This window comes from Oncorhynchus keta, chromosome 20, assembly GCF_023373465.1.
Source record: "Oncorhynchus keta strain PuntledgeMale-10-30-2019 chromosome 20, Oket_V2, whole genome shotgun sequence".
In the NCBI taxonomy this organism is placed as follows: Eukaryota; Metazoa; Chordata; class Actinopteri; order Salmoniformes; family Salmonidae; genus Oncorhynchus; species Oncorhynchus keta.
In genome coordinates, this window is record NC_068440.1 from 13,380,285 (window position 1) to 13,524,463 (window position 144,179).

The 144,179-nt window shown below is 42.1% G+C and overlaps 3 protein-coding genes across 4 annotated transcripts; 1 reads left to right on the top strand and 2 right to left on the bottom strand.

Moving 5' to 3' along the window:
* Nucleotides 1–6,812: 6,812 nt before the first annotated feature.
* LOC118399432 (DNA-directed RNA polymerase III subunit RPC7-like) lies at nt 6,813–18,062 on the bottom strand. Its single transcript, XM_035795498.2, has 8 exons — nt 17,855–18,062; nt 17,224–17,359; nt 16,728–16,857; nt 15,983–16,051; nt 15,551–15,607; nt 8,898–8,968; nt 8,637–8,756; nt 6,813–7,613 (listed from the first exon to the last, which is right to left on the bottom strand). Exons 2-8 carry the CDS (start codon nt 17,341–17,343, stop codon nt 7,527–7,529), a joined length of 654 nt encoding a protein of 217 aa, XP_035651391.1. The 5' UTR covers nt 17,344–17,359; nt 17,855–18,062; the 3' UTR covers nt 6,813–7,526.
* A 539-nt stretch (nt 18,063–18,601) lies between these two features.
* LOC118399433 (transcriptional repressor p66-beta) lies at nt 18,602–69,293 on the bottom strand. 2 transcript variants are annotated; one of them, XM_052472095.1, is made up of 11 exons: nt 68,957–69,293; nt 40,656–41,030; nt 40,088–40,217; nt 39,660–39,791; nt 38,970–39,098; nt 38,093–38,260; nt 37,403–37,787; nt 36,878–37,080; nt 33,791–33,901; nt 28,819–29,059; nt 18,602–23,388 (listed from the first exon to the last, which is right to left on the bottom strand). In XM_052472095.1, the coding sequence occupies exons 2-11, from the start codon at nt 41,027–41,029 to the stop codon at nt 23,252–23,254; spliced, it is 2,010 nt and encodes a 669-aa protein (XP_052328055.1). In that variant the 5' UTR covers nt 41,030; nt 68,957–69,293; the 3' UTR covers nt 18,602–23,251. The 2 variants fall into 2 exon arrangements, with proteins under 2 accessions (XP_052328055.1, XP_035651396.2); XM_035795503.2 differs by having other exon boundaries at nt 28,843–29,059; nt 68,957–69,291.
* A 22,527-nt stretch (nt 69,294–91,820) lies between these two features.
* Nucleotides 91,821–112,551, top strand: LOC118399061 (gonadotropin-releasing hormone II receptor-like). Its single transcript, XM_035794816.2, has 4 exons — nt 91,821–92,539; nt 102,601–103,126; nt 110,642–110,843; nt 111,194–112,551. Exons 2-4 carry the CDS (start codon nt 102,602–102,604, stop codon nt 111,604–111,606), a joined length of 1,140 nt encoding a protein of 379 aa, XP_035650709.1. The 5' UTR covers nt 91,821–92,539; nt 102,601; the 3' UTR covers nt 111,607–112,551.
* The last annotated feature ends 31,628 nt before the right edge of the window (nt 112,552–144,179 follow it).

Consider the following 144,179-nt stretch of genomic DNA (forward strand, 5'->3'; position numbering starts at 1 on the left):
CATAACACTAACACGTCATCTTTGAATGTACAGACAGTCTACTATGGACCTTATGGTGGGAATGTGAGCAAAGATACTGGTTAGTGTTCTGCATTTACACCAATGACGAGTAGCAACTCAGTTCTTCTTCTTCAGTTCCTCAACCTAAACGACCATTACCTCAGTTCAAATCAGTCTCCACTCTTTTAACCATTGTAACGAATCACATCTGCCTTGGTCAAAACTAGTCTCTCATTACAGTGGATACAGATGAGGGTAGTCAAGGCAAAAATCTTATTGATTAGTGATGAGCTCCACCAAGCATGACAGGTGCTTGGGAACCTAACCCGCTTGTGTTACTCAGCAGAACTCAGCTGGGTCAGCCATGCAGAAAACAAAACCTCTAAACAGGCTAACATTGCAGAACTAGCCTAGAACCAAAGGGTTTCTTTGCTAAGTCACATACAGACTGGATTTAACCTTAATCAGGGTTGAGGCCATTTCCAGTAAAGCTAATGTAAAGATATTCCCTTACTGTTAATGCTTAACTGTAATTATCTAGTATCTACATTTCTATGTCTTTGGGTGTCATTGAAAACACAACGAGGCACTGTCTACTACCAGGACCATCCGATGCCGTTGACATAGTTGAAGTAGCTAATTACACAACATTTCTGCAGTCCTACCGATTGGGGTTTGATATATGAAACAACAAGCATGTGATTAGGCCAATAAATATACACAGTTTACAAAACATTAAGAACCCGTTCCTAATATTGAGTCAGACCAGAACAGCCTCAATTCCACGGGGCATGGACTCTACAAGATGTCGAAAGCATTTCCCACTGGAATGCTGGCCCATGTTGACTCCAATGCTTTCCACAGTTGTATCAAGTTTGCTGGATGTCCTTTGGGAGGTGGGGCATTCTCGATACTCACAGGAAACTGTTAAGCATGTAAAACCCAGCAGTGTTGCGGTTTTTGACACAAACCGGTGTGCCTGGCACCTACTACCATTACCCCGATCAAAGGCAAATATTTTGTTTTGCCCATTCACCCTCTGAATGGCACACACACAATCCTTCTCAATTCCCATAAGGCTTAAAAATCCTTCTTTAACCTGTCTCCCCCCTTCATCTACACTGATTGAAGTAGATTTAACAAGTGACATCAATAAGGGATCATAGCTTTCACCTGGATTCACCTGGTCAGTCTATGTCATGGAAAGAACATGTTTTGGATACTCTGTGTATGATACCAGACATTCAAACAGCTCTTGCCCTGGCATGGTGTAGTCTCAGTTTGTGCCACTACTACAATACTACAATAGGAGGTACAAATACAGGGTGTCCTTTCATGTTGTCCAGGATTTCATGTAGATCTTTTGTATGGTACAGTTTCAAACAAACTAACAAATTAGCAAGCACCAAAAAACAAAACACACACACATCCCTATTGCCCTCGTCAGCAGGGTAGCCTAGTGGTTAGAGCGTTGGACTAGTAACCGAAAGTTTGCAAGTTCAAACCCCCGAGCTGACAAGGTACAAATCTGTCGTTCTGCCCCTGAACAAGGCAGTTAACCCACTGTTCCTAGGCCGTCATTGAAAATAAGAATTTGTTCTTAACTGACTTGCCTGGTAAAATGATCAATTAACTGTTTAACAATAGAGACGTTCACCCTAACCTCCACAAAGTTGATGGTAGCGTATGTACACAAACATACGGTGTGGACATGAAGGACACAATAACAAACTTCTTCAATGTAACAAATAATTCAAGTGAGCTACAGCCTGGGTTGGATGCTCCTTCGTCCTTGTACAGATATTGCAGCAAATGCTTTTCTTTTGATTGCATATGATGGTTATTACTTTAAGTAAAGAAAGAGCAACATGTGTTGCATAACCTCACATTGTTCCCATGGTTGGCGGGAGAAAGTGAGATAAACAACAAGTTCCCCTCCTATGAACTGTTTTGAACATAGTTCAGAAGAGTATACTGCCCCCATGCAGATGATGGTGGAATTGCACCATCAGATACAGATTTGACTGAACAAGCATTGTACAAATCTACTACATCTGATCAGAGGCGGCAAAAATGTGTTGTCTTAGTCACTTGCTAAGGAAAGCAGTTGTGATAGCAAAGCTAGGGAAGCATTGCAGCCGCACAATATTGTGCCATATCCTTGGGAAAACACAATGACACATGGGATAAGAGCGTCTGCTAAATGACTTAAATGTAAATGTAAATGAGTAAAACAGTCAGATGCATTGCACTATCACACTCTTAACAAGCACTTTCCATTGCTTGTCCCTATACACAAGTTTGATGAGTCTATTGTTCTAAGAGTTCATTTTCTCTGCAGACACCCTCCCATGAAAAGGTTTCAGTAGAGTACACAGCACACAATGTTCCAGCCATGTTCTCTCCCATCATAAACAAAAGGCAAACCGCAATACCACTTCCGCCCTTAAAGAGGAAACGCGATATTGCTCACCTTTTTTTTTTAGCATGCCTTATTGCACTGTTAGGCTTGCATCAATAACCTCCAATTCTTTTCCCAAATGTTTTGAGATAGCACCCAAACATAAACCCAGTAGAAGACACTGAGAAAATGGACGAGCATGGTAGGGGACAGAGGGTAACAGGGACTAACCTATATACGGTTCAAACACTAGGTTGTGGACAAAGAAATAAGTGTGTGCCCTTGTAAAAACCGGAGGGTGTCACTTGTTGTGAAAAGGGTTGCCAGCACTACGGCCACAGGCCATTCCACTCCATAAGGCTGACATTCTTGTAGGCAGTTCAAATGTAGGGGCTGTCGAGAGCTGTAAATTGTCGCCTGCTTGGCCAGACCCTAGAATCTTCTCTGGTTACGTCCCATGACCCTGATTCAAGGGGGAGCAGCATGGCTCGATTCCAGAAAGTGGGATACCCATGGAAGGAGTGTGGTGAACAAGTCCACGGTCATGTTCATTGGGGACACGCAACAGAAAATATTTTGCCACGGAAAACTAACGTTTGTGTTGCTCTCAACAGCCCAGGTACTCCCTTTCTGTTTGGTGCCAAATTAACACAACCTTGTTTTGAAGGAGCATTCTGTGATTTTGACGACAAACTCTTCAGAATCAGTCAAGAGGCTGTTTGTTTGCATGTCCTCGTCTGTTTAGGTTCAATCTCAAATTGGGTAATAAAGTAATCAAATAGAATCTCTTCTGTATTGACAGTAGATAAAATGCACAATAAAGTGATGAAACTGAATTGATGACATTTAATCATAAACTCAATGACATTATTTCCCTCAATCAAAAGAGTTACATGAGTCAAAGATGAGAACAGTTGAAACCCCAGCAGTATCATAACTGCAGAACCAACTCAGCGAAGATCACAGGATGAAGTTTTATGTAATACATATTTCACCAGAGCCCCTGATAAAGCGGTGTTTTCACCCTAAAACAAATGGTGTCCAGAACAGTCCTGTGCAATCTATAGACAACTGTGCGTGGGCCACACATGTGTAGTATACCATCTTCCCTCCAAGAAAAACACAAATGCACAGCGAAGAGTCATTCGGCAGATGAGATATGCAGGTGTGTAAACAGAACTCATGGCGGTGTGACCAACCGACAAAGGAGCACCGTCGCCTTCACTCCTTCTGTGTATGTGACAGTAGGTGGGGCTGCCACCACGAATAATATAATAATATAATATATGCCATTTAGCTGACGCTTTTATCCAAAGCGACTTACAGTCATGTGTGCATACATTCTACGTATGGGTGGTCCCGGGAATCGAACCCACTACCCTGGCGTTACAAGCGCCATGCTCTACCAACTGAGCCAATAGAAAGGCCCACAGAGCTTTGCCTTTGTTTACCGCTGGCTGTGGCTCTATGGTTCCCATACTGAACTTATGAATGTGAAGGCCGCCCGCTCTAGCTGAGTTGCGTTGACAGTAGCGGGAGGGGACATCTTTGCTAGGGGTTAGGGGGTCTGTGTATGCGAAGGCACAAATGAGCTACATGCTTAGTGATGTGAAACTCGTCCTATAACATGACTCAATTTAGGCTGCGCTTTTCAGAACTGAAAGCAAAGTAGACTGCAGCAACTATGACTTTGGAGGAACTGTTCTCCTTAGCTCAGGCTAAACCACATAACCATAGGCAATACAATGCTTATCTGAAGCAACATTTGCTGCTCAACTGGTTAGTTCAGGCAATCTGAGGAAGTTGTGCTGTTCACATGTCTTTCCACACCTTGGATGAAAGGAAGTATTTTTTAAATTGAATTAGGCAAGTCAGTTAAGAACAAATTGTTATTTACAATGAGGCCCTCGCCCCGGCCAAACCCGGACGACGCTGGGCCAATTGTGCGCAGCCCTGTGGGACTCCCAATCACGGCCGGTTGTGATACAGCCTGGAACCAGGGTGTCTGTAGTGACGCCTCAAGCACTGAGATGCAGTGCCTTATACCGCTGCGCCACTCGGGGGAGCCCACATTGCTGCTGTAGAAAGGACAACTGTAAATGTTTAAGTCCACACCCGAAACATTTGGTCTACTTAAAGTGATACAATATGAACTTGTCGATACCATTTTTATGTCTATGTGCCCAGTACAAAGGAAGTTGAGGTAGTTTTGCGAGCCAATGAGCAATGACTGGAGGTCTATGGGTATCCTCTTTAAACGGCAGCCAGGGGGCTATGCAGAGTGGGCTTACACACACACACACACACAAGCGGTCAATTTATTGCGCTCAGCCTATGCTGACTACAGTCTTCTGTTCCTAAAAAGGAACTAACCCCAGGTCTAGGTCCCAACACTGTAGCAATGGGTATCACTTCCCTTAGCAACTACAACGTGCCTTTGAAAAGGAGAAGCACCGGACCCAGGTTGCCCCGAGAGCCTCCAACGAGGGAATGCTTAGATTGCAGATGCAACCATGCCAACATGTAAGCTAACACTTTTGCATACATGCACATTTTGCATACGTGCACAACGTGACAAGTGCTATGGCTCAAACAAAAATACCAAAGAATATCTTCGGCATTTGGTATACCTCCTTGATGTACACCCAGCAGCAGAGGAGATGGAGTGCAGCCGCAGTAGGCTCGTCTGGATCACGTCAGGTCTGTGTGAGGATGGTCATGAATCACACAAGGTCTTAACCCACTTGTATGCCTTTATTTAACTAGGCAAGTCAGTTAAGAACAGATTCGTATTTACAATGACGGCCTACCAAAAGGCCTCCTGCAGGGACGGGGGCTGGGATTTAAAAAAATTATATATATATATATATATATATATATATATATATATATATATATATATATATATATATATATATATAAATATCGGACAAAACATATCACAACACTACATAAAGAGAGACCTAAAGACAACAAAATATCAAGGCAGCAACACATGACAAAGGCATGGTAGCAACACAACATGACAACTTGGTAGCAACACAACATGGTACAAACATGATTGGGGACAGACAGCAGCACAAAAAGCTAGAGACAACAATACATCACGCAAAGCAGCCACAACTGTCAGTAAGAGTGTTCATGATTGAGTCTTTGAATGAAGAGATTGAGATAAAACTCTCCAGTTTGAGTGTTTGTTGCAGCTCGTTCCAGTCGCTAGCTGCAATTGCAGCGAACTGAAAAGAGGAGCGGACCCAGGGATGTGTGTGCTTTGGGGACCTTTAACAGAATGTGACTGGCAGAACGGGTGTTGTATTTGGAGGATGAGGGCTGCAGTAGACATCTCAGATAATAATAATAATAATAATATATGCCATTTAGCAGACGCTTTTATCCAAAGCGACTTACAGTCATGTGTGCATACATTCTACGTATGGGTGGTCCCGGGATTGAACCCACTTCCCTGGCGTTACAAGCGCCATGCTCTACCAACTGAGCTACAGAAGAAGATAGGGGGAGTGAGGCCAAAGAGGGTTTTATAAATAAGTATCAACCAATGGGTCTTGCGACAGGTATACAGAGATGACCAGTTTACAGAGGAGTGTAGTGATGTGTCCTATAAGGAGCATTGGTGGCAAATCTGATGGCCGAATGGTAAAGCACATTTAGCCGCTCAACAGCACCCTTACCTGCCGATCTATAAATTATGATTAAATGAGTAGTAAACTGACTGTGCATTGTTTTTTATAATAATTATTATTATTTGAGGGGACGGCTTATACTTGTCCTGTTACGCATAAGTATGTAACAGAAACTCCCCCTGAGACACCTGCAGGAAGTTGGGTCACAGCCAGGGTCACCATTGTCTAGCGTCCCAAGAGCAATTAGTGGTAAGTGCCTTGCTCAAAGGGCACAGCGACAGATTTTTCAACTCGTCAGCTTTGGGATTCTAACAACCTTTAAGTTACTGGCCCAACGCTTTAACCTTGAGGCTACCTGCCACCCTGTGGTGTGGTGTTATTGATGTTGTTTTGGATAGAGAATTTCTCAAAATCCAATGATAAGAGAGCAGAAGACTTGGGAGTAAACAAATAAAAACAATACCCTTTTTTCAAAACTAGTCAAGCAATGGAAACTTTTTGCCCTTAGGGTTTTCTTTTCACTGCTGACGGCAACAATGTTAAACCCTGTTCAATGAAATGGAGGATCACACTATTTCAAGGGTAGAAATAGAAGAAAACCATTCTGGGAGCTCACCACTATAAATGGCCTTTTACTTGGCAATGGTGAATAACCTTTTCTTTTGTTAGCTGCATAACCTACCAACTACACACAGTGAACATAAACCGCCCCTTGATTTACCTTGGAGTAATATGCCATCTGCTGGTTGATACAAAACACAACTATTTGCTCGGGTTCTTCAAAATGTATTTAGAGAATCAAATTCAACACTTTCAAATGTTCAACTCGCATAACAGAAATGTCACATCACAGAAATAAAATATTTAAAATTAACAAAAGGTCCTTTTTCGATTAGCTAAGACATGGAAAACTGTCATTAAAAACTTTGATTGTCGTATACACTTAAAAAAAAGATTGTTACACCAAGGAATTGTAAAAGCTAAATTACCTTTCTCTAAAACATGCCGTTACTCTAAAAACACTATCACTACAATTGCACATTATCTGTTAATTAAAACCATAAAATCAATTATTAAAGTTATAAAAGGCCACAATGGCCTGTAAATAAATCAGCTCCCATTACTACCTCAACATAGCTGAAGAAAGGGGAACAGTCAGCATGACTAGTTAGTATCTTTGGGACTTTAAACCACCACATACAACAAGTCTGAGTATTTGCTCTAGACATCTACATTGAGCAACTGTTTCCAACAGCAGTCACCACCTTCCATGTCCTGGACCTAGGTTATCAGACAGCAACATATTGTTCTTTCCATGTTTTAGACTATACCTGTCATGGCTGAATAGCAGCAGGCCTTCAATGTCTGTTACGATGGCCAGTGACTCCACAAGTAATTCAAATACTGTAACTGCGTCCACGGGGACGATTACTTAAGGCCTCCTCTTCTAGTCTATTTGGTGTTAACAGCACTCGCACGGTCTCTCAGTAAGTAGCTTCGTCCATGTTGTCATCGCTGTCCCCTCCAAACTCCTCTCCGTTGTCAAAGTAAGACATGATGTAGTCGGTATCCTGGAACGCAGATGAGAAGCAGCGTTTCCATTATGAAAAACTTGTGAGACCCACTGTAAGACCAGATTTGAATTTGCAAGGGTGCCCCACTGCCAAATGACACCACATATGGAATTGAGTCGGTTGCAATTAATATTGAGCTATGCAAGGAGTAATGATAGCCTACAAAGGGAACAATGGCTCTATGCACTTCTCACTCGGTCCCGCTGGCTTGTCAACATTCTCTGTTTCAGTGTCGCTTCATTTTCCCACTTATCTGTACCTTCTTGGTATAGTAGCTAGCTAGTTTAATTTGTGCTGTTTTTAGCATGTATGACATAGCTATTCAACCATACATTAGAGGAAGGCATCTTACTTAATCAAAAGACTCCCCCTTTGTGAACTTGCATGACATTTCAATGAGTCCTCATTTGGAGAGTTGAATCTCGCTAAACATCATAGAACCCTTACGGCCTGAGTAAATACAGCCGTCTCTGTCACAAACTCAATGGCACCGGAAACTGAAGGCCGGATCCAGTTGATAAAATGTGGCCAAGTTTGCAAGCAAGAGCACGAGCTCAAGACAGACAGGAATAATCGACTGATGATTGAAAGACAACCTGAACCAATCTCCATGCATAGCCAAAGTGTCTTATAGAAGATGTGTATTTTTTATCACAATATTTTCTGCTGGACAATGCGTCTGGCAATGTTTTTATTTTCAACATTTATGGCGGGGGGGGGGGGTTAACCACCAAAATACGGCTATTACCAGCTAATGGACCTCTGATGAGAAGGTGTGGATTTTAAGAAGCCTAAACACACCGTAAACACCGTTTATGCACTTCTATATTTTGTGAATAGCGTTTGAGTATCTATTATGATAAATTAATGTTGTTGGCATCAGTGTTACTCGCCGCCCATTATCTCAACTGGCATTTCAACTATTTTTTTACACCTAAAACCCTGACCATAACAATCAGGTTCCAAGAGGAGACGGTTACAAAACGTAAATGGGCCACATCAGTCGCCAATACCCCTTACCTCTTCAAAGTCTTCCTCGTAGTCCTCTTCCTCTGGCTGTTCTTCTTCCTCGTTCGTCTTCTTTTTCTCCCCGTCTTCCTCTTCCTCAGAGTTCACCGCCTCTTCTTTCTTTTCGAGAGTCTGAAGAGTGGGAATTTCCACGAAACATCAAAACCAGAGCAGGGTATATGCAAATCTCCCTTAATTAGGAGTAACTAAAAGGAATAAATGTATGATCTCTAGTCTTTCGAAGAAAGTTTAGTAATTTCTGTAGTATCCAACCTCCAGCTTGGTGAGAATCTCCTCTTTTCCCACAAGAGGTTTCTTTGGCTGTTTAACTTGGGGTGGATGTCCTAGAGGAGAAGAACGGAAAAGTAACTAGATAAAATAGGAGAACAGACATGGCAAAAAATGGCACAAGACAGAAGTATGGCCGTAACAACATATGAGAACACAGAGGTCAGGACCTCGTGAATAAATGTATCTACATCTATATACACATGTACATACAGTACCTTGCGAAAGTATTCGGCCCCCTTGAACTTTGCAACCTTTTGCCACATTTCAGGCTTCAAACATAAATATATAAAACTGTATTTTTTTGTGAAGAATCAACAACAAGTGGGACACAATCATAAAGTGGAACGACATTTATTGGATATTTCAAACTTTTTTAACAAATCAAAAACTGAAAAATTGGCCGTGCAAAATGATTCAGCCCCTTTACTTTCAGTGCAGCAAACTCTCTCCAGAAGTTCAGTGAGGATCTCTGAATGATCCAATGTTGACCTAAATGACTAATGATGATAAATACAATCCACCTGTGTGTAATCAAGTCTCCGTATAAATGCACCTGCACTGTGATAGTCTCAGAGGTCCGTTAAAAGCGCAGAGAGCATCATGAAGAACAAGGAACACACCAGGCAGGGCCGAGATACTGTTGTGAAGAAGTTTAAAGCCGGATTTGGATACAAAAAGATTTCCCAAGCTTTAAACATCCCAAGGAGCACTGTCCAAGCGATAATATTGAAATGGAAGGCGTATCAGACCACTGCAAATCTACCAAGCCCTGGCCGTCCCTCTAAACTTTCAGCTCATACAAGGAGAAGACTGATCAGAGATGCAGCCAAGAGGCCCATGATCACTCTGGATGAACGGCAGAGATCTACAGCTGAGGTGGGAGACACAGTCCATAGGACAACAATCAGTCGTATATTGCACAAATCTGGCCTTTATGGAAGAGTGGCAAGAAGAAAGCCATTTCTTAAAGATATCCATAAAAAGTGTCGTTTAAAGTTTGCCACAAGCCACCTGGGAGACACACCAAACATGTGGAAGAAGGTGCTCTGGTCAGATGAAACCAAAATTGAACTTTTTGGCAACAATGCAAAACGTTATGTTTGGCGTAAAAGCAACACAGCTCATCACCCTGAACACAACATCCCCACTGTCAAACATGGTGGTGGCAGCATCATGGTTTGGGCCTGCTTTTCTTCAGCAGGAACAGGGAAGATGGTTAAAATTGATGGGAAGATGGATGGAGCCAAATACAGGACCATTCTGGAAGAAAACCTGATGGAGTCTGCAAAAGACCTGAGACTGGGACGGAGATTTGTCTTCCAACAAGACAATGATCCAAAACATAAAGCAAAATCTACAATGGAATGGTTAAAAAATAAACATATCCAGGTGTTAGAATGGCCAAGTCAAAGTCCAGACCTGAATCCAATAGAGAATCTGTGGAAAGAACTGAAAACTGCTGTTCACAAATGCTCTCCATCCAACATCACTGAGCTCGAGCTGTTTTGCAAGGAGGAATGGGAAAAAATGTCAGTCTCTCGATGTGCAAAACTGATAGAGACATACCCCAAGTGACTTACAGCTGTAATCGCAGCAAAAGGTGGCGCTACAAAGTATTAACTTAAGGGGGCTGAATAATTTTGCACGCCCAATTTTTCAGTTTTTGATTTGTTAAAAAAGTTTTAAATATCCAATAAATGTCATTCCACTTCATGATTGTGTCCCACTTGTTGTTGATTCTTCACAAAAAAATACAGTTTTATATCTTTATGTTTGAAGCCTGAAATGTGGCAAAAGGTCGCAAAGTTCAAGGGGGCCGAATACTTTCGCAAGGCACTGTATATATTATATACACAGTATAATGACCATCCTTATGTTTGGAGGAAAAAGGGGGAGGCTTGCAAGCCAAAGAACACCATCCCGACCGTGAAGCACGTTGTGGGGGTGGTTTGCTGCAGGAGGGACTGGTGCACATCACAAAATAGATGACATCATGAGGGAGGAATATTATGTGGATATATTGAAGCAACATCTCAAGACATCAGTCAGGAAGTTAAAGCTTGGTCGCAAATGGGTCTTCCAAATGGACAATGACCCCAAGCATACTTCCAAAGTTGTGGCAAAATGGCTTAAGGACAACAAAGTCAAGGTATTGGAGTGACCATCACAAAGCCCTGACCTCAATCCTATAGAATATTTGTAGGCTGAACTGAAAAAGCTTGTGCAAGCAAGGAGGCCTACAAACCTGACTCAGTTATACCAGCTCTGTCAGGAGGAATGGGCCAAAATTCACCCAACTTATTGTGGAAACTTGTGGAAGGCTACCCGAAAAATTTGACTTGAGTTAAACAATTTAAAGGCAATGCTACAAAATACTAATTGAGTGTACGTAAACTTCTGACCCACTGGGCATGTGATGAAAGAAATAAACAATTCATTAATTAAATAATTCTCTCTACTATTATTCTGACAATTCACATTTCTTTAAAAAAGTGGTGATCCTAACTGACCTAAGAGGGAATTTCTACTCGGATTAAATGTCAGGAATTGTGAAAAACAGAGTTTAAGTGTATTTGGCTAAGGTGTATGTAAACTTCCGACTTCAACTGTGTATATATATATTAGAGGTTAATTACGATTAATCGTAATGGTCGATTAATTAGGGCCGATTTCAAGTTTTCATAAAAATCGGTGGAGTGCAATGAGACTGCATGGCAGGCTGACTACCTGTTAAGCGAGTGCAGCAAGGAGCCACGGTAAGGTGCTCGCTAGCATTAAACATATCTTATAAAAAACAATCAATCTTAACATAATCACTAGTTAACTACACATGGTTGATGATATTACTAGTTTATCTAGCTTGTCCTGCGTTGCATATAATCGATGCGGTGCCTGTTAATTTATCATTGAATTATAGCCTACTTCGCCAAACGGGTGATTTAACAAGTGCATTAGCGAAAAAAGCACTGTCATTGCACCAATATGTACCTAACCATAAACATCAACGCCTTTCTTAAAATTAATACACAAGTATATATTTTTAAACCTGCATATTTAGTTAATATTACCTGCTAACATTCATTTATTTTAACTAGGGAAATTGTGTCACTTCTCTTGCGTTCTGTGCAACAGAGTCAGGGTATATGCAGCAGTTTGGGCCGGCCTGGCTCTTTGCGAACTGTGTGAAGACTATTTCTTCCTAACAAAGACAGCCAACTTCGCCAAACGGTGGATAATTTAACAAAAACCCATTTGCGAGAAAAGCATAATCGTTGCACGAATGTACCCAACCATAAACATCAATGCCTTTTAAAAATCAATACACAGAAGTATATATTTTTAAACCTGCATATTTAGTTAAAATAAATTCATGTTAGCAGGCAATATTAAACTAGGGAAATTGTGTCACTTCTCTTGCGTTCATTGTACGCAGAGTCAGGGTATATACAAGTTTGGGCCGCCTGGCTCGTTGCGAACCTATTCGCCAGAATTTTAGGTAATTGTGACATAACATTGAAGGTTGTGCAATGTAACAGGAATATTTAGACTTATGGATGCCACCCGTTAGATAAATACGGAACGGTTCTATATTTCACTGAAAGAATAAATATTTTAATTTCGAAATTATAGTTTCTGGATTTGACCATATTAACGACCTAAGGCTCCTATTTCTGTGTGTTATTATGTTATAATTAAGTCTATGATTTGATATTTGACAGAGCAGTCTGACTGAGCGGTGGTAGGCAGCAGCATGCTCGTAAGCATTCATTCAAACAGCACTTTAGTGCGTTTGCCAGCAGCTCACCACAATGCTTCAAGCATTAAGCTGTTTATGACTTCAAGCCTATCAACTCCCGAGATTAGGCTGGTGTAACTGATGTGAAATAGCTAGCTAGTTAGCGGGGTGAGCGCGAATAGCTTTTCAAACGTCACTCGCTCTGAGACTTGGAGTAGTTGTTCCCCTTACTCTGCAAGGGCCGCGGCTTTTGTGGAATGATGGGTAACGATGCTTCGAGGGTGGCTGCTGTCGACTTGTTCCTGGTTCGAGCCCAGGTAGGAGCAAGGAGAGGGACAGAAGCTATACTGTTACACTGGCAATACTAAAGTTACTATAAGAACATCCAATATTCAAAAGTTAATGAAATACAAATGGTAGAGACAAATAGTCCTATAATTCCTATAATAACTACAACCTAAAACTTCTTACCTGGGAATATTGAAGACTCATGTTAAAAGGAACCACCAGCTTTCATATGTTCTCATGTTCTGAGCAAGGAACTGAAACGTTAGCTTTCTTATATAGCACAAATTGCACTTTTTACTTTCTTCTCCAACACTTTGTTTTTGCATTATTTAAACCAAATTGAACATGTTTTATTATTTATTTGAGGCTAAATTGATTTAATAATAATAATAATATATGCCATTTATCAGACGCTTTTATCCAAAGCGACTTACAGTCATGTGTGCATACATTGATGTATTATATTAAGTGAAAATAAAAGTGTACATTCAGTATTGTTGTAATTGTCATAATTACATTTTGCAAAAATCGGCCGATTAATCCGTATCGGCAAATCATAATCGGTCGACCTCGAATACACACACACACACTTTGGAAAGTATTAAGACCCTTTAACTTTTTACACATTTTGTTACGTTACAGCCTTATTCTTTAATTTATTAAATACAAATGAAATAAAAATCTACACACAATACCACATAACGACAAAGGGATAACAGGTTTTTAGATTTTTGTTTAGATTTATGAAAAATAAAAAATGTAAATACCTTATACACATAAGTATTCAGACCCTTTGCTATGAGACTTGAAATTGAGATGCATCCTGTTTCCATTGATCATCCTTGAGATGTTTCTACAACTTGATTGAATTCCACTGGAGAATAAGGCTGTAAGGTAACAAAAAGTGGAAAAGGGGAAGGAGTCTGAATACTTTCCGAATGAACTGTATATACTGAGTATAGCTGGATGTCCTTTGGATAGTTGACCATTCTTGATACACACAGGAAACAGTTGAGTGTGAAAAACCCAGCAGCGTTGCAGTTCTTGACACAAACCAGTGCACCTGACACCTACTACCATACCCCGTTCAAAGACACTTTAATCTTTTGTCTTGCCCATTCACCCTCTGGATGGCACACACACACAATCCATGTTTCAATTGTTCCAAGGCTTAAAAATCCTTCTTTAACCCTTCTCCTCCCCTTCATCTACATGGATTGAAGTGGATTTAATAACAAGTGACATCAATAAGGGATCATAGCTTTCACCTGGTCAGTCTATGTTTATTGTTTTGTATACTTAAGAGTATTTTGTACACAATAAAGATAATATATTATGGATCAACATCTAAATATTGCTCCAAGCGTTGATTAAAACTCAGAACCCTTGTTTTTTTATCTGACAACGTTCTAATTGTGCCTGCCTCTTTGCGAACGAGTGGAATCATGAACAGTGGTTTGTTCGTTATGTTCACCTGCGTCCCCCGGATATGCCTCCTGGATTTGCCTTTTTAGGAAAACATTCACCAGTCTCTCAAAAGGCTAACTCCACCCTCTCGTGGCACAGGCCTCACGAGGGCCTGAGATGTGAAACTAATTACCCCAGCCCACAGTCAGTTCGAGTAAACAAGGAGAGATGCTGCTGAAAGTGCATTTGCGAGACTTCGGACAAAAGGCCATTTTAAAACCGTCTCGCGACTCCGTTCGTATCTACAGACATCCCCCAAACAAAAACGGACTCTTGGGTAATGCACAACTGGTAAAGAGTCACTTATGTCAGTCAGTTAGGTGGCTAGCTGCCGGCAGAGACTTCTATTGCAGTAACGTTGAAGGTCTCTGGCTAGTATTACTTAGCTTCTTACTTCAACCTACCTCAGCAGGAGCAAACGATACACCAATACGTTCTCATAATAGGTTTCCTTTACAGAGAGTAGGCTACTGAGACAGACAGTGATGTGGGCATGTGGCACTCAGTGTTGAGGCTGAGGCAGGCTGCAATTCATGCAGGAGGTAGCAGAGGAGAGAGAGGAAGCAAGCAGAGAGAGAAGTTACTACAGTGCTTCCTAAACTTGGGCCTCAGAAAATATGTACTTATCTTATCAAACAAGATAAGAACTTACAAAAATGATGATATGCTTGAATATGAACATCCTCACATGGCCTATCTTTCCTATAGGCCTAGGTTAAGATGCTAACAAAGTTCTAAAATGCCATAAGTTTTCCATTTCGTCCCTGGCGCTACATGTCAGTGTGAATAATTTCTCACATCACATTACAATTATAAAACTAATAGGCGATGTGTTTGTAGAACGACTAAGGTGAACGAACCTACAGCAGCCAAGTTGAGAACCCATTTCAACGTTTTTTTTAACCAACCTCACTAAAACTCAAACCCTGGTTTACAGCCCTTGACAGAAAGGGGTGGGAAGCGGTTCAAAAGTGTTTCGCGAGGAATTCAAAGGCCAAAGTAAGTAGCTAAGAAAATATGTTGATGAAAGTTCACTTATTGAGTATCTGGGGGAAAATAAATTCTCAATAGAAAACAATACATGGCGTCCACAAAGTTTGAATTCCACACACAAATTTCAAGGCCTTTCAGACAAAGTACTCACTTTTAGCCAGAGGCTTCCTCATTTTAATGCAAAGCTCTTTAGGTAATCTGCTCCAGTCTGAAACAGAACCATAGAAAAAGAGAAACATGTTAACACAGAAAAATACACATCACAAAAAAACACACCATAATGGATTTTATTCACAGTATAAGGAATAATGACACCACAGCACAAGATAAAAAATCTGACAAATTCAGACCAGAAATGGACTTGTCTGGCACCATCTGCTGGACATATACCAACACTGCATCAAAAGAAAACACCAGAAAAAGGACAGACTCAGCCTGGCTAGGCGTTGCCGCTGAAGACTACAAGCAGCAGGAAAGCGGTACAGAGAACTGAATAGTTAATGAAAGAGACAACTGTTCTGTGATCAGTTGGGTGCAGATTCTAACCCCCAGTATTTCTACAAACCAGCCCATCATTACTCACCTGGGCTCCACTCGATGGCACTGTCCTTGGGCTCTCCGCTCTGGTACTTATCAGAGTAGCGATCAACATCTACAATGGAACCAGCAGCATAATTACAACTAACAACGTCCTATTCATATAATACCAGCAAAGTAAAACAAGTATAACACTCCATTACAAAACCTTCTATAGCATTTGTCTGACATACATTAACATCCATCATAACTGGGTACTTTTACATGCATTCAATAACCCGATTATTGTGAATACTTTGATAATATAATAGATTGATTTAAACATTTACATGCTTTGCCCTTACAATCCGGTTTACATGGACAGCTGATCAATTGGCTACCTAAAGGGACTTACAAAATTATTTCACGCGCGACAAATGACATGACAAAAACTTGCAATTTTCTTTAAAAGTTTACAAATAACATTAACCATATGACTTTGGAACATAGCTCGATCACGGTTAATAACATTCTACGATTTCTCCACCCCTTAAAATGAGACTCATGTATGACATTGCAACGAGCAGCACCGCAGATGTTGCAGATGAGCACGATGCAAGACAATGCACTCACCGAGTGTCATAGAGTAGCTGTGCATGTGCAATTCATTAGCTATAACGTGATAGCTATGGGACCAAAATGGCAGAGCCTCACGCTTCAATGCCCTTACTTGTTCGCGGAAATTGGCCTGATATTGCCGTTTACTTTGTGCATCGCTAACTCTGCCTTCAATCCTATGTGTGCTGGCTTACCTCTTTTGGGAGCGGCCCGTCTGATGTAGAAGGGCAGGGTCTTGTTGGCTGCCCTCAGCTCCTGTTTCAGAGCCAGCATGTACTCCACCTCCTCTCCTGTCTGCAGGGGCACAGGCTGGACTGGCATGGGCTGAGGTTAGGGAGGGGGAACAGATCAAGAGGCTGGGTTGTTATAGCGCCACAACACTAGCACTAAGTAAAGACATTACTACATTTAAATTACTATACGGTATTTCAAAATACTGCAACCCAGTTAGAGGATGGTAGGCAATATTGTGTGTCTAAACCAGTCAGTGTCCATACAAATGATATTGTACCTCAGAGAGAAACAATGCCTCTAAGAGAAAAACAAAACATGTATCCATTACATTACTAGTAATATTAGATAACTGTAATTATTTAAATTTTGTGACGCTCAAGACAAGAGCACAATAAGCAACAGCGGCAAGGTAAGTCTAGGCTATGTTACAAGCCCTGACTCCATGTGCACACTCACAGGGAAGAGGGGTGAGGGCTTAAAGGTGGTGGGGGGCAGGCCGTCTCCCCTTCCTATGCCCAAATCCTCCAGGTTGAAGGTCATCTGACCCCTTCCACGACCCCTGCCTCTTCCAGCCATGGTGATGAGTCTGTAGCTAAATGCATGAAAGAAAACTGATATAGACGTAGCCTAACAAACACAAATGCACATAGCAGCCAGTATTGTGGATATCTAACTAGCATTTGAGACAGGGCTCCCAACACTTGGGCCCCAATTTACCTTTGTTTATTATATATTGCTAGTGACTAGTCAGGTAGCTAGCACTCAATAACCACACGGGAGTCCATACAGAATAGGAAAGCTAGTTACAGTAGCTATTGCATTTCACCCTTGCCCTATTGACTGCTGTATGGCCCTGAGTTCTCGAGAATTAATTTCACACATGAATACATCACATTTTTTAACAGGCAAAATATCTAGCTAGCTCGCCGTGATATTTTAAATACCACCCAGTGACCTCTACAGTGCAGCATTGTGGTTGGTGTATAGACAGCTAGCTAACATTAGTATTGGCTGGCATTCAAGCTAGCTATCTATATTTCGCCGCTAAGGATCATTCTGGCATGGTATTGTTTCCACTTAACGTTACCTAAATGGTTTGATAGCGATGAAGCTAACGATTAAGCTTGCAGGTTGAGCCTTTTAATAAACTGCAGGCTATAATACATATGCTGCTTTTCCTCTTGACACATGTAGCTTATACTGTAGAACATCGAACATTTTAGGAATAAATCCACACGTGCATACTGCTGGATGTTTTCAACTGGAGTAAACGTGTGTTCCGTCGGCCTTGAATGTCTCATGAAACATATTCTGTGAGGAATTGTTCCGCCCTACTGTCAAGTACTGATATGGAATGATCGTTTCCAATTCAATCTACCATGATACAATTTCCCCTCAAAAATGTATTCGTGTTTTTGAGCGGTTGTGGTGAGCCATATCATAGAAAAAATTTAGTAATTGTTCATTAATTCATTCTTCTGTCTGGATAATAAGGAAAAACAGCTCAACGAGACATTGATGCTCTTCTCATTCGCCCCAAAATAGCTCGGCCAGTGCTGCCACCTGATGAAGCTATTATTCCTAGCATCTTTTGTTATTTGCCAATGTTACGTACGATTTATGATTGTTTGAGAAAATGAGGGTGTGGTGTTTAGTTCGGAGTGAATTTTAGATTTGCCAGTTAGCTTTGTGCTTGTTATGCTAAAAAGGTTAGACTCTTAAATGGTATGCAATGCCAAATAATTACTTTACATTTCACATCTACCCCTATAGTGACTTCACAGGAAATACTGGGGTTATTTCCTTTAACAGAGCACAAGTCACACTACAGAAGTAAATCGTTCCATCCTTTATTAAACATAGCTTGCAAGAGATAAATATTACAAAGTTATTTCTTCCAAAATTAGCTTATTTTTTTCAGTCAATGCATAATCATTATTAACCAACTGGCAGTTTTCAAACAGCATCAATATTCTTTCATTTTTTTTTTTTTTTTTGAAGACAGTTAAATATCAATTATGTGCAAAAAGTCAGGATTTACATTTGAAATCAAAACAAAACAAAAGGGCTTTTTTATAGGATCAAAATTCATTTTAATCTTTTCACCCATTCCCCAATGTCCATTCAATTGATACAGATTGAGTCATTATCAATGTCATTTTTTTCTCACAAATGTAATATACAACATCAACATTATGCAATGTTCAAACTGAGGAATTGCAGTTAATTTTATATGTATAAAAAGAAAAGCTTTCAGCATATTCACATCAAATTTAGAAAATGATTTGCAATAAATCCCCCCTCCCTCCCCTTCAAAAAGTTACCTGTATTTCCAACAATAACTAAAATGCCAAGAGTAAATGAAATTATACCAATAAAATAATACATTTGTGTAGCCAGGAAATGTGATCAGTCCTCCATCAGAATGACATCACGATTAGTAAACCCCATAACTAACACTGTCCTGATGGGCAGCTTTATCTGCCTTAAAAGGTTTTAAGACACAACCCCATTATTATTTAACTCACTTATATGGCAGTCAATATAGTATTGTCAGTTTGATAACTCCATGAAAATCCCCCAAAACAGATGTTGACCAGAACACATTTGTGACGAGGGCAATATTTCACTCATCTCCAACAGCTCCTAGCACACTAGATTAAAAACCTTTTTTTTTTTTTTTTGACAACTTATGTTCCAATGGAAAGCATGAGCATTACAAAATGTCAACTTTTCATTTTCATAGAAATATGGAAGAAAGCAAAGGAAATGTAACTTTTTTGACTTGTCATTTCAGACAGTTCAGTACAGAAATTGAAATCAACAAAACAGAGAGATCTGTGGATTTGATGACTATCCCGGGGTAGTACTGTCCGTCAGCGCTTTGACCCATGCCACGTCCTCACAAATGAAGTCTGCATGAGCTCAACCAAAGTAAGAAATACACTGAACAGCATTGAGTTTCTAATAGAACATACAACAAACATACGTGAACTTGACATTCTTCACGCTCAAAGCCTGTGGAATGGATCTAACTCCGTCAGAACAATGACCACTTTTCCGGCAAACCCTACTCACTACAACAAAAAAAGACAACCAGGGAGAAAATGTGTAAAAAATAATAATAAGAGAATCCCATACATTTTGCACATTTGTTACACAATAATACACAGTGATCACAAAACGAAATGGCAAGCTTCACTATATTCATGGCTTTTTGTTTGCTTTTCTACACAATATACCTTTTTTTTTGAAGGGAGAAAAAAAGCTTATGTACAATAAGTCATTATTACTTCTGACCTAGCAAATATCGTGTCATTTTTATTTCAGTCAATAAAATGTTGTTTGATAATTTTTTTGATTTTTTCTTGAAAACTTAAAACATTACAAACAAAACAAAAAAATTAACTGAATTGAGACATCAGAAATAGAAGAATGACATTTAAAAACCCTAAAACATTTGACATAAAAATAAAAGTTTGTGGTTGAAATTACCAAGGTGTGTGGATTCATCTATTACAGTCTGCAAGAGAGAGAAAGGATCTTCAATATACAAGTCCAGCTTTGTAGCAAAAGGACATAGAAAAAAAACGACAGTCAAATCAAATATATGATGGGGTGGGAAAGAAAATGTACCCCGACAAACATTTTTTCAAATGACATCCTATAGCAACCAACCACAAAAGAAGGTATTGATTGACAATAGTATAAGCAACAAAAAAAACTTTCTCTTCTGAATGTAAACTTCCATTCACATCTACATATTGCACCTGCCAATCAAACCCAAGGTAGTTTTATAATGACTTGGTGTATGTTCAGTATAAATAACTTACAAGAACTAGGAAATGGGAACTTGAGATTTCATAGGCCACTGCATGACTGTACTTGACACACCAAATCTGTGTATCCAGTGGGTAGAGCTTGTATCCAATTTTCAGACTACTCTGCCGTAGGACTAAATGTAAGCCCGTCATGTCAGGCCTGCTAAACTGCACACACCCAGTGATAGTAGTGTTAACTATCATGAGATTGATCCAAATCAGTAGATTACCCCCAATTCAAAGAATCCATCTTGTTTGGTTCAGCTCCTCATAGCTTCCACTCTAACAGTGTTGGTCATAATCTCACAACCACACCATACAGGTTGTCAGTGCATAAGAGGGTGAAAAACCCCAAACTCTTTCTTGAGGCCAGTGAACAATACAGGTGAGACATTTTTAAGTGCCGATATTATTGCAGGGTCTTCGATGGTCCTTTGGCTTTACTTAAGACTCTCTATGGCCATTGGGATGGTGATGTGCCCTAACCCTTTATTCAATAACCTATTTGACCAAAAACGGACATAATATGCTGTTGAGCCAATGGCCTTCAGGGGCAAATGTTTTATGTCGTTCAACGGTTGACCTAAACTCCTGATACAGTGAGAGGTGAAATTGCAAAGATAGGTTATAGCAGTAAATAATGCAACAATCCTCTAAAAGCCTGAAAACTGTGACGCTGAACCTAGCACAAACTAAAAGTCCTGTCTGATCTTCCCAAGACTAGCCATAAACCCCCTATAGCTTCTACACAGAGACACATGTAAAAACGTATCTCCTCTGCCAGCCAGACAAACCCCAAACTAATTGAAGATCTGCTGGTCTAGCTCTCTCGGAGTAATACTGCACATTTACTGAACACTGCTTTAATGTATTGTATGACGTGTAGCAAACTTGACTAAACCGAAAGACAAAACATAGAAAGTGCTGCTGGTGAAATGTGTGTGGCAGTGGTAAGAGTGTTGACAGGTGTGAGAGACCATGCTTGTATGACCGATGACCCAAAGGACAACGGGGGGCAAAAAAGAAGGATAAAAAGAAGGATAAAAACAATTTGGTGTCAGTGCCAGCGTTAACAAAACTGTTCAAATCATTGAAAAGATGAGAGGGTTAACCAATTGAATGTCGTCTGATACAGTCCACATGAACACTCTGGACAATGGTCTCTCTCCCGAAGACAATCGGATGACATCCGCACCTTGGGGTACCTGGGAATTGTAACATTTTTAACCTTTTATTTTCATTTTATTCATAATAAGAAAAGTGCTCCTGGAGAATGAGGCATCTCGTGTGCATCGCCTGAACACGATGATTGATCCATCTATCCCATTTTCTAGATAAATCCATTTCAGTCTCCTTTCTCTCAAGCTAGCCATCAATACATAATCCATATAGATATTTGAATAGTTTCAATCTGTTCACTATTTTTTGATAATTATCGTCTCCTGGGGCAAGTACCTCACAGATACGCAGCCTTTTCTACAGGAGACGGCGCAAATAAAAACAACGACAAATCAAGAAACCCTACAACAACAAGAAAACAAATAACATGCCACTGCCACCTCCTGCTCGAGTCCTCGCCATTTCCCTCACGGTACCACAAGGAACAGTTGGGTTTAGAAAGGTTTGAAGTCTCTGCATACTCTGAAAGTGAAGGCATTGAGGGGCAATGGAGAATCTTGGGGGCAGGTTTCATGACCCCATTTTCAGGCCTGTGCCAAGATGGGACGATACGCCACAGTCCAAAATGGCTGCCACGCTCCTTCTCTATGCAGGCCATGGCCTCCACCGGTGACATGGCAGGTATTTTTTCTCTCACCGCAAACACCGGTGGACTTTCCTGTGCTTAGTTCATAGATTAAAAAAAAAAATCTATCTGCTCCATAGCGCGCACTTTCTGGATTTTCTCGCTTCCATTAATACTGTGTCAAATAAAAATATGAATAGTGCTTCCTGGTTATGATCCGTCATCTTTTCTGGTCGACTCAAAGCAGGGCAGTCAGTCATTTGGACCAGTGTCCAGTTAGATCCGGTTCATTCCACATGATCGCCCTCTTACATAGCGATATGTCCATCTCTTTCGCCGCGTTGAAACTTCACAAGAATCCAATCCATAACAGAAGGTGGCTTTAAACATTTTGAAAACTAAAATAACCATACATATGGAGTGTAGAAGGGGAGTAACTAAAATACAATTATGCCAAAAGAAAAACAATGAAATCCGAAAGCAACCCTGCAATAGTAGCCCCCCCCCCCAAATAAATAAAAGTAAAGGTATGAACTGAAAGGCGCTCTACATCGCATAACAATAAAAAAGCTTAATAAGAGTAATAGTAACTGAAGCGGTAACAGTTATCATAATAATAATAGTAACAGCGGCAATAATAGTAGTACAAATTATTTGAAAGTCTTCTAAATCATTTTGCTATAGTAAGAAAGTCGAGAAGATGCACCGACAGTTTGGTTGTCTTTTGTCTGGCTGATTGTGTCGTTTCTCAGGCTGATTGTGTCGTTTCTCATGGGTTAGTTTAGGTAGGCACACGGACAGGCACTGCATGCAATGGGGTGGGGGAGGTGGTCTTTTTTTTGTGAGGGCATGGCGGAGGGGGGGTGGAGAAGGTGGCCCTTGGGGAGAGGATTGGGAAGGTGGGGGTAAAGGGCGGGGTTCATTTCTGTCCGTTGATGGACTGCGATATGGAGCGTGGCGGGATCATGTCCAACAGGTACTCCCTCTGGCGGTCAGCTAAGCTGGAGCCCTTGTGGGCCCCAACCCCTCCTTGGTTCAGGTATGCAATGTTCAATCCTGACAGAAAAGGAGAAAGAGATCAAGAATAATAGAGAAGGAGAGAAAGAGTTCAAACAAGAGGTTGAGAGAATGAACAAGGAAAGGGAAGTTAAAAAAGGACAGAAAGAGAGAGAGGAAAAAGAGGAACACATTCAATAAAACCTTTGTACCAGCAACATATTTAAAAATGAACAAATGTTCCAGTCGGCTGTGTCTGTTTTGTCCACCTGGGTTGGGGTCAATTCCAATTCAATTTGAAATTCAAAATGTAATACCTGATTTTACTCATGAAGCAGAGAATTTACATTGAATTCAATTAAAGTTTTAACAATCTTCAAGTTATGGAATTATGATTGAATTGGAATTAGTGTGTTTGAATTGGAATTGTAAAAATAAAAAATAAAAAAACATTAAAAAAAAGGAATTTCATTGAATATCTGTACATTTCACAGTTAATGCACTTAGTATCAAAAATTGACAGCAGGATTTGTTTTTAAATTATTTAAAGTTGCATTTTTATGTCCAGTATAACTACACTGTCTGAACAATGACATGTTCAGCCTAACAGCCTGAGGGAATTTAATTGGAATTTGTGGAATTGTTGTGGATAATATTGAATTGGCAATTACATTTTTTTTTTTTTATAACCTAACATTGGAACTTGGAGAGATTGAATTTTCTCTGAATTCAAAGACTAACCTGGAATTTGAATTGAGTTTACAGGGACAGGGAATTTAATTAGAATGTCATTTGTTGAATTAATCCCAACCCTGCTGTCCACCTCACCAGAGATTACATTACATTTAAGTCATTTAGCAGACGCTCTTATCCAGAGCGACTTACAAATTGGTGCATTCACCTTATGACATCCAGTGGAACAGTCACTTTACAATAGTGCATCTAAATCTTAAAGGGGGGGGGGGGGTGAGAAGGATTACTTATCCTATCCTAGGTATTCCTTAAAGAGGTGGGGTTTCAGGTGTCTCCGGAAGGTGGTGATTTCAGAGTTTGTTAGACAATATTAAGGTATGACAATTATTATTGCAATAATTACTTTATTTATGCTCTCAGGATGGCCATCATTGTGAAAAATGTGTCAAGCCCATCGTGTATCACTCTTACGCTTTCTTTGAATGCTCAACATTGGGCATCACCTTCAGGTATAATGCATTGTAAGACCTGTCATAAGCAGGTACGTCCCCCATATTATCGTCTCATCATCTCATAATGATCCTGACTGAATTAAAAACAGCCATTTGGAAGATGTTTAAAATGTGCTACATAGAAAGACAAAACTTATTTTGAGCCTTACACATTATACTGGTCCCTTGGAGAAATCGATCCCACAACCATTTATACACTGAGTGTACAAAACATTAAGGACACCTGCTCTTTCCATGACAGACTGACCAAGTGAAAGCTATGATCCCTTATTGATGTCACTCGCTAAATCCACTTAAAAATCAGTGTAGATGAAGGGGAGGAGACTGGTTAAAGAAGGATTTTTAAGCCTTCAGACAAGAGACATGTATTGTGTATGTGTGCCATTCAGAGGGTGAATGGGCAAGACAAAAGATTGAAGTGCCTTTGAACGGGGTAAGTTCAGGTGCACAGGTTTGTGTCAAAACTGCAATGCTGCTGGGTTTTTAGGCAGCATTGCAGCTTCTTCTACAATGTAGAAAAAAGTTAAAGTAAAGAAAAACCCTTGAATGATTAGGTGTGTCCAAACATTTGACTGGTACTGTATTTATACACACAGCACCAGTCAAAAGATTGGACACATCTACTCATTCAAGGGGGTTTCTTTATTTGTACTATTTTCTACATTGTAAAGTAACATACATAAAAATGATGAAATAACACATATGGAATCATGTAGTAACCAAAAAAGTTTTAAACAAATCAAAATACATTTTACATTTTACACCTGGAATGCTTTCCCAACAGTCTTGAAGGATATGTATGCTGAGCACTTGTTGGCTGCTTTTCCTTCACTCTGCGGTCCAACTCATCCCAAACCATCTCAAATGGGTTGAGGTCCTGTGATTGTAGAGGCCAGGTCATCTGAAACAGCACTCCATCACTCTCCTTCTTGGTCAAATAGCCCTTACATAGCCTGGAGGTGTGTTCGGTCATTGTCTTGTTGAAAAACAATTGATAGTGGGACTAAGCGCAAATCAGATGGGATGGTGTATAGCTGTAGAATGGTGTGGTAGCCATGCTGGTTAAGTGTGCCTTGAATTCTAAATAAATCACTAACAGTGTCACCAGCAAAGCACCCACACACAATCACACCACCTCCTCCATGCTTCACGGTGGGAACCACACACGCAGAGATCATCTGTTCACCTACTCTACGTCTCACAAAGACACAGCGGTTGGAACCAAAATTCTCAAATTTGGACTCAGACCAAAGGACAGATTTCCACCGGTCTAATGTCCATTGCTCATGTTTCTTGGACAAAGGAAAGTCTCTTCTTCATTTTGGTGTCATTTAGTAGTGGTTTCTTTGCAGCAATTCGACCATGAAGGCCTGATTCACGCAGTCTCCTCTGAACAGTTGATGTTGAGATGTGTCTGTTACTTGAACTTTGTGAAGCATTTATTTGGGCTGCAATTTGAGGCTGGTAACTCTAATGAACATCCTCCGCAGCAGAGGTAACTCTGGGTCTTCCTTTCATGTGGCGGTCCTCATGAGAGCCAGTTTCATCATAGCGCTGGATGGTTTTTGCGACTGCACTTGAAGAAACTTTTTAAATTCTCCATATTGACTATTCATGTCTTAAAGTAATGATAGACTGTCGTTTCTCTTTGCTTATTTAAGATGTTCTTTCCATAATATGGACTTGGTCTTTTACCAAATAGGGCTATCTTCTGTATACAAACTTTACCTTGTCACAACACAACTGATTGCCTCAAACGCATTAAGAAGGAAAGAAATACCACAAGTGACCTTTTAACAAGGCACACCTGTTAATTGAAAGGCATTCCAAGTGACTAACTTATGAAGATGGTTGAGAGAACGCCAATAGTGTACAAACTGTCATCAAGGCAAAGGAATCTCAAATATAAAATATATTTTGATTTGTTTAACACTTTTTGGTTATTACATGATTCTATATGTGATATTTAATAGTATTGATGTCTTCACTATTATTATACAATGTAGAAAATAGTAAAAATAAAGAAAAACCCTGGAATGAGTAGGTTTCCAAACATGACTGTTACGTGTCACGCCTTGGTCTTAGTATTTTGTGTTTTCTTTAATTATTTGTTCAGGCCAGGGTGTGACATGGGTTTATTGTATTGTCGTATTGGGGTTTTTCTAGGCATTGGGATTGTGGTTGATTAGGGGTGTGTCTTGTATAGGCTTGGCTGCCTGAGGTGGTTCTCAATCAGAGTCAGGTGATTCTTGTTGTCTCTGATGGGGAACCATATTTAGGTAGCCTGGGTTTCACTTTGTATTTCGTGGGTGATTGTTCCTGTCTCTGTGTAGTTTCACCATATAGGCTGTAATAGGTTTCACGTTCCGTTTGTTGTTTTTGTATTTGTAAAAGTTATTTAGTGTATCGCGATCCTTCATTAAAGATCATGAGTAACAACCACGCTGCATTTCGGTCCGACTCTCTTTCAACAAACGAAGAACGCCGTTACATTACGTCTATATATTACACACACACACACACACACACACACACACACACACACACACACACACACACACACACACACACACACACACACACACACACACACACACACACACACACACACACACACACACACACACACACACACACACACACACACACACCACACACACACACACGTAATAGCATTATACAGTGCCTTCAGAAAGTATTCACACCCCTTGACTTTTTCCACATTTTGTTTTGTTACAGCCTGAATATAAAATTGATTATATTTAGATGTTTGTCACTGGCCTACACACAATACCTCATAATACCTCATAATGTCAGTTATAAGTTAAATTATGTTTTTAGAATTGTTTACTAATGTCAATAATTATTCAACCACTTTGTTATGGCAAGCCTGAATAAGTTCAGGAGTAAAACATTGCTTAACAGTCACAAATAAGTTGCATGGACTAACTCTGTGTGCAATAATAGTGTTTACAAATACTTTTTAATGACTACCTCCTCTCTGTACCCCACACATACAGATCATTTTAAGGTCCCTCAGTCGAGCAGTACATTTTAAACACAGATTCAACCACAAAGACCAGGGAGACTTTCTAACGCCTCGCAAAGCAGGGCACCTATTGGTAGATGGGTAAAAATAAAACAAAGCAGACACTGAATACCCTTTCAAACATAGAGAACTTATTAATTACACTTTGGATGGTGTATCAATACACGCAGTCACTATAAAGCTACAGGCATCGTTCCTAACTCAGTTGCCGGAGAGGCAGGAAACAGCTCAGGGATTTCAACATGAGGCCAATGGTGACTTTAAAATAGTTACAGTTTAACGGCTGTGATAGGAGAAAACTGAGGATGGATCAACAAAATTGTAGTTATTCCACAATATTAACCTAATTGACAATGAAAGGAAGCCTGTAAACAAATTTAAAAAGCCTGTACAGAGTACAAATATTCAAGAAAATGTATCTTGTTTGCGATAAGGCACTAAAGTAAAACAGCAAAAAATGTGTCTAAGAAATTAACTTTATGTCCTGAATAGAAAATGTTATGTTTGGGGCAAATCCAACACACCACTGAGGACCACTTTTCATATTTTTAAGCATTGTGGTGGCTGGATCATGTTTTGGGTATGCTTGCCATCAGCAAGGACTAGGGAGTTTTTTGGGATAAAAAGAAACAAAATAGAGCTAAACGCAGGCAAAACCCTAGAGGAAAACCTGGTTCAGTCTGCTTTTCACCAGACATTGGGAGACAAATTCACCTTTCAGCATGACAATAACCTAAAACACAAGGCCAAATATACACTGGAGTTGCTTACCAAGACGACGTTGAATGTTCCTGAGTGGGCTAGTTACAGTCAGACTTAAATCTGCTTGAAAATCTATGGTAAGACTTGAAAATGGCTGTCTAGCAATGATCAACAACCAACTTAACAGAGATTGAAGAATTTGTAAAAGTATAAAGTGCAAACATTGTACAATCCAGTAGTGCAAAGCTCTTTGAGATTGACCGATAAAGACCCACAGCTGTAATCACTGCCAAAGGTGATTCTAACATGTATTGACTCAGGGGGTTGAATGCTTATCTAATCAAGATATATTAGTGTTTTATTTTTCATATTTAAGAGTTTTTATTCCACTTTGTATTTTTTGACGAAAAAAAACGCAATTAAATCAATTTCAATCCCACTTTGTATAACAACAAAATGTGGAAAAAGTCAAGGGGTGTGAATACTTTCTGAAGGCACTGTATCTGCAGGCTTTAGGCCTAATTGAAGTGTTACCATAAGGGGTTCTCAAAAACCCACCGGGGATGTTGTAGATCTGGCGACGGCCATCATGCTGGATCCGACTGCTGCCACCGCCACCACTACTGCTGCCACCTCCTCCTCCGCAGCGCTGCTTCCCCGTCATCCCCAGCAGGCCGCTGGCCACGGAGAGCTGGGATGCCTGGGCAAAGTTGGAGAGGACGCCCCTCGCCGAGCTGGAGAGACCCCTTTGCATGGAGGCCTGAGGCTGGGGAGCCTGAGGGAGCAGAGAGGGGAGAGAAAGTGGAGGAAATCAGTGACCTCTAGACACATCAGTCCAGTCAAAAATGTTAGTTTTTTTATAACATTACAATTTAAAACATAATATGATACTGTGCCGGAGCATGGTCTACAAACGCTGCCAACTAAATGAAATCATGGTCACATACACAACTTCAGCAGATGTTAATGCTAGTGTAGCGAAATTAAATTAACGTAGGAAGTACCAGTGCCTCGGTCAATAAAAAAAGTGGTCAGATGAAGCAGATGCTAAACTACAGAACTGTTTCACTATCACAGACTGGAACATGTTCCGGGATTCTTCCGATGGCATTGAGGAGTACACCATATCAGCCACTGGCTTTATCAATAAGTGCATTGAGGACGTCATCCCCACAGTGACTATACATACATACCCCAACCAGAAGCCAGAGCTGAGCTGGCGCTTTCAAGGTGCGGTACTCTAACCCGGACGCTTACAAGAAATCCTGCTATACCCTGCAACGAACCATCAAACAGGCAAAGCGTCAATACAGGGCTAAGATTGAACCATACTACACTGGCTCAGACGCTCGTCTTATGTGGCAGGGCTTGCAAACTATTACAGACTACAAAGGGAAGACACCAGCCTACAAGATGAGCTAAATCACTTCTATGCTCGCTTCGAGGCAAGCAACACTGAGGCATGCATGAGAGCATCAGCTGTTCCGGACGACTGTGTGATCATGCTCTCCGTAGCCAACGTGAGTAAGACCTTTAAACAGGTCAACATACACAAGGCTGCGGGGCCAGATGGATTACCAGGACGTGTGCTCCGGGCATGTACTGACCAACTGGCAGGTGTCTTCACTGACATTTTCAACATGTCTGTAATACAAACATGTTTCAAGCAGAACACCATAGTCCCTGTGCCCAAGAACAAAAAGGCAACCTGCCTAAATGACTACAGACCTGTAGCACTCACGTCCATAGCCATGAAATGCTTTAATGGCTCACATCAACACCATTATCCCAGAAACCCTAGACCCACTCCAATTTGCATACCGTTCAAACAGATCCACAGATGATGCGATCTCTATTGCACTCCACACTGGACAAAAGGAACACTTATGTGAGAAAGCTATTCATTGACTACAACTCAGCGTTCCAACACCATAGAACCCTCAAAGCTCATCACTAAGCTAAGGATCCTGGGATTAAACACCTCCCTCTGCAACTGGATCCTGGACTTCCTGACGGCCACCCCCTGGCGGTGAGGGAAGGTAGCAACACATCTGCCACGCTGATCCTCAACACTGGAGCCCCCCAGGGGTGCGTGCTCAGCCCCCTCCTGTACTCCCTGTTCACCCACAACTTCATGGCCAGCCACAACACCATCATTAAGTTTGCAGACTAAACAACAAACAGGCCTGATCACCAACAACGACGAGACAGCGCTGGGTGGTGCCAGAATGACAACCTATCCCTCAACGTAACCAAGACTAAGGAGGTGATTGTGGACTACAGGAAAAGGAGGACCAAGTACGCCCTCATTCTCATCGATGGAACTGTAGTGGAACCGGTTGAGAGCTTCAAGGTCCTTGATGTCCACATCAACAACAAACTAGAATGGTCCAAACACACCAAGACAGAAAAAATAAGATTTGGCATGGGTCCTGAGATCCTCAAAAGGTTCTACAGCTGCAACATCGACAGCATCATGACTGGTTGCATCACTGCCTGGTACGGTAATTGCTCAGCCTCCGACCGCAAGGCACTACAGAGGGTATGGGTACGGCCCAGTACATCACTGGGGCTAAGCTGCCTGCCACCCAGGACCTCTACACCAGGTGGTGTCAGAGGAAGGCCCTAAAAATTGTCAAAAGACCCCAGCCATAGACTGTTCTCTCTACTACCGCATGGCAAGCGGTACCGGAGCGCCAAGTCTAGGACAAAAAGGCTTCAACAGTTTTTATTTATTTACCTACCTATTGTTCACCTAATACATTTTTTGCACTATTGGTTAGAGCCTGTAAGTAAGCATTTCACTGTAAGGTGAAATTTGTCGCAAGTGACAAACTTTGATTTGAAATGTTTGTGCTTCTAGTTCCGACAGTGCAGTAATATCTAACAAGTAATCTAACAAGTAATCTAACAATTCCACAACAACTACATAAAACACACAAATCTAAAAGGGATGGAAAAAGAATATGTACATATAAAAATATGGATGAGCGATGACCGAGCGGCATAGGCAAGATGCAGTAGATGGTATAAAATACAGTATATACATGTGATATGAGTAATGTAAGATATGTAAACATTATCAAAGTGACATTATTTAAAGTGACCAGCGATACATCTATTAAAATGGCCAATGATTCAAGTCTATGTGTAGGCAGCAGCCTCTCTGTGTTACAGCTTCAGTCTCTCGGTCCCAGCTTTTGATGCACCTGTACTGACCTCGCCTTCTGGATGGTAGTGGGGTGAACAGGCAGTGGCTCGGGTGGCTGTTACCCTTGATGATCTTTTTGGCCTTCCTGTGACATCGGGTGCTGTAGGTGTCCTGGAGGGCACGTAGTTTACCCCCAGTGATGCGTTGTGCAGACCGTACCACCCTCTGGGGAGACTTTGTGGGCGGTGCAATTGCCGTACCAGGCGGTGATATAGCCCGACAGGATGCTCTCAATTGTGCATGCCCCACCTCCTCCCTATAGGCTGTCTCATTGCTGTTGGTAATCAAGCCTACTACTGTTGTGTAGTCTACAAACTTGATGATCGAGTTGGAGGCGTGCATGGCCACGCAGTCATGGGTGAAAAGGGAGTACATGTGGTTGAGCACGCACCATTGTGGGGCGTCAGTGTTGAGGATCAACAAAATGGGAATGTTGTTTCCTAGCTTCACCACCTGGGGGCAGCCCATCTGGAAGTCCAGGACCCAATTGCACAGGGCAGGGCTGAGACCCAGGGCCTCAAGCTTAATGATGAGCTTGGATGGTACTATGGTGTTGAATGCTGAGCTGTAGACAATGAACAGCATTCTTACATAGCTATTTCTCTTTTCCAGATGGAAATATGGCAGTGTGCAGTGTGATGGTAATTGCATCGTCTCTGGACCTGTTGGGGCGGTAAGCAAACTGAAGTGGGTCTAGGGTGGCGGGTAAGGTGGAGGTGATATGATCCTTGACTAGGTTTCTCAAAGCACTTCATGATGACAAAAGTGAGTGCTACGGGGTGATAGTCATTTAGTTCAGTTATCTTTTCCTTCTTGGGTACAGGAACAATGGTGGCCATCTTGAAGCATGTGTGGATAGCAGACTGGGATGGGGAGCGATTGAATATGTCCATAAACACACCAACCAGCTGGTCTGCGCATGCTCTGAGGACGCGGCTAGGGATGTCGCCTGGGCCAGCAGCCTTGCGACGATTAAAACGTTTAAATGTCTTACTCACGTCGGCAGTGGAGAAGGGGGTCCGGTAGTCCTTGGTAGCGGGCCGTGTCGGTGGCACTGTATTATCCTCAAAGTGGGCAAAGAAGGTGTTTAGTTTGTCTGGAAGCAAGACGTTGGTGTCCGTGAAGTGGATGGTTTTCTTTTTGTAGTCCGTAATTGCCGGTAGACCCTGGCACATACATCTAGTGTCTGAGCCGTTCAATTGCGACTCTACTATGTCCCTATACCGACATTTCACTTGTTTGATTGCCTTGGAGGGAATAACTACACTGTTTATATTCTGCCATATTCCCAGTCATCTTTCCATGGTAAATGAGGTGGTTCACGCTTTCAGTTTTGTGTGAATGCCGCCATCTATTTACGGTTTCTGGTTAGGGTAGGTTTTAATAGTCACAGTGGGTACAACCTCTCCAGTGCACTTCCTTATAAACTCACTCACTAAATCAGTGTATAAATGGATGTTATTCTCTGAGGCTGCCCGGAACATTTCCCAGTCCGTGTGATCAAAACAATCTTGAAGCGTGGATTCCAATTGGTCAGACCAGCATTGAATTGTTCTTGTCACAGGTACATCTTGCTTAAGTTTCTACCTATAGGACGGTAGGAGCAAAATGGTGTTGTGGTCTGATTTGCTGAAGGGAGATAATATGGTTGGCATTTGATTGTAAGGAATTCTAGGTCAGGTGAACAAAAGGACTTTAGTTTCTGTATGTTGTTATGATTACAACATGAGTCGTTAATCATGAAGCACACACCCCTGCCCTTCTTATTCCCAGAGAGATGTTTATTTATGTCGGCGCGACACATGAAGAAACCCGGTGGCTGTACAGACTCCGACAACATATCCCGAGAGAGCCATGTTTCCGTGAAAAAGAGAATGTTACAATCTCTGTCTCTCTGGAAGGAAACCCTTGCCCTAATTTAGTCTACCTTGTTGTCTAGAGAGTGGACATTGGCGAGTAATATACTCCGAAGCGGTGGGTGGTGTGCACGCCTTCGAAGTCTGACCAGGAGGCCCCTCCGTCTACCTCTTCTGCAGTGACGTTGTTTTGGGTCGGCCTCTGGGATTAGATCCAATGTCCTGGGTGGTGGTGCGAACAAAGGAGCCGCTTCGGGAATGTCGTATTCCTGGTCATTATGTTGGTAAGTTGAGGCCACTCTTATATCCAATAGTTCTTCCCGGCTGTATGTAATAGCACTTAAGATTTTCAGTCTACTTTTGAGGTCTGACAACAGCTGACAAATTAAGGTTTCGCAGTGAACTGTCACTTTAAGGTGTCTAAGTGTAGGCCCGTTACCTGACGCAGGGCATGATGTCGGATCATGGTCTCGGCCTTGCTGACGTTGGGAACTGTCTGAGCCGTGCTGGGTGAGAGGGCCGCCTGCTGCTGGAGCCTTTGCTCAATCTCCTGTTAAACATGAGGAGAGAAAGAGATTTTGGTTGAGGGTTGAGACAATGGACAACATATGGGAAAAAAATTGTGGGACAAGAAGTGGGGGAGAGAAACAGACAAGAAATTAAAATACAAAATCACACACACACACACACTTGTAAAAAGTCATTGATGCTTATTATATTTATTTATTCAACAAAGTTATGCAACACCCAATTCCCCTATGTGAATAAGTAATTACCCCATACACTCAATAACTGGTTGTGCCACTTTTAGCTTCAATGACTGCAGCCCCAAATGCTTCCTGTAGTTTTTGATCAGTCTCTCACATCACTGTGGAGGAATGTTGGCCCACTCTTGCATGGAGAACTGCTTTAACTCAGCAACATTTGTGGGTTTTCAAGCATTAACTGCTCGTTTCAAGTCTTGCCACAACATCTCAATTGGGATTAGGTCTGGACTGTGACTAGGCCATACTGAAACCTTAAAAAAAGAAAAACATTTTTTTTAACCATTTTCCTGTAAACTTGATTGTGTTTTGGATCACTGTCTTGCTGCTAGAGCCAGCTGTGCTGTAGCTTCAGCACACAGACAGATGGCCTGACATTCTCCTGTAGAATTCTCTGATATATAGAATAATTAATGGTTCCTTCTATTAAGACAAGTTGTCCAGGTCCTGAGGAAGCAAAGCATCCCCAAACCATCACACTACCACCACTATACTTGACCGTTGGTATGAGGTTCTTAAAGTGGAATGCAGTGTTTGCCAGACATGAATGTTACCCCTTGACTTGTCCAAAATGTTGACTCAAGTTTGCCAAAAAGCATCTGGAAGCACCTGGATGATCATCAAGACTCTTAGAAGAATGTTATTTGGACAGACAGCTGAGTCAAAAGTATAACTTTTTAGACGAAAACCAGTGGCAGTGTGATGGTTTGGGGATGCTTTTCTTAATTGTTTTTTACCCCTTTTTCTCGCCAATTTCGTGGTATCCAATTGGTAGTTAGTCTTGTCCCATCGCTCGGGAGAGGCGAAGGTCGTGAGCCATGCGTCCTCCGAAACAACCCAGCCGAGCCGCACTGCTTCTTGACACAATGGCCGGTCAACCCGGAAGCCAGCCGCACCAATGTGTCTGACACGACCGTCTCAGCGTGCATTGCAACTGGCCCGCCACAGGAGTCGCTAGAGCGCGATGGGACAAGATCATCCCTGCCGGCCAAACCCTCCCCTAATCCTGACGACACTGTGCCAATTGTGTACTGCCCCATGGGTCTCCCGGCATGGCCGGCTGCGACAGAATCTGGACTCGAACCAGGATCTCTATTGGCACCGCGATGCAGTGCATTAGACCACTGCGCCAATCAGGAGGCCCGGGGATGCTTTTCTGCCTCGGGACCTGGACGACTTGCCTTAGAAGGAACCATGAATTCTGCTCTGTATCAGAGAATTCTACAGGAGAATGTCAGGACATCCGTCTGTGAGCTGAAACACAGCTGGGTCATTCAGCTAGAAAATGATCCAAGACACACAATCAAGTTAACATGAAAATGGCTAAAAGGCAACGAATTTTATGTTTTGGAATGGCCTAGTCACAGTCCAGACCTAATCCCAATCGACATGTTGTGGCAGGACTTGAGACGAGCAGTTAATGCTTGAAAAACCACAAATGTCACTGAGTTAAAGGAGTTCTGCATTCAAGTGTGGGCCAAAATTCCTCCACAGCGATGTGAGGGACTGATCAACAGGATCAACAGGAAGTATTTGGGGCGGCAGGTAGCCTTTTGGTTAGAGTGCTGGAGTAGTAACCGAAAGGTTGCAAGATCAAATCCCCGAGCTGACAAGGTTAACCCACTGTTCCTAGGCCGTCATTGAAAATAAGAATTTGTTCTAGACTGACTTGCTTAGGTAAATAAATGTTTTAAAAACAAAAAATTAAAGGACTGCAGTCATTGCAGTTTAAGGTTGCACAAGCAGTATTTGACTGTAAAGTAGGCAATTACTTTTTCACACAGGTAAATTGGGTGTTGCATAAATTTGCTTAAAATAAAATAAGTATATATATTTTTTGTTATTTGTAAACTCAGGCTCCCTTTATCTAATACCAGGTTTTGGTATTATATCTGATAACATTCAGTATCAAAAATATGCAAAAATAGAGAAAATCAGAAAAGGGGCAAATACCTTATCACAGCACTGTATCTCTTTAATCCATGCCATTACATGTCAAATATCTAATCTGGGCACCTATTCATAAATTGGAATGTGGATCTAGGATCAGTTGTCTTTTAGATCAGATTACAGTGATCAGACCCCTTCCCTTTTTCCACATTCTGTTACCTGACAGCCTTATTCTAAAATTGATTTAAAAATAAAAAATGTAAACAATCTACACACAATACCCCATAATGACAAAGAAAAAACAGGTTTTTAGTAACTTTTCAAATGTATATAAAAAAAAAATCCAGAAATATCACATATACATTACGAAGTATTCAGTACAGCCTCAAAGTCTTCTTGGGTATGATGCTACACACTTGGCACATGAGTTTCACCCATTCTTCTTTGCAGATCCTCTCAAGCTCTGTCAGGTTGGTTAGGGAGAGTCGCTGCACAGCCTTTTTCAGGTCTCACCAGAGATGTTTGATCAGGTTCAAGTCCGAGCTCTGGCTGGGCCACTCAAAGACATTCAGAGACTTGTCCCGAAGGCGTTATCTTGGCTGTGTGCTGAGTAAAGGGTCTGAATACTTATGTAAATGTGATATCCGTTTTTTATATATACATTTGCTAAACTGTCTAATAACCTGTTTATGCTTTGTCATTATGGGGCATGAAAAAAAAACAATTGAATACATTTTAGAATAAGGCTGTATTGTAGCAAAATGTGGAAAAAGTCAAGGGGTCTGAATACTTTCCAAATGAACTGTAGAGCAAGCCCTGTTAAAGCCCTGTTAAAGCCCTGTTAAAGCCCTGTTAAAAGGGGTCGAGCTAACCTGCTCCTGCTGCAGGGCCTTGACGAATGCGTTCTTCAGTCTATTGGTGTGCTCCGCCTTCAGGGCCTTCTTCTGATTGGACGTCATGCACTGCTCACAGAGGATACGCCCGCCCTTCTCCTGCTTCCAGTGGGGTGTGAAGTCGATCCTGCACTGGCCGCAGAAGAAGGGCTCCATGCGCGACAGCGTCCCCCGCAGCTTACCTGATGAGAGGCAGGAGAGAGGCATTTATTAAAGGTTTTGATTCTTGAGGGGGTCAGTTTAAACTAACTGTCCTGTGTTTACAGATTTCTATTAAATATTAGCTAGAATTACAAAATAGTTTCCTTCCAAAGTTGTTTCATTATTTTCATAAATGTATGCTTTGGCCACAAATATGAGTATAGGATAAGTTAACAACATTATTTGGGTTAACAGAATATGAACTTTAACAAGTTAGATTTTCACTGGACATCATATAATGAGTAGTTATTTGGGATGCAGTGTGATTTGTAGATTTGTAGTGGTGCCTGTCCAGTGGCTCACCCTGGCTGTCGATGACGCTCTGCACCACCTCTTCCAGGCCCACCATGTAGATGAACTCGCTGTTGGCGGCCGACGGCAGGAAGTGCAGCAGTGGGGCCGGAGGCTTGGGTGGGGGAATCTCCAGCAGGGTCTTCTCCAGCTGTTTGCGCAAGGCCAGCTTGGCTGCCGCCTGGCTGCTGGCCTGGTCCGCCAGGGAACTCACGCCGGAGCTGCTGCCGCCACCTGTGCCGCTCGATATGGTGGAAGGGCTGACAGCGCCCATCCCACTGCCGCCCATCCCCACACCGCCCACACCACCAGCCCCTGCCGCCTGCATGTGGGCCAGGTTCATGTAGATTGCAGAGGAACCCGAACGCTGGGACGCCGCCACCTGCTGGCTGGTGGCCTGTGGTGCATTCAACACACAAGGGAAAAGGGGCACAGTGGAAAGACAGTGAGACTAGATGAAGTGATTGCTATTATTCACATGGAATGGTCCTCTGGGTGGCTTTTATGACATTTGAACATGCTCAAGGGATGAAGTGGTATAAGGAATATAGTGGGAACATCCTCCAGTCATGCTTGAAATGATCCAATGCTTTAAAATGCATGAGGTGGCGTGACCGAGTGCATACTCATGGGTGAAGGTTAGAGAATCGGAATGCAACCAGTGTTAACTGAAACATAGAGAGCAGAGGGGTGGCACCATACCTGCTGGTAGCTGATGTTGCTCATACTGCCCGTGCTGGAGCGGCCCATGCCAGGCTTGGAGGGCATTCTCTGGCCATGTAGCTGGGATGGGTTGGGGGCGATGACCCTCTGTGACATCATCATCGGTGGCAGGGAGGCATTGGCCCCCGACCTGATGACTGTGTGACCCTGTGGAGAGAGGAGAGGAAAGGTTAGGGATATAGAAAGAGAAGGGATGTCTAGCAGGGATAGAGGAGGAAGAGGGACAGGAAAAGTTGAGAAAGTGATAAAGAGGAGTGGGTTAATAAAATGGGGAGAATTATGAGAACAATACAAATTTGGATGCATTTGAATTAATTCCACAATTGAATTGATCAGGAATCCACATTTGCTACATGGCGTGTGCCATTGAAACAGAGAGAGCTAGTCATTCACAAATGTAATGATTCTATGAATGGGTATATGTTGTACCGTTTGTGGTCACTAGAGGGCAATAGATACTTGGCCTTATTGTCACAGTTCAGACAGACAGTGAACAGCTTAGATAAAAAGCTGACCTGACCAACACATGTGCAATTCAAGGGATCATGGCAATGACTTCCTAACAATGTCTTCCTAACATAGATGTAAGATATCAACCTAACCAGGAACGATATACTTTTCTAAACACAAACATGATCCAAAGAGTAGTGAAATAGATTTGCCTAAGCATGCACACACAAATTAGCTTTGGGTATTGATCCTACAGTGTTGGTATGTAATGCATTACATGTTCCAACTGAAGGAGCAACAATGCTCTTGGAGCTGTGGATAGCAGGTTTGGCTCAGACCAGAGGTGCAGGTAGAGTTCCAGTCAGGCTACTGCCAAAATCACTGCAATACACACACACACACACACCTGTGCACTGCGAAAGTTCTGGGGCTCCGGGGTGTGCATGCCAGGGCGCACCGGCAGCTTTCCCATTCCCTGTGAACTGTGGATGGGGGATGGCTGCACTAAAGAGGGGGTATTCTGGACCACTGGTACCTGGATGGGTTGGAATAGAACAGTTAGAATAGAAAACTATTTTAAAAACAATAGAGAACATTACACACCGACGTTACAAATCAATTTGTGCAATGTATATCATGTACATATGTACATATATCATGCTTTACACGTGGCCGGGTCAGGTCTGGCAGGCGAACGAACACACACGCAAAACTCTCTTCTCTCCCTTTCAAAACAGAGACGCACACAGCACACAATAACGCCACAGATCTCTGCCATGTTTACTCCTGCTCTGAGACATGGAGATATTTAGCCTGTGTGTCAGCACAATCTCACTACCACTTCAAACAGCGGACGTAGGTAACACTGCTACCTGCTGAGCCATTCCCATTTCACTAGTATCAGGCTGTTTCGGTGCCTGTATTTTGTGGGATATAGGAGCCATTATGATATTTGATGCTGATTTTAGCGATAATGCGTCCCTGATTGCGATTTTTGTTTACCGGGTGATTATCCATTGTAAAGTGAGGTAACGATATTTCAATCAACTTTCTGAATTGAATACGGAATGGTATTAGCGTCAACTCTGGTACTAACCTTCTGCACGACATTCTCCTTCTGGATCTGGCTCTGCCGAAGCTTCTTGAGCAGCACCAGACGGGCCTCCTCCAGACGCAGCTCTTCCCTCAGAGCCTTGATCATCTGCTGCCGCTCCTCGCCAGTCTTCCCCTAGAACACACACACACACACACACACACACACACACACACACACACACACACACACACACACACACACACACACACACACACACACACACACACACACACACACACACACACACACACACACACACACGTTTATGGATAGGACAGTAAAGGGCTGACAGGAAAGATAGGAGGAGTGTGAGTAAGAAGGGCGGTGGAGCAGATTCGAACCATGCCCACTCTGGTCTACATGTGTGCCGGGGTCAGAGTCAGTGGCTTTAACCGCTAGACCACACAGGCCAAGTGGTGACAACATACCTTGAAGATCTCCAGGTTGGCCTGGTGCAGCCTCTCCTCTGGGTGGGGCGTCCCCCTGGGACTGGAAGCCTCGTTGTCCGACAGGATGATCACGTCCGGGGACGGAGTGTGTCGCTCACGGTCCACATCGCTGGAGGTGGGAGAGAGGGGGACCAGCAGCGAATGACGTCCAACAGAGGATGAATGGTGTACGCTGTTTAGCACTGCATAGAGCTACACTGCATTACCTCCTCTACATGGAGCGACACTGAGTAACACAATACTAAACAGGTTACAACAATATGCATTGTACAATGAATGAATTACATTAGTTGGCAACCCATCCCTCATGGGATTAATGGGACCAACATTACAATAATTCACTGTGATATTCCAGTGATAATTCTTCTTCTGGTGTCCTCTGCACTGCGCATCGCATGAATACGTGTGTAAGGTGTTTTTGTTTTTTAAATCTGCATAACACACCAACTAAATACACTTCCAAAGTCCACATCTTCTGCACGACTCATTTCCACCCATCACCTGTTCTTCGTCCATTTTAAATCATGATTAATTACATGATTCTTACCCTCTTCTGGCGCTGAAGTCCACTGGTTCGTCCACCATGTTCTCCTTGCCATTCTTACTCGGCCCTCCGTGGCCCCCCAGCCTCCCGTTCATCTTCTCCTCATAGGCCGCCGCCGCGCCCGCCAGCATACTCTGGTGGTGGTGGCTCCCCCCCAGTCCGCCTTTGCCGCCGTCCAGGGACCCGGCTGCCACCGCTGCCCCTTCCAACGCAGCCAGGTCCTTGCGCTTGAGCAGGGCCAGCATCTTGAGGCGCTCCATAGCCTCATGGCCCTCCATCTTAAGGCGCTTGGCCAGGGCCTCTTCACGCTCCTCGGACGTCTCCAGGCCCCGCTTGAGAAGGTTCAGCCGCAGCGCCTCCTCAGACATCCGCTCCATCCTGGAAACAAAGGAAGGGAGGGAGGAACGTGAGGTTCAATTCAACGCAATTCAATTCAACCAAATATTTGAAAGCATTTCAAGGGAATGTGAAGATAACACCTCGAAACGAACAGTCTCGCCCTGGAGATGTGTATTTTATAGTGAAAATAGGGCCTTTGTTGCTCTTTGTGTGTGTCCATGTAAAAATGAGTGTGTGGGATTGCTATATTCCTGACTGCCCACTGACTAACTATGCAATCAGGCAACTCGCTGACAGCATCGAATTAACTAAATACACAAGCAGTACATTTAGATACCAGTCATATTCACCACTTGATGGCACTAATATTGAAGTCAACATAGATATTTAAAAAATGTTTGAGTCTTTCAAGAGGGAAATTGTAAAATATTTGAAAGCCTACAGAATTCTCATTCTCAATAGTGAATCTGTGAGAGTGAACTCTTCCACCTTCAGTGAATGGGGGTGTCTTTATTTTGCTACAGCACCAGATGACATCAGGTGCATTGACCCGTGACTAACTGACAATTATGTTAACAAGTGGATGACGGTTATTCATGTCATGTCGTTATATTGAAACAAGTTCCTATCCAGCAAATGAATGCATGAGAAGGAACACACAAATCAAATGAATGCATGAGAAGGAACACACAAATCAAATGAATGCATGAGAAGGAACACACAAATCAAATGAATGCATGAGAAGGAAAACACAAATCAAATGAATGCATGAGAAGGAACACACAAATCAAATGAATGCGTGTTAAACATTGACTTGACATTTTAAAGTCACCTACATTGTGGTGCTCAAGACATCTCTTTAGAACAGGGATCCTCAACTAGATTCAGCCGTGGGCCGATCTTTCTTTAGCGGATGGTCAGGGTGGCGGAGCATAATTGCAAATTATTCGTCGACTGCAAATTGACCGCAAGAAGCCCAAACAGATAATATTTGACTAAAACAATCAATCATTTCACTTGGAGCTGATATGCTAGTGTTTTTAATAGTCTTAAGTCCAACAATTAAAATATTTTAAAAAACACATTTAATTTGAATTTATTTTTGCTCAGAAAACTTCAAATCAAATCACATGCGAGCCAAATTGTGAGTGGTTACTATGTGGATCACATCAGTGAGGAAGACTTCGGCTGGGTGGCAACCAATGACCTCTAACAAACACGTCTTTGTCATGTGACTGGTTGCTATAAGTAGACTGACTGAACATTTGGTCCAATCAAAAGGCTGTGTCAGGAATGCAAGCTGGAAGTAAAAAATAAAAAATAAAAAACCTCACACACTGTCACAGTAATTGCATGTTTACTGAATAAGGCTACAATTTCAGATTGTACGTTTTTACACATACATCTTCATAACACACATGAAATGAGCCCTCGGTACAGTCACAGCAGAGCCGTAAGATTTAGATTCTAAAGAACGGTCCTATAATACACACATAGGGAGAAACATTACTCAGAGGCCAGTATCAATCCAGATCATACTAGATAGTGGATGATCAATGTGTGTGGAGAACATATGCGCATGAGGTCGTACGTGTTTAAGTGCCCGTGAGTTAAATTGTGTGCATACATACAGTCTGCTCTGGGTTTGACCATGTGTCACGTACAAACGATCTAAATGATCATGTGTGTGCGTGCCAGTCACACTAAGTTAAGCACGCTTGGGTGGGCTATGGGAAGGCCCGAGGACACACACCCACACCCCCAGACAGTGTGTGTCGGCTTTTGTCTGCTGGCAACTCCCTATCTGCCCAATACATTTGTATTCCAGTCAGCATAGATAGCAAGCCTGAGATTAAGTGCATTACTATCAGGCGTTGCACTGCATAGTGCTCTGACGTCTGCATCGGTTCCTTGAGATCTTGCTCTGCATAGAGAGGACTTTCTGAGGTAAAAAGACCCAACAATAAGCAGACAGTTCAGAACGGAACTTACAAAATGCTTTCCGCTGTCTATACGTAGACAAAACACAAGATACCTGTCAGAAATATATTAGGTAAAACATCCCAACCAGACATACAAACATAACATAAACAACAGCACATCAAAGGATAGTATGAACACAAGATGTTGGGAAAAACACGCTGATTACATTCAAATCTGTGGATGTATGGCTCTGTTATGATCTTCAGGTATTTCCAGGATTTTCTACAATGATAAGTTTCACGTGGCAGCATACATGTATGGATTCCCATTGCAGATACAGCCAATATCTGATGAAAACCCATCCAAATTAAGAAACTGTTCCGATTCATATTCAGACAATGTGCGGGGAGAGCCAAGTTCATTCTCAGTTAACAGATGACAGATGAGGCCTTCAGTGATGCATACATGAGCGCACTGCACCAACAGTCAAACAGTGCTGTAGTCGTACCGCCATGGAGGATGACTTGTCTGTAGTCGCACATACCACCTCAATGCAGGTGTTCTGCTGCCCCATCCCATTCCCATCCCATTCCCCTTTCTGTTCTGAAGATGAGAGATTACAAATGTTCATAGGGGAAGTGCCACGGCCTGTAAGTGACAGTAGCATTATTATGCTACAGAGTTATTATTTTTTATGGGGGTAGATCAGCTTTAAATCTGCAGAAAGATTCTGCATCATTTACAATCCCCCCATATATTTTTTTTCATATACACTGAACAAAAATATGAACGCAACATGCAACAGTTAACGACTTACTGAGTTACAGTTCATATAAGGAAAATCAGTCAATTTATATAATTTCATTAGGCCCTAATCTGTGGATTTCTGGGACTGGGAATACAGATGGCTACAGAAACTTGTTTTTAAAAGAAGAAAAGAAAAGGCAGTATCTGGTGTGACCGCCTTGCCTTATGCAACGCCGCGACAGAACTCCTTCTCATCGAGTTGATCAGGCTGTTGATTGTGGCCTGTGGAATGTTGTCACACTCCTCTTCAATGGATATTGACGGGAACTCTAACATGCTGTCGTAAAAGTCGATCCAGAGCATCCCAAACGTGCTCAATTAGTGAAATGTCTGGGGGGTATGCAGGCCGTGGAAGAACTGGGACATTTTCAGCTTCCTGGAATTGTGTACGGATCCTTGCGACATGGGGCCATTCATTATAATGCAACATGAGATGATAGCGTCGGATGAATGGCACAACAATGGGCATCAGGTATAAACGGTATCTCTGTGCATTCAAATTGCCATCGATAAAATGAAATTGTGTTCGTTGTCCATAGCTTATGCCTGCCCATACCATAACCCCACTGCCACCATGGGGCACTCTTTTGACAATGTTGACACTTCAGCATACTGCTCGCTCACACATTGCCATACACGCTGTCTATCATCTGCCCGGTACAGTTGAAACCGGGATTCATCCGTGAAGAGCACACTTCTCTAACGTGCCAGTGGCCATCAAAGGTGAGTATTTGCCCACAGAAGTCGTAAATGACGCCAACTGCAATCAGGTCAAGGACCTGGTGAGGATGACAAGCACGCAGATGAGCTTCCCTGAGACGGTTACTGACAGTTTGTGCAGAAATTCTTTGGTTGTGCAAACCCACAGTTTCATCAGCTGTCTGGGTGGAGGTCCTGAGCTGGGGTAGTTACACGGGGTCTGCGGTTGTTGTTCGGTTGGACGTACTGCCAAATTCTCTAAAACGATGTTGGAGGTGGCTTATGGTAGAGAAATGTACATTCAAATCTCTGGCAACAGCTCTGGTGGACATTACTGCAGTCAGCATGCCAATTGCACGCTCCCCCAAAAGACATCTGTGACATTGTGTTGTGTGACAAAACTACATATTTTAGAGTGTCCTTTTATTGTCCACAGCACAAGGTGCACTTGTGTAATGATCATGCTGTTTAATCTGCTTCATGATATGCCACACCTGTTAGGTAGATGGATTATCTTGGCAAAGGATAAATGTTCACTAACAGGGATGTAAACAAATTTGTGAACACTATTTTTTGGCTTGTGGAACATTTATGGGATCTTTTATACAAGCTCATGAAACATGGGACCAGCACTTTACGTGTTGCATTTATATTTGTGTTCAATGTATTTTCTTTCATTATTATATTCCCCTAACTCTATCACGCTCTAATTGGAGTAAACTAACGGACAACAATACTTTGACTTTTACTTCCAAAGTATACATATACATGTGACCTTACTTATCCTTCTTTTCCTTTAGTCCCACCCTTCCGCCACCCTTAGCACCTCCCATTTATCTCTGAAAACCACCCACTTTTGATTTCTACTTGCCATATATTTTTTCAACTATGCTGTAATGTTTCACAATAGTTCTGAACCTATCGATTGTCATAGTTACTATAGATTCGAAATCAATTTTTTAAAAGATTTTTACGAAGAACATTATTCGATTATTGATCGATTGACTACGGATTTTCAAATTGCCCAGCAGTGCTATTTACAAAGTTAGTTTTTGGTAAATGTTGCTATTTTCAGCCATTCCTGAACCTGTGACCAAAAACAAGCTACATATGTGCAGTACCAAAACAAGTGATCAAATGATTTTGTGTCTTTGCAGCAAAATCTGCAGAGCTGGGATGATTGTATCCTCCATATACAAAGCATTCTATTGGTTGCAAGAATTTTGTATAATAATTTAAATTGAAACAATAAGTTTTGAATCCGGCGTTGTTTTGTGCATAAGTTCATAAACCAAGCAGCATGGAATCGGCACATTGAAAATCTTTTTGCAACCTGTATGGCGTAGATGTGCATTTTTTGGTCCTTATTAAATGGAACTGGTATACTTTTTTATTTATCACTCAAACCATTTTATACTAATTTTGGTCAATAATGTAGGGCTGACAGACAAGTTCCTTAGCTTCTCGCCCTTTGATTTGCCTCCTCCATTTTTGCAGTAATGCTGCAATCAATTGGTTGTCATTTTGTTAGCTCGATGTGTGACATAACTCCACCAGTGCTATTTATGATATCATTAAGAAAAAGTAGACATTTTTTAGATCAATTAGAATATTTGAGTTAACATTTGTTCTGTCTTTTCTGGTGGATGAAACTGAAATTGCAACCAGCTTTCTATGGCTTGTTTTAAAAATAACACATTTTGTACATCATTTCATTTTCAAATAACCGAAAGTGGAGGATGTTGTAATCTGGATAAAGGGAAAAACAAACATTTTTTTTTTTTTTAAACAGGGTGAGCCATTCTTACTAATCTGCTGGAGAACAAGTTTGGATTTAAGTATAACTATTGTATGACTGAAGCCTTTTGAACCTCTCTCTATGCTTTACTATTTAAATCATTAAAGCCCTCTCCGAATTCATATTCATTATATAAAATAAGCACATTGAATTTTGTCTGGCTTGCCAAAATAAATGTAGATTATTTTCTGCCAATATAATTAAAATAAGTTGTTCGGTGTAGGCAGGGCCACATATAGTGCATTCGGAAAGTATTCAGACCCCATCCCCTTTTCCACATTTTGTTACGTTAAAACATTATTCTAAAATGGGTTAAATAAAAGTTTCCTCAATCTACACACATTACCCCATAATGATAAAGTAAAAACAGGTTTTTATATATTTTTTTTGCAAATGTATTACATATAAAACAGAAATACCTTAACTACATAAGTATTCAGACCCTTTGCTACAAGACAATTGAGCTCAGGTGCAGAAAACGTTTGACCTTTGTCATTGCCAACAAAGGGTATATAACAAAGTATTGAGATAAACTTTTGTTATTGACCAAATACTTATTTCCCACCATAATTAGCAAATAACTTAATTAAAAATCCTACAGTGTGATTTTCTGGATTTTTCCCCCTAATTTTGTCTGTCATAGTTGAAGTGTACCTATAATGAAAATTACAGGCCTCTCATCTTTTTAAGTGGGAGAACTTGCACAATTGGTGGCTGACTAAATACTTTTTTGCCCCACTGTATGTAATTGTGGACTTTTTTTATTATACATTTGCAAAAATTTCAACATCAAAAAATTAAACGTATGAATCCATTTTACAATAAGGCTGTAATGTAACAAAATGTGGAAAAAGTCAAGGGGTCTGAATATTTTCTGAATGCACTGTAAGTAAATAGGTAACCTGGGAGATGACTAAATAATTAATCAGGGAGATTTTTCCACAAAAAGACAGGTATTTACCATTCCATGGTAGCAAGACCTTATCCATTTTTCTCTATAAAAATGTATCGTAGTGAGATCATTTATATGAATATCGAGTATGTCCACCGTCAGACTATTTTATTGGTAACTACACAGGAATCTAAAAAAGTTTACATTTTTGTGATCTAATACACAATATGGTACATCATAGTTCAGTTATAATCTAGCGAGGTTAGAGAAATTATCTAGATACTCCAGGATGCTCTGCAGTGATCCAGATTGCGGATTTAAAAGAAAACATGAGTCGTCACTCTCCAAACCAGTTTTGTCTAGCAGCATAGGACTTTGATTTGATTGATTGCTGATTGTTTTTAAACCTTTGATTTCTAGACCCTTCATAATAATGTTGGATCTGATTTGAATAGCTAACATTGTAAACAGTGGACAACCGTATAGTACGTTTCTTCTGCTGACGTTCTGACCTTTTTCGCCTTGGTGACAGGCACAGAGGATGCTAGACTGTAACCGATATGTGTGTTCAGCCATGTTGACGGATGTGGTCTGATTCGCACTTGACCTCACAGAGATGGAGGTGTTTGATGAGGTCTGGAAAGAAGAAAACAGTCTCCAGACACACCGTCTGAAGAAAACTGGTGACTGTGTTCCACGGAATCCTTGGTCCTCACAACACATACCAATGGTCTACTTTCTTGTGAAGTATTCCGTTTATAGCCTACCACTTTAGCACTAAGGTTTTAGTCCTGGTGAAAATGAGTCTCACAAAACTTGCAACCGAATAAAGAGCCAGAAGTACCCACCACCAGTAAAGTAATGCCCAAAAGTTAAGGGTCTCAAAGCCAAAATGGATCCCAATTTGCTGTGATTTCAACTGTCAAAATAATGCTTGCTAGTCATTGCCAAGTGAAGGGCAATGTGGAGGTCAGGCTCTTCAAGGGCAAGTTTGTTTCACTAGCTTCTCAAAACAGTCACATTCTGTTTTAAGCGATCAGAGGGTCAGATGCTCTGACAAAGGTCAAAAGCTTGGCACATTAAATTACTGAAATGTGCATTGTTCGAAGAGTGCGAAGACTCTTTTTCTAGTCCAAAATGTTCTCAACTTCAGCACTGAAACTCGTTAGAAGATTTGGCCCACAAAAGGGTCACAGTATGCAAACCCCTGCCTCGAACTGACCTTTGTAAGACTGAGCCATCAGCATTAGTAGTTCACCTGCATCGTTGTACAGGAAACATCATCTAATTAATCCCAAAGGCCCTACATCTAACTTTACAAAAATGTCATGTAGCGAGCGCCTCATCAATTGGAATTCAAATAAGAGATATAATTGGCCCCTTTTATCGCTTAATCACTTCCCTATTAGTGGATTATTCCTTGTGATGTCTTTCTATAATTCCCCCTCATCTATAGCATTATCTTATTCTTCTGGCTGGCACCATTAAATCTATTCAGCCTGTCATTCTGTTACATCTCAATATTATAATCTCCAGATCTGAAGCGTTCTCCTTAAAAAAAGAAAAAAAAAGTGAGGAATCTTTTACGATAACGTAATATCCCCTCCTCAATAATAAGAACGCAGGGAGTGTCGAGGCAATGCGAGTGCACATTCGCCTCGTTTCATTTTGGATGCCTCAAAAGGCATGATGTGAATCACAGTCTCCATTTCATGTATAAACACCCTTGCAACCTCCATGCCAAGCCACCCACCTCTAATGAGAGACAGAAAATAAAAATTAAAAAAAGAGCACAAGCACGCGCATGGCCAACAATGGCACTGGCCGAGCCAATCAGTGGGGCTTCTGTGGTGCGCGTCAGTCTTGCCCCCACTGTTCCCCCGTCTGCCTTTACATAATATAATGGCTGTTTCAGTCAGCTGCTACACAAACCAGACTCTTTCTCCCCAACCACTCTCCCCCTTATCCCTCCGCCTAAACGCCCTCCCATCCCTCCTTTCACAGAAACCTGCACACGCGCATTCCGTGACAGACTCATGGCTTTGGGCACTTTGCCAGCCAACGCAGCAGCAGCTAAGGGAATCAGAAAAGAAAGAAAGACTGTGCGAGAGGGAGGAGAGATAATTTGAGACAAGAACATCATCCCCCTTTACCCCAAATCGCCATTTTTCATTTACCCCACCCCCCCTCTCTGGGCAGAGTTCCTCACCTCACATTGCCATTGACACGTGTGTGCACACACACACACACACACACACACACACACACACACACACACACACACACACACACACACACACACACGTAGAAATGTCCTTGTTTTTTAAAGAAAAGCACATTCTTTGTCCATTAAAATGACATCAAATTGATCAGGAATACAGTGTAGACATTGTTAATGTTGTAAATGACTATTGTAGCTGGAAACGGCAGATTTATTTTATGGAATATCTACATAGGCGTACAGAGGCCCATTATCAGCAACCATCACTCCTGTGTTCCAATAGCATGTTGCGTTAGCTAATCCAAGTTTATCATTTTAAAAAGGCTAATTGATCATTAGAAAACCCTTTTGCAAATATGTTAGCACAGCTGAAAAGAAGCAATACAACTGCCCTTCTTTAGCCTAGTTGAGTATCAGCATTTGTGGGTTCGATAAGACTCAAAATGGCCAGAAACAAATAACTTTCTTCTGAAACTCGTCAGTCTATACTTGTTCTGAGAAATTAAGGCTATTTAATGCGAAAAATTGCAAAGAAACTGAAGATCTCGTACAACGCTGTGTACTACTCCCTTCACAGAACAGTGCAAACTGGCTCTAACCAGAGTAGAAAGAGGAGTGGGAGGCCCCGGTGCACAACTGAGCAAGAGGACAAGTACATTAGAGTGTCTAGTTTGAGAACTAGACGCCTCACAAGTCCCCAACTGGCAGCTTCATTAAATAGTAGACGCAAAACACCAGCGATGCTTCAGATACGCAACTAGTCTAAAGAAGGCCAGTTTTTAGGCTTCTTATATCAGCAACAGTTTTCAGCTGGACTAACATAATTGCAAAAGGGTTTTCTAATGATCAATTAGCCTTTTAAAATGATGAACTTGGATTAGCTAACACAATGTGCCATTGGAACACAGGAGTGATGATTGCTGATAACGAGCCTTTGTATGCCTATGTAGATATTCCATTATAAATCAGGCGTTTCCAGCTACAATAGTCATTTACAACATTAACAATGTCTACACTGTATTCCTGATCAATATGATGTTATTTTAAATGGACAAAAAAAAGTGTTTTTCTTTCAAAACAAGGACATTTCTAAGTGACCCCAAACTTTTGAACGGTAGTATATATAGAAATGTCCTTGTTTTTTAAAGAAAATCACATTTTTTGTAAATATACCCTGTCATTCACACACACACACACACACACACACACACACACACACACACACACACACACACACACACACACACACACACACACACACACACACCAGTCAGAACCCAGGGACAGTGAGAGGGCTGAGACGGGCATCCTACCCCAAAAATGTGTCACTGGAACATAACAGACCATTCCTAAATAAGGCACTCTTTTGTAACCCCCCCCCCCTCATCCATGCCCCACCCTCGTCTTCCCCTCTCCAGCATTCTACTACAGCTGTGCCACACCACAAAGAAGTGTGCATAAGTGACTCCTCCCTTCCTCTGCACCCACCCCTCCCCAAAAAATAGAAGTATGCCCCCCCCCCCTCGCTGTAAAAATAAACACACATGCTTACTTTTTGGGGGCCCTCGAAGGTACTGACAGCGGAGGGCTTTATTTTTTATTAATGCATTTACATTACACTACCCCCATCTAAAAAAGTGTGTGAGCACTTGTGTGTGCGTGGTGGGGGGTGCTGTGTGAGGAAGAGATAGGTGGGAGGGTGGGGGCGAGGACAGAGGAAGATCGAGCAGAAAAAAAATACAAAAACGCTCTCTTGACACGCTACCCTGTCATAATGCCAACCATTAATTCTCCCCATCCCCCTCACCGACAAACACCATTTTCTTTATGTGCACACAACTGCTGCCTGTCGATCAGATCAGAGCACACACACACACACACAGCAAAATGTCCGCCTCTTTATTTTGCACCCCAAAAATCCACCACCTCCAGACACCTTAACGTCAAAACGTCCACACAATCAATCGTCCTATGCTACTAGATATAACTGGTTTGGAGAGTTTACCAAACAGGCCAAATTCCAGATGGTGGGGTACAACAGTAATAAGGCCATTTGCAACAATACTGTGGAATCCGCAGCTCATTTCACATGATCTGCATCATGCCACTTCATTTGGCTGACGCAACTCCTGCACCCCACCTTCCCCAACCCAAAATGCTGGTGGCACTGCATCTTTCACCCAGGGCTAGAGAGGGAGAGAAAGAGCAGAATGACATTTTTCACCCCCTTATGACTCAACTTCACACAAGACTATGAGAGCATCCTCTTTTACTAATATATATATATATATATATGTATATATTTATTAACCGTTACGTTCGTCTGATGGTAGGGGTGCTTATCACAGAGGCGCAGGGGGGCAACACCACCCTGCCCCCTCATCTCTATCCTGTGATCCTGGCCAAACTCCCAAAAAATCTCTGGCTCTACCCATCCAGCTTGTCTGATCACCCACCAGCTCAATTGGCTCGATTAATCCTTTTCCTCTTCACCGCATCTGATGCCGAGCGAGCATTGCAGGCACACAAAATGGCCGCCATCACCATAACACAAGTGGACACTCACCCTTGTGAAATGCTCTGGGGCTGAATCCCTAATCGAGTCAACATATTTGTCATTACAAATCATCTGTATCGTCACCGTTATCACCATGGCCTTATAAGTCACTTATGTATGGTGTTCTAAGTAATGTATGTCATTTGTGGTATGGTATCACAAAGCTTTGGGCTGTGACCCAGTTAGGAGTTATAAAAGCCTGGCCTTGTCACAGGGTCAGACAGGGTGAGCATTGCAAGTCTCTGGGGATGCGAGGTGGCTGCTGGGCTCTGGGACCTTTCTGGAAACGCACAATCCAGTCCTGCTATCCCCCTTGGCCTTGTATGTGGTTTGGAGGGATAGTGCCACAACTATGTACATATGCTGAAATTAAAATGAGTCTATTTGATTAACTCGCTTGCATAATTAACAAACTTCATTCAAAGTCGTATTATAGTGTTTCATGGAAGTTCATGCGGATGAGGAATAGGCACCTATTTGTTGAAGATAATGGTCGGTGAAGTGAAAAGGTAAGTGTTGGCATGAGTCAGCTTCTCTAAGGCTATAGGGCAGACATCTTTAATTTGAGCACAGCGCCCATGGCCATTGATGGCTGACTAATCTCTAGTTCCACATTCCCAGTTCCAAAGCAGGATAGAGTAACTATAGACATAGGGTGGTGTGCTTGTACCACAGATAAATATAAACTGTCTGAGGAATAACATGGAACATAGAAATACTGGCTTTACATTGTGATTAATGTATTTCTGAGAGAACTCCTATGAACCTTTCACGAACTGGTTAACATTTATTAGCCAGTTGAACATGGCAATAATGCTATTGGAATTATGACATCATGTGGAGGTCATATAATTTTGTCATATGATTTGAGTTGCTGAAAATAGCTTCCTACACGTGACTGGTGTTTAAATTGGCTGTAATCCCCGAGTATCCCTCACGCATCCTCAGATTTGGAGTTCTTCTGAATTCCACAGGCCGTTTGCGACCCTAGTATCAACGGATCAGATAAGGGCCTATTTTCATTAGCGTAGCTGTATGCTCTGAACTCCTGAGGGATATTTATGATTAACATTCGACGGCAGACCCGCATTTCTGCACAATGGAGACAAAGTCCAGATTTAAGGCAGTTGAGCTGCCCTGCTCGGGGTTGAAGGTCGTCACGACAAACAGCCAATCCTTTGTGATTAGGAGAGCAGTCCGATGGGGCTCTGCACAGCAGAGCACAGACACTGTGAACTCGCTTACACAGGCGACAACGCACCAGGCGAGAGTGCGACATCCCCAAGGGCACATAAAGCAGAAATATTACTTCAGCAACAGACACTGGTTTCATGATCTCATGCTGCAGCCATTCATGCACCTCGTAACGGCGCAGGAGATGTATTGCAGGAGACAAAACACCATACAGGTCAGAAACGCTGGCGTTGCAGACGTCCTGTTTCCACCTTTCCCTCCATTTCACTCAATAAGATCTCTTCGGTGTAATAGCATTTGCAGATGAGCCACCTTTTTTTCTTTTATAGTGCTTATAGTTAAGGAAAATGCATTATAGGGGATCATGAGCTTACCAAATGGTGAGCAGCACCAAAATGCCAGAGATGTGGGTTTATTTGGGGCCAAAGCTTGGTTTCTACAAAGGTTTCCGACAAGAGCTCCATACCCATTCCTTAGTAATTATATAACCTTATATTGGTTTCCAGGCTTAGTACCTCAAATCAACATTGATTGATGAGTTTATAAAAATTTTAAAAATAATCTAGTTGATAGAAATCAATACTTTGATTAGTATTGGTCTTACGATTGGAATAAAACTTGATGCAGGTTGGAAAACTACCTGGATCTGCAAATGTTGTCAGCAGAAAACAGTGGAAGCATACAGCGAGAACGTCTAAATCCCATCATTCAAGAAAACGGAGGGGAAATGTAGACTAGCCCATTTTCATTAGTCACCAAATCTGTTAAAAACGGATTATTGACAAATTCACTGGCACACTAAGGCAGGGCGGAGAATTGGAACAATGCGCCAATTAGCTTTACGAGTTGCTGGGAGGCATACCGTTAGCTTGGCTTTTTCACTAAACGTTGTGCAACTACATAGAAAAACAAACTGGTGATGGTAAGTGGGCCAATTCATTGAGCTACAAGATAGAGAGAATAGTTCATACATTCTTTTCAATGAAGCAACATTACATGGTATCAATAGCAGCTAATGCTGAATTATTTGATCCCATTTACAAATAAATATACAATCAATTCATCAACACAAGAAACACAGGAAAGACCATCAGTGCTGTGAGTTTGGTAGACACAGATCACAAGTAAAGTTCACATTAGTCGGACAAAAGGCGGCAGTCCATAGCTCACATTTATTGTGCTCTTTTCGCACAAATGTAGATATATAATGTTACTATAACCTAGGACTGATCAGTAACACATTTTTGTTGTTAGAAAGGGAATTTGAGGTCAACCGTATCACAAATGTGCTGATAAAGTTATGTCTGGGAATAGCAAAAACAACAAGGCACAGCAATTTTTTTTAAGCCAATGGGAGGTCTGGGCAGGAGGCAGCAGCTCAGCTCATTGGTTAATGTACTAATTGGACCTACATCCTGATCAACCCACACACTGACGTATATTACTCAGATGGGGGGCTCTGCTGGGAATATGAGCAGAATTTGCATACGGCTAGTTTCTGACACTAATGAGGCCAATTAGGCAGATTGCGCCCATGGCAACAGAGTTGTAATTGGTTGGCTTGAACTGCTCAGGAGTTATGGATAAGAGGATGTGAGTTCAAAGTCAATAGTAAGCACTGCAAACGTGAGATGTCGACAGACTTACAACATCTCATTTCATATTGGTGGTTTTTGTTTACCCTCAGGTTGAGTAAGCCTATCAAGGTTTAGACTGTGACAGAGAAAATCAGTCTCACATCTCAGAAACAACAACATCCACGTACAATTGGCGTGGGGGGGCTTCCAAATAAATACTGTTGAAGTCAGAAATGTACATACACTTAGGTTGGAGTCATTAAAACTTGCTCTTCAACCACTCCACACATTTCTTGTTAACATACTATATATAGTTTTGGCAAGTCACATAGGACATCTACTGTGTGCATGACACAAGTAATTTTCAAACAATTGTTTACAGACAGATTATTTCACTGTATCACAATTCCAGTGGGTCAGAAGTTTACATACACTAAGTTGACTGTGCCTTTAAACAGCTTAGAAAATTCCAGAAAATTATATAATGGCTTTGGAAGCTTCTGATAGGCTAATTGACATCATTGAGTCAATTGGAGGTATACCTGTGGCCTACTTTCAAACTCAGTGCCTCTTTGCTTGACATGGGAAAATCAAAAGAAATCAGCCAAGACCTCAGAAAGAAAATTGTAGATCTCCACAAGTCTGGTTCATCCTTGGGAGCAATTTCCAAACTCCTGAAGGTACCACGTTCATCTGTACAAACAATAGTACGCAAGTATAAACACCATGGGACCATACAGCCGCCATACCGCTCAGGAAGGAGACACTCCTATAGATGAACGTACTTTGGTGCGAAAAGTGCAAATCAAACCCAGAACAGCAGCAAAGGACCTTGTGAAGATGCTGGAGAAAACAGGTACAAAAGTATCTATATCCACAGTAAAACTAGTCCTATATCGACATAACCTGAAAAGCAGCTCAGCAAGGAAGAAGCCACTGCTCCAAAACCGCCGTAAAAAAGACAGACTACGGTTTGCAACTGCACATGGGGAGAAAGATCGTACTTTTTTAGAGAAATGTCCTCTGGTCTGATGAAACAAAAAGGGAACTGTTTGGCCATAATGACCATTGTTATGTTTGGAGGAAAAGGGGGAGGCTTGCAAGCCAAAGAACGCCAGCCCAACCGTGAAGCATGGAGGTGTCAGCATCATGCTGTAGGGGTGCTTTGCTGCAGGAGGGACTGGTGCACTTCACAAAATAGATGGCATCATGAGGGTGGAAAATTATGTGGATATATTGAAGCAACATCAGAAGACATCAGTCAGGAAGTTAAAGCTTTGTCGCAAATGGGTCTTCCAAATGGACAATGACCCCAAGCATACTTCCAAAGTTGTGGCAAAATGGCTTAACGACAACAAAGTCAAGGTATTGGAGTGGCCATCACAAAGCCCTGACCTCAATCCTATAGGACCTCAATCCTATAGAATGTTTGACCCAAGTTAAACAATTTAAAGGCAATGCTACCAAATACTAATTGAGTGTATGTAAACTTCTGACCCACTGGGAATGTGATGAAATAAATAAAAGCTGAAATAAATCATTCTCTCTACTATTATTCAGACATTTCACATTCTTAAAATAAAAGTGGTGCTCATAACTGACCTAAGACAAGAAATTTTTACTAAGATTACATGTCAGGAATTGTGAAAAACTGAGTTTAAATGCATTTGGCTCAGGAGTATGTAAACTTCCGACTTCAACTGTACAAACATATATGTGCACACTAACATAAAATACAAGCAAGTCTCCCTCATCTACTGAACACCAAACGCACATCTCTCCTTCAGGCAGCGAACACACCCGCATCGATACACACCTAAGTCTCTCCTCTCGCTCGCACTACCCCTGCTCAGCCACAATACTTAAAACACACCCCTGGTCTTCATTAAACAAGACAACAGCTCATTGTGGTCATCGCCATGACAACCGACCCCCTTCTATTTTTAAGCCATGCCACTAATCAATTCCTGTTCTGCTGTCGCCTGAGGGAGGGAGAGAGGGGCGGCTAGGAAGGAGGAGGAGGGTGGTGGTGAAGAGGGGTGGGGGGGTGGGCAGTGGCAGGGGGCAGAGTGGAGGAAGTGTGTGGGGGTGTGAAGTTTGGAGACAAAGAGTCGAGCGCACAAACGCGAGCCCTGAGGTAGCTGACATGGCGGAGCTCGACAGTGGCCTTGAGGGACCATCAGCGGTGAGCAGCAAGCAGTAGCAGCATTATCGAGAAAAGGAATGAATCTTCAACTAGGGCTGTGTTCATCAGTTTTAAACTATTTTGAGAATATTTTTGCAACACAAAACAAAAATGTACGTTTCTTACTGGACAAGTCCATGTTGTCCTTCCCTTCAGTTCAGTCAGTTTTCTTCCAGTTGGTGCCAAATGAACACAACCCAGGATTTAATTCCAATAAGTCCCGACAGACGGCAGGGCTGCCTCACCGTCTGGGTTTTTGGAGACTACCATACGGGCGGTAACGGACAAGAACCCAATGGGTCATCATGGTTACCAATCACAGACCAAATTGGTCCAGGACCCAATACGTTTAGGTTACATTGCTGAGAACAAATCTAGCTCATCCGAGGCCCTACGGCATAGGCTAGTTTCCCATGTTTCATTTGGGAAAGACATAAATTACATAACCCATGGTCACAAATGTCAGATGGGTTCTGAAGAATGCCCATTAACAAAATGTGTTGTCTCAAAGACATGTGTGGGATATTCCGTGCTTGGGGGTAGTGCGAATGCACACAAAAATATATATAAAACATTTTTAAAAAACGTATCCTAAACACCATATTCCATAATACAACAAACAGATTGGACACATACCTATACACTGGGATCAAAATGAAATTGGTTACAGTACCTCCAGTTCCAGTAAGGTCTCTACATTGAATTTGAGCGTAAGCTCATTTCATTAATTTAATTGAACCTGACTGGGAATTCATTTCAATGGAACCCATCTTTTATTCAGCACTTCCTGGAAAACCATGATACGCTCAAATGAGGAAATGATTGGGTACTGAGGTGTGAATATTTAGCTGATAATGTTTATAATTTATCTAACATAAAATGTGTTTTTTGAAAAACATTGATACTCCAGCTATGTTTCTACTGAAATATCATGCTGTTTTCCAGTCTATTCAGACCAATGAGTTTCATTTTTGAGTGTTGGTCATATGGACATGACGTTGTGCTTTTATAGATTATGATTTTGTGTGCATATCAAGCATGGAACCCTTTCCCTTTAAGAGGGCATTCTGACATACAGCACTGTGGCGTATACAGTAACTAATTACGATCTTCACTGAGACTGGATTTTTCCTGACCTACCTTACCGTAATGTAACTACATAACAATGACTGGTGACTCTGTTTCTTGAGGTACTCTGCCTCCTCAAGGAGGAATTGGAGAGGCAAGGGTGGGAACAAAAGATAAGTGCATTTTAAGAGGGCATCAGAAACCATCTCAAGTCATTGGTTCACCATGCAAACAAGTCTACTCTAATGAATTGAGTCTCGTTCATTGAGAATATGTGGTTATCCCCACGATTACCACATTTTGCGATGAGAATCTGTTGTCTACTCCATCCACCATTTGTATTTGTGGATGTGCCTGTGTTTCTCAGACACAGTACACTGACTTAATGTCACTCTTGGCATAAATGTCTCCTGTTCCTTTAAAAAAAAGTCACAATTCTGTTCACTTTTTTTTTTTATTACCCAGAGTACCCAGCACAGTCAAAAACGTGAGAGCCGGTCTAAGCCGGTTTGTAACCTCAGGGTATGGAATTATCTCTTAATATGTAGCCGTTAGTGGTCAGGACGTCACACGAAGACAGGGAGAGAGAAAAAGTCAGAGGGAGGGAGAAGGGGTGGGGGAGGGGCAATGAAGCCCCTGTGCTTTCAGGGCAGAAAGAGGAAAATCTACTTCTTGCGAGACGTTGATTCTAAAACCTGGCACCTTGACAAAATGGGATCATTGCGGAACTTCAGACCACAGGGTGGGGCATTCGTTGTTTAAACAAAAAAAGGGGGGAGGGGGTGCTGGAACTTAGGCCTGGAGAGACTGAGGTAGCTGAGAGATTTGTAAAATGGGGTTGAATGGGGCAGTGAGGGTATCGATGTCTTCCACGAAATGAGAGGAGAGCAGAGAATAATAGGTACAGTGAAGACATCAACACAGACGCACCCAGACTGATTTTCTACATTAAACCCTGTGAGCACTAACCCCTTGAATCACACAACTGACACTCTTACGGGAGGGATGCTTCATCAAGTGGAGATAGCGTCAGCAGAGTCACTTGTCTCAACCTAAGAGTAATGGGCACGTATACACTCACACACATACACACAAAGGACAACACAAGATCCCACCATACAGGGCCAGGTGAAAATAGGTTACAGGAAGGAAGAGAGAAGGAAGCTACAAAGACAGAGCATATGAAAACATCTTGCTCGTTTCCGATGCCTTCTGTGGGCTGACGCCACTAACTGTACGAACGAAATACATTTGAGGTCTGGCCACAGCCACACAAAGGTGCCCTATTGCAGAAGGTAAACCGTAGTTTTGTAATCATGGTGGGCTGACACTGCCATAAAGGACACGGATGAGGAAATAACTCAAGGGGTAGAATAGCAATCTGTTCCAGTGCATAAACATGCTCATATGAGAGAGGGAGGGAGAGGGCTGTGGGTGAAGATGACTAGGACATAGCCCTCGGGGACCCCCAACCATTGCAGCTATTTGTTCCATTTCATCACACTGGATTCAACAAATCAAAGGCTGGACGGATTAGTTGAATCAGGTGGTGCTGGAATCAAAACACATACGAGAAACAGTGTCCTGAAGGAGAGTCCAAGATGGACGCCATTGATAATAGCACAGTTATTGACAGAAAAATGGAGTGCAAGATTCTCCTTCACCTACTGACCTTAGTGTAGAGAACTAAGACAGCGAGAGCAAAGAAATTCAACTATAACTAGACTGAACTTGCGTTCAGTGTTTACCAACCAGTTCTGTTCACACTACTTTACATCTCCGGCTGAATCGTAACAGCATAGACATCACTACAGATACAGTAAATGAAGGGGACTGTTTGGGTGACGATAAGGGATACACATGACAGCCAGGACACTTCCCCCTGGGAACATGGGACACAAGAGTTCAACACAGGGAGAAAAGGTCAAAAGAGCAAAGCCGTGACTGGATACACGTTCTACAAAAGGTCACAGGGTCAAAGTGGTGTGATGTGTGAATGGCAAATTTTGGTGGATAAAAAAACAAAACATGTTTTATTAAAAAACATTGTGGAAGGTGACAATTAAATTCACTTCATTTAACAAGACATGGCACAACATAAAACTGAAACAATTTGTTTTTTTGCAGGACGTAACAGTGACTTCCTGTCTAAGCAATTTTCAAAAGGTATTTTTTCAGATGTGAAATGTGCACAGTGCAACAAAAGGAGAGCTACAGTAGTGTAGCCCTGTAGCTGCACAATCAACCTTGAGAAAATCTGAGAAGTTACTGCCTGTTGGATCTGGGAAGTGCTATGAGAAGGGAACCATCTTTGCATTGACAGGTGGGAAGTGAGTTACCAATGTCAATCTACAGTGTCACTTCAGTCTATGAGTCCAATACAGCAAGCAGTTCCTGATACAAAACCTGCATACATATCACCACCTATCTTCATCAAACCAAGTCTGAGGGGATCTTGGTACATAATGGTCTTCTCACCTAAATGGAGATGTTACAAGTCTATTAAGCAGTACTTTATACGCGCCAAAGTAAAAGTTGCATTTTCTTGTAGCCTTGTTATCCCTACATCTTCTTTCCACTGTCAACTCATCTTCACTCGAATGTCATGCAAATGATCAACGGACCGAGCATAGAACCACTTCTCTCTCAGCCCATCAGCCTTTCATTATTGTTCCTTTTACAAACTCACCCCCTTCGTGCCAACCTCCCAGCCTACCTTTGCAGTCCATTCATTTGCATTTTAAGCTCATCTTAACAAAAAACATAATTAACCCAACGAGGAACACCCAGAAATGGGGATGTTGTGAAAGCCAACAGAGGCAAACTACTCATCCAGAACAAGGGTGCCAATTAGCCATCATGGTGCCAATTAGCCATCATGGTGCCCTATGTGTTTTAACCTTTTGGTCACTGACACAGAGGTCCAACACAACAGAAGACGGTAGGTAGTATTAGGACCCCCGTGGACCTAAAATGTTCTTATGAAAGGAGTCATTTAATAGGTCTCAGTTTCGTCTGATCGAACCAATTAAAGGCTATCCTGTTCACACTACTCATCTGAGCCAAGTCGTACTGGGCTGGCTTGATTACGCATCCACCATCTTTGCTGGAACTATACTGGAACACAAAATATATATTCCAGCACAGCAAGGTTCGGGTGGGCATGGTAGTGTGAAAGGGTATGAGTCAGCCAGGACCTGGTGATTCTTGGTGACCACGTGTTCCACAACTGCGTTTTGCTGCGTTTCCCGCTGTAGCTTATCGAGTCGAAACGTTGGGGCGGCCCGCTAATTAAGAGTTGCAGGGAGCCATTCATCTGGGCTGTTTGTTTCTGCGTAGGATTTAATAAGCCTTGCGTGAAGCCCACTGAACACAGCCACCCCGATTCAGGTGTTAACAAGGATGCGACGCCAAAAACACACACACACTTAACACGCAAAACCAAGCATTCTTGAGACCCATTCACAAATCAATTACATCCCATGCTGCTAATTCATTAAATTGATACTCTTCTCAGTTTGCTGGTTAAGGTTGCTTTGCCCATTGAAAGAAGGGGCATTCCAAGGTGAGTTGTAAAAGGTACGTTCTTCTATGATTGACAACAAATGGGCCAATGTAATAAAATTTAAAAAAATGTAAATGCTTTATTTATTTACTTAAACCTTTAACTAGGGAAGTCCGTTAAGAACAAATTCTTATTTACAATGACGGCCTACCGGGGAAAAGTAGGTTAACTGCCTTGTTCAGAGGCAGTACTACAGATTTTTACCTTGTCAGCTCGGGGATTCGATCCAGCAACCTTTCGGCAACCTTTAGGCCCAACGCTGTAACCACTAGGCTACCTGCCACCCCAAATACCAGTGTAATATCTGTGGGAAAGTCTAGCCAATTACCTTCCCCTCTCACCTCCGGATTCAGAATGACGGATTTTGGTAAACCAATGGATATGTGTAAGCATGTAAAGCCTGCAGCTGCTGGAAATTTCATTTAGTCTACCCATTTTTGATTCAGAACTTCCACTGAACAGAACCCACATTACAAGCAAGGATATCCCCCAATGCATGCCTCAACACTCCTCTTTGGGAATGCCTTGGCTCTCACTAAAACTGAAGGCTTACTCATTGGCTTGGACCGGTACTGCTTTTGAATTACAATTATTTCAAGGAACAGCACAGGTTAAATAGGTTAAAACATAACACAAACTACACATGTAATTAACGGGACATCAGTAGCTGGGCTGACCTTTCATGACCCGTAGAAAGGGAGAAAATGGCTAAAACCAACACTGCATCACAGTGATCTTCTCAATACTCAATTTTCCGTACAAGCTTGAATGTGCACAATCGCAATGTGAATCAACTGCGATATCGCTTGCAAAACATTATTCCTGGGCATGTCAGAAACAAATTAGAAGCCTGTGAAGACATTTTTTCACACTCCCGTTGTACACACGTTGCTATGCAAGATAAATCCCTTGTTTATAGTTACACTTTACATGCATTCATTACCATCACACATATCAATTAGCGCCACGTGCCAGCTACCGACAAGGCTTCTCGCCCTCAAAGGAGTTTCACTTGGGCGGATTCTTAAAGAAACCAAATTTTACTGATTAAGAGCTAATTATACAGATTTCTCTCCCCTCGAATAGAGAGCGTTTATCTCTTAATTTCAAATAAGTACGGACCACTAAATGAGCATCGATTTTAATAGGGTGCTCAGGATCCCTCTTCCCATGACTGAAAACACAAGGAAGGAGTTGTTGGACACAGCAGCTTTCAGAAGTTACCACAGGCTGTGTTGGGTAATGACAATCCTTTTGCACTGCAAATATTTCTGAGCTCAAAAACATAGGCCTACTTTTGAATGCTGGACAATAACATAGCAACATAGTGGTACCAAAGCTGACTGACTCAACTGCAAATTTGACCTCCTTTAAGTAAAACATTAAAGGCTACGGTCTTAAAATGTACCCTACCCCGTCATAATCAGCTCTGATAAAAACGTAAGTGGGAAAGCTGCCGGGCCATAGCTTCTCCAGACCAATAAGTCGTACACTCATGATATTTTTCAGAGAGCTTTCCTGTACACTCTGTCATAGGAAAGTCTGAGGTAATGGTGTTGTCATGACTCTGCTTTTGTATAGAACCAACAGGGAATGTGAACAGCTGGTGTCAAGACACACATGCTTTATCTGTGAGAGAGCACATCAGTCCCCTGCCCAACCCAGGGCCATTGAGTCAATCTGGACATGCCAACACGGTGGTAGGGTCATCACACACAACAGGTCTCTTGAAACACAAGCACTGAGTGTCTGAATCAATGGGTGAGTGCAATCAACACCGTATTTTTTCCCCACACCATGAGAGACAAATCCCCTCCCTCTGAAGGTCATGAGATCAATATTAGGATATTCAACATTGAAGCTTCTCCAACACAACATGAACCTTTCATCAGAGGTCATTGTGACTGCATCCTAAGCACATCAGTGGAGGGCACCTGGTTTATTGTTATCCAACCGCAGGTGCCCTGGTCGTTTATTTAGAGGCTGTCACTTTGTTGTGTCTGGGACAAAGGGGGCGTTTAAAAGGGCAGCCCGTCCGTTTTCAAAACTTTTTTTCTTTTGACCAAGGTCAACAGCCCTGAAGCACAGCCAAGGCCACCTACATTGAGTGCTTTTGTGATCTTTCCCTCAAAAAATGATAAAGGCCTACATAAAAAAACTGCCCAGTTTGTCCGATATAGGCCTAAAATCTCATTTATAAGCAATCTTTATTTGGAACAGATTTGTTCCCAGGAGAGGAAGCGGTTGCTTATCCTTAAAATTAGAATGATGCAGAACCTGATAGTTTTAGCGGATGATAAAAATTCAATCGGCAAGTTCTACTGAGCCAAGGGACTGGCTGTAGCCATAATCTGTGATCAATCTGAAATATTGCATTGATGATACACATCTACAGAAACCGACCAGTGGAACATTTATCAAGGCAATAGCATACCTTTCTCTGCGGAACTGAATCTGTATCAATAGGAACTTGTCAGGGTTGAATCTTGGCACAATGTCGCATCAGAAATGCAGGAGGACAGAGGCCTCATGGGCTTTGCGACACCAGGCAGTCAGTAGCGATAAGGCATCATGGAAATTAAAGTGTGCACACTGTGAAATCCCTTCACGGGCAGCGCCAGTGTACTGGAGCACATCAATTGTGTTAAAGAACCGCAAAGAAATCAAATAAATAAATAACATTATATGTCACATACTACCTAAACTGGGTAAAACCTCCTTGATGATGAACTATTGATGCTCTATATCAGGAACAGAATTCAAGAATATGCTAAAGCCACCCAAAAAAGAGATTTGTAATGGATTCCTCTTCTACCCCATGTAGTTGAGCGTGATCAGGGCCACAGGTCTCTCCATACACATACAGTGCCTTGCGAAAGTATTCGGCCCCCTTGAACTTTGCGACCTTTTGCCACATTTCAGGCTTCAAACATAACGATATAAAACTGTATTTTTTTGTGAAGAATCAACAACAAGTGGGACACAATCATGAAGTGGAACGGCATTTATTGGATATTTCAAACTTTTTTAACAAATCAAAAACTGAAAAATTGGGCGTGCAAAATTATTCAGCCCCTTTACTTTCAGTGCAGCAAACTCTCTCCAGAAGTTCAGTGAGGATCTCTGAATGATCCAATGTTGACCTAAATGACTAATGATGATAAATACAAATCACCTGTGTGTAATCAAGTCTCTGTATAAATGCACCTGCACTGTGATAGTCTCAGAGGTCCGTTAAAAGCGCAGAGAGCATCATGAAGAACAAGGAACACACCAGGCAGGTCCGAGATACTGTTGTGAAGAAGTTTAAAGCCGGATTTGGATACTAAAAGATTTCCCAAGCTTTAAACATCCCAAGGAGCACTGTGCAAGCGATAATATTGAAATGGAAGGAGTATCAGACCACTGCAAATCTACCAAGACCTGGCCCTCCCTCTAAACTTTCAGCTCATACAAGGAGAAGACTGATCAGAGATGCAGCCAAGAGGCCCATGATCACTCTGGATGAACTGCAGAGATCTACAGCTGAGGTGGGACACTCTGTCCATAGGACAACAATCAGTCGTATATTGCACAAATCTGGCCTTTATGGAAGAGTGGCAAGAAGAAATCCATTTCTTAAAGATATCCATAAAAAGTGTCGTTTAAAGTTTGCCACAAGCCACCTGGGAGACACACCAAACATGTGGAAGAAGGTGCTCTGGTCAGATGAAACCAAAATTGAACTTTTTGGCAACAATGAAAAACGTTATGTTTGGCGTAAAAGCAACACAGCTCATCACCCTGAACTCACCATCCCCACTGTCAAACATGGTGGTGGCAGCATCATGGTTTGGGCCTGCTTTTCTTCAGCAGGGACAGGGAAGATGGTTAAAATTGATGGGAAGATGGATGGAGCCAAATACAGGACCATTCTGGATGAAAACCTGATGGAGTCTGCAAAAGACCTGAGACTGGGATGGAGATTTGTCTTCCAACAAGACAATGATCCAAAACATAAAGCCAAATCTACAATGGAATGGTTCAAAAATAAACATATCCAGGTGTTAGAATGGCCAAGTCAAAGTCCAGACCTGAATCCAATCGAGAATCTGTGGAAAGACCTGAAAACTGCTGTTCACAAATGCTCTCCATCCAACCTCACTGAGCTCGAGCTGTTTTGCAAGGAGGAAAGGGAAAAAATTTCAGTCTCTCGATGTGCAAAACTGATAGAGACATACCCCAAGCGGCTTACAGCTGTAATCGCAGCAAAAGGTGGCGCTACAAAGTATTAACTTAAGGGGGTTGAATAATTTTGCACGCCCAATTTTTCAGTTTTTGATTTGTTAAAAAAGTTTGAAATATCCAATAAATGTCGTTCCACTTCATGATTGTGTCCCACTTGTTGTTGATTCTTCACAAAAAAATACAGTTTTATATCTTTACGTTTGAAGCCTGAAATGTGGCAAAAAGTCGCAAAGTTCAAGGGGGCCGAATACTTTCGCACGGCACTGTATGGGAAGGAGCGTATGGATGGTAGAGTGATACACATTAGAGGACATGGCCATGGATGGTCCATCATTGACAAAGCAGTGCCGTAACCATTCATTCATACTGCTAGACAGTGTTCAACACCAGGGAGTCCCATTCACAGACTGCAGACTTTCATTCATTCATACACAGAGAGAGACAGAGAGAGAGACAGAGAGAGAGGTAGGTAGACACAGAGAGAGAGAGAATAGAGAGCTGAGCACTAGATTTTCCAGGGCTCAGAAAGTACTGTACTTTTGGATTACTTGGTAGAATATAGTGTCTGGTGGAAAAGCACAGGTTGAAATACTTCTCAGAGAGTATTGTAGGACTATGAAGACTGGGAACATTAAATAAGCAAAAATACAATATTCAGACAACAAGACCCATGATGAAGGATCCATGTTTAGATGTGTTTATCCTTAATTCCTGCATATCTTGGATTGGTATAGATTACAGTAGGTTATGCATGTCTTATTTCCATATATGATCTGAAAGAAAATACTTCCTCTTGGCTTCAGCGTTTTAACTCCAAAAGGAACTTGTTCATTGCGCCCGAGTACCCCTGCGTCATTCTGAAGTTGAGATCCCAAAATAGAACAGATATAGGCATAGCCAGGAGAAGTAGTTTGGGGGTGGTGCAATTTTTATTTTTTTTGCCCACGCTGAAGATGTCTATATCGGTCTGCTAACACAGGACTAGTAAAGGCCCAGCGCACTACTTTTGTGATTTAAAAAAAAAACTAAATGTATTTTAGTATTTACCAGAATTTGTCATTTTAGTCTTATACTTATCTGCACAAATCAGTTAATCTGATAATACTTGTGGAATATAAAAATACTTGCTTGATATATATGTTTTCCAGTTTCTTTAAATACTTCGCAAATGCAACTTATTTCTATGTAAAAACTGAAATGATCTATTCATTCCTTTTCCATTTTAGTAGACACTCTTATCCAGAGCAACTTACACTAGTGAGTGCATACATTTTCGTACTGGTCCTCCGCGGGAATCGAACCCACAACCCTAGCGTTGCAAGTGCCATGCTGCCAACTGAGCCACATCATCACATCTCATTTCAAACCACTTGGTGTCTCAATTACTATATTGTGCATTGTTTTTCTTTATGTTGATGGAAAGTCTACAGGTACAAACCGAGATGACTAGCCTATTTACAATACAGTAATGTACATTAAGTGGTTTGTAAGGATGGTAAATTAATACTGCACAAAAAGTGGTTGTTTCCCATTTTTTATTTGATGTGATTGTTTTGTGTCTTTGCCCATAACTTTGCACCTTTCGATGTAAATACTCGAGGACAGAGTTTGTTTGTTCTGGATCCCATTATAATGACAATTACAGAGAAAAGGACAAGGCAACAACTCTTACAATTACTGAATCCTGCAAGATACTGTTCTTAATCATACAGCTACCTTTTTTGCCAAAGCAGAGAAAAATATGTTTACCCTGTGCTGGAGATGCTTCAACCGTGTATAATATATATCATGTAAAAGGCCCAGTGCACTATTTTTGTGAAAAATATGTTTTGTACATGATTATTTTTTATATTATTTTATTTATTTTTTATTCAATTCTGATTATTCAGGGGGGTGCTTAGCACCCCTAATTCCTGTGGCTATGGATATAGGCTTTATTTGGAACTTTTACGAATGGTCTCTCCTGTGTTTCAACTAGTCTTCATCAATTCAGCAGACTTTTCCTTACATTGTTCTGTAAACTGCAGGCAATAGCCAGGCCTACATAGACACTGCGCTCCCGCTGTCAGATTAAATCTTAGAAAGTAATTCAACGAGGGAAGGGTAGAATAATTTAAATTGAATTCAATCCAAGTATTTTGGCAATCCCATCGATAGGCTAATAAATGGGTGAAAACTATTCTCAGTGGGAACCAATGTATATATATTCCAACAGATGCCTGGCAAGAGAGTCTACACACGGACTCCCCAAAATGTTGCCAAAGCCGCATAAGGATCAGACAGTTAGGCTTGGCCCAGTTGAGTAGCCTCAGCTCTACCCAGTCTGCCTATCTAAATAAATTAGGCGCTGTCTCACGATTGACTTGTCTGCCGCACCGAGAATAAAAGCCGGCCCATATTAGCTATTGATCTGCGTTTCTTTCCTAAAGTCATCTGGACATCTACCGCTGCTAATCAGTGGTTGCCCCTTGGTGACAATCAATGCATGCATTCGCGTTAGAATTACATTTCAAGTCTTACAACATGTCATGCGTCAGGCAGCCATTTGAGTGCATATGGAACAATTTAAGAACGTCCTCACTTACGTATATGGCTGATAGATTTTCGGATTTAAAAAAATATATTGTACAGCCTCAACTACAGTGCACCGTAACCTCATCCACACAGCTATGTGAAGCTATCACTTTAGTCTTGTGTCTACAACTACGTTGGTCTTACACACGGATATGCTTCATACAAGGTGTTTTAAAGCGAAATATGTGTGTATACTTAGAGGATTCACCGTGTGCACATGCTTTGCTTGTGTATCCACCCGGGCACACGCAGGGCTTTCTCCGCCAATCTGAGTTAACCCCCAGAGACGCGAAATTAAACAATGAAACGGATTTGTTGCCATTGCACGAGTCTTTAATATTTCTCTAAACTTTTGTTTCTTTCACAATGAGCCCTTTATGACAAAGCGCGACATGTAGTATCAAATGATCCCAGACCTTGATTAGTCACTTTGAACCGTTGGTTGTTGGTCGCTTGCAAATCAGCTTGCATCAATATATGAACCATGTTATTGTATTGTCTATCTTTGCAGCACCCCCCACTCCTGTCACCCCCATATCACCCCCCCCCATAACCTTGGAGGCGATTATTACTACCCAATGAGAGTTTACTCCAACCGAAAGAATCCAAATCCTGCCGCCGCAATTTCAAAAAATATATTCCATCTCAGTTAGGCCTTATCCATATCCTCGGACTCACCTGACTCGACTTTCCCCTCAGGTTCCACAAGCTCGGGGTTCTCTTTCAGATCCTGAAGCGCTGCAGTAGCTCCTCGCGACCAGTCCCCGGCACCGGCAGGCAACACAAAAGCGCTGATTGGGCCTCGGCTAGCGCTCATCCCCTTGGTCTCAGTCCAGACAGACGGGTTATTGGTCGCCGGCTATGTCGAAGGCGCGCCCCTATTATTAAGGTGTGTGTTGTTGTCTATGTCTGGAGGGGAGGGGACAAGAAGCAGTGCAATGATGGTAACTAAATGGGTTGTTATGCGCGCCGTGTCGGCAGCACCAGGCAAGCTTACAACATTGACAGATAGTGGACAGCCATATGAACTCCCTCTTCTTTCGGCGATGGTCATCGACTGAATCTCCGAGGAACAATACCGTTTCTATGACTCATCTTGAACCTAGGATTTTTTTCCACAGATTTTATTTCAATTAACTTGTTGTATCCCCTTTCTATCAAGAACACTAGATCAACCGCTTGATACGGCAGTAAATCATATGCGCAAAAGCATAAATAAGATAACACAATTTGGTGTTATATAATTGATCTATTTTCAAATTGTATATTTTTTTACACAATTTAGGATTTGTATAAAAAAATATAGGCTGCATAGCCTATATACATATTCTACATATAGGGCTTGCACATACATATTCATACATATGACCATGTAACATCAGTAGCCTATCATTTAGGCTACAATAGAACTATACTCAAAATAATCGATAATGAACAATAAAATGCCTTCCACTTGCTGACCTACTTAACAAACTATAACCCAGTCGAATGTAAATGTTTCAATATGCAATTTTGGAACTAAAATAGGATTGTTAAAACAGGGATTTGGCTCAGAAGTATTGTTGAACTCCACTTTAGGTCGTCCATACAAGGCAAGCAATATTGTTATTCATTAAAAAAAATGTTTGCATTGGTTATGCATAGACTATGTAAGCATTGTATAGCCTTAGCCTGTAATAATCTAAATTCTAGGACTTCAGTCATAGTTTATTGATGGCCGCCATGGCTGTGATAATAACCATTACCTATACAGTAGACTATAGCCATTTTGCAGGGGAAAACGTGGAAAAAGCTCACGGTGCATGAGCAAGTTTTACTTAAAGCTTAGCCTACTGTATGTATAGACAGCTCCATATGAACTCAGTGACCGAGTTCAGATTCTCCTTCATTGCACATACAGTTGAAGTCAGATATTTACATACGCCTTAGCCAAATACATTTAAACTCAGTTTTTCACAATTCCTGACATTTAATCCTAGTAAAACATGTCTGTCTTAGGTCAGTTAGGATCACGTATTTATTTTAAGAATGTGAAATGTAAGAATTATAGAGAGGATGATTTATTTCAGCTTTTTTTTTCTTTCATCACAAATAGTCCATTAGTATTTAGTAGCATTGTCTTTAAATTGTTTAACTTGGATCAAACATTTCGGGAAGCTTTCCGCAAGCTTCCCACAATAAGTTGGGGGAATTTTGGCCCATTCCTCCTGACAGAGCTGGTGTAACTGAGACAGGATTGTAAGGCTTCCGATCTCGCACACGCTTTTTCAGTTCTGCCGAAAAAATTATATCGGATTGAGGTCAGGGCTTTGTGATGACCACTCCAATACCTTGACTTTGTTGTCCCTAAGTAATTTTGCCACAATTTTGGAAGTATGCTTGGGGTCATTGTCCATTTGGAAGACCCATTTGCGACCAAGCTTTCACTTCCTGACTGATGTCTTGAGATGTTGCTTCAATATATCCACATCATTTTCCCCCTCATGATGCCATCTATTTTGTGAAGTGCACCAGTCCCTCCTGCAGCAAAGCACCCCCACAACATGATGCTGCCACCCCCAAGCTTCACGGTTGGGATGGTGTTCTTTGGCTTGCAAACCTCCCCTTTTTTCCTCCAAACATAATGATGGTCCTTATGGCCAAACAGTTCTATTTCTGTTTCATCAGACCAGAGGACATTTCTCCAAAAATACTATCTTTGTCCCCATGTGCAGTTGCAAACCGTAGTCTGGCTTTTTTATGGCGGTTTTGGAGCAGTGGCTTCTTCCTTGCTGAGCGGCCTTTCAGGTTATGTCGATACAGGACTCGTTTTACTGTGGATATAGACACTTTTGTACCTGTTTCCTCCAGCATCTTCACAAGGTCCTTTGCTGTTGTTCTGGGAGATTGATTTGCACTTTTCGCACCAAAGTACGTTCATCTCTAGGAGACAGAAAGTGTCTCCTTCCTGAGCGGTATGACAGCTGTGTGGTCCCATGGTGTTTATACTTGCGTACTATTGTTTGTACAGATTAATGTGGTACCTTCAGGCATTTGGAAATTTTTCCCACGGATGAACCCGACTTGAGGTCTCCAACTTTTTGAGGTCTTGGCTGATTTCTTTTGATTTTCCCATGATGGCACTGAGTTTGAAAGTAGGCCTTGAAATACATCCACAGGTACACCTCCGATTGACTCAAGTTATGTCAATTAGCCTATCAGAAGCTTCTAAAGCCATGACATCATTTTCTGGAATTTTCCAAGCTGTTTAAAGGCACAGTGAACTTAGTGTATCTAAACTTCTGACCCACTGGAATTGTGATACAATGAATTATAAGTGAAATAATCTGTCTGTAAACAATTGTTGGAAAAATTACTTGTGTCATGCACAAAGTAGATGTCCTAACTGACTTGCCAAAACTATAGTTTGGTAACAAGAAGTTTGTGGAGTGGTTGAAAAACTAGTTTTAATGACTCCAACCTATGTGTTTGTAAACTTCTGACTTGAACTGTGTATTCTGTCAAATGCTACATTTTAGTATGACATTGTATATTATTGTAATGGCTAAAAAATAAGCAGCCATCTAATCAAAACCACTATCCTGTCTTCAAGTGTCAAAATGTGTGTCAACAGCTGGAGCTTGGTGTTTCTTTGGGGCAAGTTAATGGTTAATTGGAGTAATGTTTGTTGGACAAATATACCCATATATTTTTACATGCACGTGCAGGCACAGCGTTGCAAAGTGAGGGTAAACCTTCGACGTTTACCAGTAAACTACCAGAATTTTGGTATCTTTCAAAGATTTTATTTAATCCATCACAGGACATCTTGTGGCCCTTTTTGGGTACTTCAGATTGTTACAGGTGTAATTATCTCGGGCCCTCTCTCTGGTCTTATCACATGTAAAATAATTAAATAATATTATTTTTAAATAAACAATTGAATGACAAAGCTGTAAAATATTATCCTAAATATAAACCATCAACTTAGTAAATACCATTGCTGTTTAATATGAGTGCTTCAGCATTAAATATCCTTTATATTTTTTTGTTACAAACTTGTATTTATTTTATTATGTCAATATCTAGTTGTTGTCAATGTTTTGGCGTCCAACTGGTGGCAGTTGCGAAAAAGTCAATAGTTGGATGAGTTGCAGAGGCAATTTAAAATAATGCAATTGTTTATCATTAGTTAGGCTATTATCTCTTGAAATTCGTGGACAATATGGACACAGATATAAAACATGAATACTCCATATGAATACATTTGATAAAAGTTATTAGTATAAATGACCAACGTGACGATAGATTGCCATGCATTGTCTATTCATTACCAATATTACTGAAGATTCTGGTAAACATTGGTATATTACCCGTAGCTCTGCAACCCTATGCAGGCGTGCAGAGCCACAGTTTTCTTGATATGAATCGCAATTGTGTTGATCTTCACTGTTAAATATCATTACGTTTGGCAACAGCGGTAACTGAGCCCTCTATGACGTGCAAAGGAACCCTCGCTTGGCACTTGGCCATGATACTTATATGTGCAATAGGCCTATCAGGCGATTGTATAAAATCACAAACACTATGCTACTCATGTAAGTGATGCAAATTTTAGGCTTTACCATCTGTAAATTCTGGGTTTCACATCAGTTTTTTTGTTATTTACCATAAACGTTATATTACACTGTTTTTAATTAATTATTCACGATTAAATATTAAACTGGGTCACGTTGGTCTTATAACCCGAGCTGGCTTAGCCATGTCATGTAAAATAGAACGTCACATTATCAACCACTGATATAATCATGATGGCAAGGCCACAGGGTCAGCATTTAAAATCTTGAAGTCATCTTATCCTGCTTTTCGATTAACCCCAGGAAGAGTAGACAAGAACCTGGTTAGGGAGCTTTGTTCACTAACTGACTGTTACTCAATGGGATGAGGTAGTGCCTCCAAAACAAGCAGACTCTTGCTCAGGGTTCTTCAGTCCCTATGTACAGTATTGTACAGTGAAAATAAGAGCTTTGTCACCCTTTATGGGCAGAATACAATGACTGTGGACACTTTTTAATTTTTAGAATGTGTGTGTTTGTGTGTCTGTGTGCATGTGTATGGTGTGTGTGTGTGTGTGTTTCTAATTAACCCCTGCCATCAACGTATTGCTTGATATTGAAAGCGGACTCCAAATAAGAGAAATGCATCTGTCACTCAGTGAGAAGCAAGTTTTTTTGCTGATGCTGATGTTGATTACTTCTCTCTTTTAGGACTCTCATCACCAACGAATTATGAGTCCTAAAATTAAGATTACAGGGAAAATCATCACAGAATATAAACATGACTTTTCTGCAGTTTGTCAGGGTCAAGTGCACCTTGATAGGGGTCAGTTCCCAGTTATGTCCCCTACTCTAAATTCAGACACAACGCTTCCCTTGTTTTCATTATCCAAATTCCCTAGCCACCAGGTCATCTTTCTAACTGCAGTACTGTACTGTACGTTTCAAACACATTCAGAACCTTTCCCAGAAGTGATCTACCACTGCTGCCCAAAAATAACCCACAAACACAAGAAGTGAACCTGTTTTCGGTAGCCTGCTTTGTCTTCTAGAGTAAAGCGCTAATTGTGCGCTAGGCAGTGGTTTTGCAATGGTAGGTACACATTACCTAGTAGTAGGAATGAAATGTACTAGTAGGAATTAAATGCGACATAGTCCCCTGCACCGAACGTCTCGTTAACATCCATGGAGCAGCTGTACTATCAGAGGACCATGCAGGGCACAAAATGTGCAAGCCAGAGTGTTCTTCTCCGGTGCCTGCTCTAAATCATTCATGTGAAGGTGGGCGCTGCAACTGGACAAGAGATCAACAGAAAACAGAGAAGGCATCTGGAGGGTTGCAGCACCGCAACACTGCAGTAGTCCACCAACTGCATTATGTTACATTATATTCATTGTACCTTGCTTTGAGAGAGGATGCTGTGTGACTTATCTCATGCATTATTTAATCTCAGTGCCTTAATGCACATTGCTTGAGCCAGCAGTGTGATTTAGATATGAACCTTTTGAATACTGTATTTGTCAACTATTGGCCCAACGAAGGCCTTTGTAAAGTTCCATATTTCCCTGCAACATTTTGTCAAAGTATTCCCCTTGTGAAGCACCTACTTGAACACTACTTCCTCTGTAGTGATTATTCAGTGGTGATTTCCTACAGTAGATTACAGATACATTTCAAACATGCCCACTGTAAATACAACAACATGTTCTCTAATGGTTGGCCATTTTTGTGTGGAAAGGAAGAGAGGGGAAGTATTGTTTTACATGGCTACACAGCACTTACACATAACAGTCATGTTAAATCAATGACTCCTCCAATGAAAGGGAGGAAGAACACCTCTTCAAAGTATTTCCAACAGAGACACTGAGTGACTTCCTGACCCCATATGAAAGGATGCGTGACCAAAGCTCTCCATCAAAGGAGGTGGGGATTAAGGGTTCTGAAAAGTTTTTTTTTGATTACATGACAGGAAATTACAGCTATATGGGTGAGGGACCGCTCAAAACACTGCAGATACGGAGGGAGGGTGATGCACAGCAGTGTAACCTGGGTCATGTTCATTAGTGGAAAATGTTATCCGCGATTCATATTGAACAAGTCCAGGAAGTCCCTCTTTCAGTCAGTTTTCTTCATTAGGCAGTTTGGTGCCTAATGAACACAACCCTTGCCCTTCCCAACCATTCGGAAGACATAGGCCAGGATTCAGTCTAAGAGAGCAAGTTGTTCCTTTTAAATAACCTTTTAAATGACTTTTTAACGTCAATTATAGTGCAGCTCCATGCATTGAATCTCGGCCATATTCTTTGTTTACAGCACTGGAGATTCCCCTGACATTCCAGTAAAATAGTTTGGTTAATTGGCTATTAAGCGAATAGCATGCATGGTAAAGAAAAACTGTGCTATCGCAAACGTTGATGGATTGATTGCTGATGAGAACTGCAGCCAGTATAGGTACATTCTGCCACTCATATGGTTGTCTGGCAGTTGCTTAACCATGCAGGTAAAAAGCATGCTTACATTGGGCCACCAATAACGTCAGGTTGTTCATCCCTCTAAGACGGGCGGGCAATTCCCCTCCTCTTGAGGGCCTGATAGGTGTCACAGTTTTGCCCCAACCCCAGCTAACACACCTGACTTCAACAATCACCTGATCATGATCTTCAGATCTTCAAGTGTGACACCAAATCAGGCCCTCTAGGACTGGAGTTGCCCACCCCTGCTCTAAGGGACAGGAAGTCTAAAATAATGGGGTTAAAGATACCTGCTTTGTTATCCCTTCATAGGCATTTTCTCACATCTAATTGATGGACAGATTTTTGTGGCAGCGGCCCTGTCTCTATAGATCAAATTGGGGTTTTGTCATCACTCAAAAACAGTTGTTTGAAAAAACATTGCCCCGGCTGACGCGGAAATATGTTAACACCACAATTAGATGTGCTGTTTGGCCTAATCTGACATTAACCTCTCGTCGACATACAGTAGGGTAGAAAGGGACAAACAATCACACATAGGGAGATCTGATGGAGTATGTAGGTTTCAACTGGCCCCGCGTCCAGGCTTTGCCAAAAAAAAAAAACGTCATTACGGTTGCCCAAATTCATTCTATAATCCGGGCCCCTCTAAATTTGGTGTGTCAACATGGGGCCCACATTAAATAGTGACTCTAAATAGATTACGAGGTTTAACTCCTGATTAAAAACCCATACTACAAAATACGGATAAGGCTGCAAACACTTTGGTAAGACTGCCATATGTTAGAGAGAGGAACAAGTGGTGTTCCAGACAGTAGATACAGTGGACAAGCAGACAGACACACCATGTGAGAACATAAAACAGTAAAGAAACTTTAACTGAAGAGAAGATATAACTCACATTGACACAATAGTCCAATTGTCTTGTCGATTGTTCCTGAAAGCATTTTTTTTAACCTTTATTTAACCAGGAAGGGCTCATTGAGATTTAAAATCTCTTTTTCAAGAGCGTCCTGGCCAAGATAGGAAGCACCAAGTCATTACAAAAATTACAGACAAACAACATGAAAAACTACAAGTAATCCAGTAAAAACCATAGAATTCACAAGAGTATAACAAAATCAAAAAACAGCTAATTAAAAACATTGACAGGTCAGGGAATCAGTCTCAAGTTCATTCATCAGTGATTTAAAAATACCAATCGGGACAAGTTCTTCCAGTTTAAAAGTATTTTGTAAGGCGTTCCAAGACGATCGCGCAGAATACATAAAAGCCCTTTTACCAAATTCAGTTTGTACATTTGGAACAGTTAGCAGGAAAAGTCCAGCGAACGAAGAGAGTACCCACCACATTTCTGAACAATAAAAATGCTCAAATAAAAAGGCAGTAAACCCAAAATGGCTTTGTAAATAAAGGTATACCAGTGCCTGAGCCTACGAGTGACAAGAGAAGGCCAGCCAACCCTGGTATACAAAGTGCAGTGGTGCGTAAGGGTTTTGCAGTTTAAAATAAATCTCAAAGTGCCATGGTAAATAAAGGGTGTCAATTGATCTCAAACACTGAGCGGAAGCATTCATATATAAAATATCCCCATAGTCTAGTAAAGGCATAAATGTAGCTGAAACTAGCCTCCTTCTGGCTTCAAAAGAAAAACAGGCCTTATTCCTAAAATAAAATCCCAATGTCAGCTTAATTTTTTTTGTAAGTTGTTGAATATGCAATTTAAAAGAGAGGCCATCATCAATTAAAATTCCAAGATTTATATGAGGTTACAACCTCAATCTCCTTGCCCTGACAGGTAGTAATAGGTGAAAGGTTCAGAGGTCTATTTCTTGCTTTAGAAAACACCATTAGTTTAAATTGACACAAGGTATGTTGAACAGTATAAAAAGCAGTTTGCAAGTTCTGGAAAGCTTTTGTAAGAGATGAGGCACAACAGTAAATAACAGTGTCATCAGCATAAAAATGAAGTTGCGCATTTTGGACATTTTTGTCTAAATCATTTATATAAATAGTGAATGGGAGAGGACCAAGTCCAGAGCCTTGGGGCACACCATTCAGGACAGACAATTTAACAGACATAAGCCCACCAAATTGAGTGCACTGAGTTCTATCAGACAGATAGTTAGCAAACTATGCAACTGCATGCACTGAAAGACCTACACGCGGCAATCTCTGCCTTAGTATAGCATAATCAACTGTATCAAAAGCCTTAGAGAGATCAATACAAAGTGAGACACAGTGCTGTTTTTTGTCAAGGGCTTCAGTGATATCATTTAAAACCTTCATGGCTGCTGTAATTGTGCTATGCTTCTTCCTGAAGCCCAATTGGTACATTGATAAAATAGAGTTAGTAAATAAAAACTCTACTAGCTGTTCACTCACAAGGGTTTCAATTATTTTCACCAGGGGTGACAGCTTTGAAATTGGCCTATAATTATTTAAAAGAGTTGGATCTCCCCCTTTTAAAAGTGGTAGGACAAATGCTGATTTCCAGATTTTCGGAATTTCATTACATTCCAGGGTTAGATTGAACAGACATGTAAGTGGTTCAGCTATGAAATCAGCTGCCAGATTTAAAAATCAGGGTTTCAAAAGATCAGGACCTGCAGGCTTTCTCTGATCTAAGGATTTCAGGGCTTTATGTACCACCTGCACTGAGAATGGCAAAAAGCTAAACGTTTGACCAGCTCTCACTGGTTCATCCACACAGGGTTGTGCAGAGTCAGAGGACACTGAATCAAACAGCCTACCAGATTATACAAAGTGCTCATTGAAACAATTCAGCATTTCAGTTTTGTAATATACAGCAACAAAGTCCTTCAAAACACATGACGGTAATTCATTAACATTACCAGACATAGACTTAATAGCCTTCCAAAACTTACTAGGGTCATTCAGGTTATCAGTGGTAACAGACATAAAATATTCAGACTTGGCCTTCCTGAGAAGAAAAGAACACTTGTTTCGTAACTGCCTAAAAATAAGCTAATCAGCATCAGAACATGACTTCCTTGCTTTAGCCCAGGCTAGATTACAGTTGTGAATAATACAAGACAGCTCAGAAGAAAACCACGGATTATCCCGCCTTTTAACCCTGAACCTGCGGAATGGGGCATGTTTGTTTACTATTTGGGAAAAACCATCATGAAAGAATTTCCAGGCAGTTTCCACATCAGGGATAAACTCAATCTTACTCCAGTCAAAATAAAACTAATCATGAAAGAAAGCCTGCTCATTAAAACACTTCAAATTTCTCTTACGAATAAAACGTGGGTTTGTCTTAGGAACCTTAGTATTTCTAACAGCAACAACAGCACAATGGTCACTTAAATCATTACAGTCTGCTGTTCCCACATGCTTCAAGAGGGCCACCATTGTCCCTGTTCCCAAGAAAGCTAAGGTAACTGAGCTAAACGACTACCGCCCCGTAGCACTCACTTCCGTCATCATGAAGTGCTTTGAGAGACTAGTCAAGGACCATATCACCTCCACCCTACCTGACACCCTAGACCCACTCCAATTTGCTTACCGCCCATCTGGACAAGAGGAATACCTATGTGAGAATGCTGTTCATCAACTACAGCTCAGCATTTAACACCATAGTACCCTCCAAACTCGTCATCAAGCTCGAGACCCTGGGTCTCGACCCCTCCCTGTGCAACTGGGTACTGGATTTCCTGACGGGCCGCCCCCAGGTGGTGAGGGTAGGTAACAACATCTCCACCCCGTTGATCCTCAACACTGGGGCCCCACAACGGTGCGTTCTGAGCCCTCTCCTGTACTCCCTGTTCACCCACGACTGCGTGGCCATGCACGCCTCCAACTCAATCATCAAGTTTATAGACGACAATACAGTGGTAGGCTTGATTACCAACAACGACGAGACGGCCTACAGGGAGGAGGTGAGGGCCCTCTGAGTGTGTTGTCAGGAAAATAACCTCACACTCAACGTCAACAAAACAATGGAGATGATTGTGGACTTCAGGAAACAGCAGAGGGAGCACCCCCCTATCCACATCGATGGGACAGTAGTGGAGAGGGTAGTAAGTTTTAAGTTCCTCGGCGTACCCATCACGGACAAACTGAATTGGTCCACCCACACAGACAGCGTCGTGAAGAAGGCGCAGCAGCGCCTCTTCCACCTCGGGAGGCTGAAGAAATTTGGCTTGTCACCAAAAGCACTCACAAACTTCTACAGATGCACAATCGGGAGCATCCTGTCGGGCTGTATCACCGCCTGGTATGGCAACTGCTCCGCCCACTACCGTAAGGTAGTGAGGTCTGCACAACGCATCATCGGGGGCAAACTACCTGCCCTCCAGGACACCTACACCACCCGATGTCACAGGAAGGCCATAAAGATCATCAAGGACAACAACCACCCGAGCCACTGCCTGTTCACCCCTTTATCATCCAGAAGACGAGGTCAGTACAGGTGCATTAAAGCAGGGACCGAGAGACTGAAAAACAGCTTCTATCTCAAGGCCATCAGACTGTTAAATCACTAACATGGAGTAGCTGCTGCCAACACACTGACTCAACTCCAGCCACTTTAATAATGGGAATTGATGGAAATTAATGTAAAATATATCACTAGCCACTTTAAACAATGTTACTTAATATAATGTTTACATACCCTACATTACTCATCTCATATGTATATACTGTACTCGATACCATATACTGCATCTTGCCTATGCCATTCTGTACCATCACTCATTCATATATCTTTATGTACATATTCTTTATCCCTTTACACTTGTGTGTATAAGGTAGTAGTTTTGGAATTGTTAGGTTAGATTACTCGTTGGGTATTACTGCATTGTCGGAACTAGAAGCACAAGCATTTCGCTACATTTGCATTAACATCTGCTAACCATGTGTATGTGACAAATACATTTGATTTGATTTGATTTGATTTTTTGATTTTGAAAAAACACCAACCGCAGAATAATTATGTGGAACATTTGTCAACATCAAATCAATCAGGGTAGATTTATCTGGGCATTTAAGATTTGGGCGAGTGGGTGAGTTAATCAACTGGGCAAGATTCATAGAATTACAAAACATTTTTAAATCATCAGACACCGGCTTTAATTAACCAACACCAGTTGAGAACACCAATCAAGATCATTTCACTGTAAAGAGGTTTAGACATAAGGTGCATCAAAGAAGAAAATGCATCACCAAGAGCAGAGGGGGGTCTATAACAGCCAATCACAGTTATGGAGAGACACTTTGAAACCTCATACTGTAACCTGTTAACCTCTGGATTGCTGGCATCCAAATCAAATCCTAACTGCTTACCCCTAGGCACTCCTGCAGGTCTAAAATCATTGAATAAATGAATGAAATGTGCTGAAAATTCCACCCAGGGCAAAGTGAAGTAATTACCATATTGCCTCAAACCCACCTGATGCTTTCAGATTTACAGGAATGCCTAGAGACCAATGACATTTACAAAATAATAATGCTTAAACACTGACAGTGATTATTGACGCACTCTCTCTGAAACCATTAAAACTTGTAGCCAATGCATTTACTAAGTGTGCCAAACAATGCACGTTCTCTGCTTTACACTCAGTTTGTAATTTTATAACACACTTTTTGCAAAACTGTAAACGCAACTCACTGCTTTACACTCAGTTTGCAAATTAATAAGACACTTCTAGCAAAACTATAAACATTGGTCTCTGCATTGCTACACTATTTCGCCAATTGCCTTTCCACATTGACACATGTGAAAACACTTTTAGATAAGGAGTTCACTTACAAATCAGAGCTTGAGTGCTATAAAAACTACTTCTCAGACAGAGTTCAGTGTGTCAAATCGGAGGGCCTGTTGTCCGGACCTCTGGCAGTCTCTATAGGGGTGCCACAGGGTTCTATCCTCGTGCCGACTATTTTCTCTGTAAATATAAATGATGTCGCTCTTGCTGCTGGTGATTTTCTGATCCACCTCTACGCAGACGACACCATTCTGTATACTTCTGGCCCTTCTTTGGACATTGTGTTAACTAACCTCCAGACGAGTTTCAATGCCATACAACTCTCCTTCCATGGCCTCCAACTGCTCTTAAATGCAAAACTAAATGCATGCTCTTCAATCGATCACTGACCACACCTGCCCACCCGTCGAACATCACTACTCTGGACGTTTCTGACTTAGAATATGTGCACAAATACAAATACCTAGGTGTCTGGCTAGACTGTAAACTCTCCTTCCAGACTCACATTAAGCATCTCCAATACAAAATTAAATCTAACATCGGCTTCCTATTTTGCAAAAAAGCATCCTTCACTCATGCTGCCAAACATACCCTTGTAAAACTGACTATCCTACCGATCCTTGACTTTGGCGATGTCATTTACAAAATAGCCTCCAGCACGCTACTCAGCAAATTGGATGCAGTCTATCACAGTGCGATCCATTTTGTCACCAAAGCCCCATATACTACCCACCACTGCGACCTGTATGCTCTCGTTGCCAGGCCCTCGCTTCATATTCGTCGCCAAACACACTGGGTACAGGTCATCTATAAGTCTTTGCTAGGTAAAGCTCTGCCTTATCTCAGCTCACTGGTCACCATAGCAGCACCCACCCGCAGCACGCGCTCCAGCAGGTATATTTCACTGGTCACCCCCAAAGCCAATTCCTCTTTCGGCCACCTTTCCTTCCAGTTCTCTGCTGCCAATGACTGAAACAAACTGCACTTTTTTTTAAATCACTGAAGCTGGAGACTCATCTCCCTCACTAGCTTTAAGCATCAGCTGTCAGAGCAGCTCACAGATCACTGCAGCTGTACATAGCCCATCTGTAAATAGCCCATCCAACTACCTCATCCCCATACTGTTATTCATTTTGCTCCTTTGCACCCCAGTATCTTTACTTGCACACTCATCTTCAGCACATCTATCACTCCAGTGTTTAATTGATATATTGTAATTATTTCGCCACTATGGCCTATTCATTGCCTTACCACCCTTATCCTTCCTCATTTGCACACACTGTATATATACTTTTTCTATTGTATTATTGACTGCATGTTTGTTTATTCCACGTGTAACTCTGTGTTGTTGTTTGCGTTGCACTGCTTTGCTTTATCTTGGCCAGGTCGCAGTTGTAAATGAGAACTTGTTCTCAACTGGCCTACCTGGTTAAATAAAAGGTGAAATTAAATAAAAAAAATAATAGGCCACAGGTAAACATTTGGTTTGGACAACTATGGAGGCCAATATTGGCCAGAGAGTAAGAGGGGTGAGAACTAGAGGAGGAAGAGGATGACGAGGTGGACGAGATGGTGAAGAAGTAAGAGGAGGAATAGATGAAGTAGGACAGCGTTATCAAGGCACAAGGCGAGACCCAAATGTAGACATAGGAGGCAGATGGTTGGAGTCTTACAATGTTTATTCATCCAAAAGGGCTAGGCAAGAGAATGGTTGTGGACAGGCAAAAGGTCAAAACCAGATCAGAGTCCAGGCGGGTACAAAGTCCAGAAACAGGAAAGGGTCAAAATCAGGAGGACTAGAAAAAGGAGAATGCAAAAATCAGGATAACAGGAAAAACACACTGGTTGACTTGAAAACATACAAGACGAACTGGTTCAGAGAGACTGGAAACACAGGAATAAATACACTGGGGAAAATAAGCGACACCTGGAGGGGGTGGAGACAATCACAGGAACAGGTGAAACAGATCAGGGCGTGACAAGAGGAGAAGGAGAGGACAGGGAAAAGGAAGAGAAAGGGGAGTCAGGAACACAACAACTGATGAAATCAGAGCAACTGTGGTTGACCATGTTGTCAACCATGAGATGAGCAGGAGGGAGGCTGGGCAACGGGTTCAACCAAATCTGAGCCTTTATACTGTTGCAGAAATGCGAACCGGTAAGTAACTGTAAGTGCTGTAGTCTTACTGGCACGGTAATATGTACTGTGCTTTCATAATGAGAAGGTGCTACCACTAAAACCATTCAAATGTTTTTACCAAACTGCAAAAGAACAAGTATCTGGTGGAAGCGGTTGACTGTTCACCCCTGAGCAGGAGACCCACATTGTAAATATGGTCATTGCAAAGAACTGCATCAGACTCAGAGAACTGCAGGACCACATAATGGCAGATAACACCATATTCCAAAACGTCTACAGTCTCTCTGCACTGTCTCGTCTACTGAAATGCAATAGAATTAGGATGAAGCAGCTGTACAGAGTATCTTTCGAAAGAAACTCAGACCGTGTAAAACAACTGAGATATGAATATGTGCAGGTAAGCTATACTATCTTATCATTGGTGCTGGTGTAACAGTATAGCTTCCGTCTCTCTCCTCGCCCCTAACCAGGGACCCTCTGCACACATCATCAACAACAGTCACCCTCGAAGCATTGTTACCCATCGCGGCACAAAAGCCGCGGCCCTTGCAGAGCAAGAGAAACCACTACTTCAAGGTCTCAAAGCGAGTGACGTCACCGATTGAAACGCTATTAGCGCGCACCACCGCTAACTAGCTAGCCATTTCACATCGATTACACTGGATCTGGAAGTGTATGGTGCTACATCATATTGACTGATCCCTGTCTTTTCGTACCGTGCTACATTGTTTTGTCTTGTCTCTTTCAGAGAGTCATGGAGCTGGAAGCAGATGCTGTGCATCATGAGCTAATATATGTGGACGAGGCAGGTTTCAACCTTGCAAAAACAAGGGGCCACGGCAGAAATATCGTAGGACACCGTGCCATCATCAACGCCCCGGGACAACGTGGTGGCAACATAACAATGTGTGCGGCTATTAGTCATCATGTAATTCTAGGCCTATACAACACTGCACACATTATCACATTTCTGGACACCCTCCACAACAGACTAATCCCTGATGACCAGGGGCCAGAGCAGCCCAGGTACATTATCATCTGGGACAATGTTAGTTTCCACCGGGCTGCTGTGGTCCGCAATTGGTTCACAGGTCAACCCCTTTTATTGCACTCAATCTCCCCCCATAATCTCCGTTCTTGAATCCTATTGAAGAATTATTCTCTGCATGGCACTGGAAGGTGTATGATCGCCAGCCCCACCAACGTATACCCCTTCTACAATTAATGGAGGAGGCTTGTGATACAATGGGGCAGAGCAGGTGACCCCAAATGCAGACTCAGACGAGGAGACAAGGACAGGTAACCAATGTGTTTATTGAAAAGCGGGAGAGGAGATGGGGTGCAGTCCTGGGGAATATCAGGTGGGTAGTAGGGAATCCGGACTGAGGCTGGGGGCAAGGAGATTTGGAACCGTGGAAGCAGGTCTGGAGCGGAATCCAAAGAAGCAGTAGAGCGTGGATCCAGGGCAGGGAAGCAGGACTGAGGAGACAGGTACCAGAGTCTGAACAGATGGTACTGTAGCGGGGAGAAAAAGCAGCGTGAGGCTAGGGAAAGCAGGCACAACAGGATGACAAAATCTATGCAGGAACAAACAACTAGAGATACTGACTGAGTAGAGGCTACAATCTGACAGTGTGGAAGTGGCAGGGCTGAGTATTTGTAGGGTTCTGGATTATGGAACAGGTTGCAGCTGGTGGGAATCTGCTCCGCTTCCAGCACACCTGTCTCCACTCACACAATCACATACACACAGAGAGAGAGGGAGCGAGCACTGGGGAAGTGGTGGCGTATTTAGGGAGGTCCAAGATGAGAAGTAGAGGGCATGGAACAGATGTAACAGCTTGTGGAGATCAGGGGTCACACTAGGCCTGGATACGGCACTCCAGGCGATACTTTCTATGCTGCCTAACTCAAGACAACATCACATGTGATTTGGATGAAGTATTCTGGCCAGACCCACAACGAAGGCAAGATTTCTTTTTATTTTTTTATTTTTTCACAATTGTTTTTGTTTTCGTCTACTGCGCTTTTGTTGTTTGAGGAGTGTTAGAAAATGTTGAGAAAAAATGTAATGAACTTTTCTCCTTATTTGTATTGATAGTGTGTTCTGTTCAGAATACACATCCATACTTTACACCTTTGGATAAGTGTGTATATGCGTGCTTACTACATGTATGACAACTTTATTGCAAACTCCTATGCCCTGCACACAGAAAAAGTGCGTAGTTGATGCTTCGTGTGCTTATTCAAATGATGGTTTGTGTGTACTGTATTGACGCAAAAACACAATTCTTTAAAAGAGTTTGAAAAGTTTTGCAAGAATTGTTTGCTTTTGCAAGAGATGTATAATGTTTTGCTGGTTTGGCATAAGGTTTTGTGATTAGTGTGTACAGTTTTGTAAAAATAACCTATAGTTTCAAAGATCGTGCCTAAGCAATCAGAAAAACATGTAATGTATCAACCCATTGCTGGTGACTCCGGGGTTTGGGGATTCAAATACATGAACACATGAAAGAGAAGATTCAAGGGGAGTTCTCCATCTAGTGGCCATATTCTGGCATTGCATTCCTTTACATAAATTCCTTTAATCAGTTTTGAGTTTGAGTTGCTCAACCTGTATTCAGTAAGGGTGTGGATGGTCCTGTCCTCCATATTGTAGGTGTGTTTGTTAAAATGCTTCACAGGGAGATTTTCACAAGATGCCCGCTTCCAGAACACCATTGACGGTTGAAGCTGTATTCACGACTGTTCCAGCCTGCTCCTCCTTAGCAATGTGACCAACTCATTAATAGCCTACTGTATAATGTTTGGATATGAATATGGATGTCCTCAGACTGTTATGCAACACACATTAATATGAAGAGAGAACAATAATACACACTTTATGCAACATATCAAGCAAGCTAGCGACCCTGTATTGTCATTGCATCTCAAAGAAACCGAAGTGTAGCCTAATTAGGCTACTTTGTAATTATTAGCTAAACACTATTATTACAGATGCTTTCAAAGTAACTACCTGTTAACAAGCTGGGCTGTGAAATAAAGTGTTAATTATAAATAGGACATACACATACGTATATTTAAAAGTATTCTTGTCTAATAAGGCCACGTGCTTTGGTTCATATTGGATATTCTATATATTCAGTTTAACATTATTAAAGGGAGCAATCTGGGATGTTTCCTATTGTTCAATGCTTATTTAAATGAATGATATGACCATTGATTATTGAAGAACGCAATAAAAGGAATAAATACATTATGGGCTTAGTACAACTGCCTTACCCGATCATAGATCTCATGGATTGTCAGTCCTTGCATCCATTACTCTGTCTATGCATTTAAGAGTGGTGGCATTCCTCATCTTCACACCAAACCATTAGATAAATGAAGCCTGAGCTACTATCCCTTTAATTCTCAGTAACCCCTAAAGAAACACTGGGGATTCTTGTACCCTTTTAATCACTTGAAATATGAATGGCAGCATTTAAGTTACCTCTGACGATGTACTCCAAAATAATTCCATACTCTAACTTCTGTAATATCCTGGAGTATGGTTTAGGAAACATATTGCTGCTCTTCTTTTCCATAACACAAGGAATGCCAAAGTATGAAATCATTGTTTGTGTGAAACAGAGGATCCCACACTATCAATACCACAGGGCATAGGACCAAGGATCTACCTGTAGTCTGACACACACAAGTTATGTAAACAAACAGAGGGTGCATACATTATGAGCTTATGAGGGTTACATAACCCTGTCTGCATCAAAAATTAAAATAGTTGCTTTCTACCCTATTCCACTGTGAATAAAAAATAACTTACAGTGGGGCAAAAACGTATTTAGTCAGCCACCAATTGTGCAAGTTCTCCCACTTAAAAAGATGAGAGGCCTGTAATTTATATCATAGGTACACTTCAACTATGACAGACAAAATGAGGGGAAAAAATCCAGAAAATCACATTGTAGGATTTTTAATGAATTTATTTGCAAATTATGGTGGAAAATAAGTATAAACTTTTGTTATTGACCAAATACATATTTTCCACCATAATTTGCACATAAATTCATAAAAAATCCTACAATGTGATTTTCTGGATTTTCTTTTCTCATTTTGTCTGTCATAGTTGAAGTGTACCTATTAATTACAGGCCTCTCATCTTTTTAATAAGTGGGAGAACTTGCATAATTGGTGGCTGACTAAATACTTTTTTTGCCCCACTGTACATGAAGAGAATCTGCGAGTGTGGAGAAAGGGATTGCTGAAAAGAAATACACGTCTCATGAATTTTCTAATTTAAGGGGAAACAATTGTGCAAGTGAGCACTGTCTCTAGGCACCGTATGAAAATGGTCTAAACATATTTGAGGCCTGGTCTGAAAATGAAATTACATTGTAGGAGACAGGATATCTGGTCAGAATAATGTACTCACATTCATAAAGTTAATAGGTGAAGGGTAGGTGTAATAACGTGTGAACAGATAAGGACAATTCCAGCATTATAGATGTGACATTTGGGCTCAAAATAAAAGCATAAATGAAACGCTCGAACTTGGTGCCTACCTTTAACTCTATCTGGGCTCAGTTTGATTAATAATGTAACAATGCACCCTTCTTTCCCCAAGGTAACCGCCAATCTGACATGGTAAAATACATGTTCACCTATCCACTTCCAGGACAGTGATTACCGCAAGGAAGGAAGGAAAGATGGATGTACTTTTAAAGGTATTTGTGTGGCCTAGTGGTCGAAGCCGCTGTCTACAGTGCACATATACCACTGCATCGTGGATTTGAATTCATTTTCATTTTAATCAGCAGGCCCACTGCTATCTCAACACACTCTCCTCATGGCTCTCTACTTCTTTCCTATCCAGTAAATAAAAACGTGTAAGGAGCTGGACTTGCCCCACATGTGACGATTGGAAACCCCCCAAAATAAAGAGCACACCCAGCTGCACCTTACGAATATGAACAGTAGAGGTCAGTATTCTCCTTTCACTTAGTTAATTCTCTAGTCCAATGGTTCGCAAACTTTTTATAGTCCCGTACCCCTTCAAACATTCAACCTCCAGCTGCGTACCCCCTCTAGCACCAGGGTCAGCTCACTCTCAAATGTTGGTTTTTGCCATCATTGTAAGCCTGCCACGGCACACACTATACGATACATTTATTATACATAAGAATGAGTGTTTTTGTCACAACCCGGCTTGTGGGAAGTGACAAAGAGCTCTTATAGGACCAGGGCACAAATAATAATATAATAATAATCAATAATTGTGCTCTTTATTTAGCCATATTACACATAAAACCTTATTTGTTCATCAAAAATTGTGAATAGCTCACAGAAGGTTAATGAGAAGGGTGTTCTTGAAAGGATGCACATAACTCTGCAATGTTTTGTTGTATTGGAGAGAGTCTCAGTCTTAAGTAATTTTCCACACACAGTCTGTGCCTGTATTTAGTTTTTCATGCTAGTGGGGCCGAGAATCCCCTCTCACATAGGTACGTGGTTGCAAAGGGCGTTAGTGTCTTAACAGCTCAATTTGCCAAGGCAGGATACTCTGAGCGCAGCCCTATCCAGAAATCTGGCAGTGGCTTCTGATTAAATTAAGTCGACTGGAGGCAGGGCATGAAAGGGATAACAAATCCAGCTGTTTGTGTCATCTGTTTCGGGAAAGTACCTGCGTAATTGCACACCCAGCTCACTCAGGTGCTTCGCTATATCACATTTGACATTGTCCATAAACTCGAGTTCAATTGCAAACCCCCAAAAATCATACAACGATGGAAAGACCTGTGTGTTGCCCTTGTTAATGCAAGCAGAGAAGAGTTCCAACTTCTTAATCACAGCCTCAATTTTGTCACACGCATTGAATATAGTTGCGGGGAATCCCTGTAATTCTAGATTCAGATCATTCAGGAGAGAAGAAACATCAACCAGATAGGCCAGTCGTGTGAGAAACTTGTCATCATTCAAGCAGTCAGACAAGTGAAAAGTATGGTCAGTAAATAAAACTTTAAGCTCGTCTCTCAATTTTAAAAAAACGCGTCAATACTTTGGCCCTTGATAACCAGCGCACTTCTGTATGTTGTAAAAGCGTTACATGGTCTCTGCCCATATCATTGCATAATGCAGAAAATACATGAGAGTTCAGGGGCCTTGCTTGAACAAGTTTGGGAATACCTGCTCTAGTCAAACCCTAAACCCAAACCCTAAAAACAACAACTATTGCACTCAGGAAACACTAGTCGTACCAATCTATCTGATCTAAGTAGAAACAAAGAATATATTTTTTTTTCCAACTTCCAAAATCATTCACTAGGCTAGGCCTACTATACCTGTGTAGGGCTACGAAATCATTTTGACTGTATTTTCAAAAGCAGTCAAGTCCCCTGATAAACAATGTGAGTAGCCTATAGAGGAAAGTAGGATGCATCCAAAGATTCCTTTGAGAAATGCCCAGACTAAAGTCTCGTTGACTGTGGGAACTTGACGCACTGGAAGTGGCATAATTGGCCTTTATTAATCAGCAACCTTTGAACTTAGAAGACAGCATTTACTAGTGATCAGGCTGTCTTGTCCACAGTTGCCATTTTGTTAATGACCTACAGGGCGGATGGAAAATGAAAGAGGAAATCACTTTTTAATCAGGAAAATGAAATCTGTGCGTTTGTGCGTTGCATGTCTCCTCATAAATTTAAATAACTTTCGTTATGATCATGCCATTAATATATTTCCTGTCTGTTTCTAGTTAGCTCATGTTCTTCTTCTTATTCTTCGATGAGGTTTAATGGCAGTTGGCATCCAAAGAATGTTGTATTACCACCGCCTACTAGACTGGAGTATAACTCCCTTATACTTTGCTTGAAAATAAACAAATACAATACCATCTAACCCTACACTCACTAAAACCCCACCACCCTCCTCCACTATTTAAATCTATCTGGTCCTACATCAGGCCAACAGCCTGAAAAGATGGGACAGCACCACTGAACACACCCTGTAACTCCTCTGACATCAAGTCTTGTACACCCAAATACTTCTCTGTAGCTGCCACCACAACCTCCATTTTCTGCCACTTAAATTCTACCCCTGCAGTACAGTTGATAACCATTGCTATAAATGCTAAAAATCCAATCTTACTGAAGCATATATCACTTGTTGGCCTATCCCTCCATACTGGTACAGATCTACTACTCAGACCACTCCTCTCAGGATCCCTCCCCTTTGACCTATCCTTCTATACTTTCTTCCCTGCCTCAGCATACGACAACTTCTGCAATACTCTAACCCTGGAAACCTCAACCGGCCTCTCTCGCACTGGACATTTCTGATCCCAAGTACCATAGGTACCCCTACAATTAAAACGTACCACTACTTTCCTCAATGCTACACATTCCTTTGTCTCATGCCCTACTGCACACTTCTCACAATAAGGCATCTCCCTCCTACACACTGCTGCTACATGCCCAGAAACTTGACACCCCTAACAGCATAATGTATTCGACACAAAAGCTTGTACGGGATAACTTATATATCCTAACATCACTTCGTCGGGCAAAGACTCAACATCAAAACTCAAAAGAACAGACAACGACTCTTCTGTTTCACCACTCACGCCACCCTGTCTGCGTTGAACCAAACAACGAGTATCACAAACACCGGGAATCTTCCCCTTCAGTTGTGACCGCTACCCCAGTAATCACTCATTTCAATGGTGCCCTTTTCTTGAGAGCAAAACAATTCACATCTCTTCCTCACATTCCTTTGACGCGGAGTGCCTGCTCCCTCTGACCAGCAGAAACACAAACAATTATCACAAGACCAGTTTTGGTTACCTTCACCGATTCCACATCACGTAATTCTGTTTTCACCCACCCTGAAACCACAAATGGATCAGCCAAAAGGCAAGGGTCCACTTTTGCCAAAAATGTCACTCCAACCATCACAGACTCATCTTAATCCTAACCTTCGGTGCAAGTCTCAGGCTCCGAGAACTTCACCACACCTAACCCCCCGATACTTCGCCCTCATACACTTCCGTTTCTCCTCATGTCTTAGATCCGGTGTACAGCTCACTCCACTTACACTTTCTACCATTCTTCTATAAAACAAACCATGTCCCATTTTCCCACCTATTCAAGTTCACCCTCTTCCTCCCTCTCTCTCTTCTACCTCCTCAGCCTCTCATTTTCCCTCCATTCCTCATCCATATTCCAAGTATACCTCTCCTTATGATAATACGACACTTCTCCTGACATACATCTTGTTCTTGCCCTCTCAAGGGACACATTCCTCCCTTCCTGACAACTCCACTTTTCAAAAAATGTATGGAAAATTATACACTAATGGTAGTGGTTGGAATTTGTGAAGGGTAAAAACAGATCCTAGATCTGTGCCAAAAGACTATTCACACATTTTTCTAGATCGAAATAATTATTAATGTCTTTCTTTTCACAAAAATGGTCTTAAAAAGAGTCCTAAAATAGAATAATTGCCTCAAAGACATATGGAATTATGAATTTTCAGGATGATTTGGCTACCGCAGGCGGTCCTGTTTCCAATGCAGTGAAATATTGATAGGTCAGACGTGAAGTTTTGCCTGAGATGTCATTGGTGCGTGACGAGGAGGATGGGATGGGAAGAGGGGAGGCGCCTGTGTCAGTGAGATAAATCTCGAATAGCGGACTGTACTGGAGTCTATCAATCTTTGGCAATAGATTTGAACATTTCTTACAGAATAAATCAACTAAGTTTCGTTTTTCTCTGCTGCTGATAAGAAAGTGTAATATTAATCCCATATTAATCGCATATGAATTGAATGTTTCATTTAATGTGTTGTTTTTATAGTGAATTTCGATATATATGGATTGACATGTGGAGGTTCTTTAACACGTTCGCGCGAGATGGTTAAAAAGTCGCGCTTCAGCCTTTGGTGCACGGACAGCTCCTCTCTATGCTGCCAGGTTGGTCTTTGTCGCAGTGCCATGCACACCCACCCTCTTCTATTCTTTCGGTGTAAGTAGCCTACACTACAGTGTGAATTGTTTGGAAGTGCACTATATTGTAAATGCATGAACTCATATTTCTTAAAGAGATATTTTGACAACAGTCAGTTTGGACAACTGTGGAATATAGTGGCAGACTTGTCAGGACTAGGAATTGAGCCGTCATTGACCACGACCACTTGAGAGTGAACGCTTTTTTCATGTTTTTGGGAGATGGAAACATAAACACTGTGTCAAACAGTTTAGAAAAAAGCCCAACTCACTGTTTTTGTATGACAGAATTTGGAAGGAGTGAATTCGTGGGATTTGAGTCGACTAATCGGACTTATTTGGAATTATTTAATTGGTCAATTGTGTTGTGCCAAACTAATCGGGTAAGCATGTGTCTTGATAATCAGAGAATCCTTAAGTCATTTTTGCCTCTTGCGTTGCATTTCCTCACATTTAAATATTATTTTTTTTGAGTTTGAAATCTTAAGGAGTTGACATTGATAATCACTTATTTCTAGCCTACATATATTTTTGTCTGCTATATAATTGTCCGCCTGTCAAAGCCTTAGGAACATTATCCATGCCTTGAGCAGAGGAGCTACAGTACCATGGACAGCGGCAGCGCAGCGTATAGAAAAGATAAACCTAATTCCCATAGCCTATAGTGAAAGGTCCTATATTAAATAATGCATCTTTATTGTCTGTCTCATGTCTAAATTACTTGAAATACACATTTTAGTAACATAATTTTAGTAACATGTCCAACAAAAAGTGGTCTCTTGGCACAATTTACCCAGATATGATATACCCAGATAAGTTCAGCCGCCTACAGATTTCTGTACTGAATGAAATATTACCACTACCTTTTTAAAACCATGTCGATCTTTATTTCCCAAACACAATTCAACACAATCACATTCATTTTCTTTTGCCTTTTAAGCATTTTAAGCATTTTTTAAAACACAGGCATAACACTTAAACACTTAGGCCATAGGCCAGGCTGTGTTGTTAACTCAATAGAAAACACTTGAATTTGCTCAACTTGCCTTGGTTCAACCATTGGACTGGATCAACTAACCCCAAACCAAACATTTTGAAAATTTCAGCCCACACAGCTACAAGGATGCACTTCCATGCTTGGTTTAGGATCTCACATTGAAGCTTTAGAGACCCCAACTGATTTCTAGAACAATTTTTAAATTATCTACTTTGGTTAAGATACAGGCAAACAATAAATTAATTTGACTTGGTGAAAATCTGTTATTTTTAGATCTAACATTCGTATCACTTTTTCAATGTGGTTTCTTATTTCACTGATTCCATGAAATGATGAACTCTTCCTAAATATTTGATCAAATAATGAATTTTGTGTATGATTTGCTAGAAAACAATGGTGTCTCAACTTACACATATTGCTCAACTCAACCCACTCTCCCTTGCAGTCAGCTATATCATTTATCGAAAATGTGAGTAAATTATTTAGTCTCGTACCATTAAAAGATGATAATAGTATAGGTGGACACTTTCAAAGCTGTTGGTCCAATATTTCCTTATTGGACCCAATGTAGCAAGTTTCATGCCTACTATGAACAAACCTTTTATTGATACTATGATTGTCTTGCTAGTATTCAATAGCCGTAGAGGGTTGTCTTTAAACCCCAATTAGTTCATCACTTACAATTGAACTCATTCATTAGAATTACAGTACATGAATTGGAGTGATACATTCTTTCTATTCTAAGAAGGAATAAGTTACATACAGGTTCAATCATTCTGTCAGGGAACATAAACCTACATTATATTAACCAATATACTGTAGTAATATATAATAATAATAATATATGCCATTTAGCTGACGCTTTTATCCAAAGCGACTTACAGTCATGTGTGCATACATTCTACGTATGGGTGGTCCCGGGAATCGAACCCACTACCCTGGCGTTACAAGCGCCATGCTCTACCAACTGAGCCACAGAAGGACCCTTAGTACAAACAACCAGGAGCTTTAAGTGTGCTGACTGCTGTAAGTGTTCCTACTGTCACACCCTGATATGTTTCACCCTGATATGTTTCACCTGTCTTTGTGCTTGTCTCCACCCACCTCCAGGTGTTGCCCATCTTCCCCATTATCCCCCGTGTATTTATATCTGTGTTCTCTGTTTGTCTGTTGCCAGTTGTCTTGTCGAACTCCATTTTTTTCCCCCAGTCCCTGTTTTCTAGGTTTTGATCATTCTGCCTCCCTGACCCTGAGCCTGCCTGCCGTTCTGTACCTTTCGGGACTCTGCTCTGGATTAATGACCTCTGCTTGCTCTTGACCTGTCGTTTGTCTGCCTTTTGTTGCTTCGAACTGTCTGCATCTGGGTCTTCTCCTGAGCTGTGATAGTACGAACTGGCCATGACGGACCCAGTCCGTTCTGCAATGCTGAGCCACCATTGGAAGGCACAAGGAGATGCTTCGTGGTTTTATGGAGGGGTTCCAGACCTTGGCCGAATGCCATGACCGCGCGTTGAACACACTGCTGGAGCAATTCCGCGGGTTGTTTGTCAGGCAGCCTACCACGACGGTAACCTCCCAGCCCCTCAGTAACCAGGCTGTTAGCAGCGCGGCCACCCCAGTTTCCCGAGAACCCTGCTTACCTCCCCCAGAATGTTTCGCTGGAGAGTCGGAAACATGTTGGCGTTTCTCGCTCAGTGTTCTCATCTTCGAGCTGCAGCCCTCCTCCTTCCCCTTGGACCGCTCAAAGATAGCGTACGTCATCACGCTGATGCCAGGGAGGGCTCTCGCCTGGGCTACGGCAGTGTGGGAACAACAGTCGGCCAAATGCCTCAGTCTGGAAGAGTTTGTGGCGGAGGTGAAGAAGGTTTTCGATTCTCCATTGGAGAGAGGCTGCCTGGAAGTTACTCCAGCTTCGGCAAGATTCCCGCAGTGTGGCAGACTATGCGGTGGTTTTCCGCATGTTGGAAATTGAGTGCCTGGAACCCGGAATCGCTGTTCAACATGTTCCTGCATGGATTATCAGAGGAAGTTAAGGACAAGCTAGCAGCCCGGGAACTACCACTGGATCTCGACTCGCTCATCGCCTTGACCATCCGGATCGATAGGAGGCTACGGGAACGTAGGAAGGAGAGGAGGTCCAATTCCACTCACCCGCCCGAGGATTCCACCTCGCTTCCAAGGCATCCCAGAAGTCCCCAATGTCTCCATTGCCGAACCCGAGGCTACTCGATGCAACTAGGCAGAGCTAGACTGTCTCCAGCCGAACGTTTACACAGGCTTCACAAAAAGGGTTGCCTGTATCGCGGGACTACTGGTCATTTTGTGTCCTCCTGCCCACTAAAAGATCAGGCTCACCGTTAGGGGCTAGTACTCTGATGGGCCATACGGAGAACTTTTCCTTTCCTTTTACTCGCCATCCTGCTGTGGGCGAACCAGTCAAAATCTCTCTGGGTACTCATCGACTCTGGGGTCAATGAGAGTTTTATGGACACTACACTGGTGTCCCAGCTGGGCCTCCCCACTCAGCCCCTCTCCATTCCCATGGATGTTAGAGCACTGGACGGGTATTCTATCGGCCGGGTCACCCACAATACCACTCCCATCAACCTACGAGTGTCAAGGAACCACAACGAGGCTATCCAATTCATGCTGATTTAGTCTCCTCAGGTTCCCGTGGTTTTGGTATTCTCTTGGCTCCAGCAACACAATCCCCTCATTGTCTGTAATACTGTAGCCCGTTCTGCCATGCCCATTGCCTAAAGGTAGCGCAGACTGCCCTGGGACATCTTCATGTGGGCTTGAAAGTTGCCCCAGACCTCTCCGCCATTCCCGCAGGCACCATCTCGGGGATGACTGTACTCTCTGTCGGTTCCGGAGACCAAGGATATGGAGACCTACATCGAGAACTCCCTAGCTGCAGGGTGTATCTGTCTTTCTTCCTCCCCCGCCGGCACAGGGTTCTCTTTTGTGGAGAAGGACAAAACCCTGCGTCCATGCATTGTCTACCGGGGCCTCAATGACATCACTTTTAAGAACCGCTACCCGCTACCACTCATAGCCTCGGCCTTTGAGCCGCTCCAGGGGGCCACCATTTTCTCCAAGCTGAGCCTGCAGAATGCCTACCACCTTGTGCGGATAAGGAAGGGTACGAGTGGAAGACTCCCTTCAACACGGCCAGCGGTCACTATGAATATCTGGTCATGCCATTTAGTCTTGCCAAAGCTCCAGTTGTGTTCCAGGCCCTGGCTAATGATGTTCTCCGTGACATGTTGAACCGGTTCATCTTTGTCTATCTCAACAACATCCTTGTTTTCTCCCGCTCAGCCCAAGAACACGTGCTCCACTTCCGATAGATCCTCCAGCGGCTCCTGGAGTATCAGCTCTTTGTGAAAGCGGAGAAGTGTGAATTCCATCGCTCCACCTTGCCCTTCTTTGGTTACATCATCACTGTGGGGAATGTACAGATGGATCCCAGAAAGGTAAGAGTGGTGGTGGATTGGTCCCAGCCTATGTCCAGAGTGCAGCTGCAACATTTCTTGGGATTTGCCAACTTTTATCGACACTTTATCCAGGGTTACAGCAACCTGGCTTCCCCACTGTCTGCACGCACCTCTCCCAAGGTTCCATTCACGTGTTCCCCAGCTGCTGACTGGGTTTTCCGGGACCTCAAGCACCGCTTCACCACAGCTCACATATTGGTGTATCCTGACCCATCCTGTCAGTTCGTGGTGGAGGCCAACGCTTGTCGGACTGGGGGCTGTTCTGTCCCAGTGTTCTGCCCTGGACCTCAAGTTACATCCCTACACCTTCTTCTCCCATCGTCTTAACACCACGGAGAGGAATTACGATGTGGGGAATCGTGAGCTTCTCGTGGTGAAAATGGCGTTGGAGGAGTGGAGGCACTGGTTGGAGGGCGCAGAACATCCTTTCATTGTGTGGACAAATCACAAGAACTTAGAATATCTCCGCACCAACAAGTGTCTCATAGGGCAAGCTAGGGGGCCCTGCTTTTCACCCAGTTTAACTTCTCCCTCTCCTCTCCCCCGTCTGATTGCAACACCGTCACCCTGACAGTAGTGGATCATTTTCCAAAGCCGCCCATTTCATTCCTCTCCCCAAGCTACCCACTGCCAAAGAGACGGCCCAGCTCATGGTGCAGCACGTCTTCCGGATCCATGGACTCCTAGTGGACATGGTCTCTGACCAGAGTCCTCAGTTCTCGTCCCGGTTCTGGAAGGCATTCTGTACACTCATTGGGTCGTCGGCCAGCCTCTCCTCAAGGGTTCCACCCTCAGTTTAATGGCCAGTCGGAGCGTGCCAATCAAGACCTGGAGACGACTCTTTGCTGCCTTGTCTCCGCCAACCCCACCACCTGGAGCCAGCAACCCGTGTGGGTTGAATACGCCCGCAACACCATCCCCTGCTCTGCCACTGGTCTCTCGCATTTTGAGTGTTCCCTGGATTATCGGCCCCTGCTCTTCCCGAAGCAAGAGGAAGAGGACGGAATATCCTTGGCCCAGATATTCATCCGCCACTGTCGTCGTGCCTGGAAGAGAGCCCGGTCGGCTCTCCTCAAGACCACCTCCAGTTCTCGATGACAAGCGGACTGCCACCGGACCCCGGCTCCCCACTATCGTCTAGGGCAGAGGGTATGGCTGTCCACTCGAGATCTGCCCCTCCGGGTGGAGTCCCACAAACTTTCCCCACATTTATTGGCCCTTTCCCCATCTCCAAGATTCTTATCTCCTCTGCTGTTCGTCTTCTGTTGCCCTGCACATCCTCAACACAGGGCCCCTGTGTTGAGGATCAGTTTGAAATAACTGTTGTTACATACCCTTACCAACTGGGGGCGGCCTGTCAGGAAGTCCAGGATCCAGTTCCAGAGGGAGAAGTTTAGTCCCAGTGTCCTTAGCTTAGTGATAAGCTTTGAGGGCACTATGGTGTTGAACGCTGAGCTGTAGTCAATTAATAGCATTCTCACGTAGGTGTTCCTTTTGTCCAGGTGGGAAAGGGCAGTTTGGAGTGCAATAGAGATAGCATCATAGGTGGATCTGTTTGGGTGGTATGCAAATTGGACTGGGTCTAGGGTTTCTAGGATAATGGTGTTGATGTGAGCCATGACCAGCCTTTCAAACCACTTCATGCTTACAAACGTGAGTGCTATGGATCAATAGTCTTTTAGGCAGGCTACCTTGTTGGTCTTGGGCACAGGGACTATGGTGGTCCGATTGAAACATGTTGGTATTACAGACTCGGTCAGGGACAGGTTGAAATGTCTTGGTAATGCCTCTAGCCCTTCAGCCTTGTGAATGTTGACGGGTTAAAAGGTCTTACTCACATCGGCTACAGATAGCGTGATCACACAGTCGTCCGGAACAGCTAATGCTCTCATGCTTGCTTCAATGTTGCTTGCCTCGAAGCGAGCATAGAAGTTATTTAGCTCGTCTGGTAGGCTCTTGTCACTAGGCAGCTCGTGGCTGTGCTTCCCTTTGTAGTCCGTCATAGTTTGCCAGCTCTGCCACATCCGACTAGCATCAGAGCCGGTGTAGTACGATTCAGTCTCAGTCTAGTATTGACGCTTTGCCTGTTTGATGTTTCGTCGGTGGACATAGTGGGATTTCTTATCAGCGTCCAGGTTAGAGTCCCGCTCCTTGAAAGTGGCAGCTCTAGCTGGGTTACAATTGTACGGTCACTGTGGGGACGACGTCATCAATGCACATATTGATGAAGCCAGTGACTGATGTGGTGAACTCCTCTGTGCCCTAGGAAGAATCCCAGAACGTATTCCAGTCTGTGCTAGAAAAACAGTCCTGTAGCTTAGCATCTGCATCCTCTGACCACTTCCTTATTGAGCGAGTCACTGGTACTTCCTGTTTTAGTTTTTGCTTGTAAGCAGGAATCGGGAGGATACAGTTATGGTAAGATTTGCCAAATGGAGGGCGAGGGAGAGCTTTGTATGTGTCTCTGTGTGTGGAGTAAAGGTGGTCTAGAGTTTTTTTCCCTCAGGTTGCACATTTAACATGCTAGTTGAAATTAGGTAAAACAGATGTAAGTTTCCCTGCATTAAAGTCCCCTACCACTAAGAGCTCAGCCTTTGGATGAGTATTTTCCAACTTGCTTATGCCCCTATACAGCTCGGTGAGTTTTAGTTCCAGCATCAGTTTGTGGTGGTAAATAGACAGCTACGAAAAATATAGATGAAAACTCTCTTTGTAAATAATGTGGTCTACAGTTTATTATGAGATACTCTACCTCAGACGAGCAAAACCTTGAGACTCCCTTACTATTAGATGTCGTGCACTAAGCTGTTATTTACAAATAGACACAGACCTCCACTCCTTGTCTTACCGGGGCCAGCTGTTCTATCTTGCTGAAGGACCAAAAACCCTGCCAGCTGTATGTTATCCATGTCGTCATTCAGCCACGACTCGGTGAAACATAAGATATTACAGTTTTTAATGTACCGTTGGTAGGATTGTCTTGATTGGAGCTCATCCATTTTGTTATCCAATAATTGCACGTTGGCTAATAGGACTGATGGTGTAGGGGGTTGACTCACTCGCCTACGATTTCTCAGAAGGCAGCAAGTCCTCCGCTCCCCTTTTTATCCTTCTTTTCTTCAATCAAATGATGGGGATTAGGGCCCGTTCCCGAGAAAGCAGTATATGCTTCTCGTCGATACTCGTTAAAGAAAACATCTTCGTCCAGTTCGAGGTGAGTAATCGCTATTCTGATGTCCAGAAGTCTTTTTTGGTCCTAAGTGACGGTAGCAGCAAAATTCTGTACAAAATAAGTAAAAAATAAGTTACAACGCAAAAAAACAAACAAAATAGCATAGTTTGTTAGGAGCAGGTAAAATGGCAGCCATCCCCTCCATTCTTCCAATTCTTCCCACAGCTGTGTCAAGTTGCCTGGATGTCCTTTGGGTGGTTGACCAATCTTGATGCACATGGAAAACTGTTGCGCATGAAAAACCCAGCACTATATGCACAAAAACCTTATTTCTATCACATTTTGTGCACAAATTTGTTTACATCTCTGTTAATGAGCATTTGTCCTTTGCCAAGATAATCCATCCACATGACAGGTGTAGCACGACAGGTGTAGCATATCAAGAAGCTGATCAAAAAGCATGCTCATTACACAGGTGCACCTTGTGCTGGGGGAGCGTGCAATTGGCATGCTGACTGCAGGAATGTCCACCAGAGATATTGCCAGAAAATAGAATGTTAATTTCTCACAACCGTAGACCAAGTGTAACCACGCCAGCCCATGACCTCCACATCCGGCTTCTTCGCCTACGGGATCATTTGAGACGAGCCACCCGGACAGCTGATGAAACTGTTGGTTTGCACAACCAAATTTCTGTTAGAAACTGTCTCAGGGAAGCTCATCTTTATGCTCGTCATCCTCAACAGGGTCTTGACCTGACTGCAGTTCAGCATTGTAACAGACTTTAGTGGGCAAATGCTCACCTTCGATGGCCCCTAGCAAGCTGGAGAAATGTGCTCTTCACAGATGAATACCGGTTTCAACTGTATCGGGCAGATGGCAGCGTTTTGCTGATGTCAACCTTGGCAGTGGGGTTATGGTATGGGCAGGCATAAGCTACAGACAATGAATACATTTGCATTTTATCAATGGCAATTTGAATGCACAGAGATACGGTGATGAGATCCTGAGGCCCATTGTCGTGTTGTGAGGGTGCTTTGCTGGTGACACTGTCTGTGATTTATTTAGAGTTCAATGCACACTTAACCAGCATGGCTACCACAGCATTCTCCAGCAATAAACCATACCATCTGGTTTGCGCTTAGTGCGACTATCAATTGTTTTTCAACAGGACAATCACCCAACACACCTCCAGGCTATGTAAGGGCTATTTGACCAAGAAGGAGAGTGATGGAGTGCTGCATCAGATGACCTGGCCTCCACAATCACCCAACCTCAACCCAATTGAGATGGTTTGGTATGAGTTGTACCGCAGAGCAAAGGAAAAGCAGCCAGCAACTGCTCAGCATATGTGGGAACTCCTTCAAGACTGCTGGAAAAGCATTCCAGGTGAAGCTGGTTGAGAGAATGCCAAGAGTGTGCAAAGCTGCCATCAATGCAAAGGGTGGCTACTTTGAATAATATAAATATACAATGATTTGTTTAACAGTTTTTTGGTTACTACATGATTCCATGTGTTATTTCATAGTTTTGATGTCTTCACTATTATTCTACAATGTAGAAAATAGTACAAATAAAGAAAAACCTTGAATAAGTAGGTGTGTCCAAACTGGTACTGTATGTATGACCTGTTGAACCTGTCTAATTCAGAAATTAAGATGGGTGTTGTTAAATGGAACATTACTGAAGAGAAAATAATTGATCCACCATTAGCTTAGCAGTTGGTGTCCCATCTATAACCTATTATCTATACTGGATTATCTATATTGCCTTAGCTATAAAGCTTTTTCATAATTTAAAATACTGCAGGTTTTAAGGAATATTACTGAGGTCAAAATAACGGACCCATCATTAGTTTCCTTTGCAGCTGCAAAGGAATACACTGGCAAACTGTATATCTGCTGCCAAACCGTATATCAGCTGGCAAACTGTATATCATCTGCCAAACTGTATATCATCTGCCAAACTGTATATCCTCTGCTAAACTGTATATCATCTGCTAAACTGTATATCTGCTGCCAAACCGTTTATCAGTTGGCAAACTGTTTCTCATCTGCCAAACTGTATATCATCTGCTAAACTCTATATATCATCTGCTAAACTGTATATCTGCTGCCAAACCGTTTATCAGCTGGCAAACTGTATATCATCTGCCAAACCGTATATCATCTGCCAAACCGTATATCAGCTGCCAAACTGTTCATCAGCTGCCAAACCGTATATCAGCTGGCAAACTGTATATCATCTGCCAAACTATTTATCAGCTGCCAAACTGTTCATCTGCTGCCAAACCGTATATCAGCTGGCAAACTGTATATCATCTGCCAAACCGTTTATCAGCTGGCAAACTGTATATCAGCTGCCAAACCGTTATCAGCTGCCAAACCATTTATCAGCTGCCAAACCGTATATATCAGCTTTAGGAGGCTGAAACTGCACTAAGACAGTAAGCTGGCAGTGTGCCTGTGCTCCTATATTCATCATCCTAAATGAATTATTAGTGCCAAGAGAATGTTGTCCTTGTTGGGCCAATGTTACATTAATTAATGTTTTCACTTAGAGCCGTAGAAAATGATCCGGCTGGCTAAATCTGGCACATTTATAGAAATGTTGACTAATGTGCATTGTCCCTTTCAGATAAACCAAATCAATTAAAGTGAATCACTTTGTACAGTGATTTCTTCCTATGAAAAGCTCATTACAAATGAAAACTATTATGATGATGAGGATATGATGACGATAAGGATAATGATTTTATTCCCTTCTTCCTCCTAGGATGTCGGATGACAGGATGTCATCGGCGACTCCAATGTTCCCAGTAGTGAACTCCTCTTTTAACTCCTCCCTCCCTCCATCATTCATGGACTGGGAGGCTCCCACCTTCACCGCCGCTGCCCGCGTCCGCGTGGCCGCCACCATGGTCCTCTTTGTGTTCGCTGCCTTCTCCAACCTCTCTGTGCTGTTCAGCGTGGCACTGGGCCGCGGGCGCCGCCTGGCCGCCCATCTCCGTCCACTCATTGCCAGCCTGGCCTCTGCAGACCTGGTGATGACGTTTGTGGTGATGCCGCTGGATGCAGCGTGGAACGTCACCGTACAGTGGTACGCTGGTGATGCCATGTGCAAGCTGCTGTGCTTCCTCAAGCTGTTTGCCATGCACTCGTCTGCCTTCATCCTGGTGGTGGTCAGCCTGGATCGCCACCATGCTATTCTGCATCCGCTGGATGCGCTGGACGCCGGACGCAGGAACAAGAGGATGCTGCTGGTTGCCTGGGTCCTCAGCTTGCTCCTGGCCTCCCCACAGGTGGGTGTACATATGGTAGCCACTACATTGTTCTCAGACTACAACATAACAACATGGATATTCATTAGTAAGCCTTGTATTTCTCTCTTATGTTAGGAAGTCAGTGGTCCACTTGAGATATATGTTACTATCCTGCTATCCACACTGATTATCACTCCATTTCATTATGGTTTCCCTTCACTGAATCCCCTTGCGCACGCACGCATTCAATGAATCATTTGTGCCTATGTCTGTAACGTTTATGCATAACAAATCGGTCGATAACAGGATCACCATCCACAAATGTTGCCCAACAAAAATATTTTGTTGGGCAACATTTGTCCACGTGAGTTGTAGTCTAAACATTCCTATATTTTCTTAGAGGAATAGTCTCTAGCCGGTCCAAGTGCCCTTCTAATGGAACAGGTCCAGAATGAATCAGTGTATTGGAGCAATAGTGAAATGGAGCGCTATTCTGTTTGGATTCTTGGCTTGTAAGACTGCAGGGCAGCAATCGAGCTTAAGTTGTTCACTGTATTCCTCACACAATAGAGCATACTGTCAGTGATCTGCCAATCAAATTAAGTCCTATGGGTAGGTGGGTGGTGCATTGTTAGGAAATAATCTCTCAGTAAAATAGAGAGCATTCAGTGTATTCAACTTGAATTCTATAGGACAAGCACACCAGCTCTTTATTGATGGCATTAGTAATGTGAGTTGAATGGCTTAGAAATGGAAGCATCTAAAGCAGTTGTCAGCTTGGCAACAAAGTGTTGCTATGATCAAATAAAATGGTCAAATTGGCTCAGGAGGTCACCTGTATATTGATAATAGTCCCACCTCAATCCAAACAGTAGGGCTGTGAATGACATAAGCCTTACCCACCATGACAAGTAGGGAGAGAGAGAAGGCAGGGAGGGAGAAAGAGATTGTGTTCACTCAAATGTAAGTACTGTATATCCAAAAATATGAGATGTATTGTCAATTGGTCTTTAGAAACAAAGCATGTGGATTTATGCAATTTTACTCATATTCAAATAATTTATTTATAATAATTTAGAATTGATCGTATTTCATGGCAATAAGCACTGAATTTGATTTGAATTTTTAAAAATGTGGGAGTAGATTTTATTCCATGCTCACAGATCAATTTGTAGTCGGACGTACAGTACTTTGGACACTCCATCAATTACAGTTCATAGTTGAAGGTCTCCTTACACTGCACGAAGATAAAAATAGAAATCTAACCATGCTGGGAAGGATACCTGAGTGTTCCCTCCTTGTTTTTACTGTCACAGAGAGAGAGTTTCCACAAATCCAATCCCCTTAATGTCAGAGTCTCGTAGAGGTGACCTTTCTGGCTGTAAGTGGATGCGACCTTTGAGGTGCTAGTCAGTAACTGGTGTTCCAAATGAACAGGAAGAAGGGAAAAACACAGAACTTCTGCTGTAGGAAGAGGGACAGAGGGAGAGACACAAGGCGGGGGAGCCAGTCGAACGTGGAGAAGGGACAGATGTTATACAGCTTAAGACAGGAGGTTTGGTGGTGAGTTGTGGACAGATCAATATGCCCCCTTTCCCAACCACACGCTTGACATGGATGGTCATTCTACAGCAAATGCATGTTCCTGGTTAAGAAATTACGGCAACCCATCTTATGGTGACTAAACACAGCACTGTTGACTGCGGCTGTGAAGAGTCCATCTGATTTACTAAGCACTCACGCACGCACACACGCAGGCACACACGCACTCACTTTACATTATGATAATCAAGTAGATATGTGCCGACTGAAGCCATCTCATTTTGAGTGTTTCCTTGTTCATGCGTACTAATTGACCAATGACTTGGTGGAGATGGCAAGCGGTTAAAGGAATACAGCACAAAGCATGGTTGAATAAACGTTGTTTCCACGTCATTTAGAGATGTGATGATGTTGACTCAATGTGGGAAACGGATTGGATTCGTATTTTTTTCACCCAACTTTTAACCTAAATCCAATGATATGGTCTTTTTTTTTAGTTGAATTCATGTTTGTTGACAACTCTACCAAATGTAAATCCAAAGTAGACGTTGAAATGACGTGCCCAGCGGGAGGTAACTGCAGGCCGATTTAATTAGCACTTCAATACAGCAGGACATTGGCAAACAGCCTCATCAAAAACAGTGCCAAAAATACAATAGTGAAGTGAAGCTATCCCAGCTGGCAAAACTGGTTGCAGTGAAGTTATTCCGACGTCATGGTTGTATACTATTTTTAAACTAGCCCAGAAAGAAACATTTACCTAGGTGTAATATCTCTGACGTTTCTACAACCAGAAAACCAATTTACAATCATATGTCATGATGATAAATTATGTCACCAACTTTTCCCTGCTATGATAGCTATAGATATGAGGAAATTATGATGGAATGTGTTACAAGGGAAGGGAAGTTATTGTCATCTGGTTCACTGTGCCATTGTGTTGTGTGTAATTATAGGAGATTAGTGTGTCTGATAGAGGTGTCTGAAGAGCTGACAAAGCCAGAGAAAATATGCTAATTAACATTGATGTGTCACACCTCAGGATATGACCCAGGGATAGAATGGCATGCAGGCTCAGGACAGGCAGAAAGGTCAGAACCGGGAAGACTCGAAAACAAGAACTTGAGAACAGGAGAAACAGTAAACACTCTGGTAGAAGACCAGAAGACCAACAGCAGTGGGGCTAAGTATTTTAGAGATTGGGAAAGGGCCGATAAAGCAGGGGAAGTTTACAGGACTCAACCCAGAGGGGCAGATCCTGAGTGGAGAGCCATACTCTCTGCCCGAAATGATAGCGGGGAAGCGGGGTCCAGTGGTGGTCCGCCTGTCTCCCGTACATGGAGGTGGTTGAAGAGTGGACGGGCTCTCTTCCAGGCATGCCGAAAGTGGTGGACGAACATCTGGGCAGAGGATATGCTGACTTTTTCCTCTTACTCAGGGAAGAGCGGAGGCTGGTAAACCCAAGGAAGACTCGAAGGGCGAGAGACCAGTGGCCTAGCAGGGAAGGGTGTTGCGGGTGTACTCCACACAAGTTGCTGATTCCAGGTGGTGGGGTTGGCAGAGACGAGGCAACGAAGAATCGTCTCCAGGTCCAGATAGGCTCTCTCCGACTGTCCGTTAGAGTGGGGATAAAACCCTTGAGGACAGGCTGGCCGATGACCCAATGAGGGTGCAGAACGCCTTCCAGAATCGGGACGAGAACTGAGGACCACGATCAGAGACCATGTCAACCAGAAGTCCATGGATCCGGAAGACATGCTGAACCAATAGCTGGGCCGTCTCCTTGGCTGAGAGTAAAATGAAATAGGCGGCTTTGGAAAACATATCCACTACCATAAGGATGGTGATGTTGCCATTAGATGGAGGGAAACCAGTGACAAAGTCCAGGGATATATGAGACCAGGGGCGGTGAGGAATAGGGAGTGGTTGTAGGAGGCCTGCCACAGCTTGCCGCAGAGTCTTATTCTGCACTCACACAGTGCAGGCGGCCATGAACTTGGAGACGCCAGGAACCTCAACTCAGGCTCGTTGGACTCTGTTGTTCACTCATTTTAATTTTACCATCTCCTACCACTCTGGATCCAAGAATGTGAAGCCTGATGCCCTTTCTCGCTTGCATAACTCCGCAGCAACACTGTCTGACACAGAGACCATCCCCCCTACCTCCTGTCTGGCAGCTACACTCGTCTGGGTTATTGAGAACTTGGTTCGCAAGGTGCAGCGTTCCCAGACGGACCCGTGAGGGGGCCTGGCTAACGAGTGAACAACATATCCCAACGAGCCTGAGTTGAGGCCCTTGGCGGTGCAGAGATATTCCAGATTATTATGGCCAGTCCACACTAAGAATGGATGTTCCGCCCCTTCTAGACAGTGTCTCCACTCCTCCAGGAACATCATGACTGCATGAAGTTCCCTATTTCCCACGTCGTAGTTCCTCTCAGCGGGATTAAGACGACGGGACAGGAAAGGGCAGGGATGCAGCTTTTGGTCCTGGGCAGAAAGCTGGGACAGGACGGCCTCCACTCCAACGTCCGAGGCGTCAACCTCCAACACAAGCTGACGGGATGAGTCCGGATGGATTAAGATGGAGGCTGTAGTGAATCCGAAAATGCCCAGTCAGCAGCTTGTGACCACATGAACTAAATCTTGGGTGAGGTGAGTTGCAGAGAGGGAGGAAGACAGCGTGCTGTAGCCCCCGATGAAGCGCCGGTAGAAATGTGCAAATCCCAGGAAATGTTGAAGCTGCACTCTCGATGTGGGATGGGGCCACTCCACCATCGCTCTCACCTTGTTAGGATCCATCTGAATGTTCCCTGCAGCGATGACGTATCCCAGAAAAGAGATTCACATTTCTCATCTTTAACAAACAACTGGTTCTCCAGGAGGTGCTTGAGGACTTGTTGGACGTGGAGAACATGCTCTTGAGCCGAACGGGAAAATATGTTTTGAGGTAGACTAACACGAAACTGTTCAACATGTTACGGAGCATGTTGTTGACCAGGGCCTGGAATACTGCGGGAGCGTTGGTCAGTCCGAATGGCATAACCAGGTACTCATCGTGCCTGCTAGCTGTGTTAAATGCTGTCGTCCATTCGTCTCCTTCCCAGGTGTTCCAAAGGTCCAACTTTGAGAAAATGGTTGCCCGCTGGAGAGGCTCGAAAGCCGAGGAGAGGAGTGGTAGAGGGTAAGGTATTTTTACTGTGATGTCATTCAGGCCCCGGTAGTCGATACACTGGCGCAGGGCCTTTTCGTTCTTCTTGACAAAGAAGAACCCTGAGCCAGTCGGGGAGGCGGATGCATGAATGAACCCTGCAGCCAGAACCACAACCACTGTGGTGACCTGACACTCGCAGGCTGATGGGAACAGTACTGTCAGTGACCCTGCCAATAGAGCATCCGTCCAGCTCTGGCTTCCATGGGAATGGAGAGGGGTTGTGTGGAGAGGCCCAGCTCTGACACCAGGGTAGCATTCATAAAGCTCCCATCAGCCCCAGAGACCATGAGCACCCGGAGAGATTTAGACTGGTCACCCCACAGCAGGATAGCATGGAGAGGAGTATGAGTAATGGGAGATGGGAGACTCCCTGTATGGCCCACCAGCGTACTCATACCTACTGTACTGATGAGCCTGGTATTTTATTGGACAGGTGGATATGTAATGTCCTGAAGTACCACAATACAACTTTTGGAGCTCAGTCTGCGTAAACATTCCTCAGGAGACAATCTAGCCATGCTCAGTTGCATGGGCTCCGGTGAAGATGAGTCGACAGTCCTCGATGATTCCCGAGGGAATGCAGGCATTGGGGAGTTCCGGGATTCTTCGGAGGCGAGGGGGAACCCGTGAACAAGTGTGTGTGGCCAGGAACAGACCTCTCCCTGCTGCATTCCCGTAACCGCCCATTGATCCTAATGGTCAAGGCTATGAGGGAGCCGAGGTCCATGGGCAGCTCCCGGGCTGCGAGCTCATCTTTAATTCCCTCCAATAGTCTGTGAAGGAAGGTTTCGAACAGGCACTCCAGGTTCCAGGCACAGTCGATGGCCAACGTGTGAAAATCTACCGCGTAGTCTGCCACACTACGGGAATCTTGACGCAGCCAAAGTAGCCTCACTCCCGGATACCGGAAAATCGAACACCTTCTTTACCTCCTCCATGAAATCCACCAGACTAAGACAAACGGTGGATTGCTGCTCCCACACTGCCGTAGCCTATGCGAGCCCCCTCCCGGACATCAGCATTATAAGATACGCTATCTTCAAACGATCCGAAGGAAACATAGAGGGCTATAGCTCGAAGATTAGGGAGCACTGGGAGAGAAACGCCCGGCAGGTTCGTTTCTCTCCACAAGGTTATGAAGTAACTCCTCATGTCTTCCAATGGTGGCTCCTTGGAGGGAGAGTGTTGCAGAGCTGGTCCGAGTCAGGCAACGAACAAACCGAAAACGCAGGTATAAATACACAGGGGATAATGGGGAAAAATAGGAGCCACCTGGTGGAGGATCGAGACAAGCAGAAGACAGGTGAAACAGATCAGGGTGTGACAATGTGTGTACTAGTGCTGGAGGAAGTGGAAAACAGCTAGCAAGAAGAAGTGGAGTGTATGACAGTCTGTCATTAATCAAATTAATTACTGAGAATTGGTGGAGGAGAACACAACCTGCCATAATGCATAATGCCAACTATAATGTTTGATGGAGGCGGAATAATGGTCTGGGACTGTTTTTCGTGGTTCGGGCTAGGCCCCTTAGTTCCAGTGAAGGGAAACCTTAACACTACACTATACAATGACATTCTCGACAATTCTGTGCTTCCAACTTTGTGGCAAAAGTTTGGGGAAGACCCTTTCCTGTTTCAGCATCACAATGCCCCCGTGCACAAAGTGAGGTCCATACAGAAATGGTTTGTCGAGATCAGTGTGGAAGAAGTTGCACAGAGCCCTGACTTCAACCCCATCGAAAACCTTTGGGATGAATTGGAACGCCGACTGCGAGCCAAGCCTAATCGCCCAACATCAGTGCACAACCTCACTAGAGCTCTTGTGGCTGAATGGAACCAAGTCCCCACAGAAATGTTCCAACATCTTGTGAAAATCCTTCCCAGAAGAGTGAAGGCTGTTATAGCAGCAATGGGGGGACCAACTCCTTAGTAATACCCCTGATTTTGGATGAGATGTTCAACGAGCAGGTGTCCACAAACTTTCATTCATGTAGTGTATCATAACACTACTATATCATATCACCTCTGGTGCAGAAACTGTATTGAAAGGAATCATCATTCTAACAGATTAGAATAGTTTGATTTTGTAATAAATTTGTGAAAAGGCTGCTGCATGTGCGTCATTCCTTTGTAATTATACTTTTATTCACTCCACTGACTGAACAAAAATATAAACGCCAAAATGTTACTGAGTTACAGTTCATATAAGGAAATCAGTTCATTTAAATAAATTCATTAGGCTAATTTATGGATTTCACATAACTGGGCATGGGCGCATGCACGGGGGAGCCAGGCCCAGCCAATCAAAATGAGTTTTTCCCCACAAAGGGGCTTTATTACAGACAGAATTACTCTTCCTTTATTTCTGATGGGTGCTACATATCCTCTACCCAGTACAGCCAGAGAATGGGCACCACCCTCTGAGGGCTTGATTCAATCCGTATCGCAGCAGTTCAGCGCTATAGCGCTATTGAAATTTTAAAGTAATTTCTGATTGAGCCAGCATAGGCAGCGTTTACTGTGAATGCAGTCTCCAAGGATGCAGAAACATTGCCTTTAAATTTCAATCACTCTATCTCGATTGAATTGAGCCCTGAATCTCATTTGTCTCTAGGTTTCTTCCCTCTAGGGAGATTTTCCTTGCCACTGTGCTTTAGTATGCATAGGTCCAGTTTACTTTAAATACCTTTGCGACAACTGTTAGAGTCAAAAGGGCTTCGAGATGATACATTTTATTGATTGATTGATATACCGTTATCATGATTTCTCACTGCCCCTTTGTCTCTCTTTCTCTCATAGCTGTTCATCTTTCGAGCAATCAAAGCAGAGGGAGTGGAATTCACTCAGTGTGTGACGCATGGAAGCTTCCACCATCGCTGGCAAGAGACGGTCTACAACATGTTCCACTTTGTCACGCTTTATGTGTTCCCCCTGTTAGTAATGAGCTTCTGCTACACCCGCATCCTCATCGAGATCAGCCGTCAGATGCACAAAGGCAAAGGTGTGTGTGTGTGTTTGTGTGTGTGTGTGTTTGTGTGTGTTTGTGTGTGTTTGTGTGTGTGTGTGTGTTAGTGTAAAAGGTGAAGAGACTGCATACTTCATTCTTTGCTCCCATTGATGACTATTGAACATTTTGACAACACATACTTGTCATATTTAGGGCCAAAATGTGTTACTGTCTGATCAGAAAAATCTCATATTTTTGTACATCTCGGACAAATTAATCAATCAAACAGAGGCAGGTCCTGGTCAGGTCACATGGTCAGGAAGACTCAGGGCATCACAACCTTCAATTTGCATAGTACTATTCCATTTCTCCTCACAAACTGTGTATGTCTGAAATCACTCCAGGTGGGGTGCCATGCCTGAGGCGAAGTGGCACAGACATGATCCCCAAGGCCCGAATGAAGACCCTGAAGATGACCATCGTGATCGTGGCTTCCTTCGTGATCTGCTGGACGCCCTACTACCTCCTGGGTATCTGGTACTGGTTCCAGCCGGCCATGCTTCAGGAGACGCCCGAGTATGTCCACCACGCCCTTTTCGTCTTCGGCAACCTCAACACATGCTGCGACCCAGTGATATACGGCTTTTTCACACCCTCCTTCCGGGCCGATCTGGCTGATGTGGTCCACTGCTGCTGCCGATCGCAGAACATCTCCCCGAGGGCCCTGGACCGCCTGGCATGTCGGAGGGTCAGGGCAAGCGGTGAGGCAGAGTCTGATAACCCCAGTGGCGACCAGCCAAGTGGAAACCTGGGGTAGATATCGGTGGGCCTCTTGTTTAACTGCATTGTAAAAAAAAAATGGAATTGTTGATTCAACCTACAATTATAAGACAACCAGCTGCAACAGGATTGTGAGGTTGCTCAAAATTTGTTCACTCGACTTTGAAATTTTGGTTGAGTGAACATATAATTTAACTTGAGAATATATTCTACTTTATTTGCATATTTCCCAGAGAAATGTTCATATTTCCCAGCCTTTCGAGTGAATTGTAATTACCACCCATGGCTGTCTTTGTTAGCGACAGAAACATGGTTGTTGTGTTCAATGGTTTTCAGTACCGTAGCCTTCACCAAGTGAGTGTCTAAGTGAATATGTTATCTTTAAAATCCAACTCTTTATGACAATACATTACATAAATCATAAGGCCTTTCACTGAGGGCCTAATTAGACCCTAACACAGAAGTCTGAAACTCCTAATTTACAGGCCACATCAAACCTACAAATCACATTATGCTGGCTTGCAGTGATGTGTAATCCCTATTGGAATCCAGACAGAGTGAGGATATCCAACAACTGAAACTTTTAATCACACGCAACCTGCATTCAGAATGACTGCAGGGTAGGGAAGATTTATTATTGAGACTACCTAAATCATATAAACTATCTCAGAAAAGTCCAACTACTAACAGATTGGATAAGTTTCGAAAAATGTATGTTATTTATGTTTGTGTAGCATAAGATGAATCAACCAATCAAAAGTACATGCAAAAACACAGTTATTAAAACAAACAATTCTGAAAATTAACCCGCAGGAGAGCATGCTGGGATATATGATAATGATGGCATCGGTTTGAGTTTTTCAACAAGCTTTTACAAATTCAGCTGATTTCACTTCAAGCAGAGATTGTTGAGTAAACACACTTAAACATTAGCTCAGATTGTTGTATTTTTGAAGTCCACTCAACTAACAGAATAATGCTGATTAATCAAATGGTTAAATTGTATATTTTTTTACAGTGTGTGGTATACAGATTATTTTACTCCCTGAACTCTTTAGTGCCCATTTCCCAGGCACAAATTAAGGGTTCTATTCAATCTGTATCGCTGAAATTCAACATTACAATGTGATTGAAATTTAAAGGTATGGTTCCCGCATTAGCATTCACGGTAAACGCTACATATGTCAGCACAATCGGAAATTACCTTTACATTTCTATTGCGCAATCTGTAACGCTTCAGCGATACAGATTGAATAGAGACCTAAGACGACTTAATCAAACGCGTGGACAATGGAGACTCCATTGAAAAAGCTTTTTAGTCTCGGTGTGTGCTTAATCTGGACCAGGAAAACTGGCCCTATTTCCTGTGTCACATACAGCTACACAAAGCTGGGATAATTTAAGAAAGGATTCGAGAACATTACCCATATTACTGAGGGAATCTCGCCAGTTCCACTATGAATGTAAAGACCTCCAGTGTCTTACACAAAAGACTCAAACACTTCCTTTCAACCAGTCTCAGGGAGAATTTAATTTGACCTTTATTTAACCAGGCAAGTCAGTTAAGAACACATTCTTATTTTCAATGACGGCCTGGGAACAGTGGGTTAACTGCCTGTTCAGGGGCAGAATGGCAGATTTGTACCTTGTCAGCTCGGGGGTTTGAACTCGCAACCTTCCGGTTACTAGTCCAACGCTCTAACCACTAGGCTACGCTGCCGAATATCTAGTTAACTTGTACCTTCGATTAATAGTCCATATCTTCACTGAATTACATTGCACTTTGAGATTGCAGTGAAGACCCTGTTTGCAGTACATGAGATCATATTTACAGAACAGTGCAGACTTCCTAGAAACCCGCCCTGCTTCTGACACGAACCAAACAACTCTTATGTACGCAAGGAAGATCATATTTATTATAAAATATTTTGGACCACATACTTTGGGACTTTGGCCAGGGAGGACAGAACCTCTGGATCATCTCACTGGAATTACATCAAGATGAACTGGGCACACTTGACATGCATTGTTGAACCAAACACTCATTACAACTAATTCCCGAGTAAGTCTGTCCACAGGCTTCATTTATTTTTTAAATTGATGTAGTTCTGTCCTTGAGCTGTTCTTGTGTATTAATGTTCTGTATTATGTCATGTTTCATGTTTTGTGTGGTCGCCAGAAAGAGTAGCTGCTGCTTTTGCAACAGCTAATGGGGATGCTAATAATATAAAGACAGAAAATGTGTTGTGATACACTGTTTCTAATAAATGTTTTCCGCTTTAGTCAAAGGGAAGACATTCACAATTTAGGTCTCCGTGGAGCCAGTGACGTTATCCGGTAGCCCCAGAAAATCAAACTCCAGTGAGTAGGCAACTGGTCATAGTTTAATAAGGAACAAATGTATGTACAGGTATTTGTGTTTTCTCAATGTCTTGTGTTGTTCTCAGCCTAATCATCTCTGTTTACTCATCTGATTTATTCAACTATTGTCATCATGCCATGCACGGCTAAAATGTTCCACTGTATTTTAGGCTGCATTTAGACAGTCAATTCTGATCTTTTATTCACAAATGTGTCTTTTGACCAATCACAAAAGCTCTTGAAAAAGATCTGATGTGATTGGTCAAAACACCAATTAATGGAAAAATCATCAGTATTGGACTGCCTGTCTGAACACGGCATTCATGGTCAGGTATTAATTTTAATTGCTTAGTTCCAAAGTGATGTTTTTATTATTTAACCTTTATTTAACTAGGCAAGTAGGTAAAGAACACATTCTTATTTAGAATGAAAGGCTACCAGGGAACAGTGGGTTAACTGCCTTGTCCAGGGGTCACCCCTGGTGGGACAAAACCATGACTCATCAGTGAAGAGCACTTTTCGCCAGTCCTGTCTGGTCCACCGACGGTGGGTTCCTGCCCATAGGTGACGTTGTTGCTGGTGATGTCTGGTTAGGACCAGCCTTACAACAGGCTTTACAAGCCCTCAGTCCAGCCTCTCTCAGCTTATTGCAGACAGTCTGAGCACTGATGGAGGGATTGTACTTTCCTAGTGTAACTCGGGCAGTTGTTGCCATCCTGTACCTGTCCCGCAGGTGTGATGTTCGGATGTACCAATCCTTTGCAGGTGTTGTTACACGTGGTCTGCCACTTCGAGGATGATCAGCTGTCCGTCCTGTGTCCCTGTAGCGCTTTCTTAGGCTTATCACAGTACAGACATTGCAATTCATTGCCCTGGCAACATCTGCAGTCCTCATGCCTCCTTGCGGCATGCCTAAGGCACGTTCACGCAGAGGAGCAGGGACCCTGGGCATCTTTCTTTTGGTGTTTTTCAGTAGAAAGGCCTCATTAGTATCCTCTTTAGTATTCTAAGTTTTCATGAATGTGACCTTAATTGCCTACCGTCTGAATGCTGTTAGTGTCATAACAACCATTCCACAGGTGCATGTTCATTAATTGTTTATGGTTCATTGAACAAGCATGGGAAACAGTGTTTAAAAACCCTTTACAATGAAGATCTGTGAAGTTATTTGGATTTTTACGAATTACCTTTGAAAGACAAGGTCCTGAAAAGGGAACGTTTCGTTTTTTGATGAGTATATTTTTCTCTCACCCATCTACACACAATACCCCATAATAACAATTTGAAAACATGTTTTTAGAAATGTTGGCAAATGTATTGAAAATTAAATACAGAAATATCTAATTTACATAAGTATTCACACCCCTGAGTCAATACTTGTTATAATCAACTTTGGCAGTGATTACAGCTGTGAGTCTTTCTGGGTAAGTCTCTAAGAGCTTTTTTGAACTTTATTTTTAAAGTTCTCCAAGCGCTCTAAATTTGGTTGTTGATCATTGCTAGACAGCAATTGAAGACTTGCCATAGATTGTCAAGCCAATTTAAGTCAAAACTGTAACTAGACCCCTCAGGAACATTCATTGTATATTAGGCCTTGTGTTTAAGGTTATTGTCCTGCTGAAAGGTACATTTGTCTCCCAGTGTCTGTTGGAAAGCAGACTGAACCAGGTTTTCCTCTAGGATTTTGCCTGTGCTTAGCTCTATTCAGTTTCTTTTATAAAAAAAAAAATAGTCCCTAGTCCTTGCCGATGACAAGTATACCCATAACATAACTTTAGTGCCTTATTGCAAACAGGATGCATGTTTTGGAATATTTGTCATTTATTTTATTATTGTTGATCCATCCTCAGTTTTCAAAAACGACTCTTTTTAAAGTGTTTTCATAGTGAAATCCCTGAGCGGTTTCCTTCCTCTCTGGCAACTGAGTTAGGAAGGACGCCTGTATCTTTGTAGTGACTGAGTGTATTTATTCACCATCCAAAGTATAAGTTTGGATAACTTCACCATGTTCAAAAGGGTATTCAGTGTCTGCTTTGTTTTATTTTCACCCATCTACCAATAGGTGCCATTCTTTGCGAGGCATTGGAAAACCTCCCTGGTCTTTGTGGTTGAATCTGTGTTTGAAATTCACTGGTCGATTGAGGGACCCTACAGATACCCCACAAATTGTATGTGTGGGGTATAGAGATGAGGTAGTCATTCAAAAATCCTGTTAAGCACTTTTAATGCACACAGAGTTGCTAAACTCATGAACTTCTTTACGCTTGCCAAAACAAACATTTCTAAAAACAAAATTCAACTTTGACATTATGGGGTATTGTTTGTAGGCCAGTGACACAAAATCCATATGTAATCCATTTTCAATTCAGGCTGTAACACAAGAAAATGTGGAAAAGTCCAGGGCTATGAATACTTTCTGAAGGAACTGTATGTGCAGGATTATCACACAAAAAAAACACATTGCCAAATTATATTTAGGGTTAGGGAAAGTAGTTGAAAAGTTGCTAATTATCTAAAATGCTGAAGTTGTCCGTGATAAGATTTGCTAGACGGTGGGTTGCTAGATGTTTGCGTTATATGGCTACCCATCAACCCTGACCAACCACCCTACTTTCATATTTACCTTAAGTAACCATCTGTCTTATGTAATCCTACAAAATGTAACATATCATACTAAATGGAGTATCTCAGATTTACATACAGAGTAATATTAAATGCTCTGAGACCAGGTTAGGATAAAGGGTTGGTGGGTGGCAGGCAGGTTGAATACAGAGAAAAACATGATCTTAAAAAAATCCATAAATGTGTAATTCTTGTGCAATATATATCTATAGGCTACATTGAGGTTTTTCTTTCATTATTTTAGGCTATCTGGTATTCGTGCATAAGCATAAACTTCAGGGCCTAACTGTATGCATGCCGAATAACCTACACGCCAATCACCAAATTATTTTGGGAACGGGCAGAAAAAGTTAACTTCAATCCACAGAGGCAAAAAGGACAATGTCGAAGTTATATACAATAAGAGAAAAGTTGCGAAATGGAGAGTTGAAAATAAAGAGAAGGGAGTGCCATAAAAGTAATGTTTGGAAGAGATTTGGTGAACTGGTAAAAGAGGATGATGGCAGTGCCAGCTATGTTATGTGTGATGATTGTGAGGGCTATACAAATTCAACAAGATGGGGACTTCCAATAGTCCTATAGCACATCAAGGAAACTGTACAGTAGCTTACTGTTCAAATGGGTTAAATGGAAACTGAAAACTGGACACAGACTGTAGGTCTATAACCTCTCACATACATAGCCTCCTTCACATAGAGTTGATCAGGCTGTTGATAGGGGCCTGTGGAATGCTGTCCCACTCCTCTTCAATGTCTGTGTGAAGTTGCTGGATATTTGTGGGAACTGGAACACGAAGTTATACACGTCGATCCAGAGCATCCCAAACATGCTCTTTGTCTGGTGCGTATACAGTCCAGGACATTTTTGTCTTCCAGAGATTGTGTACAGATCCTTGCGACATGGGGCTGTGCATTATTATGCTGAAACATGAAGTGATGACGGTGGATGAGTGGCACGACAACGGGCCTCAGGATCACGTCATGGTATTTCTGTGCATTCAGCTCTGGTGGACATTCCTGCAGTCAGCATGCCAATTGAACGCTCCCTTGAAACTTGAGACATCTGTGACATTGTGTCGTGTGACAAAACTGCACATTTTTAGAGTGTCCTTTTATTGCCATCAATAAAATGCAGCTTTGATCTTTTTCCACCAATTGCTCTTTTGACCAATCAGATCAGTTCTTTTGCAAATAATTGGGGAAAATATCAGAATTGGTTTGCCTGTGTGAACACAGATTTTTACCATCTGTCTCAGGTTACACCTTTAATAAGCAACCCATATTTACCCCCTTTTATACAGTTACTGTTATGTATAAAAAATATATATTAAAAAAGGTATTTGTGAAAAAAGGAGTACACTCCTTTACCAGCTGGTCCTGCTAGAAAATGTGTGATCAAAGACTAACCTACCCTTTAAGGCTCTGCGAGTCGTTTCACATTTTGTTGGTCATTTGCAGGGGGTAATAGTTCCATACTCTCAGCTGAGATAGTGTACTGTCATTGAGCAACGTTGAATAGTAATGGGGGAAATATTCCTTGGGGGAACAGCGGCTGGACAAAATGGAGCAATGTTGGATTTATGAGAGACGTGACGCAAGTGAAAGTGGCCCAGGAAACAAATAAGTGGCAATTGCATTTGCAGATACACGCCTCAGAGTGACTGAGATGTCATTGTGGGCGCACTGAGTTCACATTAAGTCTCAATCTCAGCCATTCTTATTTTATATTCTCTTCATCTCTCGAAGACTCTCAGGACGTGTTGTGCCACATTATTTTTCATCAGCTCTGTTCCTTTCTTGCTGTGACATTGAGCTGTGCTTACTTTCTGGTTTTGAAAATCAAGTTATGTTAAGCTTCCTGTCTTGTTGGAACATTGAGCTTTGTTCAATTTCCTGTCTTGTGACATTGAGCCCTGTTCAGTTCATGGCTTTGTATGACTGTAAGATCAAGCTAAATTCAGTTTCTGGCTTTAAATATCGAGCTGTGTTCAGTTTCCTGCCTTCTTGTGGGATTGACCGGTTGACCAGTTTCCTGCTTGTTGTGACATTGAGCTGTTCCATTCATGGTTTGGCAGGGTCCAGCTGTGTTGAGCCAGGTGCTCTGTAGGAGCACAGAGGCACCTAGCCCCTTAAAGCTCAGAAGCCTTGCTCTCTCTCAGCTGGAGGTGCTGAATTTCTATTTCTAGACCTCTTAACACCTCAGGTTCCCTGTTTCTCAGAGAACTGAACTGCCTCTGTAAAACCATTGCTTACAATAGTACCTTCTAGTGTATAGATGAAATCCTTATTTACAGACGGGGATCCAAAAGGGTATCAAAAGCCTTGTGAAAGAGGAGAACAAACACAAGTTAACGTTTACTGAGGGATTGTCTCTTGATGCCGTTAACTTAAAATGAAAAGTGGTGCTTAGATCTGTATTATAGATTTGGGGTGGCAGGTAGCCTAGTGGGTAGAGCGTCGGACCAGTAACTGAACGATTGCTAGACCAGAACCCCTTGACAAGGTAAAAAAAAAAGTATGTTGTTCTGCCCCTGAACAGTTAACCCACTGTTCCTAGGGTGTCATTGTAAATGATAATTTAACTGACTTGCCTAGTTAAATAAAATAGTGTAGTAATGAAGTTGTATGGAACATTAACAAAGACAGGCAGATTATGAGTATAGAAGCGTATGGGCCACTTATCCAACAAGGAGGGGGACTGACATTTGTAACCCGATTCAGGAAACTAGGCATATGTCGCAAGTCAAGACTTCACAGGAGAGTTGTTTGAACATACATTTTTTTTTTATCAAAATGAGTTTTTTTGGGCAGAAATGCCTACTGGAACATGCGAACTTTCATGTGCCTTAATAACAAACTTGTATGCAATCTGTAATTACGAATACAATTGTTAATTACGAGCCTTGTTGGTTAAGCCACAGAAAAAGTGAGCAACCATCCCAATAGCAATGGTTGGCTGAGATAAGGAGTGGGCTGGACATGCCGAGAGAGGATTTCGGATTGGTCTGCCATGTTGAGGGCGTCTTTCTATTTGAGCTCGTCAGTCTGTGTTGGTAATCCTGTCGAACGCAGATTTTTGAAAGAATGTATTGTGTAGTGGACCTGCATGAGAGTTGCTCTTAATTTTCTGGAGGATCAAGTTTTGAAATCAGTGGAATTAGAGTATGATAGATTGAGAAAACACCTGTCTCCGGATTACATTTTCAAACTAAGGTCAACCGTGGCATGGCATTCCTGACAGGGAGAGGCGTCCATGATGCATGTTGATGTATGCAGGTAAAATAGTCTGGCGTTAGCTAGCTGCATTGTCATATATTACATGTTTCTACTTTTGTCAGAAAGGGGTTTCATTTCATGCTAAAGTGTTCTGTTAGCTATCTAACATTAGCTGGCTGGCTCCCTCGCTGACGTTATTTGTTTCCCACTGCCGTTTACTTTTCTAGTTAGAGTCTAATGTTAGCTAGCTAATGAAAAGTTTCCACTTTGTTCATTGTTTAACTTTGTTCATTGTTGTTTAACGTTAGCTGGCTGGCTCATTAGCTTATGTTATGTGTTACGTGTATGTGATCTTAAACATTGTTAACCTAGCTAGGTTCATTGTTTAATGGTAACTAACTCACTTTTGTACATTGGGCTGGTCCGTACAATTGACCTTATTTTAGCGCCCAAAAAACGTAATACTTCCAGATCAACTGTAATATCAATACCATTGTAAAGCACAATTTCTCCCCTTTCCATCAAAATCAAGGACAAGACCTTCATGATGTCCGTCTCTGCATGATTGAAGAAGGCAATGAGCTCCGTCTGCTCTTTTTAAAAATGGCGGGTGGGGAAGCAAAACCTACTGCGTGAAAGTGAAACGGGGAGATATGTCGTGTGAGGAAACAGCTTTTTTTCACCCAATCTGTCCAATGCATCACCTCTAAAATGTAAATAAAACACGAAAAAGAGTTTAGATAATGTGTCATTACATACCTATTTGAAGGTTTGTGTTGAATTTGAATCTGTTTTTTAGGGCGGCGCTAAAATTATCTTCAGGAGTAAACAGCAGCTGTCGCAGCTTTTGAGAGTCCTGATGGCTTGCTGTGATGATGCAAAAAAAATGTATGCATTCAGTTGTACAATTGACTAGGTATCCCCCTTACCCTGCCCCCTTTCTTGTTTTTAATATAGAGAAGTGCTACCCCTGGTGGAAAGAGGCTGTACGGTACAACATTTGTTGCAAATGTGTGCCGTACGTTATGTCATGACACGTTGTAACGTACCGCGTCAGAGGGGTCAGGTTTTTCATATTTTCTCGAATACTATTAGTCCATTACCATGTCAGTCAACGCTGAATTTAAACTTAGCTCACACCCCGGATTTTGATGCAACACAGTCGCTACAGATCCATTTAGTTTTCATTGCAGCCTCGTTTGAATGTTGCGCAAAATTGTAGGGAATGGGGTTAGTCACTGTTACCTAGCCAGCTATATGTCTTAAGCTAAAGTGTACTGTTAGCCAGCTAGCTAATGTTTGCTGGCTCCCTAGCGGACGTTATTATTCTTTTCCTTCACCCAAATCCAGATAGCTGATGTTCTGAAAGAGTTTCAAAATCTGGATCCCTACAAATCAGCTGAGCTAGACAATCTGGACCCTCTCTTCCTAAAATGATCCGCCGCAATTGTTGCAACCCCTATTACTAGACTGTTCAACCTCGCTTTCGTATCGTCTGAGATCCCCAAAGATTGGAAAGCTGCCGTGGAGGGGAGACACTCTAGACCCAGACTGTTACAGACCTATATCTATCCTACCCTGCCTTTCTAAGGTCTTTGAAAGCCAAGTTAACAAATAGATCACCAACCATTTAGAATCCCACCGTACCTTATCCGCAATGCAATCTGGTTTCCGAGATGGTCGGCAACACTCAAGGTCCTAAACGATATCATAACCGCCATCGATAAGAGACAATACTGTGCAGCCGTATTCATCGACCTGGCCAAGGCTTTCGACTCTGTCAATCACCACATTCTTATCGGCAGACTCAACAGCCTTTGTTTCTCAAATGACTGCCTCGCCTGGTTCACCAACTACTTCTCAGACGGAGTTCAGTGTGTCAAATCAGAGGGCCTGTTGTCCGGACCTCTGGCAGTCTCTATGGGGCTGTCACAGGGTTTAATTCTCGGGCCGACTCTCTTCTCTGTATACATCAATGATGTCGCTCTTGCTGCAGGTGATTCTCTGATCCACCCCTACGCAGATGACACCATTCTGTATACTTCTGGCCCTTCTTTGGACACTGTGTCAACCAACCTCCAGACGAGCTTCAATGCCATACAACTCTCCTTCCATGGCCTCCAACTGCTCTTTAATGCAAGTAAAACTAAATGCATGCTCTTCAACCGATCGCTGCCTGCACCTGCCCGCCCATCCAGCATCACTACTCTGGATGGTTCGGACTTAAAATATGTGGACAAATACCTAAGTGTCTGGTTAGACTGTAAACTCTCCTTCCAGACTCACATTAAGCATCTCCAATACAAAATGAAATTTAACATCGGCTTCCTATTTCGCAAAAAAGCATCCTTCACTCATGCTGCCAAACACATCCTTGTAAAACTTACTATACTACCGATCCTTGACTTCGGCGATGTCATTTACAAAATAGCCTCCAACACTCTACTCAGAAAATTGGATGCAGTCTATCACAGTGCCATCTGCTTTGTCACCAAAGACAGATAGATATACTACCCACCACTGCGACCTGTATGCTCTCGTTGGCTGGCCCTCGCTTCATATTCGTTGCCAAATCCCCTGGCTCCAGGTCATCTATAAGTCTTTGCTAGGTAAAGCTCCGCCTTATCTCAGCTCACTGGTCACCATAGTAGCATGCACTCCAGCAGTTATATTTCACTGGTCCCTCCCAATGGCAATTCCTCCTGTGGCCGCCTTTCAGTTCTCTGCTCACAATCACTGGAACGAATTGCAAAAATCACTGAAGCTGGAGACTCATATCTCCCTCACTAACTTTAAGCATCAAGTGTCAGAGCAGTTCACAGATCATTGCACCTGTACATAGCCCATCTGTAAATAGCCCATCCAACTATCTCGTCCACATGTTGTTGTTGTTCTTTTTTGCTCCTTTGCACCCCAGTATCTCTACTTCCACATACATCTTCTGCACATCTCACTCCAGTGTCAATTGCTAAATTGTAATTACTTTGCCACTATGGCCTATTTATTTCCTTACCTCCCTAATCTCACCTCATTGGCACACACTGTATATATATTTTTAAATATTGTGTTATTGACTGTACGTTTGTTTATTCCATGTGTAACTCTGTGTTGTTTGTGTCGCACTGCTTTGCTTTATCTTGGCCAGGTCGCAGTTGTAAATGAGAACTTGTTCTCAACTGGCCTACCTGGTTAAATAAAGGTGAAATAAAAAAATAAAACAAATGTGTACAAAATGTAAATAAAAGCCCAAAATGTAATGAAAATATTGTAAATGTATTTTGTGTGTTCAGATGCCCTGTGTGGACAATGTCATGGAACCTTATGACAATCAGATTAAATGAACATGTAAATCTGTCCAATTCGACCGGAACACATAGGAGGATTAATACGAAAGGAGAGTTCCTGTCAGGACTTCTAGAAGTAGTGGGTGGAGGAGTCAGGCACAGAGAGCAGGGTAGTTTGATAAGTGGATATATATTTATTCCCAAAGCAACAGAGTGTCGGTCAACGCCACACACACGGGCACTAAAAGACCCAGTCCAAAACAAACAGGACGAAACAGTTCGGGAAATAAAATCCACAAAACATACACACACCAAATACAGAAAAACAAGCCCGCACAAAAGCCAGCGGGCCTACCGGGTTTTGCCAGCAGCTCTATGCTGTGCTTCAAGCATTGGGCTGTGTATGACTTCAAGCCCAGAACTACACGGCAGGACCTGGTCAATGACCTGAAGAGAGCTGGGACCACATTCTGAAAGAAAACTACTAGTAACACTACGCCGTCATGGATTAAAATCCTGCAGCGCACGCAAGGTCCCCCTGCTCAAGCCAGCGCATGTCCAGTCCTGTCTGAAGTTTGCCAATGACCATCTGGATGATCCACAGAAGGAATGTGAGAAGGTCATGTGGTCTGATGAGAAAAAAATATATAGCTTTTTGGTCCAAACTCCACTCGCCGTGTTTGGAGGAAGTAGAAGGATGAGTACAACCCCCCAGAACACCATCCCAACCGTGAAGCATGGAGGTGTAAACATCATTCTTTGGAGATGCTTTTCTGCAAAGGGGACAGGACGACTGCACCGTATTGAGGGGAGGATGGATGGGGCCATGTATTGCGAGATCTTGGCCAACAACCTCCTTCCCTCAGTAAGAGCATTGAAGATGGGTCGTGGCTGGGTCTTCCAGCATAACAACGACCTGAAACACACAGCCAGGGCAACTAAGGTGTGGCTCCGTAAAAAGAATCTCAAGGTCCTGGATTGGCCTAGCCAGTCTCCAGACCTGAACCCAATAGAAAATCTTTGGAGGGAGCTGAAAGTCCGTATTGCCCAGCGACATCCCCGAAACCTGAAGGATCTGGAGAAGGTCTGTATAGAGGAGTGGGCCAAAATCCCTGCTGCAGTGTGTGCAAACCTGGTCAAGAACTACAGGAAAGGTATGATCTCTGTAATTGCAAACAAAGGTTTCTGTACCAAATATTAAGTTATGCTTTTCTGATGTATCAAATACTTATGTCATGCAATAAAATGCTAATTATTTACTTAAAAATCATACAATGTGATTTTCTGGATTTTTGTTTTAGATTCTGTCTCTCACAGTTGAAGTGTACCAATGATAAAAATTACAGAACTCTACATGCTTTGTAAGTAGGAAACCTGCAAAATCGGCAGTGTATCAAATACTTGTTCTCCCCACTGTACCTTTGACTTTTGGATGTTCTTATAGGCAATTTTGAACTATTTTGTGTATGTCCATTACATTAAATCTAAATAAAAATATATTTAAATTACAGGTTGCAATGCAACAAAATAGGAAACATGCCAAGGGGGTGAATACTTTTGCAAGGCACTGTAGCACAACAGATGACAAAACAAATTTAAAACGTTCCACAACATTTACAGGACACTTGTGGAAAACCACTTGCAGGAGAAAGTGTACTACTCTTCTAGGAGCCTTTGTCCCAGGCTTTCACTTCACTTTTAGTGAAGAAAGCCTGTTTATGTTCTTGACAGAAATACAGTAAAGGAGGGTGGAGGGTATCCACCTCGTTTGTCCCTGCCAACAACTGGAGCCATTTTGTGTTTCTAATTGTATTCTTGCAAATGTGTACTTGCTTATGGTATAAATTAGACTTTAAAATTAACGCACCGATGCAAGCATGTCCCAGATTTATATACTGTAGGTAACAGTAGCTCCAAAGCCATGACCCTCCATGGGAAATCCTGTGATCCAAGGTCATTTAAGCTGGGATGATTCCATCACATCCTGAATGTACGGGTTACTGCCACTGGCAAACCTCATCTGTCTAACACAATTGCCTGTTCATGTATAGCAAAGCCCCCACCACCTTACCCCCAATCTAGGAGAAAATCCATTTCTTAGAATGGGATAGGGTCAGTCTTACAGCTAAGCCACAGATTTAGCTATGTGGTCAAAGATGTCATCGGTGAACACATCTCTTATTGTTAACTCAAAAACATGCCACTGGAATGCATGATTTGAAAGGCATCATTTCAATGTGCCACACATCAAACCATGAAGGGGAAGAGTCCCAGAGTCCTGTGGGTCGCCATTGAAACAGAGGTTGAAGCAGAAGAGTTAACAGGCCAAATATGATTGACAAACTGCTTCACCAGCAGTTTTATCAGACCATTCCCCCTACCTGTTGTTGTTCCAGCTATCCTTTCATCCACCTTCTTAATCATCTTGCCTCTAGCGAGCTCTTCACCTGTCGTACTCTTCAGATCTTTCCCAATGTAACCCATTTGACACTTTATATATCTATATTTTTTCTCCCTCATTGTAGAATCCCTGATGCTCATTATCACTTTGATGAACAGTTTACCTGCCGTCTACTCTCTTTAGGATTAGGGACATTAGTAATGGGGTCAGACCAATGTCGCTAGTTCAATGTCAGCCCGTTAGAATTGACCTGTTCACACCTCCCTCCCTATTACCATGACAATAAATCCCCAGTCTTTTAATGGTAAATAATAGTACAGTAGCAAGGCTATGTTGATATTCTATGCCACTCTTCTCTTCTGTTCTTTTAAATTTATCATAGAGTTGCTATGGAAAGTTGAACTTTTACATACATGCATCATCTAGTCTCGACGAACTAATTGGCTGAACAGCTAAAAGAAAGTTCAAACCAAAAAATAACAGCATGCTTATTTAAAGCAAGTCTGTTTAGTTGGTGATCAATACCCAATCCGACTGTTTCAACCAGGGTGTAGAGTAGCATCACAACTAGAAAAATATTGTGCAAAAATAGCTGTGCTTTGTTATGACATGTCTCATTTACATTTACATTACATTTAAGTCATTTAGCAGACGCTCTTATCCAGAGCGACTTACAAATTGGTGCATACACCTTATGACAACCAGTGGAACAGCCACTTGCATCTAAATCTTGTTGGGGGGGGGGGGAGAAGGATTACCTACCCTTACTTACCCTATCCTAGGTATTCCTTGAAGAGGTGGGGTTTCAGGTGTCTCCGGAAGGTGGTGATTGACTCCGCTGTCCTGGCGTCGTGAGGGAGTTTGTTCCACCATTGGGGGGCCAGAGCAGCGAACAGTTTTGACTGGGCTGAGCGGGAACTGTACTTCCTCAGTGGTAGGGAGGCGAGCAGGCCAGAGGTGGATGAACGCAGTGCCCTTGTTTGGGTGTAGGGCCTGATCAGAGCCTGTCATTGTCTCTGACAGCTTGAAAAGGGGCTGTCAGGTTCACTGACTGGAGAATTCAAATATCACAAATGTTGGCTGGCCTTTTTCTCGGCCGATATATTAATGCCCGCTGTTTGCTGGTGACAGACACCAAACCCATCTGCAGATAATTGGATCTCCACACAGCCTGAATAATTCTGTCTGAGTGACATTCTACATCATTCGCAAAGTGGCAGCGTAGCATTGATTTACATTGCATTACTTACTTACAACAAAACTAACGAGAGGAGTAGGGGAGACTGGTCAATTGTAAATGGGAGCTATTGTAACACCTTGAATTACTCCAAGCAGAAACAAGCTAGAGTGATAAAACTCATTCAGTACATGCCCATTTAGATCCTCTCCGTGCTTGAAATATTATATTATTTCAGCAAAATCTACTTTCAGCTAAATGTATCACTATTTGATCATTTTATTGGCAATAGTTTGTTTTTTGGGGGTGAAAGTATTTTTTGCACCGGCTGTATTTTTTATACTCTCCTGAGCATTAATGTCCAAGAATTCAAACTATGAGAGTGACTGGTATTGCTTTGAGCTGAATTTACTCAAGCAATTTGATGACAGTTGGAATCAAGTATCTTACAAACATGAGAGGAAGATAAATTCTAAAACCTGCCTGACCTAACATTCAGTTAGTGAAAATTGACATACTGTACCATTGATTCAAGAATAATCTGATTGAATTAAAGTTGTTTTTGAAGCTGGGTAGAAGGCAAAAGAATCCCACCTCTAAGTTGCCATCATTGATCAAACCGTTATTGAAGCATGCTTTAGTCAGGCAATGTCTGAGATGACATTTCCTTTTCCCCAGAGATGCCTCAAGCTGCCCAGCAATGAAAAAGAGGGAGACATTCTTGCTTGTCTACAACAAACTTGATAAATACATACAGTGGGGAAAAAAAGTATTTAGTCAGCCACCAATTGTGAAAATTCTCCCACTTAAAAAGATAAGAGAGGCCTGTAATTTCCACCATAGGTACACTTCAACTATGACAGACAAAATGAGAAAAAAATATTTTTAATGAATTGATTTGCAAATTATGGTGGAAAATAAGTATTTGGTCAATAACAAAAGTTTATCTCAATACTTTGTTATATACCCTTTGTTGGCAATGACAGAGGTCAAACGTTTTCTGTAAGTCTTCACAAGGTTTTCACACACTGTTGCTGGTTTTTTGGCCCATTCCTCCATGCAGATCTCCTCTAGAGCAGTGATGTTTTGGGGCTGTTGCTGGGCAACACGGACTTTCAACTCCCTCCAAAGATTTTCTATGGGGTTGAGATCTGGAGACTGGCTAGGCCACTCCAGGACCTTGAAATGCTTCTTATGAAGCCACTCCTTCGTTGCCCGGACAGTGTGTTTGGGATCATTGTCATGCTGAAAGACCCAGCCACGTTTCATCTTCAATGCCCTTGCTGATGGAAGGAGGTTTTCACTCAAAATCTCACGATACAAGGCCCCATTCTTTCCTTTACACGGATCAGTCGTCCTGGTCCCTTTGCAGAAAAACAGCACCAAAGCATGATGTTTCCCCACTTCACAGTAGGTATGGTGTTGGATGCAACTCAGCATTCTTTGTCCTCCAAACACGACGAGTTGAGTTTTTACCAAAAAGTTATATTTTGGTTTCATCTGACCATATGACATTCTCCCAATCTTCTTCTGGGTCATCCAAATACTCTCTAGCAAACGTCAGACGGGCCTGGACATGTACTGGCTTAAGCAGGGGGACATGTCTGGCACTGCAGGATTTGAGTCCCTGGCGGCATAGTGTGTTACTGATGGTAGGCTTTGTTACTTTGGTCCCAGCTCTCTGCAGGTCATTCACTAGTTCCCCCCTTGTGTGGTTCTGGGATTTTTCTCACCATTCTTATGATAATTTGGACCCCACGGGGTGAGATCTTGCGTGGAGCCCCAGATCGAGGGAGATTATCAGTGGTCTTGTATGTCTTCCATTTCCTAATAATTGCTCCCACAGTTAATTTCTTCAAACCAAGCTGCTTACCTATTGCAGATTCAGTCTTCCCAGCCTGGTGCAGGTCTACAATTTTGTTTCTGGTGTCCTTTGACAGCTCTTTGGTCTTGGCCATAGTGGAGTTTGGAGTGTGACTGTTTGAGGTTGTGGACAGGTGTCTTTTATACTGATAACACGTTCAAACAGGTGCCATTAATACAGGTAACGAGTGGAGGACAGAGGAGCCTCTTAAAGAAGGTCTGTGAGAGCCAGAAATCTTGCTAGTTTGTAGGTGACCAAATACCACAATTTCCAACATAATTTGCAAATAAATTCATTAAAAATCCTACAATGTGATTTTCTGGATTTTATTTCAAATTTTGTCTGTCATAGTTGAAGTGTACCTATGATGAAAATTACAGGCCTCTCTCATCTTTTTAAGTGGGAGAACTTGCACAATTGGTGGCTGACTAAATACTTTTTTGCCCTACTGTACATTCATTGAGGAGAAAGCTCAAACATCAGAGATTCTATAACGATTATTTACAAAGGGTTACAGTGGACAGCTTGTTTCAAGGCTTGACACAGGTCACTACAGACCTGTTCATATACATAAACAATCCATGAATACTTAAAAATGTGTTTCCTTGAGGTAATCAAGGCCAAAACCTAGGAAGAAACCTAGAGAGAAACCAGGCTATGTGGGGTAGCCAGTCCTCTTCTGAATCAAAGAAGCAGGCAGGGGGTAAGGGCCAAGACGAGACGACACTTTACAGAAGCTGTATACAGCGTACAATCTACTTAGCCTTATTCTGCACATCTGAGTGTGTTCATCTTCTACTTGCAGCAGCAGTTAAATATACAGTGGGAATTGACAGAGGAGTGGAGGTGAAGTACTGTAATGAAATATTGAAAAGTTGAGATGTGCAAGGACACTTCTGAGGGCATCCGTAATGATCAAATCAACCTGTTGATTGGAACAGTTTATAGCCTACTTCCGCACGTAAGACCATTAATGATGTCCTCATTCTGTCATAGTGCTAACAAATGCGTCCATTATTGCCACCCATTACCATATCACCACTTATTAGCTTGACTGTTATGTGAACTGTTAATGAGGTTTGCCATGTGACGAAGGAAGGAAAGATGTATACATTTCCAAAAGAATCATGATGACCTCTTTCAAGATCTTCCTTACTGTGATCTCTGACAGTCCCTGCTATGGTTTCTCCCAAAACGGGTTTATTATCCACACCTGCAGGTATGCTTTGTGACTGAATAACTCACTGTACTGTACGACAGCTCCCACACTGGAGGATCACAAGCTTTCTCTAATCCCTCCAACCCCCCCGAGTGGTGGAGCCAACACCTTATCTACAGAATGTGTCAGAGCTCAGATGCCGAATGGACTGACAGTGAATGCACAGCCACTATAAATAACTGCAGGTTATCATAGACTGTGTACCTCACTGTCTTCCGTTGTGGCTGTGTTTCTTTCCCTGCCCACGCTCTCAACAATAACTGCCAGATTCAATAGGGCTGTGCCTAATCTCTGATTCAGGCTTGATCCTATCTTAAGTCCAGGTTTTATCTTAAGACCTCAGATTAATGACAGAGAGGAGAAAGACAATTGAGATTGCCTCAACCGGTGAAGCAGGGTAGGCAAACATGTCATGGCTAAATGCCTAAACAAAGTGGTGTATGAGGTGGCATGTGCGTTATGCCCCTAGGTTACAATACTGGACCCGTTCTAAGAAAAAAATAATAAGCAAGGAAAGTTTCCCACTATTTTAATACAGCTTGACAATTAGTGGTTAGAAATGCTTCTGTATCTATTATCAAAATTGTTACAGTTGTGTAGTGACATTTCAGTAGTTTCCGCAGTTCAGTTCTGTTTTGTGTGATCAAAATGGAACCAAAATACTTTCTGTGGAGTCACACAAACTGAATGAAAGCCATGATTTAAAATCTACTGTATGTTCTCAGTGACATATTTTCAGATAAACTGAATAAGAAAAATGTTTTTGTTGATATTAGTACATGAATATTTCAAAGATAGTATAACCTTGTTGCCACATTAAGAAGATGCATGGACAAGGTGGTATTCCCATGATTTATCTTCATGATTTATGTTGAAGGATTTGAGGACTGAGAAGTCATGGATGTTGCTCAATAGTCATTCATTTCCCAGTTATGAGGCCTATTCATGCTTTAACATGTAATCTTCAGGCCTTCAAATGCCAAGTACAATGACGTCTCCTAATTTCACCAAACGCAAACGAGTCCTTGAGCTGTACTGAACCAATGTTTTGCCAAAATGTTATTTAATGCTACTGTTCACTATTGCATCCTGTTAAAAATGCATAGGAAATGAAACTGTGTGGGTGAGTCATCAATTATTTATATGATTGTCGCAATCAGTAATAAGAAGATTTGGTGCAGCAGCAGTGAAAGAGGTTGACATTCAAGGCTTTGTGTACTCTTGAGAAAAATAGTTGAGTATGTTAAGAGGAACAGGACACAGGAAGGCTTCTCTACACTTGACATTTATAAGCAGCTTTTATAAGAAGCTTTTATAAGACTATCATTTCACATTCCGATCACTCATTCAGCTCATTTAAACATTAAAACGTGTGTCCTGTGTCTACATTGTGTACCGATTTCCGTTTCTAATTTAATAAGAGTTCATGACTGGGGTGGCTGTTATTTTCACTATTCATTTCATAATGTTTTTTCATCATTCCAAATAAGAATGAAAACATCATCATCGCATGGGTAACCTGGTGGTGGAGACAGGAGAAACAACCAATCAATCAGATAACCCATGATGCGAGGCAAACTCAGCAGTGCCTGAAGTACACCTAGCCTTCAGAGAACAAATACAACAATTAGCCAGGCACATCTGTCCTTTTTGATGGAGTGAAAGGTAGGTTGACACACACGAAACATCCTCTGAATGATAATGAGTGTTAATCGTGCAACGTTTCACAAAAGAATACAGTATATAGTACCTTTTTGGACTTTTTGATTCATTTTATTGTATACAGTATTGTGTGTGTCAGATTATTGAGCTACTGTGACTGCCAGACACTATCATTTTGTACTTATATTACTCTCTGAATGGTAGGCAACAGATAAGTCACAGTGGCTGTCACACTAAAATCTTAATTTGGACCTAAATCGTGAGGCATATAGGGTTCATCTCACTTTTGATTGGCTTCTAGTAGTTGAAACGTGTGCACAAATTTAGAAATTCCTTATTCTCACACAACTGACTTCAAAACACGGAGGGAGGTGATAGATTGAAACGTCTGTGCAAATTTTTCCTTCCACTGCCTGCTGTAAAAAAGACATGACAACATTTTGTACTTTTGTTTGCTAACCACTCATAACTTGTAGGTTTACCAAAAGCCTTGTAGCTTCCAGACCTACTCCACTGTCCATTGGTTATTCATGGGTTGTCGAAAAAAATTAAACAGCACTTTTGCTATGAGGCTATTGGGAAGCTCACCTCAGTTCATTTTTGCAGTTCCCCTCCCATGAAATAAGTAGGACTTATTGTAAAGAAGTTCCAGGTTGATGACGTGGCATGCTTTACATGGGGTGGCATAAACATTTGACAGAAAGCTGTTGCTCTGTTCTCTCCCCAAACATTGTAATCTGTGATTAAACACCCCAATCTAAATTTTTGTGTGACTTTAATATCACTGATAAGGACAAGCTTAGTACATAAACACCCATTGCACTGTCGCTGTTGTTCTCTACATCTGGTGCTGTGACAATTTTTTTCATATCCTTTTGCAAAACCTTTTTTGCCACATCAAGATATTTGCTTATGAATAATTTATATGGGACTTGAAGGGCTTTGAGAAGGCTTCCGCTCTAGCAATGTGAAAAATATGTTTAAATTGTCATCTTGGAGGTGTTGTATTGTATTTTGTTAACAAATTCAACCTGAAATATGGGCTTTATGCCTTAAACATAATGTCTCGTTAAGAGTGGTATGCAGTGCTTTGGCAAAAGGAAAGATGAGGCAGGAAAGTGCTGTACTAGCAAAAAAAACAAAAAAACATGGAGACATGTGGCGCTAATGTAGCTTCCATACCTCCGGCTGCCACAGCCAATAGATGTGCTGCTGCGTCTGCTCCATACTGCAGCACTGCGGCAGCAGAGACACCTCTCCCCCCTCCTCTTTTTGTTTCCTTGAGCAGAGGATGGATTGATGGGGTTAGGCAAGGGACTGAGAGATCAGAAGATAAAAGACCTAAAAATGTATTTAATTGTTGTTTTTTTGTCAACGAAGTATACAAAATACTCTAATGTCAAAGTGGAAGGACAATTATAACAAACATATATATACAGTGACCTTGGAAAGTATTCAGACCGCTTGACTTTTTCCATATTTTGATAGGTTAATAAAGTCTTATTCTAAAATTCATTGAATAGTTTTCCCCCTTATCAATCTCTACATAATACCGCATAATGACAAATCAAAAATAGGATTTTAGAATTTTTGCTAATTTATAAAATAAAATAAATAACTGAAATATCACATTTACATAAGTCTTCAGGCCCTTCACTCAGTACTTTGTTGAAGCACATTTGTCAGCGATTACAGTCTTGAATTTTCTTGGGAATGACGCTACACGCTTGGCACACCTGTATTTGGGGAGTTTCTCCTATTCTTCTCTGCAGATCCTCTCAAGCTCTGTCTCTCCGGAAAGATGGTGCTGAAGAACATTTCTGACGTTTTACATTCTACCAACCAATAGTGCTATTATGTTAGTTTTTTTGCGTTTTGTGTAATTTATGTTTTTACTTACTGTGTACATAATGTTGCTGCTACTTCTGGACATCAGAACAGCGATTACTCACCGGGTACTGGAATAAACTTTTTCCCTTATCGAGTCCGACGAGAAGGATATCCTGCTTTCACTGGAACAGACCCAGATCCACGCCTTTTGCGTGAAGAAAAGACACAGGAAAAGGGCCCGCAGATCTGGCAGCCTTCTGAGAATCCGTAGGCAAGCGAGTAAATTCCCACTGTCATCTGTCTTCTTGCTAACGTGCAATCATTGGAAAATAAAATTGATGACCTACGATTAAGATTATCCTAACAATGGGACATTAAAAACTGTAACATATTATGTTTCACCCAGGCGTGGCTGAACGGACAATATAGAGCTAGCGGGATTTTCCATGCACCGGCAGACAGAGACGCTACCTCTGGTAAGACAAGGGATGGGGGTGTGTGTCTATTTGTCTATAACAGCTGGTTGCGATGTCTAATATTAAAGAAGTCTCGAGGTAATGCTCGCCTGAGGTAGAGTACCTGATAAGCTGTAGGCCACACTATCTACCAAGAGAGTTCTCATATATATTATTCGTAGCCGTCTATTTACCACCACAGAACGAACCTGGTACTAAGACCAACTCTATAAGGCCATAAGCAAAGAAGAAAATGCTCACCCAGAAGTGGCGCTCCTAGTGGCCAATGCAGGCAAACTTAAATCAGTTTTACCAACTATTTACCAGCATTTCACATGTGCAACCAAAAAAATAAATAATCCTAGACCACCTTTATTCCACACACAGAGATGCATACAAAGATCTCCCCTGCCCTCCATTTGGAAAATCTGACCATAATTCTATCCTCCTGATTCCTGCTGTCATGACTGTCTTGATGTGGTCCTTCTGTAGCTCAGTTGGTAGAGCATGGCGCTTGTAACGCCAGGGTAGTGGGTTCGATCCCCGGGACCACCCATACGTAGAATGTATGCACACATGACTGTAAGTCGCTTTGGATAAAAGCGTCTGCTAAATGGCATATATTATTATATTAATATTATATTAGGTCAGGACAGTCAGTTACAGGAGATCACAACCCTACAGATTATCTCTCAACCCCAACAGAGGAGGAGAGATCTAGGGTTCTGATTATGCGGGGGGGGGGGGTTATGGCCCCTCACGGCCCTGGTAAATCTCAGGCCACAGACAAATTCCTTTGTCCCGTTACTATGGAGAACTAGCCTCAGAACATTAAACATGAAATAAAGGGACTTTGGAACAATGGTTTCCGTCAGCCACAATGGTGGCCATGACGATAGATGGACTAGGAAAATGTATGTAATTTTTGTTCTGTTATTAAAGGTTAATAGATGACGTTATTACGAAAACATTGTAATGTGAAGGGTTTTCCTAGTATATGTCTGATGTTTATACATTGCACGTTGTATGGAAAATATCCAAATCAAAGAGAATGTTTTGGGGAAGTTAAGTTGAATTACGTTTAGTTAAGTTAAGTTAATGTTAAATTGTCTAAAATGGGATTTGAGAAAAACCTAACCATTGCCTCATTAACTTGGTACGCCCAGAGAATTGCCCTAAAGGCGGTTACGCCCACTTCTGACCCAAGGGTATAAAACCTGTGAGTATAGAATTTACGACAGGACTACAGCTGCAGCAGAATCTGAAAAAGTCAACCAACCCAGAACGCAATGCAAGTTTGAGGACAAAGAAGTCCTTTTCTACTCAAGCTACAGATGAGTAGCTGTGTCTAAGCTGGTGAATTCAAGTCGAACCACCTAGCCTCCATCTCCCATCGAATCGTGGTATCTAAAGGGTTTCATTCCTATGCTGTGAGCTCTGAGCTACAGAGCTGTCTGTCCTCAGAAGACCCCTTCCAGAGCAAAGGGGGGAGGGAACAGACTCCTAAGCCAAAAGGGACACGGATACCGGGAAGACGAGCAACAAGGTGCGCAGGAGAAGTGCGTCATCGAACAACCTAACGGTCCAGCAGTGAATCCCCAGAGATCACCCCCCACGTAATTACATCATTATATTCCGATCCATAAGAGCGGCAGTTTGAGGCAAGGTTAGAATAGCATAGCTGACAAATTCACCCAAATGTATATTTCTCTTGTGTACCTCTTTTTCTCTCTCTTTTGAAATTCCCATTGTGAGTAACACGCGCCATAGTGTGTTGGCCCGTTATACTAAGTTCTAATCAATAGCCTATAATGTGTTTTGTCTATGTGTGTCTTTTACCATCATTTTAGCTATTAAGTAAATAAATATTCAATTAAGATTGGTGTGGTACAAATGTATTAGTGGGACCCGGGTCCGTGCAGATTCAAGGGCTATACGACGTTCAGATTATGAGATTGACAGAGGCAACTGGTTAATTAGCGGCTGTTGTAAAATCGATATTCTGATATTCTTTCAGTTAATTTGGGAAATAGAAACTCAATAAAAAACTAGTTTTCCCATGGTGCCCCAGGTTAATCAGTTAATAATTGCTTGATTCAGTTAATCACGTAATTAGAAACTTGTAATCATTCAATGAGCAAGTCTTCACATTAACCAATACAACATCACGACACTGCTTCCAAGCAAAAACTAAATCAGTCACGTTGTTATAAAGGAATTGGAGACAAGCGCAGGATCACAAAATAGGGTTTTTTAATACTCCCAAAACAAGTATACAAAAACACTGGGCTGTACCAAACAAAAGAGCGAGGGTAAACCTTGTTGAACGACGCAGGACAATACCCGTAATACACAATATATATAGCATGTAGCATAACAGCTGCACCAAAGCGTACGTACTCACACGACTTCATCAATAAGTGCATCGACAACGTCGTCCCCACAGTGACTGTACATACAGTAGGTAGGTGTAAAGTGACTATGCATAGATAATAAACAGCCAGTAGCAGCAGTAAAATCAAGAGGGAGGTGTGAAGTACAGAAACTCAAATAGCAAACCCCAAATAGCAAGCAATGCAGGTGTAGATGCACCCTCTGTAGCGCCTTACGGTCGGATGCCGAGCAGTTGCCATACCAGGCAGTGATGCAACCGGTCAGCATGCTCTCGCTGGTGCAGCTGTAGAACGTTGACATATCTTTTCAGTCTCCTGAGGGGGAAAATGTGTTCTCGTGCCCTTTTCAGGACTGTCTTGGTGTGTTTGGACCATTCTAGTCTGTTGGTGATGTGGACACCAAAGAACTTGAAACTTTCGATCCATTCCACTACAGCCCCGTCGATGTCAATTGGTGCCTGTTCGGCCCTCCTCTTCCTGTAGTCCACGATCAGCTCCTTTGTCTTGCTCACATAGATGGGGGGGTTGCTGTCCTGGCACCACACTGCCAGGTCTCTGACCTCCTCCGTGTAGGCTGTCTCGTCATTGTCGGTGATAAGGCCTACCACTTTTGTGTCATCAGCAAACTTAATGATGGTGTTGGAGTCATGCTTGGCCACACAGTCTTGGGTGAACAGGGAGTACAGGAGTTGACTGAGCACGCACCCCTGAGTGTCCCCAGTGTTGAGGATCAGCATGGCAGTGTAGAGTGCGATTGAGATTGCGTCATCTGTGGATCTGTTTGGGCGGTTTACGAATTGGAGTGGGTCTAGGTTTTCCAGAATGATGGTGTTGATGTGAGTCATGACCAGCCTTTCAAAGCACTTCATGGCTACGTGATGTAGGTATTACAGACTCGGTCAGGGAGAGGTTGGAAATGTCAGTAAAGACACTTGCCAGTTGGTCTGCGAATGCTCTGAGTACACGTCTTGGTAATCCCTATGGCCCCGCGGCCTTGTGAATGACCAGTTTAAAGGTCCTGCTCACATTGGTTACGCGATAGTGATCACACAGTGATCCAGAACAGCTGGTGCTCTCAGGCATGCTTCATTGTTGCTTGCCTCGAAGAGAGCATTAAAGTCATTTAGCTCGTCTGGTTGGCTCATGTCACTGGCCAGCTCGCGGCTGGGTTTCCCTTGCAGTCCGTAATAGTTTGCAAGCCCTGCCATATCCGACGAACGTCAGAGCCGGTGTAGTAGAATTCAATCTTAGTCCTGTATTGACACTTTGCCTGTTTGATGGTTCGTCTGAGGGCATAGTGGGATTCTTATAAGCGTCCGTATTTGGCCTTGTGTTTTAGGTTATTGTCCTGCTGAAAGGTGAATTAATCTCCCAGTGTCTGGTGGAAAGGAGACTGAACCAGATTTTACTCTTGGATTTCACCTGTGCTTAGCTCCATTCCATTTATTTTTTATCCTGAAAAATTCCCCAGTCCTTAACTATTACAAGTATACCCATAACATGATGCAGCCACCACAATCTTTTGGGAAAAAACATAATTCTAATTTGACATTATGTGGTATAGTGTGTAGACCAGTGTCAAAATATGTAAACGTAATCAATTTTAAATTCCAACCGTAACACAACAAAATGTGGAAAAAGTCAAGGGGGTGAAAACTTTCTGAAGGCACTGTACCATGAATGAACTGGCATCAGATTGACACTATTTTCAAGGACAGGAGACATGAAATGGACATAAAAGTGCACAGATAAAGAACTTTCACTCACAATGATGTCAGACTCATGACTCGTTTCTCCTTGAACTCTTGGACAGACAAACTCCTGAGTGCTGTAAGAGTGAACTGTCAACACTAACAAATCTGCAGGTATTCTCAGAAATTGTTTCGCTGAAATTGTAGTTAGTGTTTTGTTGGTTTTATGACACTGTAGGCACTCAAAGCGCTATGACGTAAAGTGCAGAGAGCTGGAGTAATGGTAGTTTGTAGATGGCCCGTTTTCTCCTGTCCTTGATAGAGACTTCATAGGAGTAACAAAGACCCAGTGCACTACTTTTGTCATACATACAATACAAGTCAAATGTTTGGACACACCTACTCTTTTGATATGAGTTTAACTATCAGCTGTGAACTGAAAGTAAATCAGGGGCCAACCATTTCAACCGGTGTAGAGTGGCTGTATAGGTGTCACTGGCAGAAAGTAATCTTACCTTTCTGGTCTCACACAGATTTTTACCAGGAAAGGAAATTAAACTTCTACTGCTTGTAGACATGAATAAAGATGTCTAAATCAAACAGGTGTCACTTTGCATTTAAAACATAATTGACAAACTTTCATGACAAGTTCATGCTTTGCAAATCACAATATTGGTGTGGATGTTGGCGTATGCTAAATGTAAAATTTACAGTCAATTCTAAAAACGTTTAGAAATTATGTCCCTGGATCCACAGCCCATGAGCTATGCACTTAGAGGGATGCAGGGAATGGATGGAAATAAACCAAGCATGACTGGTGGCCCTATGAAATTACATCCTCAGCTCACCGCAACACCAATCCATAAAATGTACTGCTCTCACACTGCTCGCTGTTTGTGATCATTCACAAAGTTAATTTGCACTTTACACAGTCTAACTTTTAAGAATCTCAAAGGAATGCATAGAATACAGAAGGTAGATGTTTTCAAATGTAATGAAAATAAATGTACACAGCCCCAGAGGATTAATTCTGACTCTGCGAGAGGAAGTGTTGGGTATTAGTCATTGACAGCAAATACAGCCTTTTACTGACATGATGTTTCATAACTTTTGGGGCTAGGCGTCCCGCTTGCGGTGAAACTGGAGGGCGCGCAATTCAAATAAATAATCATAAAAATTATGGCTATTAAACATTTAGGAAACATGTGTTTTATATCGGTTGAAATCTTATATTCTTGTTAATATAACTGCACTGTCCGATTTACAGAAGCTTTTACAGTGAAAACATGCCATGCGATTGTTTGAGGACGGCGCCCCACTTCAAAATATTTTTTTCACCGGCACAGGTTTCATAAATTCACAAATAGCGATTAAATAGTCACTTACTTTTTGAACATTTTCCTCAGATTTGTCATCCAAAATGTCCCAGCTATAACATGTAGTGTCGTTTTGTTAGATAAAATCCTTCTTTATATCCCAAAAAGTCTGTTTAGTTGGCGCCATCGAGTTGAGTAATCCACTCGTTCAACATGAAGAGAAAGGAATCCAAATATCTACCCCTAAACTTTGTTTCAACAAGTCAAAATACTTTTCTATTTACTCCTCAGATACCTTAAAATGTAATCAAACTATAATATTTATTCCGGAAAGAAGTATGTTCAATAGGAAACCAATTTTAGCAGGTGCGTCCTGTCTTCATGGCGCGCGCAAACACGAATTTCCAAGACTGTGTCCCTGTATTAAAACGGATATTTCTTATTCATTTTTGAAGTTACCAGCTTGAAACCTTGAACATAGACTGCTGACACGCTGTGGAAGCCATAGGAATTGCATCCAGGGAGCTAATTTTCAGTATGACCTTATACTTGCCATTCTAAGAGGATGGTCCCTCAAAAATAAAACATTTCTGGTAGTTTTTTCTTTGGATTTTCTCTTACCATATTTATTGTGTTATAGTCTCCTACATTATTTTAACATTTCTACAAACTTCAAATAATTATATGCATATCCTGGCTTCAGGGCCTGAGCAACATGCAGTTTACTTTGGGCACATCATTCAGGCGAAAATTAAGAAAAAAGGGGCCTAGACCGAATACGTAAAAAAAAAAAATGCATCATCATTTGATAACATCTTAACCTCCATGCAAACATGCCCCTGCTCAAATAAGCTTGAGAGTGACTCACTATCTATCTACGCCTGTCTAGCTTTGTCTGGTGAAATGCACTGTATGACTCTTACCATGTCAGACGCTATAACACAAAGGCAGGATTCTGATCTATGAGGACAAATATGATCAAGTGAGCCAAGGAAATTAAATATTTTATCATTCCCAATAAATGGGAGGCAGTGGAATGTGCTAGGTAATGACTTCTCCGCAATGTTTATCTTGGGCACAAAACACAATTCCTCATGCAATTAGGAGCTACTAATGTGTCAGTAAAATGTTTCACATGAATCATAGGCTACCACTTTAATTTACACTTTATTATTGAGATGACTTAGGCTATTTATGAAAATACCACTGTAAAATGCGTGGCTTGTGTTTCAACAAATCTGTATTTAGAAGCACTCAGCAAATAGGCATAATTGAAAATATATAATTAAAAAGCTGATACAATGAGCCTACGGGATACATACGGGAGATTGTGTTAGATATGGTTTTAGGACAATCTGGAACAGCACAACACTATTTCACAGCCTAATTTCCACAAGTCTCACAGACAGGCACTAAAGCACCTGAGTTGCGGGCCTGGCAGTGGGCCTGCGTGGTCTCCGTTTCCGACCGAGAATAACAACGTCCAACCTTCTGCTGGCCATGAGTAGGCCTACGTCATCCACATCCAGCGCTTAGCTCATGCAAGTGATTTGGGTGCTATAAATGTGTCAGGTGCATTAAGCAAACTTTATTTCCGGTTGGCTGATCAAAGAGATCAACAGCAACACTTTTACTTCGGCATTTAAAAAGGTTAGACATTTCAAAGTTTCAGGTGCGTGGGAATAATGGATATCAAAATTAAAACTAGAACACTGCTCTTAGTAGGTATCACTTGCGTTTATTCAGTTTACTTATTGGCATACCGGCCTTTGTCATTTAAGTAAAAATAGAACATAATTTGCTCACCTAGGTTTGTGCAGTACTGTTGTTACTTATTATGTAGCTTAATTAGTAGCAAAGTATGATTAGGGTAACTTGAAAGTAATTTCAAATCTTCGATAGTTTGACTAGACACAACATTCATGCTCTCCATCGGTCTCTCTTGAGGAAAAAAGGCAATGAACTTATAAACAAATGAAAATAGCTTTGGTCTTGTTTTTCCTAAGTAGTGAGCACTGTTTTTTTGAGCACAAACAATCAAATGCACCCTGACCAGCAGGCCATCTGGGTGGTTTCTCCCATTTTGATAGGCTACTAATCAAATCAATCATATGGAAAAGCTTGGCTGAAAGTCTAAGTACCAAATGCTTGAAACTTGAAAATTGGAACATAATTGTGTTGATATGGTGGGGTTAAAATGGTAAATCTGTTGTAGTAGCCCAGGGATGGGTAACTGGTGGACCATGTGCCGCGCCACCCTTTTTGAAGGCCCTCAGTCGGTGTCTCAACTTACTGTTGCAAGATAGAATAGTAGAATACACAAGAACCCACATTGACTTCGTAAGTCAGTCCCACTCAGATATCATATCATAAAAACAAACATTTCTCTCCACCCTACGGCAAAATGTGTAGAATTGCATGAAATGAGTTGTAAAATTGCAGCAAAATTGCTTTAAAATGACAACACTTTCTCTACTCCCCATGGCAAATGTGTAGAATTGCAGCCACATGAAAAAGGCAAAGAAAATGACTGAACAAGTTAGTCTCTAGTTAAATGTCTTTGTTTAATGTGGTTTAGGTGCATTGGAATCTGAGCACGGAAGAAGAGAGCAGAAAGTGAAGTTAGACATTTTAAAAGCCTTTTAAACATATACATCAACATATGTAGAGACCAAGCTGTATTATCCCCTGTGATAATTACAAAGGTTGGTATTTAAATGTATGAGTTTAATGTTGAGAAAAGAGGATCTCATAAGTAGCAACGGGTAGCAAGATTTTAGTTCAGTTGTAACCTACCAGGGGGGGAAGAGGAAACATAGCTGCATTCAGAGGTCTTAGCATGAATGAGCAATGAAGACTGAAAAGAGTTGACAGACTCTTATGTCTCTTAAAATGTATCAGGCCTGTGGCAATGGAGCTCCTGGAACACTGTCTTTTCTTCATCCACTATGGATGACCAGAATGCCAATGAGGCTAAAGCAGGCACTGTCAGATCTCTCTCTGAGTGAGTAGTCTGTGAAACTTGTGTATGGGTTCTCTCTAGAGTGTTATGTGTTAAATAGTCTCAAGAAAACATTGTGTCACCAAGATGTCCGACTTGTTCTATGTTACAAGGTAGCGAGATAATGGGCCAGACCGCTCAATGAATTCAACTTCTGTGTGAATAGGGTGACAGAAGCACGGCATACTTCAGTTCATATATGTAATTCTGTGTCTTGAAATAATTAAATAAATACATCTGTAATATAGTACATTTTTTTGTAACACGCTGCCTGTGAAATGATCAATACAAACACATGAAGAAAATCTGACAGCTTGGTCTCCGTCTATAGCTACAGCTTTCAAACACATGCCAGTCTCACTTAATATCTTTATTTCTTTCTTTTATGGCCCTGAGACAAGAACACATCCTCGTCTCTAAACAGTTTAAAGCTTTAGGGTTTTCAGTTTCATATTATATACTCAACAGGGTTTCAGAAAGCAAAAAAAGCAAACAAAGATTAAAGCATTTTTTTTCTCATTGGTTCTAGCAATCAGTTTCTAGTTCCCTACATTTGTTTTCAAATGTTACTATCTGATGGGCCTTGTGGGCAGATGGGTATCACTTTAAAGCTTTGATGCCAGGAAAAGCATGAATATTATTTAATGCTCTGTTTGGGTACAACTTATCGTTAAAGTGTCTTCTCAACAAAATCCCACCTTCTTGCCCAAGACCCAACACGTGTTCATGTTTTTCTCTCATTTCTAACAAACATTTGCACATCATCCTTATATTTCTACAAACACATTTGGAAATAAGGGGTAAGGGTCAAATAAAACAGCAATAATATTAATATTATTAATAACAATGACATTTTTTTTTAAATTCACATAAATTCTCAGTTTTGGCAACTTTTTCTGTCCACAGCAGTAAGAATAAAATGTTGAGTAGAATAAAAAAAGGAGTAGTAGAAATCAAGTTCTAAAAAAAGAAACAGCAGTTTGTTAAAAAAAAATGATACATCTAGCTTTACCACTACACGACTTCACACACAAAAAAATCTTCCATATCACAACACTTTTTTTCTTTTGGTATCACATTCGTTTCACCCCTTTCATTTATAAAATAAGAAATGAGGATGGGAGTAAAAGACTTTGTCAGACTTTTTACTGCAGTGTTTCTGCGTAAACCTTTAACACTCCTTAGGGGTTTGACATGAACCTTGAGGACTGTAGAGCTTTATTAAGAAACCACCTATGTGGGCCTATTCAACTGTTTTTATTTTGTACAAAGATAGCCTGACTTTAATAACATTTCAGTTACATGTTTAATACAACCAAGTGTGAGCCCTAAAATAGTTATGTTCTTTGGTTTATCCGGCTAGATTCTGTTAACAATTTAAAGCTGTTTTAGATGGTTTGTCTTGGCATCTTTTGACCTCAAGGTTCACAAACTGTCACAGAGAACACACATACGTGGATGATCCTGTGCTTTGGTCATGAGGAAGTGTCATAAAAAGTCAGACGTATTTGATCACAATAGTATTTTCGATAAGACAGCTAGGTATTTGGCAATTTCAACGCTACTATTAGAAAGAGAAAACAAATACTCCTTTTTTTGCATTAACATAGAACATCTCCTCGAAAATATATCCCATTTTCATTTGGTTACTCTTTAAAAATTTAAAGTTATATTCAACAAAATGTGACAGTTCCATGTCAAAAGGGGCAAGCCAAGAAAGCCATACAAAAGGACTTAAACAATGCTAATTCAGGTATCATATAATGGTAATTAAATCAAAAATAATGTTTTTGGCTTAGGTTCAGTTAAAGCATTTCATACTGGCTACCCCTTAAAACAGGAACAACGAAAATCTGAAAACAACGGCGTCGTTTCTCTTAAAAGAAGGTTATGAAGGAAAAAACGATAACCATTACAAATTGTACATCTTTGGACATCATTCAGCTTGGTTTTCATGTAAAAACTTTTTGGGATAGGCTGACGAGGTGTTCTACAGTGGAAACTAGTGCAGTGTCCGTGCGTTCCAGGTTAGTATCTCCATTAATCTCTCTGGAAACAATATTTTCAGCCATCAACTCACAGCACCCGCAAGTTCCCATGGCAACTGATTTGGCATCTG

Excerpts from the sequence above, each read along its gene's own strand:
- LOC118399432 (XM_035795498.2), bottom strand. The coding sequence starts at position 17,343 with ATGGCTGGAAGAGGCAGGGGTCGTGGAAGGGGTCAGATGACCTTCAAC. Across the intron at positions 16,858-17,223 it reads AGCCCTCACCCCTCTTCCCT|CCCATGCCAGTCCAGCCTGT; the intron begins GTGAGTGTGCAC and ends CCCTAACCTCAG. Across the intron at positions 15,608-15,982 it reads TGCCATCGAGTGGAGCCCAG|ACTGGAGCAGATTACCTAAA; the intron begins GTGAGTAATGAT and ends GTTCTGTTTCAG.
- LOC118399433 (XM_052472095.1), bottom strand. The coding sequence starts at position 41,029 with ATGGAGCGGATGTCTGAGGAGGCGCTGCGGCTGAACCTTCTCAAGCGG. Across the intron at positions 37,081-37,402 it reads GAGCGTCATCGACAGCCAGG|GTAAGCTGCGGGGGACGCTG; the intron begins GTGAGCCACTGG and ends GCCTCTCATCAG. Across the intron at positions 23,389-28,818 it reads GTTTTTGAGAACCCCTTATG|GATTGAACATTGCATACCTG; the intron begins GTAACACTTCAA and ends CTTTTCTGTCAG.
- LOC118399061 (XM_035794816.2), top strand. The coding sequence starts at position 102,602 with ATGTCGGATGACAGGATGTCATCGGCGACTCCAATGTTCCCAGTAGTG. Across the intron at positions 103,127-110,641 it reads TGCTCCTGGCCTCCCCACAG|CTGTTCATCTTTCGAGCAAT; the intron begins GTGGGTGTACAT and ends TTTCTCTCATAG. Across the intron at positions 110,844-111,193 it reads TCAGATGCACAAAGGCAAAG|GTGGGGTGCCATGCCTGAGG; the intron begins GTGTGTGTGTGT and ends AAATCACTCCAG.